At 38.1% G+C, this 111,652-nt stretch overlaps 2 protein-coding genes and 1 long non-coding RNA gene across 14 annotated transcripts; 1 reads left to right on the top strand and 2 right to left on the bottom strand.

The window, feature by feature from the left end:
• Positions 1-8,323: 8,323 nt before the first annotated feature.
• Positions 8,324-63,683, bottom strand: VHA-A1 (vacuolar proton ATPase A1). Of its 7 annotated transcripts, XR_016061406.1 has the most exons (19): positions 63,336-63,683; positions 45,726-45,770; positions 32,898-33,023; positions 32,644-32,751; positions 27,465-27,578; positions 27,197-27,370; positions 26,389-26,526; positions 23,635-23,742; positions 23,332-23,439; positions 22,807-22,955; positions 17,035-17,188; positions 15,560-15,720; positions 14,823-15,029; positions 14,545-14,728; positions 14,357-14,440; positions 13,007-13,111; positions 9,660-9,859; positions 9,517-9,576; positions 8,324-8,882 (listed from the first exon to the last, which is right to left on the bottom strand). XR_016061406.1 is itself a non-coding variant. In XM_020666510.2 (18 exons), the coding sequence occupies exons 3-18, from the start codon at positions 33,003-33,005 to the stop codon at positions 8,678-8,680; spliced, it is 2,262 nt and encodes a 753-aa protein (XP_020522169.1). In that variant the 5' UTR covers positions 33,006-33,034; positions 45,726-45,770; positions 63,336-63,683; the 3' UTR covers positions 8,324-8,677. The 7 variants fall into 7 exon arrangements, 5 of the variants coding, with proteins under 5 accessions (XP_020522169.1, XP_006843249.1, XP_088730772.1 ...); XR_016061407.1 differs by lacking the exon at positions 13,007-13,111 and having other exon boundaries at positions 9,660-9,971; XM_020666510.2 differs by lacking the exon at positions 13,007-13,111 and having other exon boundaries at positions 32,898-33,034.
• On the bottom strand, positions 46,523-47,098 carry LOC110007161 (uncharacterized). The gene is made up of 4 exons (XR_002280732.2): positions 47,036-47,098; positions 46,882-46,921; positions 46,735-46,780; positions 46,523-46,626 (listed from the first exon to the last, which is right to left on the bottom strand). It is a non-coding gene; the product is annotated as an uncharacterized LOC110007161 (long non-coding RNA).
• Positions 63,684-81,258: 17,575 nt separating the features above from the next.
• LOC18433090 (Transducin/WD40 repeat-like superfamily protein) lies at positions 81,259-97,277 on the top strand. 6 transcript variants are annotated; one of them, XM_088874642.1, is made up of 7 exons: positions 81,259-81,526; positions 82,084-82,123; positions 82,336-82,587; positions 82,673-82,730; positions 95,778-95,921; positions 96,049-96,717; positions 96,924-97,277. In XM_088874642.1, exons 3-7 carry the CDS (start codon positions 82,580-82,582, stop codon positions 97,167-97,169), a joined length of 1,125 nt encoding a protein of 374 aa, XP_088730768.1. In that variant the 5' UTR covers positions 81,259-81,526; positions 82,084-82,123; positions 82,336-82,579; the 3' UTR covers positions 97,170-97,277. The 6 variants fall into 6 exon arrangements, with proteins under 6 accessions (XP_088730768.1, XP_088730769.1, XP_088730767.1 ...); XM_088874643.1 differs by having other exon boundaries at positions 82,079-82,123; XM_088874641.1 differs by lacking the exon at positions 82,084-82,123.
• Positions 97,278-111,652: the final 14,375 nt, after the last annotated feature.

The raw sequence follows: 111,652 nt of genomic DNA, 5'->3' as shown, positions 1-111,652 counted from the left end.
AATTTTGATATTTCTCAATTTCTTAATTCTTAATTTTGGCATTCCTTAGTTTCTCATTCTTAATTTATCATTGTTAATTGTCATTTCTCATTTTTCAATTTCTTAATTGTCTTGTTCTTAATATTAATTTTAAAAAACCTCCAAATGCAGGAATTGATTCTAGTTTGGATGATTTCCTAATTTTGTGTAGTGGTTTTTAAAAACTTTAATCATTTTAGTTTAAATCATAACCCGACACCATAGTTAGCAAGTTAGGGAATAACAATATGTTGGTGAACCATAACATCTGTAATAAATCGATTTTTCTCTTAAAAGTCTGAGGAAAAAAATCACATCAAAAATAGGAATCGCCTCAATTAGCTAGGTTAGAGAATGTAAATGTTTTGAAATTAACTCAAAAAAATAGAGCGAAAAAATCAGATATATAAATATAACACAATTTAAGATTATGAGTAATGGTTATTATATGGATACATTAAAATCATTGAACCATGATTTATATGTCCTAACCTAGTATCATTTGAGTCATACTAGACAAAGTTTTGTCTAAATTAAATGCAGCAACAACGCTTAGTCTGGTGTTACAACAATAAAATATATCATAGATTTATTGGGAGCGTACAACAATACAATAACTATAGTAACAATACTAAACACAAGAAATAAATTAGTAAATAACAAAAATGGAACCCAAGATATGGGAATGTCATTGGAAGAAATAAACGAAAAGAAGACATTTGGTATAAGATTGTAGTTAACTAAAAACAAATATCCAAAAATGTAAAATAGTGATCCATCCAAATTATTATGTTGTATAAGAATTTCAAAAAGTGAAATTAATGAAACTTGTGTATGTAGAAAGAAATCATCAAAATGTTTAAGAAAATCCAAATATTCAAAGCCCACTTTGAATACCCAGCTGCCTAATTCTTTGGTTGTCGCTTAATCTCTCTCTTGCTCTTTATAACGATGCTCCGTGTTTAGAGAAAAAGAAGATTTTTCATTGGATTACTCAACTTCTAACTATTATTTTGAGATATATGGTTGTTTTGATGGATTTTGTTTTGGAGAATAAATCGCATTTTTTTTAAGAAAACACATGGGTGAGAATTTTTAGTGGAAATTTTTATTAAATCAAGATTCTTAATTTTCTTCCACTTTTGATGTGCTTATTTCTAAACCAAAATTCAAAGATATTAAATCAATGAAGAGATAAAGTCATAAGGAAGAACTTTTTTTTAAAATTTTGTATGGTAAAAGATAAAATATGGATTTATATCGGTTCAACTAAAAAAAATGTAATTTTTTAAGATCTTTTGGAATAATAAGAGATTTTGGAAAAAATCGTGCTTTCACAGGAAACTTGTTAACTATGCCCTGAGCTAGTGTCTATTTTCTAAAATTTTTTCCCTATCTCTAAAATTTTCTAAAAATATTTTAAAAAACGAATGAGTAGAAAGAAAGCCTTGAAATGGTGATCATTCAACCCCCTCAAAAAAATCCTTGCTTCTGAGAAGAAAGAATTCCAAGAGCTTTAAAAACCAAACCTTTAGAACCAAAATCCCTTGAAATTTTATAAAAAAAAATCCTACTCAACTTACAAAAGCAAATGGAGAAAACAATTTAGAAGAAAGTCAAAATTATTTTCATCATTGTCATTCAACTTTAAAACTGAGAATTGATGGCAAAATGAAACCCATGCAGCAATCCCAATATATATTGTAGCAAACCATCCCATAGAACACTTAGTGGCTAAGCCCTAGATACAGAAATAGGCAGGAAACTGAGATAGGATCACTGTTGAAACAACGGGGCGATCTAATCGGTAACCACCTGGTTAGATTGGGCGGCTTTGGTGATCGGTCGATATTAAAAAAAATCAAAAAAATGTATAAAAATACCTAAAAATAAAGAATTTGGTTTGTAATATATTTTTATATTATTTACATTATGGTAAATATTAAAAATTATTTTGGTCATTAAAATACCCCTAGGCACAAATCAATTACTTAAAATCCTTTTTTTTCACTAATTTTCAACTTCATTTCAATGTGTTTTGTTTTAATCATTCTTTATATGATTTTTATATTTTAGAGATTTTTTCTTTTGTATTTTTTTATTTTTTTCAACACATTTTTCATCATACAAGACTTGCCCAGTTAGAACGGTTGAATCGGTTGGTTTACCTGTTAGGCTAGTTAAACCGCTTCCAGACCCATGTCCGGTTAACCGTTCTGGTTCGATTTTGTGAACACTGGATAGGATAACAATCAATGTGCCGTCAGACCTGCTAGGATGACCATCCCCAACCAATGGTTTGCAGCTTTCAAGTTTTCATTAGTCTTAAGTATCTACTTCTTCGCCGCCCACTTGCTCGTTAAAGAACAATATACAACAAAAAGGGGCAACTATAGAAATCTAGTTTGAGATTGATTTTATTCCCAAATCCATGAATCTTGATGCATAGGACATGAGCCCAAAAACATAGGAAACAATGCCTAGTTCAACCCATTTGACCTATAGAGACTATACTACTTTAGTACACAAGTCCACACTAGTCCACAGTCATCCTAAGCAATTACCCAAGCTAGAATATTCAACAAATCCTAAAATCCTTAGCTTAGGAAACTAAATTATCCAAAATAAACAAGGTTTATAGTGAAATCAGAGATCTTTAATTAAAATAGCAAGAAAATATTATCAAAATCAAGATCTCGAGAAAATCTGCATCAACTGGATTTGATTAACTGTCAGCATCACAGGGTGCATCGCTGGGATAGCGTCATTTAGTGTGGTATGATGCGTCAAGGTCTCTAATTAAAATAGCAAAAAAATATTATCAAAATCAAGGTCTCGAGAAAATCTGCATCAATTGAATTTGATTAACTGTAAGCATCACTGGGATAGAGACATTTAGTGTGGCATGATGCGTCGCTGCCACATGTCAGCCAAGGATTGGCTGCAACCTTCTTCCTATTTTAGAGTGAATTTTGCCCATAAATAAACATTTTCTTCAATATTTTTGGAAGTTAGAAGTTTTGAATTAGAGATCTAAGTTAGATACCCTAAAATCATTTAACTCGTAATTTACCTTGGGAGCCTTAAAATAATTCATGACCATTAAAATATAGAGTCCCAATCATTTCGCTTTCATTATTTAAATCTAGGGGTGGCAAAGGGTCCGGTATAGGTCGGGTCCAGGTGGCCCTGGCCCCAGACCCAGACCCGAATGTATTTGGGTCCAAGTTTTGGACCCGGACCCTACCCATCGGGTCCAAAAGTTGGACCCATACCCATACCTGTCAAGTCCTGGGTCTATCCCGTCGAGTCTCGGGTCTAGTCAAGTTCATTGTCATCCTCATTATGAGCTTTTTCTTTTTTTTTGGCACTTTCTTTACCATTATATACCCAAATTATTGGCTACAAGATCACAACCCACTGTTAGTTTTCAAGTCGTCTTGCTTGTTGTTAATAGCTAAAGATAATTATGAATTCTTATTGTATACAATTCTTAATACACCTAAACAAATAGGGCTTGAAGTATTTTATCTCCAACAGTTTATGGGTACAGGTTGGGTATGGGTCGTGTCCAACTGAACCCAAACCCGAACCCGGACCCGAATAGTGCTTGGGTCCAGGTTTTGGACTCATACCCGACCCACCAGGTCCAAATGTTGGACCTATACTCGGACTCGTTCAGGTATCCCGGGCTAGTTCTGGTTCCGGTTCCGGTTCCATTGCCACCCTTACGTAAACCTTAGATTCATATGAAACTTTGCTCTATATCAAATCCTTCTTTCAAGAATAAAGAGGATTGATTTATTCATCTTGATATGATCAAGACTCCTACTCTGGGTGCTAGGGCCAAACAGTTTGTACGAAGAAAAAAAAATTATTTAGTTTATCACATATTTTGTGTATTTATGTATTTTACTTTGTTTTATTTTTTTGTTTTCCTTGGATTTCGATGCAATTTACCTGCAGCATTACCAATGTTGCATAGAAGATTAGATCTCCTTGTGATATTGAAATATTTTTTTGAGGGGGTAATTCAGTGCGGATGACGAGCCCCTACCTATTTTTTGAAATTGTATGTCGTTTTTTTTTAATGCGTTAGGTGAAAATAGAAGCCTAAACCTTAGCTGGGGCACAAGATGTCACGACCCCAACCCCATTCTCAATATTGAATCATCTTTGGATTAGAATTTAATAGAACTCCATCTTTTGTTTAATTCATTAAGTTATCAGAGTCATATCTATCATTAGATTTGTCCCTGATCAGCTGTAAACACAGAAATTGAAACTTCACCATTTAAATTTGAATTTGAAATGCTCAAATCTGGCTTCGAATTTAAATTTCACATAGGCTTCCATTTAAAAAAAAATTTGAAGGACTTGTCTTCTCTAATATGGAACCATGACTCCTTTTTTTTCATTAGGGCCCCAAATGTTGAGTGAGATTTTTGAAAGTGATGTGGTTGTACTCCCTTTTGTTGCCTTGGCTAACGATTTTCAAGCTTTCTACTCTCTAACCTCTCTTCACCCATGCCTCTACTTGAACTTTTATTTTTATTCTTGCTAAAAACCACCATCTAGCTTTCCTCATTCCAAGGGGGATAGCAGCAAAGTCTTGAGATGCTTCACCACTTTTGCATTGCTAATCTGGAGAACGTTTTCATTATCACTAGCAATTGTAACCTAAAAGCATTCAACTCCTACATTAAGAATCGTCTACTTGGGGATAATCTCATTCTATGATCGTTTGAATTTAAATCTAACAAAAACTAAATCATCCCCTGAAATAGAAAAAAATTTCCACAACAATTATCTATATTTTGAAGCACCCCAATATTCCAGGCATTCGTAGGGATATCCCACGCTCTTAGTCAAACCACATTTGGAGTATGAAAGGGCAATGATATGATTTGGTCTCCATTCTTCAGTTGTTAATGTACTTCCTTTCACTCTTTTTTTGGTGAGTTAGTGGGGAGAGGGCCCCTCACCTTTGGTAGGAAATTGAGCTTAGGACGTAGTGTTGCAAATTGTCAAGCGCTAACCAATTAAGCTCGCGCTCATACTTCTTTTCACATGTCAACGATGTTTGACAATAACATCCACAATCCCAATTTGGATGCCAACTTGCCAGTGTAAAATTAGTTCAAAATATTTACTAAAGGGAATTTTTCAAATGAGGTTTCCAATTATAGCTAGTTCCCAAGGATAGAATGGACATGGGTTCTCTTAGAAGACCTAACTATTTTCCTTATTCTTAAGGATTCATGCTTACCAAACAAAACATTTGCCTTGGGTCACCCCCATACAAACTTCCCTTTATTCTACTTGTAGTGGTATGCCTCTTCAAGGGTTAGCGATCATAATTTATCATTATAACTGAATTTGAGTGAGATAGAATTCAAAACTCTACTGTTATAGGTGATCCCAAATGCTTTAACATGTTGTAGCCCTCGAGTTATTTCCTCCCTCCCTGTGTGAGTACATTTGTCATAGTTTAACAGACGAAGCATTTGGGAATAGGTTTTGTGTAACAAGAGACTAATCAGCTTAAGATCGTTTTCATGGTTAATAGTTATCAAGCTAGTATTGGCAATTCACTCCCAACCTTTATTTACAACATGGTTTTAAAAACTAGAATTTTCCTCGGACTCGGTGCCCAGTCCCCACTATAAATCAGATCAACAATTATGATCTAGCACAACAATTTAACTAGGTCAGATAGCAAAGAAGTTAAAATATACGAATAATATACACTGCGGAAATTATGCGTTTCTTAGGATCTCTTGAACCAGATCACATCCCACCAATCATGGAATGAACTGGGTGATCCACCCAACAATTTTTAAACCTATGAATTATAATGTATAAGAAAAGATCCCATGGGATACTTCATTTGCTTTTGTTATATTTGTAATCACGTGATGCACTAGTAGTAAAACTAGGAACTAATGCAGTTGGTAATTGAGGAGATTGCAGATGAACAAGTGCCACCTCAAACTTCTATATGAGCTTGTGATTATGAATGTTTTTTTTGTTTTGTCAAATCATCCTAATTTTTAGAAATTGGGTGTAGACTATAAAGAGCTAATTTAGAATTAAACAAGATTGAATTATCTCACCATCTAAGAAGTAAAAATATTCACTATGATATAAGTAATTAACAATCCTTTTTTGAGCTTTTTCTTCCTATCATGAAACATGCCAGCATTCTGGACTCATGGTATGGGGGGATCTTAGGGAACCATCCATTTCATCCATGGAACGTATAGCATACTCCCATGGGACCATCAAATTGTACACTTATTCAATTGAGTAAAAGACACACTCAATGGTATTTTCTCAATCTAAAATTTTTTGGTCAACTTTAGAATTATGAGATGAGTATTTTCTCAAAATCTATGCCACTCAGGGAGCACAGGTTTGAAGGAATCTTTGATATAAATTTGGTCTAAGGTCATTGACGCTTTGTATGATTAAGATATTTGAAGTGAAAATAAGCTTTGAGAAAGATGAAGATAGCAACAAGTTCAGAACAAAATAGTATAACAATAGAGGCTTGGAAATGCATGGAGAGATTGACATATTATGGTTGACCAAGTTGTTCAACAAAATTTTCAAAACAAATAAAATGCCAGACAAATAGAGAAAAATATTGTGATACCCATTTACATAAACAATAAGACAAGGGATCAAACTTATGAGCTACATTATGAAGTGGTGGGAGATAGTGATTGAGTAACGACTATGACATAAAATGAGTGCATCAGAAAATCAGTTCAATTTTATGTCAGGGAGGTCAACCATTGAGGTTATTTTCTTATTTAAGTAATTGATTGAGAAGTTCAGGTAGAATAGAAATGACCTCAACATGATGTTTATTGATTTAGAGAAAGCATACAATAAGGCATCTAGAGAGTTAATTTGGTTGGTGTTGAAAAATAAAAGTGTCTCTAGAGGATTATTGACATGGTAAGGAACATATACAATGTAGGATTAAATAGTATTAGGATAACGAGCGGAGAGACATATGAGTTTTCAATGAAAATAGACCTACACCAAGGGTTAGCATTGAGCCAATCTCTCTTTGCTTTGGTTATGGACAAGCTTACTAGGCATCAATAGGATGAGGTACTTGGTGTATGTTATTTGCAAATGACGTAGCTTTGATTGATAAAACTAGAGAGAACGTCAACCCAATCGTAGAACTTTAGAATGATGCTCTATAATTTAATGGTTTTAAAATAGTCAGACTAACATAAAATACATGAAATGCAAGTTTAGTAATGATAGGAGTATAAACAAGGAATTGTTAATATTTGTGGACAAGAAGTACGGAAAAAAGATTATTTTTGATATCATGGTCGATAATCCATGAGAATGGAGAGAAATATGAAGATGTCATACATACAATTAGAGTTGGGTAGAGGAAATGGAGAAAGACTTATGGTCTTATGTGATTGTCATATATTTGTGAAACTGAAGAGCAAGTTTTATAAGACAGTTGTAAGACCAGCCATGTTTTATGGGACTAAATGTTGGGTGGTCAAAAAATACCATATCTATAGAACGTCTATAGCTGAGATGAGGATGTTGAGATATATGAGTGGCACGACAACAAAAGATGGTAATTTGGAATAAACATATGCGAAGGAACTTAAGTGCAGCTCCAATAGGCAATGAGATGAAAAAAAATAAACTTAAGAAGTATGACCATGTGCACCATCAATCTAGAATAACACCAGTTAAGATGTGGATGATTTAGTTTAACTGGAAGGCTTTAAGAAAACAAAAAGAAGTCCCAAAACAACGTGAATAGATGTTGTGAGAAAAAATATGATAACTTATACTAAAGATATGACTCTTGATAGTGTGGAATAGCATACCAAGATTCGTACAACCGACCTTAAATAGTTGGGATAAAACTCAAATGACGATTTAAAAAAAAATGAAATCGGAATTTGAGTTTAAAATGCTTAGATTTGACTGTCCAAATATTAGACACCATTCAATCTCTTTGGAAAATAAGCATTTTACATGTGCCTGAGATAAACTTGCACGGTTTTCACATTTTTGTGCGAAAAAAGTCCTTCCGAAAAAATTGAAGAACGTAAACTGGTAATCATGCCCAAGTTGGCATACCTACCGAAAAAAGTTGGCATTGCGTCCGCATGCACCTTTTTTTTAAATGGTTCAGATAGAACTAGCCTCATAGAAGGGCCAAAATTGAATTTTCTGTTTTATTCTAAAGTCATGGGTGTAAAACTTGATACAATAAGGTGGGCCTTTCTTTCTTTTCCTCATGTGACTATTTTGAACGCATTCTGCACTTTCCAACTTTTGTATTAACCCAAAATTTCAAGTCAAAGTTCTGTCCACAATATGGCTACATCATTGCAAAATCCACACACAAGGTGTGTAAAAATATGCTTCTCTGGAAGTTGTGAACATTGAATTCCCCTGCTGCTACTACTCTTACAAGGTGATTACATGGCCTAGAAATACACAGGAGCTCATTTTGTATATGCATACATATATATCTCATCAACCGCTCAAAAGAATTGTGCGGGGCTTTCAAATATTTGAACTTGCCGATATAGTTGATGAACAAAATGGCATGTTAGCTGTGGGATGACATCTCAATCATCTTCTGTGGGACGACATCTCAATCTTCTTCATTGGCCAATGCGGCAAAAGAAAATGGCTTGAATTTATGGCCATCCCCTTGGTAAAATTTGTTTTGAAACTCAACCCAATGGAGCCTCAGGGCATGGAGAAACGCGCTGAGGGACTCCATCATGAGTAATATAAAGGCAGTGGCAAAGGCAAATACCCCAAGTCCGATTATGCGAATTACAATGCTGTCAAACCTGAGAATTAATAAAAAGAGTTCTTGTCAGGATCTCCACCGTCCAATTTTCTCTGATAGCATAAGTTAATTGAAGGGATTAGTATACGAGTAATGATCCTATGAGACCCTCCCACACCCATGTGTGTAAGACCTCAAAAGATCACCATCAAATTGGCACAGATCTCTAAAAACGTTTTCACATGGGTGTGGGACTTGACTTTTCTAGAGATCTATGTCAAATTTAATGATGATCCATTGGGGTCCTACACACATGGGTGTAGGAGGGTCTCATAGGATCATTACTCTTAGTATACCGTGGCATCTGTCAAAATTTGGCAAAACATGCATAGAGAGAGAGAGAGAGAGAGAGAGAGAGAGATGTATATCTGAATCATGACGATACCTAAAAACCATATTCACTGTTTTCTTTTTTTTATTTGGTATCTCTAACAGTACCTTTTATTCTACTCAAAAAATGTACTAAGTACAAATCCTAAGGGATGTAGGCCAGAGCTACAAACTCTTAACAAGCTGCATCTTGCATCTAACATGAGAAAGCTGATATTGTTAACTGTAGGTTTAGCATGACCAATGACGAACAAGGAGGAGCTAAAAGAGATAGAAAAAATGTGAAGTTTAAATTTTGAACCTACCCCCAAGAAAGAACCAAGACTTTCTCATAGAAAACCGTTGACAACTCCGAGTGAGCCAAGCTGTAGAAAAAAAGTCTCATATCAGTCCCTAGGGTTTACAGAAGACATGCACTAAAATTAGATAAAAGTAACCAGTTATTTACCTCAAAGCCCAGAGCCGAAGATATGATGCAGTGTTTGAGACAGAGCCTAGCACAAACTCAATGGAATGTATCATCTGATGCACAAATACCTCACTGAAATTGAAGTCCTCGTGTTGCCGCACAGAGCGAGCCGAATCTGGTTCTGAGTCAAAATCCAACTCAGAAGTACCTAGAATGCCATATGTGCGACCTTGAAACCTCTAACCAAAAGCAAGGAATATGGTAAGCACCATATATTTAAGCAAAGCTCAGCATCTCCAATGCCATGATCTAGTGAGCTAGAACCTATGTTGCATAGATACAGGTACGCGTCTGTGTAGGACACCGGTACTGATTATTGGATTCTTTGTGCCCCAAAAAGGACGATTTGGCTACATGGCTATACATGCACATGCACATGCATATACATACGTACATACATACATACATTCCTATAACTATGATGATAGATACTTTCAAAGACTAGCAAAAAAATTCATACTTGTTCCATTTATGATATCATAGAAGATAAGAAGTATCAGTATAAATTATTCAACTCATGATATCATAGAAGATAAGAAGTGTCAGTACCAAACATGACACACCACAATTCTAAAGTAACAATAATATATATATGTATATATGGAAAATTCTTCCCAACACCTATAGGCGAAAATGAATAGTGATTTCGTCTACCATCATCACCATCCAAACTTCATTGTACGGTAACGATTGTCCGGTAGTGTTTTATTTTTCATTTGTTTTCTACAAATTGGAATGACCTGAAATTTGGAGAGTACGTACATCTTACTAAGACGCATCTAATAAAAAATAAAAAAAATTATCCGCGAAAATAAAATTGACTAAAATACCCCCGAAACCTTTCGAGGGTATTTTGGTCAATATGTAAAATATTTTGTTTATATTTTTCGAAGATTCCCCTATTTTTTATGAATACACATTCTAAATTTCAGATCATTTTAATTTGTAGAAAAAAAATGAAAAATGAAATACTACCAGACAATCGTGACCGCACGATGAACTTTGGACGGTGATGGGGATACGCGAAATCACTATTCATTTTCACTTATAGGCGTTGCGTAGTGTTTTCCTATATATATATATATATATATATATATATATATATATATATATATATATATATATATATATATATATATATATATATATTTCAATATCATAGATGCTTTTGATTCAACACCAAAATTTGAACCCCTATGGTTTTCGCCTACCACGCCATTGGGTCTTCAATGTAATAGTCTGCATAACCTCCCATTCCCGAAATCACCCAATCCAACTATGAATCCAGAAGAATCCATACGGGTAAGCATGTCCATACGTCTCCGACACAGGCACGGGACCCTTGTCGAATAATCCATGTAACATAGACTATAACTGACGTTCAAATCATTAAAGAATTAATGAAAGTAGCAGCTGAGGGTATAAATCTATAACCAAAGGAACCATGAAACAAAATAATCAACAACATGCTGATGTTTACAGTCTGTTGACCTGGTTTAGTCATTTCAAAGGTCCCAGTGCTTCTCATCTTGAGGCACTTCAATTTTGGCCATAATCAGGACTTGCATATTTAAAGGCTGTCCTTTGAATATTCTCTGGCTAATTGGTTTGTCCTTAGCATATAGGTAATTATCCTGCTCTCCAAGGCAGAATTCTGAAATGCCAGTCAAACCAATGGTACTTGTGCCTTTTTACTTCCTTCATTTGTGCATGTGTTGTATCATGTCACTCACACATATATGTTCTTTTTTTTTTCTTTTTTTGGCTAATCATATAACACCAATCTTGATGCATTTAACTTTATAGCCATCACATCTTCAACATTAATGCTCATTGAAGCATGCTTGGTGCTTGGTTCTGATGGTAAACCACATGGACCATGCTTATGTTATCGTTAACAAGGAGTCAAGCCTAGTATAAGACAGATCTAACCATTATTAAATACTGTAAGATGCATTTTATATTATGCAGATTTCAGAATCTTGATTCCTAGGATCCAATATGTGGATCAAAACAAGGGATAAAATTTGAAAGAAAAGAACACACTGGTCTTTCAAAAATATTATATGTGACATTTTGTAGAGAAAAGAAAAATGACAAAGACATTAAGGTCAGATATTTTTGGGAATTTTTACGGTCAGGTATTGATATACGATATGCACATTGTGGTTCTCTGCTAAGCAGACAAAACTCTGTTCAAAACTCTCCAACTACTAAGTCTACTTCATTTTCAGCCAAAGATATCTTAGACTATACATATCAAATGGCATATGGTTCACCCCAAGGTGATATGATAAATGTAAACTTGCACGAACAGATTTAATGCATGTAAAATACAAAAATGGAAAACGTAAGTAAAAGCTTCAGCATGTGAAGCTTGACTTTTAAAGTTTTCTGGAGGTCTATGCTCCCCAAGGACTAAATGTAATGTCAATCCTACACAATAACCCTTATATGTGTGAACTGGCTGAGAATCACATAAAATATGTTATTTAGGGCTAACAAAACCTTTCACCTCTAGATATATAGAACAAAGCCCTCATTTTAGAGGGTCTGGACATTCATTAATCCTTTAAACCAAACCCTTAACTTCACCTTAACCACACCAAACCCTCTCCCATAGACCTTGTCTGAGCCGTAATCCCATCCTCCTACCATCTACTCCTACCCATTTATAGGAGATTCAACACATCCAAAACCCTAATGTTCTGAACTTTGTAAGTAAGCTAAACCCTTCAGATGTCCTAAATCTTAACCAAATTAGAACTACAAAACCTACCCCAAACCCTTCTTCCAAGCCCACCTCATGTGTTAACACTCGTCTGAGAGCCAAGCTCCCTTAGTCCTAGATCAATATTGTGATTCAGTGATTTGAATAATCCCTTCTCAGATTCATACTATTTTCCCAGAAATAAAGCCAAGATGTAAGAAACATCATGAAGACAGTCTTGGTAGAATGAAAAGTTCCTTCTTTAAGAGATGGTAGACTAATAAAGAAATGATTGCCCTTAGAAAACAAAAAATAGATCCGCACCTTATGCTATATTTATAGCTAGGGTACACGTACTTCAAATGAGCACCATATCTTTGGTGGATTCTTAATAAATCACAAAAAATTATAGCTGTATCCATAGCCACATCCATGCATAATTGCTATTTAAGGGATATGTTAACCTTCCCCAAAAATAGTGAAGCACATAAAGCTTCATAAAAGCTTTTCCAAGTGCCCATTATTTTAGTTTTCGGATGTACTCGCTATTAGACAGGAACACAGAAAAAAAAATAAGATAATGGCTAATAGTGATACAAGTGTAAATGTCCCACACCTTTTCTATGTTGCATGAAGTCTCTTATGTCAAGATTTGTTTTTGTGATGCACCAAGCAAATGACCAAACATAGTTGTGCCCAAAAATCTTATACAATAGGAGTCCTAGCAATTTTGCATCCAAAATATTAGTAAACGATATTATATTTCTCACATAATAAAAAAGGATAGAAGATCTGATCTATCCATCTATTTATGCATCTACTATCACATGTCTGTGTCTGTCATCCATATGTGTATTGTGTCTCCATATCAAATTTGTCTGCTTTGGTGGGATATTCAGTTTCACAATAACACTCTTAAATGCTCCTAAAATAGTGGATGGAAAATATGCCCTCCCTCTAGTGTAAGTAATTTCTGGGCGGAGTTATTTGGCATCATATGCAAAGGGCAAAAAAGAAGAGATGCTTTGTTTTTGGCATGCAACCAACAATTCGATAAGGCTACACCCAAAGAAATATAATCAGACCTACGAAGTTTTCAATATCATGTATGCTCGATAACGCAAGCTGCCACTACCGTAAAAGTTATTTGCATTAGAAGGCAGAGGCACTTTGAATTCCAAACTCTAGGATTATTTTAAAACTGCTTTCAAATCATTATCTTTCAGTCTATCTATATATGGATGTGCATCCATGTGCAGCACAAGTAAGAAAATCCTCGGCATCTTCAACATGAATCTAAGGAATAGATATGCAACAACTTTTCATGGACAAGAAGTTGTAACATGCAATAGTTGATGGATCAATGTTTTCATAGTTTATTAGTGGCACTCTATGGAAAGCAATAGAAGAAACAGTAAAATGACTCCAACATTCTAAGAGGAAGAAAAAAAAAAGAGAATCCTCATTAGCATGAAACCAAAATTTATAAACTTAACATGAGATGTTCAAGATAAAATCTCAAGCAGTCATATTTATATACCCACACAAGTTTCAAAACTTGCTGATTCCAATTTGAAGTCAACTCGGGCCCGACATCCAGCAGGGTGCCAGGCCGGAGTGAAGGACCTTGGAAGCAGGTCCAGTCTCACCGGTTCCCATGTTCTCTTAGTAATTTCTTTTAAGACTCAACCGAGTCTGACAGTCTGACTCGCATTCAGTCGAGCCCAACTTGCTGACTGGTCCTGCGCAGTTCTGGGGCCAGCAAATATAAATCACTGAATACAAGAAACTTTTCTTGTAAGAAAAATGATCATGGTAGCTGAGTAAACTTCTAAATAGGATTTCAATCATTAACTCACTGGCGACTAGTTTTACACAACTCCATGCATGCAAGTTTCGAGAAAGAACGAAGAAAAGCAAAGCAAAAATACATAAACATTAATAAGTGATGATAAACATAACCAACCTCAGTATGAAGTTTTCTTAAAATTAATGGTTTTGGGAAGAGCATCCATGGAACTGCAACAATTGCCATGAGCAGCAACAATATCTGCAAGGGGGTATCTAGTATAAATTTTTACAGGATATAAAATATAAGAAACATAACTAGAAGATCCTCCTGCTGTTGAAAAAATAATCTAGTACGCATTCAACCTGTAGTGGTCTCTGGCCCCAGAACAACTGGTTTTCACCAAGATCATCCATGGGACTCAAGAACATGTAGATCATCACATGATATAGGTCAGCTTGAGAACCCGTACACCACTTAATTATAATAAGGAGCGCTAGGTAACCAAAGAGGCTGTTCAGAAATATCATCTGAGGGACGAATTGATACCTACATAAGTGGATGTAATAAGTATTTCACACATGTTTTAGGTGGTGATTTGGAAGAATAATATGCAGAGATTGACCAGCAAAGTTACACTCACCGTATATCTATAGAGCTACCAAAAAACTTTCCATTGAAATAACTAAGAATTATTCCAAGATTCATCTGTACCACCCCAAGCAGAATTGACATCTTCATTTTCAGGGAATTAAGAAACGGCAGCTCAGAACGACTTCCACGCCAGCTAGGATCCACACCAAACGGGTATGGACCCCTATATTTGATTAGACCCATTCTAGAGGCATCACTGACAAAAATATATTATGTTAAATGAGAAGTACCAAATAGGTATATAGACCCCGTGAAACAGAACATAATAAAAACATATGGAAATAGGTACCTTTTTTTTTTTTGATAAAAAAAAATGCATGTCACTCATCCTTAAACATATGGAATTACTTAATCATGAAAACAGAAAGAAATGCATGTCACTCATCCTTTAATTCCAATTTCAGTGAGATAGTGCATGGTCTTTGAACAATCACATATTGCACATTATTTTGTTTATGGTGATATAAACACTTAGGTGGATCCAACAATACCAACAAAACAATAAGAGATTGCACTCAACAATGAGGTCATGTTCGTTCTCAACAATGAGGTCAGGATCATTCAATCTTCAAAAGAAAAAGAAAATAAATCTCAAAATATTTCCTCAGATTTATTATGCTCATAGCAACGTGCATCTGCATTTGTCATGGTGATCATGAAAATTGATAACAAACTCAGTCCTCTCCAAATTTTCAGCGTAAAGAAATCAGCAAAAAGTTCATATACCTGCATGTCAAGTCCCGGCATCTATATGCGGAATGCCCGAATATATGGAAAGGTACAGAGAAAAACTCATTGTAAATCAGTCCACAGTAGATTGAAAACAGTGCCATCAATAGGATTACATATCGCCCTCCAAATGCCATTTCCATAAAGTTGCCAAGTTTCTGGAAGAAAGAAAGTCAATTATCTTGTGCAGTCAAATTTTTGTACATCCATGCTAAAAACGAGGAATCCATATCAAACTGTTTTTCCCTTAATCTCCTGTACGGAAGCTACTACAATTAGAAGAACGGCTTGCAGTGAACTGTTTGACAACTAGGGGAATCATAATTCTAATATTCATAGCCATAAAATTTACTGCACTTATAAGAACCCATATCCTTGAAAGTCCAAAAGCATGCACATAAATAGAAAATAAAAAGAATTAGCATTTTATTTATATAGACTTGAAAATATGGTCAAGAATTCCATGTGGAGCATCCATAAGCACAGTTAATTGCATTAGCTTAAAAGGGCAAGCCCAGTCCACAAGGGCAAGCATGCCCAGAAATCAACTTTTGTTTATCATCCCAAGCAGTCCGTGAAAGCAAGAGCACATTTTAGCCTGCTATAAAAGTGAAAATGACATTCAAATTTTACAGGTAAACAATCAGTGATCGATATTCATATTTGTGGCTCAATGAGTGGTCACTGTATGTTTCTGTTGAGAGATTCTTGTTTAACATGGGTGGAGAAGAAGAAATCCCATTGATCACTACTTTGATGTCGAATTTCAATACTAGAACTTTGCCCTCACTTTAGCCACATGAGATTCCAAGCATACAATTTTTAGACATATCAGACCATTCAACATTTTTCATGAACTCACATTTAATCTCTCTTATTCATGATGCACTATCATGAAACTATTCCATAAATAGGGAAAACATTATGCGAAAAAGGGAATTTTGCATATCATCCAACTTCCATGAATGATAACAATCCAAAATTGATATTATTAAATAAAATTAGCTTAGACAACTTCCAAACTTGTTATCTAGTTTGTTCTAGGAACTCTTTAAGACAAGTTTCACTTGACACCGAGGCAGCCTAGTCGAACAGCAAAATGAGTTTTCGATTCATTTAAATGGGTAGAAGGAACTTTTGCTTCTATTTAATTCAGATCTTTCCAAATTTTGATTTGCTTTAGAGATAAAAAAAAAAGATTCAACCAAGAAGAAAATTGGATAATCATTTCATCACAATAACTTTGCAAATATAGTGCATATGCCATGCTCAATATTTCCAAAAAAGTCTTTCTTAAAGAAATACAACTGTCCGACAAACAGAGAACATCACTTTCCTTTCGGCAATTTGCAAACATGTAAAATCCTGTATTCATGCAATAGAAGTTTGGGTCTCACAAGATTAGAAAATTTTTCTCCATTACAATAAGTGACTTTGCATCAAATATATGAAAGTTCATCCCATTTTCATACCTGAGAGCCAAGCCTTTTCTCTCGGATTATCAGGATCAATGATCCCAACAGCAGGCAGATTCCATGACCCCAATCACCAAACATTACAGCAAAAAGAAAAGGAAATGTGATGACTGTGTACACTCCAGGATTTGCTTCTTGGTACCGAGCAACACTGCCAAAAACAATTAACAGCAGTTACATATGGAACATTTATAAAATAAAAAATAAATAAATTTTAAAAAAAAATTCTTCATTTAACTCGAGTAGAAAGTCATATATTCAGAAGCTGACACAAAGTATTTAATGTTAAAAAGCTTTAAAGAATTCTAAGAATGATAGCAATGGAAGTGCATTCAATAAAATTGTTACATTGCATACCTTCTCACATATCTATTATCATTTGTTGTTTACTTTAGATATAAGCCCCTCAATAAGTATAACTAAACTAGTGGTCAATCAAGACTTTAAGTAGAAGAAATGATTAAGCAAGTTTTGCTAAATTACAGGTCACTGATCTTGTTTTCCTTCAAACTCCCTTTGAGTATTATCAGGAATTTCCATTTATCAAAAACACCTTACCCATGCACCAAATGTCCTAACTCTGTAGCGAACTAACAGAAATACACCACATCATGCATCCACAAATAGAATTCCAATCCAATGTATCCATTTGACTCCAAATACTACAAGATCAAAGCATTAGTTCATGACAAAAACAACCATTCAGTAAAGTTTAAGGATGACAAGTGTACTATTGAAGACAAAAATGAACAGACTTCTTTCAAACTTGGGGGCCGTCCAGAACCAAATTGGTGAAACTTTCTTCCAAACCATCAGGCACTTACAAGCACATCCAACGACAGCCATTCTTGTACAAATCACCATATATCAGATTTAACCTTGGTTGAAACTCCTTTTGTCTACTAGATCTCATCTTTAGCATCTTGCCTTTGATGACTCTGATTGGGCTGGTTGCCAGGAAACTCAACAATCTATTACAGATTATTGGGTTCTCCTTGAAGATTCTCGTGTTTCTTAGAGCTGTAAGAAGCAAGGGGTTTTTCCAAATCCAGTTTGAAGCCAAGTCTTGCGATGTCGTCTGCTTCCAACAAGATTCCATGACCATGCATGATTCAACTCCCTCAGAGGTTGCTAGAACGGGTCAAAGACTTATGGCAGGGATAAAAAGGTGGATATAGAATTTCATCAGTCAGGCGGGGCAAGGAATGGAAGGAAGAGCATTTGTTCACCATGGTACTGCTGGCTAGGAGTTTCTCCCCTCTTGGTAGGTTGCAGGAAAGGCCAATAACGAATAGTCATCCAGGGTGTGGTCATCGCGGGGTAGCGAGCATGAGAGGAAGTCAGTCAGGTACGACGACAAGTCTTCTCTCCTGTTTAATTAAGTTGTCTCCCATACTCCTGTGCATGAGGATAACAAGAGTAAGGATAGCCACCAAGCCTATCTTTAATTATTGGACCAAGCACATCGCAGCCAATTTCATTCCATGCAAAAGATTCTTGCTCATGGTTTTTTGTGTTCCCCATATGGTTAGATAGCCAACTTCCTTACTAAAGGCGGTATTGAGATACACATAATCAAATATATTTGGCTTTAGCCAGTTTGTTTAAGAATATTACATCACGTTATTTGTACAGGGGTATTTGTGTACGTTTTACACCCCAATCGATCATGTATGTATGAGATGATCCCTTGCTTTGATTAATGGAAATTATTATCCTCTACATACTTTCTCTGTCCAACTTGAAAAAAAAAAAAAAAAAGAAGTCGAGAAGAGAATTTTGATAATCCATATTGTTAAACAGTAAACTGTAAAACCATACAAATGATATAAAAGTCAACACCTAACACAACAGAAATATACAGAAATTTAAAAAATATATAGTCTAACAAAGTCAACACTCATGACTCAACACAAGTTACACAACAGTCAACAGACTCAACACTCAACACTCAGCACCAAGAGGCAAGAGTCTTCAATCATCATCATCATGATCACCAAAAGGAATATCAATAGCGCAAGCCTCATCATATGCATCAGAGTCAAGGCCATCATCATCAGAGTCATCTCCCTCTTCAATATAACGTTCATCCTCCTCTATTTCTTTTGAATCTGCCTCTTCCTCTTCCTCTTCTTCTACCTTCCTCTTACTAGTATGTGTAGTCTGTGCAGATGAGGCCCAAAGAGTCTTGGTTGTTGTATCCTTCTTTTTTAGCTTCTCTGAACTCAAATATTTTATAATTTCCTCCTTGGTAGCCTCAGGAACATTTTACACGGGGTAACATCCCCCGTAATACTGGCAAAGTGCTTTTTAAACCGGTAACTGCCCCCATCAGTATCATCTCCACAATAATTACATTTAATACGATTTTTATCACTTGGATTCGGGATATAACCATACTTCCAACCCGGATCACCACTCCAGCGACTAGAAGCTGGAGAAGATACTTCTATAGAACAAGGCTTATTTTCATCCTTTTTTGGTTTTTCAAAATTCAAAAGATGCCTAATCGCATCTCGAACTACTTCAAGAACCTTTGTACAAGAAGCAACATTACCTCTAACACCAGCAAGGTGTTTTTTTAATCGGCTAATACCCCCATTGGCATCTTTTTCACAAAAATTACACATTATACAATTTTTATCATTTGGTTTTGGATTATATCCATACTTCCAACCCAGATCACTTTTTCTAGGAGTAGCAGAAATAGATCTATAACAAGGATTTTGTTCTTGTTTTTGTTTTACATAACTTAAAAATTGCTTAATCTCCTCTCTGACTGCTTCAGGAACATTTTTACAAGGAGCAACATCCCTTTTAATATCGGCAAGATGTTTCTTACATTGGTTTATGCCTCATTTTGTATCTTTTTCACAAAAATTGCATCTAACGCAATTTTTGTCATTTGGATTCGGGTTGTATCCATATTTTCAACCTGGATCTCCACTCCGACTAACTCCTGAAGAAGACATATCAAAATAAAGCAAGCAATCTAAAAAATGCACTTACTTTGGTTGCTTGAACTCCAAACTTTGAGAAACACTTCGATGATTCGATGATCGATCCAATGAAATGTAGCTTCTTGGAAGTTGTTTTTAGTCTAAAGGGGCTTCTTATGGGTTTAGGGTTCAAATGAACCTAAAAGCCATCATTCTTAACCTTTAAATCTTTCAAAATTACAAAATAAAAAAAATATATCATTTTTTCTGCCTCTGGGCGGCGCGTAGGCCCTGGGCGGCCGCCCAGGGCTGAGCGCTAGGTGGGTTCCGTACCGCCCAGGCAGCCGCCCAGGGACGGACCGCCCAGTTTTACCGTCTAGGCCTGGGCAATGCGCCCAAGCCTTTTGGAGCGCCTAGGCGTTGGGCGGTCCGCTTTTTGAAACTATGCCCCCAATTAACAGCTTCAAAATGTAACTCTCCAATCTATTGAAAAAACGGGTAGGGTCCTGTCTTCCCCACTAAATTACCCAAAAAAAAAGCCAAAGGAAGCAGAGATTTAAGGCCTGGCTTCCTTCCAAATCCATCAGACCAGGAACTGCAAATTTTCATGCACATAGACAATTGAGTATAAAGCAAATGTGGGGGTTAACACATCCACAACACCATAACGTTATTAACCCTACTACTAGCATGAACATTCTACACGACCTTCAAGGGGCAAAGAACTCTCGAATCTATAGAGATTGTTGAAGATCTCGTATCATTTATAGTTTATCATATCATATATAGTAAATATAGTGTATCATGTCCACAGTACGTCTATTATATATCACAGAAGGTAAGGAGGTGTGTTACACTTTGTACCTATCTTGCTATGTAAGTTATGTACCATATCTTACTATGCAAGTTACCCTCATGTTCTATACATATATATGTTGTGAATACTGAACAGAATACAAAAGTTTTTCTTTTGGCCCTCTTGAATGTTTTGCAAAATCTGCCTTTCCTCAATTTTCTTTTTAGAAAATAAGAAAAGGAAGCCCTCAACCTTCCACGGAATAGTCAGCAAACACACACTTGTATTCCTGAAACAAACCAAACTGGAATCCAAAAATGAAGCCAACAACATTACTTCCAACTAAAATTGCCATCAACACTTGTGATAAAGATGGCCTCTAAGTTAGTCATCCATGAGAATATAAAGCACATCAAAGTCCCTTCATTCTAAAACAACTTCAGCCTGTAGCTAATATGCTATAACTTTCAAAAAGCTACGTGGTACATTAAGTTAATAAAAAAAAAGCATGGCATCATCTTCTCATTATGAAATACTGCTACTCAACATTCCATGCTTATTTGTTGGGGCGATAGTCGTCCAATACTCTTTAACTAAGAAACATTAGGAAATGTAGCACTCTGCATGTCCTCAACAGCACATCAGTAACAACGTTAACACTTGGAAGTATTGCAAGCTGAGAAGGGGGATCCACTCCACAGTTAACAAATGTGACCATAAGCTGCATTATGCAGCCCAATCTATGTAGAAAGGCCCTTAAGCGCAGTGCTTTAGCCCGCAAAGGCAGCAAACATGAGGCACCCTCCAGGGCAATCCCTGCCACATAGGTGGCTGCATCAAGTCACGCCCATGTGGCAGCATAATTTGGACCTACAAGTGGACAGAAAATAGCCCAGGAGGGGTAAAATGGTCCTTTCCCTAAAGCGAGGGAGTAAAAAGGCTTGTGAGGGAGTATAATCCCCTCAAAATATCTTAGAACCAAACTTTTTGGTTCTAAGAGGATTAAACCAAAATATCAAAATCATTATTCCCTTTATTTCAGTTTATCTTCCACATACATTTTACCAGCAACTTCTCAAGTTGATTTTGCGCTCATAATGGGAGATACAGGAGCAGAATACTAGCCAAGGGCCTGCTGCTTCAATGCCGCTGCATTTAACAGCTTTTTCTCTTTTGAAAAGATTGACTGTATAGCATTGATGGTATACAATGCATGTACAAGTTACATCAACGGTCCCCTTGACTGAGACTAGTTATCATTTTGTTGTCCATGTCGTGTTTTGGTTTAGAGGTTTTTGGTTTTTGCTTGTGCTTTCCAGATGCTTACTATTTGGCAAAAAATTATTACTTCCAAATTTCTTTTAGTAGTATAATACTATGCTTACTTTCTTGCTTGAGTGCTTGGCATATTTATGTATTTCCTTTTTCTTTTTTTAAATTTAATGAATGGATTAGATCTTTTATTCTCCATGCTAATTATGTTAGAGAATAGAAATAGAAAAGGCATTTGTTATTCTATCAGCACACAGAGTTTATATATTAGACACAAATAATAAGTTAAACTATCCACTATCACATAACATGTTATTCCTGAAATACTTTGAAATTTTTATAATCACATTTTATATATTTTTTGAAATTTTTTAACTCTGACTCAGACTTGGCAAGATGCCGAGTGAAGAACCAAAAATGGGAACAGACCAGGCCTGGTTGATTCCCAACATTTTATCAATTTCTAGTTAAGGACTTGGCTGAGTCTCTGACAGACTCAGACCAGTCGGACAGACCTGACTCAGGCTGGGGACCCTAGCAGTCCTGATCCAAGTCCTTTTTCTTTAACATTGTTTCTAAGTGATGCATCTCATTACATTAATGTGCCCCAAAGGTAAACTAGGCACAACCCATTTGTGCACAACAAGAAACTCCTATTGTAGATACAATCTTTAGGACATGGTACGAATATCTATACTAAACATAATGTGCTCAAGGAAAGATTGGAAACAAAAAGGCTTATGACATGGTTAATGTACTGACCCATAGGCATCAACAATTTCTTGAAACGCATGTGTGAAACGATTAGTTCTGAAATATGTGGGAGGTGATTCCTCTGCATCCATCACTTGGAATATTGTCCCCACTTGTGAATTGCTATCCATAGTCGCACGTTGCAGTACTTCTTGAATCTGTTATACAATGACATTACTTTAGATTTCATTTCACCATCCATATGAAAAGACGAGGCCTATATTTCTTGACATATTTCATATCTGTGCAGAACATGGAACAAAGCAGTGTTTAAAACACCAGTGACTGAGGCTCGGACTCGTCCCACTCACTAGGACTGCAGGGTCCGAATGAAAATGACAAAAGCTCAGACAAGTCTGACTGAGTCATCAGTCCTCGGTGTTTATGGCCATGAGATTCGGCCGAGTTGGAGCTCCCGCTCGGCCGAGTAGGTGGCTGACTTGAGCCAGACACTAGCCAGTCCAAGCCCTTACTTTTTAAACATTGGAATGTAAAAAGCATCAGCAGTAAATGTTACTTAATAAAGAATATGACCTGAGCTTTTGCAAATAGAGGGCACCAGCCCTCTCCAACAAGACACTTCTTAGTAACATCAAAATTTAGCATGTTTAATGTATCATACACTGCTTTCTCTTTTTTCACCTGGAAACAATGAAATGATAGCTAGTCATGTTGATTTCCACATGGATATGCAAATTCTATTCATGTAAAATTGTATGAAAAGCACCCATTTACAATTGAGAGCCTGTTTAAGGTCAAGACTAGTCAAGCTTGTCTCAATTGTAAATGTTAACTCTTATCAAAAAAAAAAAAAACTGCAATTTAATTGGTACTTACCAATAACGTCCATTCTTTTAAGTGATAACCAATGGATGTGAGAGCCTTGTTCCTGTGACGGATCCCAGCATCAAGCGTAGCTTCAAATTCTGAAAGTCGTGACAAAACCTACAATAAGAAATCAATTTGGGTAAACAACTAAATAAATGTTTCTTTAGAAAAGCATAAATGTCTAAGTAGCTTGAAGCAACAAAAGACAACATCCCACATTGAAAAGTGAAAGGAAATTAATGCAGATTGCAGCCACAGAAAATGCTTGACCAAATCTTACGAACTTATAACATAAGGAACAACATGTTGCACATAAATGCCTCACCAACAAAATCATGAATAAAAAGGACCAAAATACATCTTGCAGGTGACATTCCAATATATATTTACCATGATATAGCAATGATAAGAGATGCTGTCCAGTCCCCCTTCTAACTCAGTAGAGAATAAATCCATTTAGGGGTCATGGCACAGTAGTCATCACTTAAATGAAGAAGCAAACGATTGTGATGTGGGCACATAAGCAAATGATAAGAAGAAACAGTGTGGCACGTGAGCTCATTATGCTTGATTTGGCATCAAGAATGAAATTGGAGCCATCATGAAAGAGCCCTGGTCATCACAATAAGTGGTACAGAAGATGAGACAACGCCCAAGTTTTTTAGAAGGGCACAAGGTTCTTTTGTTTTAAATTGACTTACAATGTTCTTAAAATAGGACAGTTTAGTTTAACATTAAGGGTCAGTGGAAAGCTCCTTTAGGAACAGACTTCATCGCTTGTTTGGAACCATAAAAATAAAACTCTTCCAACCATAAGAATGAATAACTTCTTGGCAGGTAAAAGGAACCAACATCAAAGGAACAAGTGTGCTAACATTGCCTTAAGGAAGACTAACAAAGAAAGAAACATCAAAAAAGACAAAGTCAAAGTGAATACTGGGCTCTCGAAGACATTGTGCACAACATATTTACACCATTAAATTACTGCCCTTTTATGTAGGCTGTAACTACCAAAGTTTGCACAATAATTTATGCAATGGGTAATGGAAAATGCTCAAAAATTCGAATGCACCAGCCTAGGCAGTTTGGGGAACAAGCTGCCTAGGTGGCCAGGGGCCCTCCTAGGTGGGCGCCTAGGAGCAAGGATCGGCCAAACCTGGAAATATTTGATATAGGTCCAAACTGGGAAATGTTCACAAAATGTTTCAAGTTTCCAACCACAAACATTTAATTATATCACAAAAGAAAAAAAAAAAGAAGTAATAGAATATCAAATCATAACACATTATATAAAAAATACCAAACCCTAATTCAAATATTGTAATGCACTAACCTTTTCAAAGTGAAACGGATATCGGCCTAGTGATCTTTTGCCACCAGAAGTCCTCATATGCAACCACTCCAAGCTCCAAAAGTAGCAAGAAGTATTTCTTTTCATTTCATAAGAATCAAAAATGTTGAAATTTTTTCAATCTTGAGAAAAATCTCAAAATCTAAGGTTTTTTTAGAGTTTCTCTCTCTAAAATACACAAAGGGTTTTGAGGGCTAAAAGGCTCCCCAAAATGCTTTCACACCCTTTTAGGAAAAAGAAAAACCCCAAACTACCCCTAGCGAGGGCCTTTTTCCTCCTCGGGCACCCTGCGTTGAGGCACCGCCTTGGCAGGCACCTAGACGCACAGCGCCTAGAACCCCACCTCAGGCACCTAGACGCACAGCGCCTAGAACCCCACCTCAGGCCCGCCTAGGCGTTTTGGCTTTAGCAGCGGCCTAGGCAGCTGGGCAGCCAAATTTTCGAACTATGTTATGAGCAGCTATTAAAAGCAGCATCTCCATTGCACCCTTTTGAGAGAGGCACAAGCCAAGATCTAGACAATAAACAGCTATCACCAGACGTGGTACACCAGAATCCAAAGTGGATGAAACAAGTCCCATGTCCTATGTTTGTGCTATCAATCCATTCAACAACTATTTAGAGTCTCCAAAAGGAATTTGATTTTACTACTTTGGGTCCTTATCGTGGCAGAAAGTAAACTACGTCCTTTCTTTACCAGTAAAGATGGATTTGATTATTATAAAAAATAGTAAAACATGCACATCCATGTCAAGGCCATGGCTCCTAAGTGATGTCAAGGTGTCATATAAATGGTCAGAAAAGTCAGCATCAATCACAATAGTATCAGGTGCCATTCCGCTATGGGCTAGAGCATTGGTGTACCAATTAGCTTACCTCAACACATAGCAAGATCAGAGGTGAGATACACCAGTGTCTGCAATATTATAATCATCAGCCCCCTAAGAGTCAAGGTCACACAAGCCCATCTAACAATCTAAAGAATACCTTAACAATGATAGGATCATGCACTCCCAAGGAGCGCAACTAAATCTGAGGTCAGAAATATGAAACTAAAGGAAAGACATTTTGACCCAAAGAATTAGCTTCAATGAGATAGGCACATATATCCTTTTGGAAAGCCAGCAGCCGTCAATATACTTGATGCAGGCTGTGCCATACCTTACACACAAAAATAACCGGCTGTTTATGTTAGTGTGCATGCATCAAAATTTTCATCAGAGAACCACTCTATATGTTCACTGCAAGGACTAAAATTATTCTTTAAGAACGATTCACAATCGGCTTCAAATACCATTTAATGTAAATGACATGATTAAGAAATGAAGAACAGCTAGACAAACTCCTCTAGCATAAAAAATAAATAATCTTTCACTGGACCAGAAGAGTTACCACTTCATAATCATCCATACCTCTCGAGTTATTTGCCTCTGTTTATTAATTTCCTCAGGAACAGGGTAGCAATTTGCACCAAACGCTTCACATATTTTCAGGACTTTTGATTTAGCCTGCTCCCCCGAAAAGAATACCACAAAAACAGTTCTCTTAACCTGCCATAAAATGAAAGTGTTAGCAGGAAACTGCATCCATAATTCAACTTTCAGAATCAATGAAGTTTTACAATCAATGAACAGGCACCATCTTCGGAAGAAAGTGCCCAATTTGACAGTTAGTAATTCCATCAAGTGATATGGTAGCCCGACAACAAAGGATGAATTTTGGATAAAATCAGAAAAAACAAAAAAGTAGCAGGCGCATAGGTAGGGGAGCTATTAACGGGCGGTTCGGGCTGGGCCAGCCTTAGCCAAAGGCTGGCCTGAAATAGTTTTGGGTTGGCTCAAGGCTGAGAACAGCCCGAATTCATGATAACTAGGCCCCAGCCTGAAAATTTTGGGCTGGCTTGTGCCTTTTTTAAATATGGAAAAAAATTATATATTTATATACAAAATTTATAGTTAAAATAATTTCAGGCCGGGGTCAGTCTGAGCCAGTGCTGGCCTAAACAAGCCCAGTCTAGGTTCGGGCTACAACTGGTCCACCGGCCTTAACATTTGGGTAGAACCTATCCCAAAACTGGGCACAGCCCGAAAATCCATGGGCCGGCCCGGGCCTGTTACTAGCCCTACTCATAGATTCCATTGCAAGTCAAGGAGTGACAAAAGATCAAGAAGGAAAAAGGGACAACATAAATAGCTTTTAAGCAGTATTGCAGCATAAAACCTTTTCATTTGATGATGGGTCTATGACATATTCGTCAAGAGGTGCCTGATTAAATAGCATATTCCCCCTTGTAGCACGAAAGAGAATCCTCTCAAATCTAGTAATTTTGGTGCTACAAATTATTCCGCTGATAAATCTCAAACCAGATTGTTTTGAAGGCGCTTGCTTCAGCTCCTGTGAAATTGAATTTGTTAAGAGCAACTAAAGCAGGTAAGATATAGTAGTAAAATACATCCATTCAAGATCCAATGACACAGCAAAGTCTTACCTGTTCAAGCAAAGACATGTCCTCGACATAGTCTTCCGTAGAATACACATTTTCATCTAGTTCCTGCTCCTGGGCAATGACATGGCTCTGAGCTGAAACAAGGAAGCCACCTGCCTGGAATCAAAAATATGGGGGCGCACAGAGAACAGTAACTCAACAAAGATACATAAAATAAGAACAATACCAATAGTAAGAATCATAAGAATTAGATCAATTACTTACTATGCATCAATTAAAAGATTGACACATTTAGAATCTGTAAACTTTCGAAAAAAGAAGAGCACATCAAAATGCTACCTCAAGCAAATCAAATAACATAAAGGAAACACAACTTATCTATCATAGATAAACAAATGTGAGCTAAGCAATAATACATCCTTTGTCGGCAACTTCATGTTCATAATAAGGGAAAAATTATGGTCTTTCAAAAAGGTCAGTTGATAACATATCACAGTATATAAAAAGAAGAGCATAATTTTTCCCTTATTAAAAAAAAAAAGGCCTCCCCCTCACAGATGTTTTCAAGCATATTTGTGTCAAGTCGCATTAGAAAGCCTGTGGATGGCTATACCAAAGGGGGTTACTGTGGATGGTTGTATCACAGGGGAGGTATAGCAGCAGGATGTAAAAGGATCTAGAGCCACCTAGAAAGGAGTTATGCTCGGGGGACTGGCACCCTAGTTGGCCTATCTAAGAGATGTGGAGAAACCGGGAAAGGAGTTCTGCCTGGGGGACTGGCACCCTTATTGGCCTCTCTAAGACTAAATAGATATTTTGGGACAAGCATCCACCTCCGTTAGGATATCCTTTTAAGATCTGCAACTTACTTGCCTTTCTGATGCATATCACCTTTTGGAACAGTGTTTCCACCGAATTACATCCAAAATAAAACAGAAAATCACTATCCTGATTATCGTATTGGAATGGGCCTAGACGAGTCCACCGAAGAATCATTAGTGATAGAATACCTACTTCAGCCCTTACACTCCAAGAAATCTCTTCAACTCTGCATTGCTTAATGAGAACTTACATATTTATAGTATTTAAGAAAGGAAACGGGTGCCCAATACCACTTAGTGGTTAACAATTTTATCGGTTATACTCATATGTGGATTTTTTTATTTTTTTGAATAAAAGAAAATACGGACACAAAAAAATAACAGAGAACAAAATGAGAGGCACAGGTTTTTTTCCTTTTTGAAAAAATAAAGGGAGTTACCTGTGGATGGTTGACCACAGGGGAGGTAGAACAAAAGGAAGAGAGGGAAGGTAGACTCACCTGGAAAGGAGTTATGCTGAGGGACTCACTGTTTCACCTCTTCCACTGTTGAGTCTACAATCCCATTCCCTTAAAATCCAAACAGCAGTGAGCCCGTAACCCAAAGGAGTTTACACACAGCTAAGCATGGTGGGATTTGGTAAAATTTTGGCACAAATGGCTTGTGAGTATACTTACTAGAATGTTTTCAATCTGGATGTGCCTGAAAAAACCGGTTTTGGTAAGCCTTTCCTGGAGATCAAATTTGTGAAGCATGCGAAGCATGAAAATAAGATTTTCGTATGTGCTTGATACAGATTAATAAGTCCTTGGTATATTCATGATCTCCCTATTGTCCACACAAAAAAAAGGGCATTACGAAAAGAATGGATGCCCACAAATGCTTACCCCTATTTCTTTGATCGAATCATAGGGTTGTGTTTTCTACAGAAATCTTTGCCAAAATTTGTATGGTTTATCTGAGATGTATCTACCCCTTACATATAATTACACATATCCAGTATTCATAGAGCTAATAGAAGAAGAAGCACTTGGACACAAAGATTCTATACACTGGAAGCCTAAAATCAAAGAACCTACCTCTACTTGTTTTCCAAAGTTTGATACAGATACAGGATTTTCTGGGGAAGAAGAAGTTGCATGGCGGATACAGACAGCTTCTTGGGCAGATGAAGTTTCTGAGGATGAAAAGGAAGAAAGGCAAAGAAAGGGTAAACAAGTTGAGGTTTGTAGATCATCTTGTCCCTATCACATAATAAGAGCTCTGCAGGTTCTCTATCGATTTCTAATGATGAGTCACTGATTTTCTCTGATGATGAGCCCAAAGTTCAAAAAAATAAAACAAAGTTTTAAAAGTGACTATAAAAGGGATTTTTGCAGCTTATTTGGTAAACTGATCGACCCTGAGTCATCAAAAAGTCATGTTTACCAACTCAGAAAAATGGTACATGCTTAAAATCTTTTATTAGTACCAGCCGAAATAGCTATTGATGATGGTAAAAATTGGAGAAAATTTGAAGTATTTTTAGATATTGGTGCCAACATAAACTTTTGCACCAAAGAATTATGGAAGGCTTAGATAAAATATATCCCCAAACTATGAATGAAAGAAGAAAATTAACTAAATTTGCCATAAATGTTCCTGGAAAAATTGGAGAAAAAGTACTTAAGGTGAACTTTGTTAATATTGATGACGGTGGTTATCAAGCTGGAATTGGTTCAGTAACTCTTGATGAAATCGGCCCTTAGACCATTTCAAAAGATCTGTTAATTCTTACCATAGAAGAAGAAAAGGAAATTGTTCCCATAAATCCCCCATCTTTCAAAATGAGAACCAACAAAATATAGGGAAATCCTTCTATAATAGTAAAAAAGGAAAATGTTCAGAAGCTAGAAAGAGAGCATGAAAAATATGAGATTATAAAACAGATCAGAGGCATAGATTTAGACAAGAGTTCAACATTATTGGATATAAAAGATGTTACAGAAGCTTTGAAAAATTGTTGTGTTGAACATCCATTAGAAAATTGGGATAAAGATTCACCCATTGCCCACATAACCAATCGCCATGATGTTCCAGTTCAAAGAAAACCAAATCAGTTTAATAATGAAGATGAAGAAGAAACAAAATCTCAAGTGAAAGAAATGGAAGCTAAAAGAATGGCAAGACCATCATAGTCCAATTATTCTTGTGTAGGCTTTATTGTTAGACATCATTCAGAAGAAAAAAGAGGAAAAGCTCATATGGTTATTTATTATATTCCTCTAAATCAGGTAATTGTAGACATAAAATGGCCTCTGAGAAATAAAGAGGAATTAACTCTGAGAGTGGCAGCGAAAAAGATTTTTTCGAAATTTGAATGCAAATCCAGTTATCACCAAGTCAAGATAGAATAAAAGGTTTATTCACAAAACAACTTCTCCACTCCAAAAGGACTATATGAATCAATGGTGATGCCATTCAATCTGAATAACGTTCCATCACAATTTCAAAAAGGATGCACACAAGTTTCAAACCATCTTAAAAATACATTGCTAACTATATATAGATGATTTCCTTGTGTTTTCTGATAATATCCAGGAACATCTGGAGCACTTAAAAGTCTTCATTGATATTGTGCAAAAGTATGGAATTGGCCTCTCCTCTTCGAAAGACAAATTTTAGATTGCGAAAGATACAATTGATTCTCTAGGAGTAGGGGTGGCAACCGGCCAGGCCAGCCCTGGCCCTCGTCCCCATACAGTAGTCCACACCTGGCCCTAACCTGGACAAAGAGACCCTGGCATAGATCCGGCCCTAGCCCTATCAGGCCTGGCCTGGGTCCAAAAATTTATAAAAAAAAAAGGAAAAATAAGAGCCGGACAGGGCTAAACCGGCCCATTGCCACCCCTATCTAGGAGTCCAAAATATCAAAAAGCCATATAAAAATGCACCCACATGTTCTAAAGAAGATCGATCAAGTTCTAGATAGATTACAAGATAAGCTACAGTGCCAGAAATTTCTTGGTTGCTTAAATTATGTTCAGCATTTTATTCCAGTGTTATCAGACAACAAGAAAATTAGAATTGTGATGAAAGAAGAACCCTTTCGACGGACAGAGGAAGCCTCCAAAGAAGTTCGAACCTTTAAAGCCTCCAAAAATTAGAAATGTGACTCCTTTCCTCGTGATTCTACATCCTCTCATCTACTACTGTTCTACCTCTCCCTTGTGGTACAGCAATCCACAAGTAACCCCCCTTTGATTTTTTTTTTAAAAAAATACCTTTGCCTCTGTACTTCATTTTGTTCTCTGTTATTTCTTTTTGCACCCTTATTTTATTTTATTCAAAAAATAAAAATTACATTTAATTCGAAAATGCCTATCCAATATACATATGATTTTGATTTAGAATAGTAGAATAAGGGTAAAATGTAAAATAGTTGAAAGGTGAGGTATATTCTAATAGATTTCCCACAGATTTATGAGATGATGCTTCACAGAAATTAGAGGTACCTTAGGGCTGATTGAATTTTTGGTGGACATGTGCAGGTTTACAAAATGCATATCATTTATCAAATCATAAAGAAATCCCAATCCTACAGGCCGATAGTTTTATTCACTGCTTCCTGCCTAATATGGCAGCTAATCACACCTTTTGGTGGAAGAAAACATTAATTCTATACCCAAGAGAGTTTGAGGGAAATCGCCCACTTTAGGAACATAAACAAATGGAGAATGGATAACAAGAAGTTCATCCACTCCTCTGGGAGTCTGCAGTTACAATCAGTTAATATCCAATTCCAAGTTTCTGACAGATCATGTACTCGGTACCCAGTAGTGAGATCATTTTCAGATAATATAAAATTTGCACATAAACCAAAAGTTACAAATTCACTTACCACTACAAATCTTAAATGTTCACCATGCACCAACATGTGAACAGAAGATTATGTAAGAGTGTGTCCTACAGCCAACAGTCCAAGTAGCATCACATTTTATATGCAAGAGCTCAAGAATTTGAGGTCTTACCAAACCCGCTTGCACACAAAAGAACAGAAACTGCTTTTTATTTGATAATTAAAGAATCAAAACCTTTTTTTTGCCTGCATGTATCACTTGAATGTTGGAATCCATAACATATCAAATAATGTGTTTCATCTAATGTACTAAAAAGGCCAGGATATCCCCAAACCATAAGAATGGGAAAGGAAAAGGGGCATCTGGAAGGGAAATCCTACCCAAAAGAGAATAAAAAGTCAAGGCATAAAAATAATCCTACCAAAGAAGGAATAAGAATGTATAATGTTAACTGATAAAAACAAGGTATCAGAAAAGTCAAGATTTTAAAACATTAAATACTCACAACAGCCACTATTAACATAATGGAATTTTACATTAGAAATCAAAAGAAAAGATCACCTTTTGTAGAACAAACTTGAACTCCAAAAGTTCATTGTAAGTCCGACTTAGTTTTTCACTATTGGCATTCATCTCAAGTAGTTCTATTTCATGCTCAGCAAGTTGGATCTGCACATAAATCAAAATGACAATTACTAGGGGAAAGGAGCCATCCTGTAGATGAATTTTCTGATACAATAAAGAAAAATTAAGCTTTCATTGATTCTCAATAAAGAAAAACGTGCTGAAAATTCTTCTCATATGATTATTTGCACCTCTAGCTCCTCCAGGTCCATCTCTCGCTGCATTCCAGAAGGAGTGGAAGATGATGATAGACCGGCTTTGCTAATTTGATCAGAGAAGAATCGCAGCTTACGTGACATCTCTCCGCAACGTTTTACCTATATAATAGCTTCAGCAAGCTTCAGATTATTGGAGTCTCCAGAGACACATGACAAAAATTTGAAGCAAGAGTTGCAGTTACAAAATCCACATTATAAAACAAGAGGTCAATAGCAGTATAGAACATTAGTTACAAAATAATTAACAGACATGTTAGGACACTTAGGTACATTGGAAGTATGATGATTGTATCATCATTAGAATTTCCATTATAATTTCTAATTAGCTTAATCAGGAAATATCTTACAGAACTTTACATCCTCAAAAATATGTACCTACTACCCTGCTTTATTTTCTTGTGATTAAATGAGAAAACCAACAACACATTCTTGAGAACCCCCCCGGTCGTTTATATAGAAAGCTTTCACTGGACCTTGTTATTGTTCCTAGTGATTACAAAGGCATCAACCTTTCTATGGATCCAATTTTTAGGACAGTATGAAGCATTTTGTATTTTGTCTTTGAATCCAGCAATGCAATGCCCAATAAAGCCCTATCCAAAATCTACTAAAGTCTCCTTGACAAAATCACCCTAGATATTGGAAAAGATTCAAACCTATAACTTTCTTAAATCTATCTCTCAATGACTGTAGCCTTCAAATTACTTATGGTTCACAGCGTATGCTCCCACTTTTCTGCATTACTCTAGAAGTTAATATATGTTTTCACACTTACAAACAACGCCAGCACACAACAAAAAAAAGGAAGATAAACACCGCAACTTCCAACAACCAATGTTAGACACTCCATCTGCTCTCGTGTCAGGCGTCGACATGCAGATACGTGTCTAGGGTCGTCACGCCTAGACACATGCTGGCGTACGTGTCTAGGTGATGATATAGGGACTTAGTACATATTGAAACTTACATATAAAGTGTCATCATTTTTTCACAATTATAAACTCTTGGCCAACATGGTAGACCTTACCCTTGTCCTCCAAGAGGACCCTGTGTCCAATCCCATGATATACACTTTTTGGAATTTGAAATGGGCATTCTTTTAAAATTTGCCTACGTTGTTGAAATTTAAAAGGAGCAGGCTTGGCTTTTTGAAATTTGAAATGGGCTTTTCAAATTTGCTATTTTAAATATAATCATGAGCCCATGGGTACCGATCGCCTCCACCACCCCACCCTCTCCAACTCTTTTGCTCTCATCTCTCTCCCCGCCATACCAGCGTCTAACCTCGCAAGCCTTGTACAAATCCTCCCTAGTTGGCGTCGTCCACCCCCAGCTTAATGACCACAAAGGGTTCGAAAGATGGGACAAGGAAATCTGGAGGGAACCTGAGCTCAAGTGCAGGCCCATCTCCGACGGGTTCTACCTGTTTTCCTTCCCCTCCGTTGTTGCAGCCTAGTCCATCCTCCAACGCTCCTCTTTGGGCTCTTTCAAGGGAGCCTCCCTTTATGTCTCCAAATGGACAGAAGATTTTGGCGCCTTCCGCCGGTAGAAAGTTTGGATCATGGCTTGTGGAATTCCCCTACATTCGTGGTGCCAGGACACTTTCAAAGCTATCAGCAATGCATGCGGCTCCTTCGTAGGATTCCATTGAAAATCGATGGAGAACACCCCTCTAGGGTCCCTTCATGTCATTGTCGATGTCCTTGACCCTCAGTTTATTCCACCTTCCCTCTGGCTAGAAGTAGCCGAAAACTTTTTTCGGATTTACATCTCTTAGTCGACGGCATCCCCAACCTCACCTCGCTTCGTCTCCCCGGTGGGGCCTTCGCAGGGGGTAATTTATCACCGCAAGTCACCCGCTGAATCATCCAATTTTTCGGACCCTTGGATCTTCATCCCCAGAAAAATACCACCTCCCAGGGAGCGTAGACCTCCGCCCACTCGTCGCCCAGGACAACCTCAATGTACAACACCTGCACAGCTAGACCCCCCCCACCGACTTGTACTCCGCCTCTGCTAACCCCACTACCCACAACCCTGCCTCCTCCCCCACCACCACCTCTACCCTCGTCACCACCACCACCTCCACCTCCTCCTCCACCTCCACCTCTTCCATCCCCATCCCCCTCTGCGACTTTGGATACAGCCCGTACCAATACCGACGCCTCGATAGCTGTGCTTCCAACCTCCGTTGACCCTAACAAAATGCATGCCACTCGGCAGTCTCCCATGCTTCCGGGTCAAGCCTTTGTTGGCCCAACTCACCTTTGCCACCTACCTCCATCTGACAGGTCCTTGACACCGCCCCGCCGCCCACACTTGATGACACATCTACACCAATGACCGTTCTGGACCCTTAAGGAGTTCGTGCGCACGTTCCATCAATTCCCCTTCTGCCGCCATCTTCACCTAACCCCTGTACGTCTTCGACCCCCCCTTTTGCCACCTTAACCCTCCTAGTCTCCCATCCCGAGGCCTCTCGCACCCAAACCATCCCCCACCCTTCATCAACCCATCAACCATTAATCTTCTTCAGCTCCCTTACGAAGTCGCTCCACCCAACCCTTCCCGGTTTGTTCTCTTCACCATCCTCGACTCCCGTCATCACGTCAGCCCCTGCACAACGCCACCCTACTGAGGCCTCACCATCATTACCACCTATTTCCACTAAGATGGCCTCCATAGCCCCCTTCCTATCTCCCTTTCATCAGGGAACTACCCCTTCACCTCTTCTCTCGCCTCTTTATATCGATTTGGAGTCCGAAAGGGGCAACGATCCAGAGCAGCACGACCCTACCACATTGACTCCCTTGGCCGAACAAGAACCCTCTCGAGCAGAGACAACCCCGGAAACAATGGACCCTAAGCTCTTCGCTTGCAACTTGCTTCCACCCGTTCTTGTGGGTCTACCTTCTGACCCCCTAAGTGCAGACCCTGTTATCATAAATGTTCCTCTCACCCATGTTTCTCCCATTTCAGTATTCATCCCAAACCTTGTCCCTCCATCCCTACAACCTGTTATCCCTCCTTTTCTCGATCCCTTCTCCACCCTTTTGCCACCCAACTTTCACAGCCCTCTTTATTCACCTTTATCCAGGGTTCCTTATGGCCCCTCCACTCTCTACCCTCCCTCCCCTTTCCCTGCTACCTCCACTCGCCCTATCTCACCGAGCCCCCAACCAATATCTCATTCCACCTCTCACTCTCTTAACCCCACTCCTAGGCCTAATCCCACATCGGTCCCTCTGCTTTCACTACCCTCTTGTACAACTACTGTCGGGAAGGTCTCTATTCCCTCCTCTGTTCCACCCACTACCCCAAAGATCGCATACACACCACCTACCCTCTCTCTGGTCGATCCTGGCACCACCTCGATAGCGGATCCTTTCGGTCTCTCGAAGCGAATCTTCAGACCTACAGAAGCCGACGGGCTACACTTTTTGGTGTTACAAACCTTACCCACCCCTGCTCCATCAACACCAGCCTCCACAGGATACTCTTTATCGGTGGACATCATGGGGGATCCTCTCTCTCCCCCCTCGGTGGAATCTGATTATGTCAATGGAATCTATAAAGGCCAAGCACAAATATGGGATGTCTTCAAAGTTATGGACTTTCCACAAACCGGATCAAAAGGACGGTTTTTAGAATTTTTCAAGGCAGACATGCAATTACGAGTTCAGATAAGCAAGAATGGCACCCGCAAATTAAACAATTTGGCATGTAGTATCAATAACGATAAACCCTCTTCCTCCAATCTCTCTGTTTCCCCTATCGTGCCTAAAGATCACCCAAAGGCCTTTTGGTCAGGCGGTCCCTTAAGAGCTCTCCTCTTGCTTTCACTCCCCAATGCTGATTCTCTCATGGAATATCCAAGGGCTCGGATTACCTCACAAAAAGAAGGCAGTCAAGAACCATTGCTTTAGACACAGGCCCACCATTTTGGCCTGAACCTACCCTGCAACAAGTTCGACAAGTTTGAGGGCGCAGACCATGTCAATGGGTTGCACTTCCAGCCGAAGGAGCCTCGAGAGGAATCCGGGTTATTTGGGACCCCACAGCACACTCCCTGCATTCTCACCTTGTTTCCAAATTCGTTGTTTTTATCCTACTCTCTAAGATCCCTAATGGTCTGCCCAAGAAATCTTATGCGGTTTATGGACCCAATTTGGACGCTGACAAATTGATCATGTGGGAAGAACTCAACCGGATTGCTAATCTGTCCCACCCAATCTGGTGTATAGGGGGGTCCCATGAGAGAAACACCTCTAGTAGAATCACTCCCGCAATGACAGCCTTCTCTGACTTCATTGCCTTGAACAACCTGATCGATCTCCCCTATCAGAGAACTCAGTTCACCGGTCTAACCACTCTTCCAACCCAACCCTCTCTAAGCTTGACCGCTTCCTCATATCTAAAGAATAGGACTCCACTTTTCCTGGGACACATTCTCTAGCTCTCCCAAAACACACTTCTGACCACTGTCCCATTCCTCTAGACTCCAACCCAACCGAGACTAGTCTAAACCCTTTAGGTTCGAGTTGACATGGTTAGAAAAACCTTCACTCCTTAGCCTTTTTCCGGCATGGTGGAGGTCTCTTTCCGATATGGTAGATGGTTGGGTAGGCTTCAAACTTCAACGCAAGTTGCAATTATTGAAAGCTCACCTAAAATCTTGGAGCAAGGGTCTACCGGGGTTCTTAGGCCCACAAAAAACTTCTACACTACAAGCCATAAAGACCTTAGACTCGCTAGAAGAACCAAGACGCCTCTCGGGGCCGGAATTCACTCACAAAGGCGAACTTAAGCTCCAATATCAAGCCATCCTCAAGAAAGAGGAAATCTTCTGGTACCAGAGGTCCAGAATCAAGTGGTTAAAGGCCGAGGATCTCAACATTGACTTTTTCCACAAGACGGCCAATTGCAAGCGCAGAGACAACACCATCACACACCTATTGGTAGGCGATAATCTCCTGGACCAACCTCCTCAAATAAAGCAAGCCATCCTTGGCTATTTTCAAAACCTCTTCTCTGCCCCCCCCCCTGTTTTTCGACCCCAATGGGGAACATAGAGTTCCTCGTTGTACCTCCAGATAAAGCAATCTAGTTAGAAAGACCCTTCTCAGAACAGGAAATTTTAGCTGCCATATCTGGCCTAGATTCCAACAGGGCCCCCGGACCCGACAGATACCCCACAACACCATCACACCCCTATTGGTAGGCGATAACCTCATGGACCAACCTCCTCAAATAGAGCAAGTCATCCTTGGCTATTTTCAAAACCTTTTCTCTACCCCCCCTGTTTCTCGACCCCAATGGGGGACATAGAGTTCCTCGTTGTACGTCCAGATAAAGCAATCTAGTTAGAAAGACCCTTCTCATAACCTGAAATTTTAGCTGCCATATCTGACCTAGACTTTGACAGGGATACCCCATTGCACCCTTCAAATTGTTTTGGGGATCTTTTAGAGAAGACTTTCTCAAACTGTTTGAGGTATTCTTCTATAGGAAATAGGGCCCTAAATGCCACTGTCATCACACTTAGTCCAAAGATTAAAGGGGCTACCCAACTGAAAGACTTCCACCCTATAAGCTTGGTGAACTCTACCTACAAGATCCTAGCCAAAGTCCTCACCTCTCGCCTCAAAGAGGTTCTCCCTCTAGTCATCTCTACCTCACAAAGTGCCTTTATTAAAGACCTACAAATCCTTGATGGGGTGCTCGTTGCCCATGATTTTATCCATTCCAGAAATCTGGCCAACGCCCCTGGCATTGTGGTCAAGTTGGACTGGAAGAAGGCTTACGATCACGTAGACTAGGACATCCTTGAAGAAACTCAAGCCAGGATGGGTTTCGAGACTAAATGGAGAGCATGGATGAAAGCGTGCTACTCGTGTCCATACTTCTCCATCCTCATTAATGGCACCCCCAAAGGATAGTTCCCTTCTACTAGAGGCCTCAGACAAGAAGACCCCCCATCTCCCTTCCTCTTCACCATTGCAGTTGAGGTCTTCAGTAGGTCAATTTCCAAAATGTATGCAGCCGAATGACTGCATGGATTCTCGGTCGGATCTCGGGCCCCTATGGTATCTCACCTCCAGTATGCAGATAATACATTGGTATTCTGCAATGCCACAACCGAAGAGATCCCAACCTCTTCCTGTTTCTCAGGTGTTTCGAATTCACAACTAGCTTCAAAGAGAATTTCGACAAAACCAAGATGATGGGTGTTAAGATTGATTCAACTACACTCTCAAACTTTGCCGAAGATGGGGTTGCGAGGCCGGAACATTGCCATCTAAATACCTTGGACTGTCACTTTGCTTAGGCAAACCAAAATTGAGATTGTGGTCTCATCTCTTAGAAAAAGTGAACCGTAGACTCACAGGATGGAAAGGTCGCTTCTCTCTTCGGGAGGAAGGTTAACACTGATCAAAGCAACTCGGGCTAACATCCCGGTCTACCAAATGTCCATCTTCCACATGTCTGTGGCAGTCAGTTCCAGAATCGAACAATAAATGAGAAGGTTTTTCTGGTGTGGAGATGGAACCAATAACAAATTCCACTTACTTGCTTGGGATAAAAACTTTGCCAGTCCAAGCAAAGGGGAGGGCTGGGGATCAAGAATCTTATAACTCAGAATTTGGCTCTCCTGGGCAAATGGTGTTGGTGCATGACGAACCTCAGGGATCAGTTGTGGATAGACAAACTCAAGCATAAGTACCACCTCTCCAATACATCGTGGTTGCCGAACTGTTGGACAAATCAAAGATCCTTCGGCATTTGGAGGTCGATATGTTTTGCCTTTCATGCTTTCAAATCTAGAATCAGATTCCATCCGAGATCGAGGAACTGCATCCTATTCTGGCAAGACCTGTGGTTAGGCCACACTCCTCTTAGGGACAGATTCCCCGACCTCTACTCTCTAGCCAGAGATCAAGGGGCCACTATAGCGGATGAAATGCTATTGGCAGGGTCCACTCGCTCGTGGAACCCAGTCTTTAGGAGGGCTCTCAACAACTATGAGATAGCGAGCTTCACAATTTTAGCGGCAGAACTTCACTTCACCTTCTTAGCACCCACAGGTCCAGATCGCATCATTTTGGCACCTGCACACTCTGGCCTCTTCACAGTTTCCTCCTTCTATAAAAGCCTTTCTCTACCTCCAATGTTCCCCTTAGCTCCTGATGCTACTGCTGCTCAAGCCTGGGACTCCTTCGCCCCCCTAAAATCAAGATCTTCACGTGGCTGGTTCTTTCTCAAAGAGTCCTCACTGTGGATCAGTTGCAGAGAAGGGGCATCCCGATCCCTAACCGATGTGTCATGTATCTAACAGCTGAGGAAACAAACAACCACCTACTGCTACATTGACCCTTTGCCTTTAACATATGGGGGGCAGTTCTTAAACTCTTCAATGTTCAGTGGGTTTTACCGACAGAGGTAACTTCCATCCTCTCAGCCATTAAACCTTATCATTGGCCTAAGGCGGGGATACTACTTTGGAAATCCTCGGTGGCAGCCACCTTATGGGCCCTATGGATCGAGCAAAACAATAGAACAATCCGGGGGGAATACTCCCCTTGAACCAAAGTTTTTGACAAGCTCAAGTTCTCAATTATCTTCTGAGCTACCAATCGCCGCTATTACAAAGGAATTCCAGCCTCGATGTTCAGCCAGGATTGGCGCAATGTCCTCCAAGTCCATCAAGTGCGTCTGCCCAGGACCACAAAGTGGAAACCCCCACCACTGGGACAACTCAAACTGAATTTTGATGGATGCTCCATTGGGAACCCCAGTCCATCAGGAGAAGGAGCCATCCTTAGGGACCACCTCAACTCTACACCGGCCACTGTCTCCAAATTTATTGGCCACGCCAGCTCCATGGAAGCTAAAGCTCTAGCACTGTTGGAAGGCTTAAAGTTCATAGACCCCCTCCACTTACATTCTCTAGTGGTGGAGGGAGACTCCAAGAACACCATTTATTGCGCTCAAAGACTTTCTTTCTCTCCCCCCCTTGGTTCCTGGCACACTTGTTTGATGAGATTGATCACCTCTGCAGGAATATGTCCGTCGTGTGGATGCATACATGGAGGGACAGAAACTAGGACGTTGATACGCTCACCAAAGATGCAACAGAGATGGCAGACAACTGGTAATTTTTTGGGTTTTTTACTTTTTTGGACAGTCCTATTCTAGTTCTTTGGATCGACCTATTTTATTTGGTTGCTATGTTCCATTGTAACCACCTAAAGAAGGGCTTGATTCTACTCTTTCGTTCTAATTTCCCTTGAGCATCCTCCTCTGTGGATTGCCAAGGCCTTTTGTACTCTTTCTTTTCATCTATTAAAGGTTAACAGTATCAAAAATATATATATGTAATCATGACCAAGAAGAATGGAACATGTGACGTGTGGCGGATGGAAAGTAAAGGCTACCACCACGCCAAGCAAGCACATATGTACAATGGGAGTGAATAAATAATTATATACTAGTTGTTAATTGGAGCCTTGTTTGATTGGAAAAACACCTTAGCAGATAACATTTTTTTGCAAATAAATGTTCAACGATTTTATGCTATCATTATTTTAAATTTAAATTTATTTTGTATATTTTGAAATGTTAACTAGTGTGAATTGAGCTTGGTTCATTCCAGGAAGATATCAATAGTTGTACTAACTCAATTATCAAAAATATTGACAAATATTAGTAAAATATTATTAGTATTACTAATAAGTTCTAAAAGCATCATTCTGAAAATAAAAAATAGTAGTATTTTTTATCTTTTTTGCATAAAATAAAGTTATGTTTTCAGTTTGGAGTTATTGGATATAATGAGACGAAGGAGAGTTAACATAGCTTGCCTACAGGAAACTAAGTGAACAGGGGGAAACATTAAGAAAATTGATGGATATATAAACTTTGGTATATAAGGAAGGATTATAATAGAAATGACATGGGCCTAATAATAGACAATGATTTAGAGGATAAGGTAGTTAATGTCAAGAGAATAGGTGATAGACTCCTATTAATTTAACTTGTATTAGGGGAGAAGATAATTAATGCGCCACAGGTAGGACTAGAGGATAGAAGTAAGAAACAATTTTGGAAGGACATGGATGGGCTAGTCAAAAGAAATACCAAATGGAGAGAGTTTTTTAGCAGGGGACCTAAATGGCTATGTAAGAAAAGAAACTAGAGGATATGAAAGGGTACATGGCGGATATCGTTTTGGGGAACAAAGAACATGGGTGAGGCTATTTTGGATATTTTTTATGGCTTACGACCTAACAATAGAAAACACCTAGTTTAAAAAGAGAGATGAACACCTGATAATTTATAAAAGTGGACCCTTTAAAAGTCAGATAGACTTCTTTCTAGTTAAGAAGGTAGATTGTCCATCATGTAAAGACTATAAGGTTATTCCAAGAGAGAGTCTGACCACTCAACATAAGCTCTTGGTGGTTATCCAAGAAAAGGAGTAAAAATTGGAAGAAAAACAGTACAATTAATAGTTGTCTAAGACCTAGGTGGTGGAATTTAAATATAGAGAACATAGATTTATTTAGGAATAAATTGGTAAAAGAAAGAAAATGAAATTTTGAGCATGAAGCCAATGCGGAATGAGATGGCTGCTTATATTAAGAAAGTCCCAAAAGAAGTTTCAAGAAAATCTAGAGGGAAAAGAATTTTTGATAAGGAAACTTGATGGTGGAGTGAGGAGGTTTAAAAGCCTATTAGCAAAAAAAGATCATGTTATAAAGCTTGGCAATGTAATAAGAATGACCCAAACTTAGAAGAATATAAAAATCCAAAGAAAAATGCCAGGAAAATGGTAGGCAAGGCTAAACTTAAGGCATATGATAATTTATATAATAAACTAGGGATAAAAGAAGGTGAAAAAGATGTCTTCAAACTAGCAAAAACGAGAGGGGAAGTGTTGGGATCTAGAACATATTAAATATATTACGAGCAGTGTTTAAAAAAGCGCTAGGCGGGTCCTAGGTGGCCTGGGGGGTCCAGGTCGCCCAGCGCCTAGGCGGGCGCCCAGGCAGGCGCCCAAGCAAGCGCCCAGAACCTGGGCGGCCCAGTCGAATCCAAAAAGGATGCCCAGTCAAAGATGCTTCTAAGGACTCAAAATCTTCTAAAAACCTCCCAATAGATTTATAAAACATCAAAACTTAAATCTAATATCAATGGGTGATGTTTTGATCGATTTTTGTCAACTTTAAAGAAAGAAAAAAATTTCGCCCCTGGGCAGGGCGCTCGCCTAGGCGAGTTCTGTAACGCCTAGGCGGGGCACAGGCCCTGGGTGGCCGCCCTAAGCTAGGCGTTGGGCCCCCGCTTAGGCAGGTTTCGTATCGCCTAGGCGGCCGCCCAGATTGGCCGCCTAGGCCTGAGCGATGCGCCCAGGCCTTCTGGACCGCCAAAGCGCTAGGCGGTCCGCTTTTTGAATCACTTATTACGAGTGAGGATCAAAAAGTCCTGGTGAAGGATGACGAGGTCAATGAAAGGTGAAGAATTTATTTCCAAAAATAGTTAAATGATGAGCACTATGGGATCCTAATGTTAAGAGGAACCTTTAACATAAATGAGGGGGATGGTCATAGATACATTTGCAGGACTAGGACGTCTAAAATAAAAGAAGCTTTGAGAAAGATGAAGATAGGAGAGGCTTTAGGACTATATGGTATCTTGATAGAGGTTTGGAAGTGCATAGGAGAATTTGGCATGTACTGCCTGACCAAGTTGTTCAACGAGGTAATGAGAACAAAGAAAATGCCAAACAAATAGAGAAAAGTATTATGGTACCTATTTATAAGAACAAATGAGACATACAAAATTGTACGAACTATTGAGTAGTCAAACGTATGAACTACACTATGAGGTTGTGGATGAGAGTGATCGAGCAACGACTAAGGCATAAAACAAGTGTTTTAGAAAATCAGTTCGATTTTATGCCAAGGAGGTCAACAATTGAGGTTATTTTCTTACTCAAGCAACTAATTGAGAAGTTTAAAGAGAAGGGAAAAAAACTCCACATGGTCCTTATTGATTTAGAGAAAGCATATGCTAGGGTACCTAGAGATCTAATTTGGTGAGTGTTGGAAAAGAAAAGAATCATCACAGGTTATATTGACATGGTGAGAGAAATCTACAAGGAAGCAATAACTTGTAAAGAGACAAGTGAATTTTCAGCGACAGTAGTCCTACATTAGGGGTTAGCAGTTAGACCATATCTTTTTGTTTTAGCTATGGACGAGTTAACTCGGCACCTACAAGATGAGGCAACGTGGTGCATTTTGTTCATAGTTTTGATAGATGAGACTAGGGGTGGCGTCTTTGCAAAGTTAGAACATTTGTAGGGATGCTCTAAAATCACTTGTCTCTCCACGAGTGAATTTTCAGTGACAGTAAGCCTACATTAAGTGTCAGCATTTAGCCCATATCTCTTTGTTTTGGCTATGGAAGAGTTAACTTGGCACTTACACGATGAGGCATCGTGGTTCATGTTGTTCATAATTTTAATAGATAAAGACTAGGGGTGGCTTCAACACAAAGTTAGAACTTTTGGAGGGATGCTCTAAAATCAAAAGGTTTTAAAATTGTCGAACTAAGATAGAATATAATGAATGCAAGTCTAGTAATAATAGGAGCAGAAACAAGGAAGTAATTAAAATTGATGGCCAAGAAAATAAAAGAGATTATTTTCGATATCTTGGATCAATAGTCCAGGAGAATGAAGATTGGGAAAGATGTTGCCCATAGAATTAGACTAGGTGGGAGAAGTGAAGATGTGCATATGGAGTTTTATGTGATCGTCGCATACCACTAAAACTGAAGGTGAAGTTCTATAGGACAGTTGTAAGACCAATCATGCTTTATGGGAAAGAATGTTAGGTGGTCAAGAAACAAGATATCTATGGGATGAGTGTAGCCGAGATGAGGATGTTGAGATTTATAAGTGGCAAGACACGAAAAGATAGAATCCGAAATGAATACATTCAAGAGAATTTCGGTGTGGCTTCAATAGGTAATAAAATGAGAGCAAGTAGACTTAGATGGACTGGTCATGTGCAGCGTAGACCTAATACAACACCGGTTAGGATATGCAATTTGGTTGTAAAGGGCTCTAAAAGAATAAGGGGATGGCCCAAAAGGACATGGATGGAAGTAGTGAGAAAAGAAATAGTGACATATGGTCTTATTGACGGTATCGCCCTTGATAGAGCAGAATGGTGGAACAAGATTCATGTATCTGATCCCAAATAGTTGGGATAAGACTTAGATGATGATGATATGTATGTGTGTGTGTGTGTGTGTATATATATCATACAGACGTGGTCAAGGTCGAACGGAGTTTTTTGGGAGATGTACTAAACACAAGACATGTATCCGTGTCCATGTAAAATTGCCAACAACATCAGGGAATATATGGCACTTGTTCATAAGATCCACAAGAACCCCCAAAAACATTTTTTGATAATCGTAACAAAGAGCATAAAGGAAACAATATGGGCTACAGCTTTCATCCGAGGATGACCTCTTCATGCATCTTTACACACATGACTTGTGTTTAGAAAACAAAGCCTCTAATCATGCCGACGACAATGTCACATGTTAATTATGTTTTGACTTGTGAATACATAACCATATTGAATTTGCATGATTTCAAAAAGAAAAAGATGGAGCAGCAAATTGATGTCAAGAACATTAAAAAGAAATCAAATATTTCAAAACCAACTCCAGCAGCAATCAAGACAATGAGTACTCGCTAAAACTTTAAAACAAGTAAACACAAACCTGATTAACAAATGTTCGCTGGAAAGGGCTCTTATCAGCATTTAACTGCACGGAGATAGCCAAACAATTATCTTATCAACCAAAGCCTCACAGTTTATTATAATCTAAATCAGTAGAGATATAATTAGAAACCTAAAAGGAAAATTACGTAGCACCAGATATTCAAGTCAAAACTTGAAGTTGGTTATGATGACAAGGTCGAATAAAATCTGAATCTCAACGGTGTTGGGTAAGTTACTAATAGAAACATGCAAGTAGGAGTGACCCGAATACAACCATAAGAAATTCAGTAACAGAGAAAATTATTCAGAGTATAACTAGTCAGCGACTATTTTACAACCAAACTAACATATCGATATCATAAGTTATTTTGGTTTAGCAGACTTTGTGCTTTTCATAGATTCTAACTGCTTTTGTGGAATTATGGCTTATCTAATTAGCTAATTTCTCTCATTCCAATGCTTGGTTACAAAAGAATGATCTCCAGTTTATTTTATGCAGGGAATCAGCTCTTGTTATCGCTTCATCTAAGATTAAGAAAAATTTATCACCGCCCTCATTTCAGAAATTAACTATTGCATTTGCTTCTTGGGTCCATCAGTAAATCCCCTTCATAATATCCTTGGATAATACATTGTAATACCAATCAGCCCATGTGCAAGGACACATCTCATCTCTTCTTCAAATATCCAATCCCATAAAGGTTAGAAGACAGTTATCACCTTTAACAGTAACCCTGATCAGATATCAACTATTGGTATCTTACATGTCATCATTTCTTCATATCTCTCACTTACCAGATATGCAGTCTTTTATGTTCCAAATGCATCGATGCATCTGGTGCAAGTTGGAGAACTTGTTCAACATAACCTGTTGATGCTTCACTAAGAATGATTGTAGCCTGCATGATTTTGTAACCGGAAAGTGATCAGGATTCAGAAGGACTCAAAAGGTTGGCCAGTATTATGCCTGTGCCTGAATTATGCTTTTTTATTTACAGCATGTTTACCTGCTCCTTCTGTTTCGGATATGCTTGAATCACACTTTCTCATTTACTGCATGTTTTACCGCTCCCATTATTTCGGAAAGCAGTCAAGCAGATCTCCAGTGGAATTAGTGACATTGTAATCTAGGACAACTGAATACACAATCTTACCTTTCTCAAGTTAAATTGGAGAAGAGACGGTATCATGTTCCTAGGACCAATTAGAAGCCTCAAATCAGTCCCAATGTTTTAAACCTCAGACTTGATTACTCCAAAACAAAACAAAAAAAGAAAAGAAATGAAAAGAAAAGAAAATCGGACTCACTCTGAGAACTGGCCATCGCCTGGGGTGACTTAGCAAGTCCCATGTTGACCCACCGAGTCTTTTCTGAGTCCAATGAAAATAACGGAAAATATCCCCAAAGTTTAAGGAAAATAAAAAAAGGAAAGACATAAAATATTCATGAAAATTACATACATGTATATAAATACGACACGCAATTCCCACATTGACACCTGTAAACAATATTTCTGTTTTACAGATTTTTTTTTTTTGAGTAAAGTTAACAATGTATTGGAAAAGCATCAGGGAACAAGAGTGGGACCCAAGAGCACCCACTGACAAGGTCTCCCAGACAAAAAATAGGTCAGTACACAATGACCTTATACAAAAATATTGGCGCCTGATACAAGCAAAGAACTGAAGAAATCAAAATACAATGCACCCAGGGTGGTCCAGAGCACAGGTCGTGGGCTAGGCTACAGTGAATGAATAGGTGTGGATTCGATTCCTCCTCACAAAGACACAGTGCGCACCTGTTGGGGATTGGGATTCCTTTCCTTTGAAGTTGGTCCACTGTGAGAACTCTTTAGGAGCAAGCAATCCAGTTGAATGCTTGCACTTTACTCGGGGCGATGGTAGACCAGACCTTTGAATGTACCGAGACGGGGTTTGGTGGGAAGTGGGTGGCTGAATTATTTTTTTGTAGTAAGAGGCCACCGAAAGCCTTAAGGGGAGAGGGTCCAAACCAGAGAATCCCTCCTTGATAGAGCTATGAAGTTGGAATGCAGATAATCCGAGAGGGTTAAGAATTGGCCAATTTCCTCCTCTGTTAGATGTCGTCTGAAAGAAGGATTCTAGACTCTGCGGCCCCTAGAAACGACCATTTCCTCCGCGATGGTGGAGGCTTTATTGGAGGCAAGAGAGTAGAGGGAGGAGCAGAGGTCCCTAAGAGGAGTATGGCCTAGCCAAATTCTGACCAGAACTTACTATTGTACCTTCTCTAGGATGGAGGCGGATGAATTGCTTGAACAAAGAAAGGGAGGACGCGAATGACTTCCACGTGAAGCCCTATTCGACGATCTCCTCTCGAGCACCCAAGCATCTTCCAGGATTCTATATTTGTTGCAAAGGACCTGTGCCCAAAGAGAGTTGTTCTGGGCGGCCAATCTCCACCACCATTTCCCTAAGAGAGCTAAGTTATGTTTTCTAAGGATCTAGATCCCCAGCCCTCCTTGAAGTTTAGGAAGGCAGACCTTGTCCCAAGAGATGAGGTGGAATTTAGTTTTCTCGGCTTGCCCTGACCAAAGAAAATTCCTCATCAGTTGGTCAAGATGATTGGCTAGCAAGACAGGCATGTGGAATAAGGACATTAGATAGACCGGAGCGTTTGCTAGGGTAGCTTTTACAAGTGTGGTCCGGCCTGCGAGGGATAGGTACCTCCCTTTCCATCTGCCAGACACCTCTACTTTGTCAATCACATGAGACCACTATCTCTTTTTTGGTTTTCCCAAGCCCAAGGGTAAGCCAAGGTAGATGGTGGGGAGGTCCTCCACTTTACATTCCCAGTTCGGAATTAAAGCTCTGGTTTCAACGTTTGATAGGGCTACCCCCATCATCTTCGATTTGTCTATATTGACTTTGAAGCCCGTAGCTAGCTCAAAACATTTAAGGAAAAGTCTCAAGTTTTCTATTTTGTCTAGTTTAGCATCAAGGAACACTAACGTGTCATCTGCGTACTGTAGGTGAGACACAACTGGGCCTTGAGAACTACATTTGAAACCAGTGAGAAGGCCTTCCGTACAGTCGACTGATGGAGCGACTGAAAACTTCGGCTGCAATAGCAAAGAGGAATGGGGAGAGGGGGGGCCTAGCGAAGGCCCCTCGAGGAAGTGAAAAAACCCTTGGGAGCCCCGTTGATAAGAACTGAGAAGTGAGGATTTGAGTAGCAGCCCCTCATCCACTTCCTCCAAAGGTCCCCAACCCATTCTTGACATGGTTTCATCCAGTATTGACAAGTCAGCAAGGTCGTACGCCTTTTCCCAATCTATCTTGAAGATAAGGCCGGGTTTTTTGGATAGGTGTCTGGAATGCAAACACTCATGAGCCACTAGGGCCCCATCTAGAATTTTCCTATCCTTTATGAACGCAGACTGTGAGGGCGAGATGACGAGGGGGAGGACTTGTTTCAACCTAGATGCCAAAACCTTAGCCAAGATCTTGTAGGAGGAATTGACCAGACTAATTGGACGGAAGTCCGCGAGTTCCTCTGCCCCTTCAATTTTGGGGACAAAAGCGATGAAGGTGGAGTTGATGGCTCTATGGAGGATTCCACGTTGGAAGAATTCATCAAAGTAACTCTTAAAGTCTGCTTTGAAAGTTTCCTAAAACGTCTTGAAAGGGGCTATGGGAAAACCGTCAAGGCCAGGGGCTTTATCTTTGGCCAAGTCAACGATAGCCTCCAAAATCTCAGTATTAGAGAAGGGACGCTCCAGCCATTGTGACCAATGATCCGGAAGGGTTAAGAAATCCAAATTGGCCATTCTAAGTCTGAAACCCGAAGGGGCCGCGTAGAGGTCCTGAAATAAACCAAGGATGGTTGATTCAATTTCCGCAGGTTGGTCTAGGTTGCGATTGCCAACCTAGATAGCATTGTCTCTTCTATGGCAATTGGCTATCCGGTGAAAAAAACAAGTGTTTTCGTCCTCTGCTTTAAGCCAGTTGACTCTAGATCTCTGAAACCAATACAATTCTTCCTTTTTAAGGGTGGAAAAATATTTCGTCTTAGTTTGGATCCAGAGGTTGGATTCGGTAGCTGACAGAGGCCGGGATTCCTCTGTTCGATCCAGGTCATGAATAGTATTCAGCAGGGAGGACTTGATTTGAGAGTAGTTCCCAGGGATAGAATTACTCCAGTTTTTTACAGAGGCTTTCAGAACTTGAATATAACATATAGCCTGCTCTATCCAAAACCAGGAGGGAAAAAGAGTTCCACCATGTTGGAATGAGAGAGGATAGCGAGGCTTCTTCAAGCCAGGCTAATTCGAATCGAAATGGTTTCTGTCCTCTCTGAACAACTTGAGTATCCAGGATGATGGGGCAGTGGTCCGAGGTTGGTTTCGATAGGGCCAGTGCATGCGATCTAGGAAATACGTCTTCTCAATTCAAGGATAGTAGGAATCTATCTAGTTTAGAAAGAGATGGTTGGGAAGAGTGGTCGGACCATGTGAAACGATTGCCTTGAAGGGGAATATCAAGGAGTTCGTTACGATAGATGAAATTCGAGAAGTCCATCATTCCCGAAGAAATGTTGGAGTTGGAATTTCTCTCGTAAGACAATCTTGTGATATTGAAATCCCCTCTCAGACACCAAGCAGAATGGGGAAGGGAAGCTACAAGGTCCAGTTTTGCCCAAAAAAGTGGTCTGAGGGTTGCAGAGTTTACGTTGTAGTCTGCTGAGAATTTCCAGTGAAAACCATCGAAAATTCGAGAAAGGATAATTGTGACTGAGTCCTCCCTGATGAGGGAAGAAAGAAGAAGGTGTTTCGATGGGTTCAAGACTACCCATATTCCACCTAATGGCCCTACCACAGGAAGAGAGGCCCACTGGCAAGGCCTCATGCCCCAGACATAGCGGACTAATTAGAGGGTAGGATCAGGCTGCTTAGTCTCTGTGAGGGCTAAAATGGAGGGTAGGTGTTTTGTTGTCATATCCTTGTCTGCATCCCGTTTGAGTGGCTGTCCCAAGCCTCTTACGTTCCATGTCAGGATTTTCATAGAGCTAATGTGGACGCAGAGGAGGAGGCCAGTCTAAGAGACCTCCTTGGAGAAGAAACCCAAGGGGGAGAAGGGTAGGGGAGAGTCGAGGGGGGCTCTTCTAAAGCAGGTATGTCATAGTTTATCAAGGAGAACAAGTTTAGGACCTCCCTGTGTCCTCTGAAGCTCACCTTCAGTCAGCTCTGAGCATCCGAGAGGATGAATTGGTGTGTCGGGCCTTCGGGCCCGTCGTCTTGAAATCCCATGATTCTGTAAATCTCCTTCATCTTGTTAAGCTCTATGTTGTTCCCATCCCTGTCGACCCCCTTAAAGCAAGCTTCGTCCGAGGGGAGCGAGATGGGAGGGTTTGGTGTTCTAGGAACCTCCCTTGCGGGCGAGGAGGGCAAAGAGAAAGGCTTAGCCAGGTAAAGGTCTGTCGGCAAAGTGGGTAGGGGTTCAAGACAAGAGGAAAGGGTATTTGGGGATATGCAGACAGAAGGATGGGAAGTGGGTGGAGGGATGGAAGCCTCAACTGGAGAGGATGAAGGTGGTGAGATCAGGGCTGGGGTTTGGGAACCCTGAAAATGGGTAGGAAAGGTAGAGGGGTATAAGGTTGAACTTAAGGAGAGAGCAGACCCAAGGTGGTAAAAAGAAAGGTGTGGTGGGTTAGGTAGTGGTGAGGCTGAGGAGGTTCGAAGGATGGGCAAGTCCGGGGGGGTGAGGGGTCAACGTTTGTGGGAACAGGAAGTGGAAGGTTCGAACTCGGGAGATGTGAACCAGGTGGGGGGTGAAAGGAAAGTAAGGGGCCAGAAGGGCACAGATTTGGGCTAGGTCAGGAGGAAAGGGGTCTGCAAAATGGACTGCGACAATGCTGAGGGGGAACTGAGACCACTCCATGGGGTTGTCGGAGGCAGCAAAAAGTGCAGGTGAAGGCGGAGAACAATCTTCCGAGGTGTCTGTCTCAAAGGGTAGGTAGGTCAAGGATGAAACGAGTGCAGATGAAGAGGATAAAGGAGGGGGCAGGAGAGCCAAAGGTTCGAGTTGTTCTAAGGGGGACACCAGCGAATGGAAGGGGTTCGAAGTCCAGGAAGTGGGTTCTCGACGAGGCCCATCTTCAAGTGAGAGGATGTTAGGCGAAGGGGGGTTCTGCAATAGGGCTGAAGGGGAAGAAACGAAAGGGAGAGGCAGAGATGAGAAGGTTGAAAGACAGCCAGGGCCGAAAAGAGAAGGGTCAGGTGAAGGGTGAAGAGGTGTAACAATTCTAAACTTTCAAAAAAGAAAAAAAAAAAAGTCTTTATAGTGTGATGGTCCATATAGGCATTATGGTCCTTAGGGACCATCACTACTTGTATATCTTTTTACCCTTCACTTTTCTTATCTTCTGCCACGTCCTTTAGTGGACGTGGGTTGTAAACATTAGAGGTTTAATGTTACACCTCATGTATGAGGTGGAGGTGTTTTAAAGAAATTAAATAGAACGAAAGGTAAGACATCGCCTAACAACTCCTTTCTCGCTCTCCCTCTTACAAACACAGTGAGCTCCTCTCTCTAGCCAAATTTTTATCGAAAGCTCCCTCTCAAATATTTTAGGTAAGTAACTTCATTATCTTGAAAAATAATCTGTTCTTTATAAAAATGAAATAAAATAATTACTTCTGCTTATTATCATGAATTTTTGGCGCGATAAATTTTATGCGCAAGCGACCTCATTATTTTGAAAAATAATCTTTTTAATAGAATTGTGATATTTTATCTATGATAGAAATTTAAATGCTGCAAATTCTAAGAAATAAATTTATTTTCTTGTCTATTGTTAGAGAATTTTAGATACTGTAAAATTATTATAAATAAATGTGATATTTCTGCTTTTAGTCAAATTGTGAAATTTCTTTCTACCGTTTTTGAATATTTAGACATTGTAAAATTCATGTGCAAATGACTGCCTTATTATTTGAAAACTGATATTTTTGCATTTGATTATAGCATTGTTTGTGAAATATTTATTTGCGAATTGACATCCCATAAATTGTGATAATTCCGTATTCTTGGATTTCTATAAGAGTTTTTCTATACATACTAGATTGGCAATTATGCTAGAATGTCTTTACGAACTGCTACCTTTCTGAATTTGAGCCCAAAATATTTGCCTGGGTATTTTTGAAATGCTATTGAAAGTGACTGTTATTAATGGTTTCAGTAAAATTCATATTAATAATTTCAGTGATATGTTGACTTCATGATATTGCTGCTTTCGAATGTTTAAAGAGATTTAGAAATACTTTAAGTATGTAAGTGGACTCATCCGATTCGCCGATGAGGTATAAGTGAACCTATCTGGTACGCCTGTAGGGATTAAATGGACTCATCCTGTACGCCGGTGAGGTATAAGTGGACCTGCAGGGATTAAGTGGACCTATCTTGGACGCCGATAAGGATTAAGTAGACCCATCAGGACACTTATGGGGTATATAAGTGACCTACTTGGGACGCCAATAGAATAATTTGTGAAATCCTTTGAATTATGCACTGCCGTTAAAATGTTATATGCATTTCAATTATTCGGATTATACTGAATTATGTATTTTTTAAAGTGACACTGTTAATACATTTCTATTAATAGATCTCCTTTTTGAAAATATTGATATCTTTCAACCATGATTATTTTTAAGATTATGATGATCACTTGCTGAGTAGCCAAACTCATCAAACTATGGTAAACTTTTTTTTTAGAATAACTGCCGTTTCATTTTGAGTGCTCGTCAGGATCAACTTTGGAAGATAATGTAGTTGTGCTTAAACTTTCTTTTGTTACTTTGTAAGAATTCGCCATTGTAAATTTGTCCTATCAAGAGATGTATATATGTTTTGATTGTCACATCTCAAGAATATCAATATTATAAATTCTTGGGGGGTGTGGTATCAGAGCAATAGGTTTAAGATTCTTAGGAAATTTAAAAAAAATGTACTTAAAATCACATTTATTACGTGTACAGACCGGGACAAAGTCAAGATCCAGAATAACTGAAGCTGATATAGAAAGAATCGGAGGTGTCGCTTATAGACATGCCTTACCACCCGAATTGGCAAACGTCCATAATGTCTTCCATGTATCATCACTACGAAAATATTAGCCCGACCCATCCCATATCTTGAAATATGAACTTTTACCGATCAGAAATGACCTATCCTTAATTGAGCAGCCAATTTTGATACTGGATAAAAGGGTACAAGTGTTGTGCAACAAGGAGATTCCTTTGGTCCGTATATTATGGCAATACCATTCAAGAGAGGAGTCGACTTGGGAACGAGAAGACGATATCAAAGAAAAATATCCTTATCTTTTTCAGTAATCAGGTACACAAATTTAGAGGACTAAATTTCTTTAAGGGGGGAAGAATATAACAATCCTAAACTTTCAAACAAAAAAAAAAACTCTTTATAGTATGATTGTCCATATAGGCATTATGGTCCTTAGGGACCATCACTACTTGTATATCTTTTTACCCTTCACTTTTATTATCTTCTACCACGTCCTTTAGCACACGTGGGTTGTAAACATTAGAGGTTTACTATTAATGCTACACCTCATGTATGAGGTGGAGGTGTTTTAAAGAAATTAAATAGGACGAAAGGTAAGACGTCGCCTAACAACACCTTTCTCGCTCTCCCTCTTACAAACACAGTGAGCTCCTCTCTCTAGCCAAATTTTTATCGGAAGCTCCCTCTCAAATATTTGAGGTAAGTGACTTCATTATCTTGAAAAATAATCCTTTCTTTGTAAAAATGAAAATAAAATAATTACTTCTGCTTATTACCATGAATTTTAGGCGCGACAAATTTTATGCGCAAGCGACCTCATTATTTTGAAAAATAATCTTTTTAATAGAATTGTGATATTTTATCTATGATAGAAATTTTAAATGCTGTAAATTCTTAGAAATAAATTTATTTTCTTGTCTATTGTTAGAGAATTTTACATACTGTAAAATTATTAGAAATAAATGTGATATTTCTGCTTTTAGTAAAATTGTGAGATTTCTTTCTATCGTTTTTTAATATTTAGACATTATAAAATTCATGTGCAAATGACTGCCTTATTATTTGAAAACTGATATTTTTGCATTTGATTATAGTATTGTCTGTGAAATATTTATTTACGAATTGACATCCCATAAATTGTGATAATTCTATATTCTTGGATTTCTATAAGACTTTTTTTATACATACTAGATTGGCAATTATGCTAGAATGTCTTTACGAACTGCTACCTTTCTGAATTTGAGCCCAAAATATTTGACAAGGTATTTTTGAAATTCTATTGAAAATGACTGTTATTAAAGGTTTCAGTGAAATTCATATTAATAATTTCAGTGATATGTTGAGCACATGATATTGCTGCTTCCGAATGTTTAAAGAGATTTAGAAATACTTTTAAGTATGCAAGTGGACTCATCCGGTTCGCCGGTGAGGTATAAGTGAACCTATTCGGTACGCCGATAGGGATTAAGTGGATTCATCCTGTATGTCGGTGAGGTATAAGTGGACCTGCAGGGATTAAGTGGACCTATCTGAGACGTCGATAAGAATTAAGTGGACCCATCAGGACGCTGATGGGGTATATAGGTGACCTACTTGGGATGCAAGTAGGGTAATTTGTGAAATCCTTTGAATGATGCACTGCCGTTAAAATGTTCTAATCATTTCAATTATTCGGATTATACTTACTTATGCATTTTTTAAAGTGAAACTGTTAATGCATTTATGTTAATAGATCTCCTTTTTGAAAATATTGATATCTTTTAACCATGATTATTTTTAGGATTATGATGATCACTTACTGAGTAGTCAAACTCATAAAACTATGGTAAACTTTTTTTCTAGGATAACTGCGGTTTTATTTTGAGTGCTCGTCAAGATCAACTTTGGAAGATATTATAGTTGTGCTTAAACTTTCTTTTGTTACTTTGTAAGAATTCGCCATTGTAAATTTGTCCTATCAAGAGATGTATATATGTTTTGACTGTCACATCTCAATAATATAAGTATTATAAATTCTTGGGGCGTGACAAGAGGGGTGGGGGGGGGGGGCAATCGAGACTTCGGGAGAGTCTGTTGGGATCTCGAGGTCTCGAAGCTCGAGGAGAGCGTAGGTGTCGCCAAAAGGGTTAAGGTGGGAGGGCAGCGCCACTTCAACTGAAGGCGGGAAAGTTTCAAGGGTAGGTGAGGGCGACAGATGGGATGACGAAGGCAGCAGAGGGTGAAAGGTCTCAGCAGGGCAGGGATGTAGGAAGGAAGGGGGGCGGCCGGCATGGCGAGGTATTGAGCGGGGATGAGGGTCACTTGGGATAAGAGCCCTCTGGGACGGATCCAAAGGATGAGGCGGTGGGCTTGGCACAACCAAAAGGCCCGACGACTGAGGCAAGGGGGGGTTTGTGGTCAACTACAACACCTTTGCCATGACAATGTGGAGGGGAGCCAGGTGGCTCTAATAGGGCCGAGAGAGTACTGACACCAACGCCGCCTCGAGGACTCGAGCAGAACGGGGAAGAGGTGACACCCGAGCTCGAGATCGGCTGGAGGGCATCAGGTCGTAGGACCGTTCTGCTAAGAGGGCACGTTTGACTGACGCGTGGTCTCCAAGCAGCTACTGGAGGCGGTTTCGAAATGTTGGGGCGGTAGCCCTCCAGGTTAGGCTTGGACCCGGAGGAGGATGGCCGGTGGCGCCGCCTAGTGTGGCGACATTTCCTAGAGATTGAGATCCAGGATGAGGAGGAGGATCCCTTTGGTGGGAGAAAGTTGGCAGAGTTGAAGAAAATAGGAGAAGGCGGAGAGGCCACAGACCACGAGAGAGAAATCGGAAAATAGAGATCTTCGACTTCTAGCCAAATGGTGGAGGGGATGAACTTTGTGTCAAGGACCTCCAGGAGAAGACAGATGGAGTCGAGCGGCAGAACTTCGACGGATTTCTAGTGGATTTGTACAAGGGAACCACAGGCCTCCACCACTCTCTTAAACGTGGAGGGAAACCACGTGTGTAGAGGGATGTGGTCCACTGTGAGTCAAACTCTATGTTTCCGGAAAGACCCATCCTTCCGAGACCATTCGCAGAGCTTTAAGGCTGCCCTTTTGAAAGAGAGGGAGGGGGCTCCGAAAGAGCTCGATGGGCGCTTTCGTGCGAAGGAAATGTGAACCTCTTGAGAAGCGGCGGCAGTCAAGATTGGGCTCCTCCTAAAGCCGTTGAGCCCATTTCTCTACCCCCTGACATCGTCCCGTCTAGGTAGGAAGATACCCACCAGGGAGGAAAGAAGTTTAGATTAAAGGGTGGCTGACTCCTATGCAGGGGTGGAGATGGTGAAGGGGAGAAACAGAGAAGAGGTCCCTGGAGTTGAAGGAGTTACTCCAGAGATGGGAAGTGGGGCGCAGGGAGCTGGGGGACTAGCTAAGGCTACTACTTGTGCGAATGAAGCCTTCTACTCTAGCTGAACCTTCTGGAGGCGGAGGTTGAGAAGGTGAAAGCAGTGGTTGGGAAGGTGAGGGTTTGGGATAAAGGTTACAGATCTTGTTCCAGTCAAGGGGCGGGGGGAGACGCAGATTCCTCCTCCTCTCCATCTTCGCAGTTACTTACAAATTATTTTATGAGCATGTAACAAAAAATACAAGATCAAAGAAAATAGAACTAGATATAGTGATATTTGTCCCAAAAAAACAAAAACAAAAAAATTAAAGAAAGAAAGAAAAAACTGTTTATATAAATCTAAACTGAAAATGAAAAACAAAACCCATTTTGCTTACCCAAAGATGCGTTTGGTACTAATTGAGGCCTCAAATCTTTGGGAAAAGATTCTAATAACATCCCAAATAGAAACCCCTAAACTAGATTTTTCATTGGACTTCAGGTATAGCGGATCCAAAACTCTTGAAATTTGGGGCAAAACCCTCATTCAAAAAATCTGAATCCCGCATATTCGAAATTGAGTTTTTTTTTTTTTTAATCCAAGATATGGATTCAATAGAACACACATAAACAGGTCTGGGGACAGATTTTCAAGGTTTTTGAGGTTTGGGCTGCGAAGGGATTGCAAGAAAGGAATGTCACATTTCTGCCCCCTTTTATTTATGAAAAAGTGTCAAACTGCGAGGCTTATGGGACTCGCCCGAATCCAACAAAACTACCGTTGTCACTGTTAGGACTCGAATGGTATAGTAAATAGACAGCCCCAGCAAGTTAAGACTTGGGACCACTTCAGAACCTGCAGACTGCAAGTTTTGATTGACTCGGATGTCTGAGGGACTAAATGAGTTCCAAATCACTGATCAACCCCAGACTGACGACCTTATCAGTGAATCAGCTAAAAACATCCTCAATCACTACTTTCTCAAAAAAAAAACATCATCAATCACTATGATGAAGTAGGCTGGTTCACCACCTAATAAACCTTGGAGCAGTTAAAGAAGCCCGCTTTGTGATCTATTCACCAAAGGAAAAGCATATTGATGGAATGCGTTCCTCCACCAGCCCACTCCATGTCCCCATGGCCCCAAAACCAATCAGATCCAACAAGCATACAAGCAAACACAATCAACCTATTTATAAATCCTCAACTTAAACAAATGATATAGGTTTCCCTTCTTATATCGGACCCATGGCATTCATGAAGTCTCTCTGCCCACTCACACTATAGCTCTTAATTAGTATCTAAGATTGTTAAACTAAAAAGCATGCAGACTTAGATTTCCCTGAGTTGTCTACAAGGAAAATGAGTTTGCAAAATAGTCTAGAAATGGTTCAGGAGTTCGACGCAAGTAACATTATTAAAAAACTAGCAATTCGGAAAATGGCGAATCTAATTAGAGCATGAGAGCACAAGGAAAAACATGAGAAAGACATTAGGAAAAGGTGTTTCCTCATAAGAAACTAAGAAGAAACCAATTGATAAAATAAAGAGAACACAAGGAATGGAAATTTTAAAAAAAATCACATAAAAATTATAAAGGAAACACATAGATGACACAGTTTTCCAAAAATTTGGGTAAATGGAATGTACCAAATTACGGAACAGGCTTTCATGGAAGGATATCAACCTATAATCAAGTTGACCCTAGAACAATGGTCTAGTACCTCATTCTATGAGTGTCCCATAATCCCACAACATATACAACACCAGCATATACATTATTATAAACTTATCTGTCAGCATCTTTAGTCTTCTAAACTTATGGATCTTCATAGATGATCCTACACTGAGAATGTTCACAAACAAAGAAGCTCAATGAAACCCTTTGACGCAAAAAGAAATTAGAAAAATTCAAAATTTTAGTATTTTTTTTTTTTTGTTTACTTTTCTTAGAAATAAGAAGAGCGTTGGGATAAGTTGGGAGGGAGGATTTTGGTGCGTGAGTTGTTAAGAGGGAAGAGGGAGGATTTTGGTACATGAGTTGTAAAGTGGGAGGATTTTGGGGAATAGATTAGGAAGGAGATAGAGATTCTTGTGAGAAGAAATAGGGAGATAGGTGTGAGAGAGAGAGAGATAAGTTGGAAAGGTTGGATGACATGAAGAGGGAGCAGATATGGAGAGAGAAAAAAACATAGGGGAGAGAGATTTTTTTGAACTTTTTTCTTCTAAAAGTCGATTTAAAGGGAGATGTCCCTTCATTGTAAAAGCAGAGATAGGAATTGAGTAAAGTTAAGCTTGTGAAAAGATCTTTTTGGGGTAGACTGCCTTGTAGACCTAGAGATAGGATATTTTCTCTCACACTTTTATTTTATTTTTATTTTCTGCTTTATTATTATTTCTCCCTACATCAGTTGGTATCAAGCAAGATCCAGCTTTCACAATGCCATCGAAAGCTAATCATGTTATGCATAATCGCTTGGGACAAGCTTTGAAAAGTTTGACCAAAGTCATGGAGGATGTTTGAACCGAAGTACATAAAATGAATCAGTTGTAACAACGGTTGGAGAACAATGTTCATCGCGAAAAATGTGCTCGCAATCACATCGATCTTACACCAGTATTCCCACAACAAACCCAAGGTACTGATCCTGATCGTAATGAAGAAATTTACAGGCAAGATCTGCGTCTTATAGAGCGTCCATGAGATTTTCGTATTAAAGTCGATCTCCTGGAATTTCATGGTAAACTCTAAATAAAAGCACTTATTGATTGGTTGTGCAGTTGAAAATTATTTTGAATGGATTGAATTGCCGAAGGAACGTAAAGTTAAAATTGTTGCAACCAAGCTCCACAGGTATGCTGCGGCCTAGTAGGAACAAGTTCAACAATCCTGATTTTACACTGGAAAGGGAAAAATTATTGACTGGCAAAAGATGAAAAAGAAATTGAAAGAAAATTTTCTTCATGTGGATCATGAACAAATTTTCTTTCATGTCCAAAATCTTTGACATAATGAGAAGAAAGTGGAAGATTATACTAGGGAGTTTTATCGATTAGTTGCTCGAAACAACCTCCAAGAGACGGAAGGACAAAAGGTTGCTCGATATGTAAATGGCCTTCAACCTACCATTAGGGACAATGTTTCTCTACATCGCCCATGGACTTTAAGTGAAGCTTTTCAAATTTCTATAAGAGTAGAGACTAAATACCAATGGAGCATGACAAGCGATTTTACACTCAGAAGGAGGTTTCGTGCCAACCCAAATTTAATGAAGAAAAAAATGATACTGCAAAGGTTACGTGTTATCAATACAACAAGCCAAGACACCGTGCATATGAATGCCCAAAAAAGAGGATGGAGGTACACTTGGCTAAGGAAGAGGATGAAGTTCACGAAAAAGATTCAAGTTTCATAATTGATCCTACATGATGATGAAGGGGATCCACTTTGAATCAAGCTAGAGGTCGAGCTTCTCCCAACCCCGAGAGAATTATGCAGAAGAAATTAAAAAAATAAAGGTTTCAAAAAACACTAGGCGGCCGGCTGCCGGCGCCTAAGTAGGTGCCCTGTTGTAGAAAGTTAGCCCAATCTTTGATCTTCAATGTTGGCTACCTCAATCGAGCTACTAATCAACTCAAAAGTCTTTTAATACCTCCAATAGAACCCTAAAAATAATTTTAATGAGAAAAGGAAATTTTTTCAATCCACAAAAAATATTTTCAATTCTCAGAAATTACAATCGATTCTCAAAAATACGTTTAGCATGGAGATTGAGGGTGTTTTTTTATCTTTGGGGGTTAAAAATAACCCCCATAATATATTTATACTATCTTGGGGGGAAAATGAGCCCCTTTGCCTAGGCGCCCACCCAGGTACATCCGCCCGTATTGGGCCGCTTGGGTCTGGGCGTGCGATGACTGTTTTTTGAAACAATGAAAAAAATTCAAAATTTTGGTATTATTATCTTTTTGTTTATCTTCCTTAAGAATAGGAAAAGCGTTGGGATAAGTTAGGAGGGAGGATTTTGAGTTGTTAAGAGGGAAGAGGGAGGATTTTGGTGCATGAGTTGTTAAGTGGGAGGATTTTGGGGAATAGATAAGAAGGGGATAGAGATTCCCGTGAGAGGAAATAGGGAGGTTGATTTGAGAGGAAATAGGGAGATAGGCATGAGAGAGAGAGAGAGAGATAAGTTAGAGAGGTTGAATGAGTTGAAGAGAGAGAAGTTATGGAGAGAGAAAAAAACATAGGAGAGAGATGTTTTTTGGATTTTTTTCTTCTAAAAATCTATTTAAAAGGAGATGTCCCTTCATTGTAAAAGCAGATATTAGAATTGAGCAAAGTTGTTCTTATGAAAAGATCTTTTCAGGGTAGACTCCCTTGCAGACCTAGAGAGAAGGTATAATCTCTCAAACTTGTATTTTATTTTTATTTTCTGGTTTATTATTATTTCTCCCTGCATCACCTTTTTTCTCAATGACATCCACAAAGCTTTTCGTCGTGTTTTCACATGATGAAAAGTTGTGAAGGGTACAACATATGAAAGTAAGACAAAATTTCCTCATTAGCCATACATACAAGTTCCTTGTGTGAATGCCACATGGTATGGATATATTATGGTCATAACACCCCAAGCAAACATGTCTCTTCAAGAAGCCCCACAAATATATACAAGGGCTAGCATTTGGATACTCAAATAGCACAAAAAAGGATACAACACATTTCATGTGGTGATCAAAGAACATACCTACACAATTTAACATCCTCAGGCCATCACAGAGGAACTACTCAAAGTTGCACGCTAAGTAACTATAAGAAGCTCATATATCGATGAGATTGAATTCAAGGATCCCATTGGGAACTTCATAGGGACTTTGTTAGTCTAATGCCCCCTTTCGATACTCATAATCGCCAGATATGCTTAATGCAAAAGGATAAGTAGCTTTATATGTAGCGTTATCAATCAAGGTCTTGGAAAGCAAGAATACTTTTCCTTTTTTCCTAGGAAGTGAGAATCCCTATTGGATTAAGAATGAGATCCTTAGACCTCTAATATGGGACAATCGGGAGAAAGAATCGGATTACATGGCCCAAATTGTTTGGCAAATTTCTTATCATCACCTCATGAACCAAAGCAATAGGTTAGTTTTATAATGAATTGAATGAAACATGTATTAGTTGAATTATAAATCATGTTTGTCAATGCTTTTCTATTTCCCTTGAAAGATGTGCCTATTGAAGATAAAAAACTCATGTCAAGTGAGCCTCAAACCCTCTTGCTAGACGAAACAGTTATACGATGAATGGCATAATAAGCTAGCCAAGGTAGACTTAAATTTACACAACACTCTCAAGAAGGCTAACAAACCCATGTCCGAGGCAATTTCACAAATTTGCGACATAATAAATAAGCAAGCCCCAGTCGACATATAGATCACAACTATGACACCCAACTTCACAAGACTTCACTTGCCCAAAATACCGCATCATGCTCCACAACATGAGCTTCATTTTAAATCTGTCTTTTACAGAAACTGCTCAAAATCCAACCAATCCAAGCAATCCCCATATGTCCCACACGAAGCATGTCAACAAAAAGGTCAATTTTCCTCCCAAGGATCACACTTACGCATGGAATATGAATCAAGACCCCAACAGCAATACATAAATTTGGAGTTGAGCCTTTCCGAATGCCTCATATGGGGCAAATACTCTTAACAACAATAATTCACAAAAGATATGCGTGGGAAATTAACCCGCTATTAAAAGTCGTCCAACTGCTTAAAACTGAGTCATCAATTCAAATATTTTCATCAGATCTAGCAAGCAAATCCATTCTCCAATTACTCAACTATAATACATCAGCATAACACTACACAATGCTGACATCGTTTTGCACTTAGCTCTACATGAAAAAAGGAAACAACTAACTACAATCTCTATAAAATAGCAAATTACGAATCCAAATTCATGGGCTCATTACAACTTCTGATGCCACAATTCAATTACTGTGAAATTGAATAACCAAAATCTGTACCATTCAAAACTCCAATTACTGTAAATAAAACCCAAAATTCAAACCTCTAAATACGCGAATCATGGAAGTTCAAACAAATTCGTTCATAGAAACTGATGAAATACCAAAAGGCCAAAAAATATCAACGAAGGAGAGCAGATCTGGTGTTTTGAATCTCACATCTTTGAATTCGAGGAGGCCGAGATCTCCAAGGTAAGAGATGGCACCATGGGCTGACTCCACGGGGATTATGAGCTGAACTAGAGTCATCTGCTCAGATCTCATATGATCCATAGCCGGTAAATCCTTGAGCAAATTCATTTTCGTTCTCTCTCTTCTTCTTCAGGATCAACTGTGAAGAGAAGGCAGATCTACGAATGGTGGCCTCTTCCTGTAATAACTGGTATTTGAAGAGGACCCTCTCTGCATCATCAAAATGCCATGAAATGAGGAGGAATTTCTTCTGTGCAGTAAAAAATTTTCTTTTCGTTTTCGCTCTTGTTTCGATTTGTGATTTTTCTCGAAAACAACAACGTCGTTAAGGTTTACTAATCTTACTCTCGCCTGCACGTGCTAAGTGGGGCGGGAAGTGCACTTGCTCTCTTGCTTGCATTTCACTACTCCTGGGGTGGTGTGAGGTGTACGCTGTGGACCAGCGTTTCAAAATAGTGGCGGTAGTTCGGTCATCCACATATATATGTATTAGATCATAGAATCAACAATCTCAACGGGTCTAGATGGGTGGGAATCGATAATCCACAAATAAATGTCAAAAAATTAAATAAAATAAAATAAAAACTTGGATTTTTTGAGTGGAGATATAGAGGGGATTTTAAAAAATCTTAAAAAACACAAAATGAACATAAAAAATATATAATATGGGAAAGTATAGAATGAGACCATCTACTTTTAGTATAAAGTGAGATATTAATCTTGACCATTGGATGTGAAATTAGGTGGCTGCAATTATTTCATTGACTAAGCTCAAACTTCAAAAGACATTTTTTCGAACTTTGTGAAAGATCCAAGCTATCAAATTTCACATCGGATGGTTGTAAATAATTGTGATCACCTTGTATCAAAGATAAATTGTCTCATTAAATATCATCCCATATAATATAAAAAAAACCCTCAAAATGAACAACCTACCCCCAACAAAAACCTTCTAGCAATTACTTCAAATTCAACTTTTCTAGTAAATACCCCCAAGTAAAAAAAACGTCATATTTTTTTGACGAAAATGCACATAGTATTGAACCGTCCCCAATTTGTGCTCGACTGCATGCCAAAAGTGTCGAACCGCCCCTATTTTGTGCCAGACCACATGCTTTTCAGAAGCCTAAAGTGCCGGACCGCCCCCATTTTGTGCCGGACCGCATGCTTTTCAAAAACATTGTACCCCCCATTTTGTGTCGGACCACACGCCCAAAGTGTTAGACCGCTCCTATTTTGTACCAGAACGTATGCTTTCTAGAAGTAAAGTAACGGACTGCCTCCATTTTGTACTAGACCACATGTTTTTCAGAGGGTATTTTGGTCTTTATTTTACCTTTTCTATGACTTGAGGAGTATTTACGAGGAAAGTTAAATTTGGAATAAAGAGTGAGAAAAAAGTTTGGTTAAAGGTAAGTTGTATAGAAAGTCTATTTTTGAAAATTATTTGTAATTTTTCCTATAATATAAAAGGATATTTTAAGGGGAACTGGGGCTTGGAACTAATTTGGTCCTGATGGATTCCTATTAAGATTCGCAATCGGAAATCGTTGGGTTTTAAAACACTGCTGCTGAGTATTCACACCACAACGTATCCACCCAAAAATAGACGGTGGAGCAGTGGAGATCAACTTTCCATGTGTGAATGTTTGAAGTCGGAACTTGGTTAATATCAACCACCCCATGTTGGATATTGATGGAGGAAGCCTCGGTGGTTTAGTGTACAACATATGTCATGCACCGAGTGTGTATTGCATACCTTAATCCTATCAGCTTCAACAATGAGAAAACCAAGGTCTGAAAAAACGAATCAGCCACCCCAAAACCCATATCGAGTCGGCGTGAATTTTGGTTCAAAAAAATTCTAAAAATATCTGAATGTAGTCTTTTTTGTCTATAAAATAAATTGGGAGTGGTGTATTATGAACTTTCATTATTCAATAAAAATCCGTGATACTAATATGTTTTTTTGTCTAAATTTTTATTAACCATTCATCCATATCATTAAAAAAATAGCTATTTACAATTAAATAACAAAACAAAAACAAGAACTTATAATAGCCAGTCATCCTTATCATTTCCTTAAAATGTTCTTGTAATTGCTAAAGTAATTTCTAAAATGAAATTCATAATAGAATTCATAATCGAATAACAAAAGATTAGTAATAAAGAGCTAGTTTATATTTAAATCCATTTGAATAGTATATTTCCATAATATAGAACTAATTTATAAAACTCTATCATGCACTTAAAACAAAGGAAAAAAATAAAAATTATTTCAAGGAATAAAAGTACACTAGGGACAAGGGATTTTTTTCTTTTTAATTAGTACAACGGGCGAATATTATCTAATAATCTAAATGTCCTATTTGCATTATTCTAAGATTTTCTATTTTCATCTAAGCCACCCGTAAAAGCGTTATGCTATTACAAAAATAGGAGAAAACCTTAACTACAATTAAAAAGGTAAAAATATAGGAAGATAAAGATAAACAGATTGTAGAATTCATCGTGAAACAAAAAAAAAAAAACATGATGGATTATTTAAAATAAATAAAAATAACAAGCAAAAAGAGATACACATGCATTCAAATCTAAATGTTACAAAAAAAAATTAAAAAAAATAAAAATAATACAATATTAAAAGAAAAATATAACATTAAAAGAAAGAGAATAAAATTAAAAAACTGACAATTTTCCCTAGAAATTTGTAAAGTAACGAGATAAAATTAAAGATAACTAAAAATAGAAAAAAATAATCTCATATTAATCAAAAGACATAATTTTATTTAGCAAAATAAGTTTCTTTTTTAGAAAAATCGATTTCTCAAAAACCCCTAAAATCTAGCAATATTTCATGCAAAAAACGACCATCAATCTTCATATATTCAAACAAATCAGCACACATGCATTGCAAATGCCTCGATCAATTTTCAAACATATCAAATTTCATCAAAAAAACATTTGGTATTGAAGATTTAACTGAAAAAATAGAAAGAATTTCAAATTTATTGACTTTTCATCTATTGCAAGCAAGAAATATTCGTATAAAAAAATTAGTCAATGATAGATAAATTTACCTATTTTATTTGAGAGATGAACATTGGCGATAAAAAACCACAATTCAACTTGATCCAAAACAAGTTATAAATCGATTGGAATCTTCCATTTTGGATCGATCTCATGTTTTTTCAACATCAGTGTTTCGAACAAAAATTGACCCACAATCTTTTGTAGATTGAACAAAGTGACACATCGATTCTATAAAGGCTTGGATTATCTTTCAAGTGCCATAAAATTCATCCAAAAAATTCAATATTGAAGATTTAATCTAAATATTGACAGAAATTCCAGAACCCCTGGAAAAAAAAAACGCGCTTTGAATCGATTGGAACTTTTTTTGTATGCATGTTTAATTCCCAAAATATTGTTTTATAGCCATAATACAATGATTTAGATTAATAATTCACTGCAAATACCAAAGTATGGCAGAAAAAGGAATAAAAAAGCATAAATAAAAATAAATAAATAAATAAATAAAAATAAAAAAGAGATTTGGGAATCTCATGACCCACTATGTTTTTGCTTGACTTAGCGATTCCACTGTAGATAATCACCGAGTCTCTTCAAAAAATCGGCAATTTAAGGGGAAGAAGGGAGGGGGGGGAATGGATATTACGATATATTGTCAAATTCGGATCATCTACCTCCAAATCCCATCCAGATCGGGTGATTCCGATCAGAAACGCCGAATTTTAAAACCTTGAGAGGAACAAACAAATCCATTCGCATTTCTTAATCGCATTCGAAAGGCTTTTTTCAACTACCAACATTTCTTTTAATGCCTTACATAAAAATTTAAGCTTTTTTTTCTTTTTTTTTTTCTAATTCTTTGCTAGTAATTATGTGCAAAGGACAAAAACCGACATTTATGTACTTGTGAAATTCACAAACTTGAAAATTAATGAGTATTTGATATGATTTTTGTTTGAGCACGTCAACTTTTATTCTTCCTCGGAAGCATAGTTTACCTAGTCCCTCAGTCAAAAGACCTACTTGTGAAGAATTTTTCAGTATAAAAATTAGTAGATGATTATTCATAAAAATATTTGAAATTTCTGTTTTCTAACACTTAGATATCACCATCTAAAAATTGGATTCTCTATTCAATCTCAAGACATTATTTTTTCAAGTGCATTGAGGGTACAATTAAGAAGTTTTTTAATTTATATAACATTCTTAAATGGGAGTTCATTAAAGGGCCACGTGGGAAAAAAAAATATGAAGGGGCCCTAAGGAGGGAGATGAGTGCAGCGAGGACGGGAGAAAAGGAGAGGGAGACAAAAATAGAGTAGTTAGAGAGAGGAATGGAGAGTAAAGGGGAGAGGGAGAGAAGTGGGCATCATTGAAGGGATAAAAGTTGAGAAAAAAAGAGGAGGGAGAGAGAGAGGAAGAGGAAAAGAGAGTAGGGAGAGAGAGGAGGGGAGAGACAGAGGAGTGTGAGAGGTGGCTATGGCCATCATCATGAGGGGACAAGGAGAGAGAGGGACCATTATAAGGGGGATAGGATGACAGAGAGGAGGGAGAGGGAGAAAAAAAGGAAGTATAGAGACAAAGGAGTGGAGTAAGAGGGAAAGGGAGAGGGAGAGAAAAAGAGAGTAAGGAGAGAGAGGAGGGGAGAGACAGGGGAGTGTGAGTGGGGGCCATGGCCACCATGAGGTGAGAGGGGGAGAGAGGAGCCATCATAAGGGGGATAGGTTGAGAGAGAGGAGTGAGGGGAGAGACGAGGAGGAAAGAGAGGGGGCCTTAAAAGAGGAAAATATGATAGGGAGAGAGAGGGACATGGGGTCATGAAGGGGGGGGTGGTGGGGGAGGGCTAGCATAAGGGGGATAAGGAGAGAGAGAGAGAGAGAGAGAGAGAGAGAGAAGAGGGAGATGAAAAGGAAGTAGGGATAGAGCAGAGGAGAGAAACGGGGGAGAGAGAAGGTGAGGTGAGGAGATGTTTTTCTGATGAGTTTGTGGAATTCTCCAGCGGGTGGGATTAAGGAAGAGATTTGTAAAGCCGAGGTGGGTTCTCTCTCTATATATTAACTCCCACTGAAGAATGTAATATAGATGTATCGATCTGAAAATTTAATTGTTCATCCCATATGTTTCTCTCTGCAATCAAGTTTTTACTTTTTTAATCGAATTTTTTTGCTTGAGATTTATTTACTTGATTCAAGATATATGAGATTTATTTACTTGATTCAAAATATCTGTTCAGGCAACCTATTAAAAGATATCTAATTGGCTATTGAAACTACAATAAAGAAGATGCGAGTAAGAATTATTCTTTCATATGCTCCTTAATTTCTCTATCTCACAAATTTTCCTTTATTTTTTTTAGCTATTTTGAATGCTTTTTGGTTTATATTTACTGGATCTTTCACTTATTTCTTATCAATATATCACATTTAATCTATCTAACTTTCTTGCTATTTTGCGGAAATTTGAAGGTGGAAATGAGATAAATGGGCATGCCAACAAGATACTCAGATATCAGGCAATAAGATGAGACAGAGAGTAATTTCCCAATGAAAGCATATTTCTTTTGAAATGAGCCCTTGCTTTTGAAGCTCTTTTTTTTCATTTGTTTTTTTTGTTTTCAATTTTACAAATTAGGGTTTTCTCCAGAAATCATGGTTAATCTATGAAATTAAGGTTTATGTTAATATTTGGAATTTTTAATTTGGTTTTCCAATTAAACTTAGGAAAAAGTTTATATAAGGTTGCAATCTTAAAAGAGTAATGACCCTATAGGACCCTCCCCCACCCATGTGTGTAGGGCCCCAAAGGGTCGCTTAAAGTTGGCACGGATCTCTAAAAAAGTTATCACATAGGTGTGGGACTTGACGTTTCTATAGATTCGTGCCAAATTTAATGGTGATCCTTTGATGTCCTACATACATAGGTGGGGGAGGGTCCTATAGGATCATTTCTCATCTTAAAATGTAGAATTACATATGCACGTTAAAAATCCATTGGAGAATGTTGTTTCGATGTTGAAAAACCCTCTAATTGATCATCTCGACATGTATATATATATATATATAGGAAAAAGCTGAGATTAGCCCACTAGCTCATATAAACATATGAGCCTAATGGCCCAGATTGAATCTGGGCCGATCTGACGATTTCAAATGTCCGATAGTGTCTTGAGTCCTGCAACACATTATCTACACCGTCCGATTTCAAGATTTTCATATGTTTATAGATCTACTTGATTTTAACCAATTTTGGATTTTTAAATTTTATAATTAAATATGACAATAGATTTTCAGATAATCCGAAAAAAAATTTACTTCAAATTTACATGTTATAATAAAATTTGGAGGTGCACCTCAATTGAATTGTTTAAAGTTGCAACCTTATAGAAACCACACCCTTGAAATTATGATTTTCTCTGAAATAAATTTTAGACAAAGCTTGAAATTAGGATTTTACATATATCGATTCATAAATTTAATTGTTCATTCTAAATATTTCCCTATGCAGTCAAATTTTTTCTTTTTTTAATTGGATTATTTTTTCCTGAGATTTATCTGCTCAATTCAAAATATCTTTTTAGACAACCTTAAAAGATATTTTATTGCCTGTTGAAACTACAATAAAAAAGAAGCAGGTAAGGTTTCTTCTTTCACCAAATCTTTTACTTATTCTCTCTTCTTTCTCTGCTATTTTGCAAAAAATTGAAGGCAGAAATGAGTCATAAGGCGATTTCCTGGCGAGATACTAAAAAATATCTGGAAGTAAGTTGAGACATATCGATTTCCCAATGAAAAGCTCAAATTTCTTTTGAAATGAGAGCTTACTATTGAAGCTCATTTTTTTTGTTCATTTTTTTATTTTATTTTTGGTCTTCAGTTCTACAAATTGAGATTTTCTCCAAAAATTATGGTTTCTCTATGAAATTAGGGTTTATGTTAATATTAAGATTTTTTTAATTTGGTTTTTCAATTGAAATTGTGGTTTTCTTTGAAAACTAATATTAGATAAAACTTGAAATTAGGGTTTTACATAATAATTATAGCATAAACCATATTTAGATAAATTTAAAATACTAAAGATATTTGATGTTTCTTAAATAAACAATTCTCTCTTTTTATTTCCTATTCTCTTCAGCTAATCACTCTAGATAGAGTTTTCTAAAATTGGCTCAAAATGAGACACATAGCGATTTCCCAGCGAGGAACTTCGATATCCAGTCGGAAGATGAGATGGAGAGCAATTTCTTGATGAAAATCTTAACTTTCTTTTAAAATGAGCGTTTGTCATTGAAGCTCATGTATTTTATTTTATTTTATATTTTGTCTTCATTTCTTCACTCTATGATTGATGTTTACAAAAACATGTTGCAAACAAAATCTAAATTGATTTAAAATTAGGATTTTCTTTAGAAATTATGGTTTTTTAGGAAATTGTGATTTACTTTGATATATTTGAAAACATTGTGTTATTTGTTTTCAATTTTTTAGTAGGGTTTTTTCCTTTTTTAGATTCTTTATTTTTTTAACTATGTGGTTCATTTTAATATTTTATTATGGGGTTTTAGATTCTCTTTGGTTAAAATAATTGGGTTTTCATTAAGAAAATGGTTTGGTAAGGTTACAACCCTATCAAAATAAATAAAATATAACCTCATAACTCATAAAAAATTGCAATTCAAGTGTTGAAATTTTTAAAAATCAATCACCTCAACTTGAGCATTATGTTTGTGGAAAAAAATTAGGATTTCTTATTCTAAAAATAGTGTATATTGTCCATTTCACCCTAAAAATAAGTGTTCATAGATCTGCAGGATCTATAACATTTTTTTATTTTGAAATTTTTTATTGTTGGTGTTTAAAATTAATTTTAGAGCCTTCTTGAAGATTTGTGATGTCGAAAAAGCTTTCCAGATCAAGATTTGAAGTGTGGCTTTATTTTGTTTTCATAAAGCCTAGGCCCTGTAGAAACTTCATCCTTTAGATTAAAAAGCAAATGCTCTTTTTTTGTATTTTGTTCATTTGAATATGTTTATGCTTTCTTACTTTGTAAGTTGCATTAGTTTTCACTATGTGGTTAATTTGATCTTAACATAACTTTATTTTATATTCGTTTTTTCCTTTTGAAATATGGTTTTCTATTAAATTAGGTTTTTACAAAGCCAGAGTACTCTTTTACCAAAAAACAATTGAACATTTAAATGTTTATGGGGCTTTCCTTTAAAAGTTTACTATATTTTATATGAAATATAATATGGGGAGGGAGAGAGCAGGACAAGGATAGGGGGATGGTGGTGATCTCTAAAAATAAATGAAAAAATTAATCTATATATTCTTTTCTTTCTTTGATATTGTATTTATGATTATGCAAAGAGATTGTGGGCAGACAAAAGAAAAGGTTTCTCTCTGTCTCTTCCTCTCCCATCTATTTTATTGATTTTGTAAATTCTCAAAAAACAGAATAAATTTTTTTCGCATAGTTGTTGTCAGCTGTTGAGGTTTATTTTTATTTCTAGTATTTGTAGATTCTAATTTACCGATATCTCTCAAAGTGAATTATTAAACCTTGAACCACAAAAGAAGTCAGTTTCCATTTATTCCAATTAGTCATCTTCCATGCTTTTTGTATTTTCTTTCTTTTTTAAGATTTACTAATTTGTAGTTAAAAAAGAAAAGAAAAGGAGGAAAGCAAAAAAAAGTTTCAACCAATACAAGAACATAACATATTTAAATTAATTTTTATTCTCTAGATTAAATATGAATGTAATTATCGTTGTCTCCTTCTTTCTCTCCGCGCACCATCTTTCCCTCTCCATTCTCTCTCTCTCTCAATGTATATCCACAATCGAAAAGCTCAAAGAATTTCCCTATCTCTCTCTCTCTCTATCTCTCTCTCGATGTATGTCCACAATCAAGAAGCTCAAAGAATTTCTCTCTCCTCTCTCTCTCTCTCTCTCTCGACGCATGTCCACAATCAAGAAGCTCAAAGAATTTCCCTCTCCTCTCTCTCTCTCTCTTGATGTATGTTCACAATCAAGAAGCTCAAAGAAGAAAAAGAATGGAGCATAAAATGGGAATAATCGATTGTGTTATTGGGGAATTATTATTTCAGTAACCCTTCCAATAAAAAAAGAAATTTTTGCTACTAATTTTATTCTAATTATTTAATAATTTATTTGAAGCATGAAAGCTAGTAGAAGAACGTGACCGCACAGGGGACGTGGATATGTAAAATGGAGGAAGCAATCATATTACCAAGCTCTCATATCATTGTCCCTTTTAGATGTAAAAACTCTTTAGGGATTTGAATGGAAGTGGATAGAGGATTGATGTAAACCAAGTACCTAAAATTTTCAATATTATTTATAGTTATTTCAATTCGAACATGCATCGTACATTATCTAACTAATTAAGTTTAGTCCATGGATTAAAGAGGGTACATCCCCAAAATTTAATATTATAAAATTAGTTCTAGTGCGTCCTAAAATTAGTTCGGGAGAATGACATGCGTCTTCCTTCCCATAATATCCATCCCTGTTAGACCATTGGGATTACCAAAATCCCTTGTACCCGCTCAAGTTTAAAATTTTAGGAAGGACGGTTAGCCCTCTAATTTTGTTTTCCTTTGTTCTTTTTACAAATTTAACCTTTTCGTTTTTTAGTCCCTTCTCTTTCTTTTCCATTACCAAAACCAATCTTACCTTCGTAGTCTCCACAAACTTAGACATGAAAAGAAAACAAATTTTTCTTTAACATCTTGACCTATGTTACAATTGCATCAATATCTTTTGAACTTGCAATTTATTAATCAACATCTTTATTACTGTTGTTAATAGAGTATTATTTTTTGTTCATTTATTAAAGAAATTTATAAAAATACCTATAAGATATGAACTATTTAACAATTATTATTATTACTATTATTATCATCAACAACACCATCATCATCATCATTATTCTTGTCGTTGTTAGTGTTGTTATTATTATTATTATTAAAGTTTGTATATAAAGTTACAAAAAAATATATATTGATGATTAATAAATTGGTTTGGCATTTTATAAATGAAAAAGATGAAATTTTTTAAAAGAACAAGGGAAAACATAATTGGGGCCTAATGGTCCTAAAGTTTTAAACTTGAGGGAGTACAAGGCATTTTGGTGAACCCGCGGGTCTAACTGATACAAATAAAGATAATAATTTTATATTTTTTAGTTTTATATGGGTTATGGTAGGATACTCAATATTTTTGGATAATTGGTCCCCCTTATTTATAATACAAAATTTTTTAACCAATGAGTTTTTTTGTCATTAAGAGGGGTACAATGTACATTTCATAACAAATATATATATATATGATTATATAATGTTTCTTTACATCCTTTTAAATCTCTACACCATGAAGATGGAGAGGAGAGCGAAATTTGTGACATGAGATCCTGGTTTTTTTTCTGTGTGCAGTGGTTTTGAAACCCTCACATTTCATCCTTTCAATCCAAATAATTGGAATGGGCGAAAGATTGAAGCAGGGCGAAATCACTATCCCATCTCGCCTAGGGGCGTTAAGAAGATTTTGCCTATATATATATATATATATATATATATATATATATATATATATGAGAAATGATCCCACAGGACCCTCCCCCATCCATGTGTGTAGGACCCCAAAAGATCACCATTAAATTTGACATGGATCTATAGAAAAGTCAAGTCCCACACCAATGTGATAACTTTTCTAGATATTCGTGCCAACTTTAATGGTGATCCTTTGGGGTCCTATACGCATGAGTAGAAGGGGGTCATGTAAGATCATTACTCATATATATATATATATATATATATATATATATATATATATATATATATATATATATATATATGGGCAATGATTTCATGCAACAATTGTATACTAAAATGATGCAATAGCCTTCAAAAACCATGTTATGGCCATTTGTTTAATCCAAAATTTGAAATATACACTCTTGTCATTCTAATGGACAATCACAAAAAACAAACATTTGAAAACACAACCTAAAAAGTATTTTTTTAGCCCAATTAACATAAGCCATTCATTTTGGTGATATGCTTAGACCTAGGCCTTAGGAAGATTTTTTCATTTCTATTTTTTTTGGATGGATTTATTATCATTAGATGAACAATATTAAAAAAAAAAAAATGATTTTGAGTTTATAAAGGCTAAGATCTTGAAATTCACCAAATGAATGGTTTAGATTTATTTTTGGAGAGAACTCATTTTGACCATATCTAGGTCATATTGGACGTATTTTTTTTTTGATTGATTATTGAGATGAAGAGAGTGTTTGACAAAATTTTGGGTCATAAAAGTACCATAAAAATGATTTTCTAGAAGTGTTGTTGCATTATACTATGATATAAGTGTTGCATAAAATCACTGCCCATATATATATATATATATATATATATATATATATATATATGGAAAAAGATGAGAAACACAACCTCGCGTACTTTATGTATGCCAACGGCCTTGATTTCCCATCCTTAATCCCATCGCTCTCTTTCCTTCTTTCTCCCATTTTCAAAAAAGGTACCTCTAACACATTGCAGCATGACTGTGTACTCTCTTCCCCATTCTCAAATTGAAAACCCCGTACCATTTTGCTTAGTTGTTTTGTAGTCTTTGCTTTTACTTAGCTATGGCTTTTTACAAATCAAAACACACAAACCAGCAAAAGAAAGACCCTTGGACCTTGGAATCCAATGGCATGAAAAGGGTAGAGAGAGAGACAACAATAAGGTAGAGAGAGACGACAAGTAGAGAGGGCCAACATCAGGGTAGAGAGATAGAGAGAGGTGACAACAGGGTAGAGAGAGACAACAACAGGTAGAGAGAGGGGCAACAAGATGAGAGAGAGGGACGACAACAGTGAGGCAGTGGCAGAGATGATACATAGATAGAGAGAAAAGGAAAGAGGGCTTGCTAGTGTACCGGGAAAGCCAAAGAAAGAAAGGGTAAGATAGCCCTTTTTTAAAAAATGGGAGAGAGGGAGAGAGAGAAGGAAAGAGAGCCGTGGGATTAAGGATGGGAAATTGAGGCCATTTGTGTACATGAAGTTCATACGTAAGGTTGTATTTCTCATCCTTTTCCTATATATATATATATATATATATATATATATATATATGGAGTCTTCCCAACGTCTATAGGCGAAAATGAACAATGATTTCGTCTACACTCATCACCGTCCAAAGTTCATCGCACAATCACGATTGTCTGGTAGTATTTTATTTTTTATTTTTTTTACAAATCAGAATGATCTGAAATTTGGAGCATATGTACATCTTAGTGAAGTGAACCTAATAAAAAATATTAAAAAAATAATTCATGAAAACAAAATTGACCAAAATACCCCTGAAACATTTCGAGGGTATTTTGATCAATTTATTTCATGTGAAATATTTTTTTGACAGTTTTCCTAGATTCGCCTATTTTTTATGAACACAAGCTCCAAATTTTAGATCATTTTAATTTGTAAAAAAAAAACTGAAAAATAAAATACTACTAGACAATCGTGACCATGCGATCACTGTTCATTTTTTCCTATAGGCGTTTTGTAGTATCTTTATATATATATATCATATTAGGGTGCTCACACCATGGAGTAATTTATTATTATACTCAACAAATTTTGGACATTTCTATACATTTGTTTTGTTCATAAATTATTTTTTTAATGAGGTTATTTTTTTTATCATTCAGAGGCGTGTGACACCATCGACATGGAGTACACTAGTAGCATTTAATGCTCAATGTGGCTGATGTCACACCCCATGAAGATGACATCACACCGCTCTTAATGACAAAAAATACCCTAACTAAAAAAAAGCTCTATGTACAAAACAAACGTATATAAGTGTCCAAATTTTATTTAGTACAATAATAAATTACTCTATAAGTGAGTACCCTATCATAACCTTATATATATATTTATATATATATATATATATATATATATATATATATATATATATATATATGGAAAAAGCTGGGATTAGCCAACTAGTTCATATGAACATATGAGACCAACGGTCTAGATTGAATCTGGGCCGATCTGACGATCACGAATGTCTGATAGTACTTGAAATTTATTTAATTTTCTACAAATCCAAATCACTTAAAATTTTAGGCGTATGTTTTTTTCATCAAGGTGTACTTAATAAAAATAAAAAAAAATTTATTTGTAAAAAATAAAATGACCAAAATACCCCCCAAATATTTTCAAGGGTATTTTAATAAATTTATTTCATATAAAATATTTTTTTGATATTTTTCAAAGATTCACTTATTTTTTATGAACACAAGCCTAAAATTTCAAGTGATTTGGATTTATAGAAAAAAAAAAATTCAAATACTACCAGACATCCGTGATCATCAGATCGACCCAGATTCAATCTGGGTTGTTGGGCTCATATGTTCATATGAGCTAGTGGGCTAACCCCATCTTTTTCCCATATATATATATATATATATATATATATATATATATATATATAAGGGAAAAGATTATGTTAGCCCATAGGTTGATGGAATAGTATAATCTTAACAGGTAGTATAGGCTAGTGGGCTTACAGCTCCATATGAGCAATCTATGCCGATCTGACAGACACGATATCATTTTGTATTTGATTTTTAAATTTTTTTTACAAATTTAAATCACGTAAAATTTAAGACGTCTATTTTTTTCATAAAATATTTTTTTGATATTTTTATTGGATTATCTTTTTTTTAAATAATACACGTCTAAAATTTCAACTAATTTAGATTTGTAGTAAAATATTAAAATTTAAATATGAAATGCAATTGTGATCATCTAATCGGCCCATATTGAATCAGGGCATATATATATATATATATATATATATATATATATATATATATCATGTTAGCCTATGAGTTGATGGAATAATGTAATTCTCACCGCTAGATTGAATCTGGACTGATATGACGGTCACTACCTTATTTCGTAATATAATTTTAATATTTTATTTACAAATCTAAATCTTATGAAATGTCAAGCGTCTATTCTTCTCATCAATGTGCACTAAATAAAAATATTAAAACTTACAAATAATATATTGATCATAATATCCATTAAACTTTTAGAGGTATTTTCGTTAATTTAATTTTTACAAATTATGTTTTTAATATTTTTATTAGACTCTCATACTTTTTAAGGAAGGGTGTGGTTTCCATAAGGTTGCAACCTTAAACAATTCAATTAAGGCGCACCTTCAAATTTTATCATAACATGTAATTTTGGTTTAAAAAATTCTTAGGATTATTTGAAAATAAATTTGCATATCTAATTATAAAAATTTTAAACTCTAAAAATAGTTAAAATCAAGTAGATCTATAAACATATGACAATCTTGAAGATGCATTATTTCTGTGACTCAAAATCTTTTTATTTTTCATATTTATACATTTCGACGTTGAGATGATCAATTAGAGGGCTTTTCAATATTAAAATGACCTTTTCTGATGGATTTTTTAAGGTTGCAACCTTAAAATGTAGAAGCTCACAATTTTCCTTTAATAAAGAAAGATGTTCACAGTTTTAAGTGATTTGGATTTGTATAAAAAATTAAAATTAAAATTTGAAATAGAATCGTGACACACACACACACACACATGGCAGCAGCCTGTTAGCGGACAGCTACAGTAAACGCTCAATGGCCTAGATTGAATCTGGGACTATCCAATGGTTAAGATTTTATTTCGTATTTGAATTTTACTTTTTTTTTTTTTTTTCACAAAGCCAATGCATTTGAAATTTTGAGCATTTATTCTTAAAAAATATGCAAATCTAATAAAAATATTTAAAAATAATTTATAGAAATATTTTTCTACAAATCTAAATCACATAAAATTGTAGGCATACATTCTTCTCATTAAAATGCACCTAATAAATATATTTAAAAATAATCCACAATAAATGAATTGACCAAAATACCCCTGAAAATTTTTGGGCTATTTTAGTTAATATTATTTTTGTGAATTATTTTTTTGATGTTTTTATTTGATTTTTCTATTTTTAGAGAGTATACACTCAAAATTTCAAGTGATTTGGATTTGTGTAAAAAAAATTAAAATTCAAATATGAAATGCACCAGTGACAATTTGATTTTTTTAGATTTAATCTGGACCGTTGGACTAACATTGCAGCATTAACTAGTGAGCTAACGTTATCCTGTACATCCAAGTAATACCTTGATTTTTGGATGACATCTTGGTACTCCTTAAATTGAACCCAGGGTTGGTTCAGTGACCTCTAGAACCCATCTGGCTCACGTTCCACTTTATCTTCCTTGTTAGCTGTCCATATGGTAGCTCTTTATCTTCCTTGTTAGCTGTCCATATGGTAGTTCACTATCACAGAGGCTCTAAAAGCTCTAAATCTTTATTTGTGAGGTCCTATATGGCACATCGATCCTTCAACCTCGGGCCGGATGGGAGACTATTTACTAGTTTCCTGAGGACTCCGGCCCGGATGGGAGACTATTATTTTTTGGTACAATAAGACACCCAAACCCTATGACCATCAGATACTTATAAATTGCCTTTAAACTTAACATGACTTTGAATTAAATTGACTTATAAATTTGACTTTAAACAAGAGGATCCTCCTACTTGGGTCCCGATTTGAGTCGGCTCCATTGTCAAGGGGATCCAGATCCAACCCGTTTGGTCCATCACGTGGGTCCAGATCTAATATCTCGCCCAACCCATTTCTACATTCCTGTTCATGCCTTAATGGTTAGACATCTCACCTTCTCCCCGTCTCATATGTGTCTGTGTTGATGCTAGTGCATTGCAAGTTTTTTTTTTTTAATGGATGCAAGTACATTGCAAGTTCAATACTTCACTACTATATAATAATATTTTTTGAGTGTCTATACAATAATATACATCACTACTACTATATAATAATGCTATAATGGGAAATGTATCAAAATATACTTAACTTTTTAGCAAGAACAATTTATCCTTTTTCCAACTATTCCAGCTCATGGCCATACAAATATTGAAGGGCATTTTAGAATTAAAGAAACATAAAATAAAATATTAAGCGTGTGGTTTATATAAGGCTAATGCCCTAAACAATCAAAATAAGGCGCATCTTCAAATAATGCCGAAATATGTTGTTTCACTAACAAAAGTCTTTATGAGGCATGAAAGTTTATTTTCATCTCTAATTATAAAATTTAAAGATTGAAAAATAGTGTGAATTAAGCAAATCTATGAACACTAGAAAATATTGAACATTGACGGTTAGATAATACATTACTAGATACACTATTTTTAAAATTTGAAATCTACTTTTTCTTAGGCACATATGATCGAATTGAGGGTTTTTCAATATCGAAACAACATCTTCTAGTGAATTTTTGAGGTGCACCTTAATTTGATTGTTTAAGGCCTCACCGTTATATAACATTTTCCAAATATTAAAAGAAAAAGTTTATATAAGGTTGTAACCTTATACTATAGAAGAAAGGCAAACTTAAAAAATTCATAAAAAGATGTTATTCTGATGTTGAAAGATCCTCTAACCGTCCATTTCGACCTCGAAATATTCGGACGTGGAAAAAAATAAAAATTTAAAGTCACAAAAATGATACATCTTGTAATACATTATCTAGACCATCTATTTTCAAGATTTTCATGTATTTGTAGATCTTCTTGATCTATACTATTTTTTGAGTTTTAAATTTTATAATTAGATGTGAAGTACTTTTTCAAGTCATTATTGAAATTTCCGACTCTAAAATTGTATCCTTCGATGAGCTTTGGAGGTACGCCTTACTTGGATTGTTTAAGGTTGACACCTTATACAAATCACACCTAATATTAAATAGAAAAAGTTTATATAAGTTGATACCTTAAAATGTAGAATTAATGTACACCTCTAAAGTCCTTCGAAAAAAGGTTGTTTTGATGTTGGAAAAATATCTAATTGATCATCTGGACACATTGACATGTATAGATATGAAGAAAAATAGATATAAGTCTTAAAAAAAGTACATCTTGCAACCCATTATGTGGACCAAGATTTTCATGCATTTATAAAATCTGTTTGATTTAAACAATTTTTAGAGTTAAAATTTTATAATTAGAGATAAAAAAAATAGATTCTCACACAATCCTAAGAATTTTCAACACCAAATTTACATCTCATGACAAAGTTTGGAGGTGCACCCTAGTTTGATAGAAAGTTGTTTCATGCAGGCTGGACCGCATTTCTACAATATGCGGTCCGAGGCATAAAGCATCCATCTTAAAGATGGATACAGATAGGTGGTCCATCTAAAAACAAGTGTAACTAAGGGTCCAAATGTTTTCTTAATATAATTATTATTTTAATTTTAATTTTTTTATATTTTTATATTCATGATCTCAATGTTAAAAATTATATATTCTCTAAAAATTAAGACCAAATTATATTTAAAAAATAGAATTATGGCCAAGCCCGCATTTCTACAATATGCGGGCTGGTCGCATAGAAGCCGTGTCCTTAAATAATTGATAGTTGGTACCTTATCCTTTGACAAATTTCATGATAGGGTAGCGCCAGATGCCAAGTGCATATCAGCCATTGTCGGTAACTCGAGAGACGGTGGTTGCCTCTTGCATATAAACACTTTATACTCGAATAATAGAAGAGTTTTCAAACTCAATGGACAAAACTTGCCCGAACGCCGCAGGAGTAAATCGGTACCGTCCAGTCAAAGGAAGCGGCCCCACGTGTTACACGTGTCACGACTGCAGTGCTGCAAGCCACAATAGTTGTAAATAAAGGCATTGGCATCGGAATTGGAATTGGCATCTGTATTGGCTTCTGCTCATATTGGAAGCTTTTCTTTCAAAAACACACGGAGACTCTCTCTCTCGTTAGTCGGTTGGTTGTTACATATTCGAAACTCCTGCGATGCAATTATAGTTTTGTGTATGATAGGGATTTGAATTGATTTTGATGGCAATGGAGTGTGGATCAGAGGCTCATACAATTGGGGTAGAGGGCATATGGAGGAGGCAGCTTGGTTTACTTGACCCTCGAAAATTTGCGCGCCGAATTGGTGGTTCTGAGGTTATTATCATCTCCCTTTGCTGGTCAAGACTTCCCCTTTTTTAATTTCTTTTGGATTCACTATGCAAATTGTAATGCAGTTGTTTCACTTGTTTATTTTTCTGGGTCTCTCTTTTGAGGATTGAGATGGTCTGTTCGGTTTCATCATGTCGCTCCCGACTTGATTTGTCCGCCACTTCTTGTATAATTTCTTGTATTTGCACTGTGCATGCTTTACTTTCTTTTGGGTGAGCCAGTATGAGGATCTATCTAGTCATGGGGTCTAAGTTAAGGATGACTGATGACTATGTTTAGACTTTGATTTGGCTGTTGTCATCTGATAATGTAGCTTGGTAGCCGTTTTTGTTTTTAGGGAAGTTCAGTTGTTGTTTTTGCTCTGGTCAAACAGTCTTGATTGAATCAGTCATGGCAATATGTAACAACTAACGAGAGTAACTTTCTTAAACATTTTTATCAAAAACAAAATTTCTTAAACAGCACTTAATGAACTCTTCTTTCTTGGCACATGGGGATTTCCTTATTTATGCTTCATCGCCATCGCAACTATCCTAGGGCAGGCTACAAATTAGAGGCTACAGGGAAGGTTCTCTCCATTTGGTAATTATTTCATAGCTTGCATAATTTTTTAAGGCTGTAGATTGGAGCCTGGGACGCGATGGTTTAGATGGTGACTGTTTTCAGGTTAAAAGAAATTGGAGAACTGGATGTCATGGAGCGAGCTGTGAAACCATAGTTCAACTATTGTACCTAAACCTTATTAGTACTTGCTATGTGTTTATCATTCACTAAGTTTGCCTTTGTCATTTCAGGGCATCATAAAACGGATGAGTTTGTATGCAAAGCTGGATGGACACGATGGTTGTGTAAATACAGTACAGTTTAATCCTACTGGTGACCTTCTTGTAACCGGATCTGATGACAGGCAGGTTATATTCTGGGAGTGGGCAGCTAAAGCCAAAAGGTTTTCGTATCCTTCTGGCCACTCAGACAATGTCTTTCAGGCCAGGATCATGCCTTTCACAGATGATCGTAGCGTAATAACTTGTGCTGCAGATGGTCAGGTTTGTGTATTCACTAGATTCTAATATAGTATTTGTAAGTTAAGGCTTCTTTATGGTTGTTGAAGAGATTTTGTTTTCCTATTAGGTTATATAAGGGGACACATAAAGCATGTAAGGTAGCGTGCGTTCATAAGCTACTCAAGGCAAGTTGAATATTTCATAGATGGATAAGTCATTAAACAAAAAACTATTACATATTCTCAGTCTCCATATTCTTTTTCTGGAGGTGTTTGACTCGTTTGTGCGACCTTGTTGGTCATTTTTGTTGTACTTCTCACCACTATGTGCTTTTGTATCTATCTACTTTGCTTTAGCTGGGCATGAGTACTTAGTTTATCAGATTGTTTTGTCTCAAAGGGTCTAATGCTTTCCACATATTATCATTCAGTGCTTTCTGTTGCAGGACTTTTTGTGTTTCATATTAATTACAATTTCTTGATAAAATTCAAAGTATTTTCTTGATGGAATTTTAGTTAAGTGTATGTCATGGGAAACTAATGGAGAAATAACTTGTAGTTTCCTGTCCTTTAATAAAGAAGTTTCTGCTATCTACTAACTGTGCTATTCAGTGTTTACAAATCAGACCGGAGCGGCCGATTTTCCAGGTTCAAATTTGAACCGGTGGGTGACTGGTCCAAGTCCCTCATGAGTAAGGGATTCGGACCAATTCACCCTAAATGATGTTTTATTGTGTTTTAAAGGTATAAAAACTTTGTTTTTATATTGATTTGAGAATCCTAAACCTTGTTTAAACTTTTTAAACAACCAAAACTCAATAAAATTAAGCTTTGTATTTATGTAATTATTTTTTTTGTAATTGCCGAGTCAGCCGAGCTGACCCACCAAGTTGGCTAGTCAGACTCGGCATCAGTGGGTGACTAGTTCACCCCACTGATCCTCTTTTTTAGACACTGGTGCTAATCATTAAGGTCAAAGTTATGTTCAACAAATTATGAAAGAAAGGACATTTTGGAGGCACAGAAGGCTTATGTTACATGATGGGAGAATTTTGGTTAGATTTCTCTGGAGAGTTAACGTGATATCACATTTATCATGGATTCAATACTCCATGTGAGATGTTTTTCAGTCCAGTGTTATGAATTCTTCTGTTTGTTTCATGCCTGAAGTGGCTGTATACGCATTTTATGACCACCTTATATGATTCTGTTATAAAAATGTATTTACTACTGCCATAGAGGGATCATCTTAGGTTGTTGTTTTTAAGCTATATATGATCATGATTATCCCTACTGTATTCCATTATTGAATGTTAAGTTTTGAGACTGAATCATAGGGTTTTCTCCAGATCCAACTGCTTAAAATTCATTAGTTGCTATGAGTCCAATTTAGCCAGATACATATACATGTTTGCTGCTATTTATCAGTGTTTCTAATCATGACCCCATCTCCTTTGTTCTGTATTCTTAGCTTTCTTTGCTATGTGGCATGTGCTCCCACTTCTTCTAATATTCCTCTTATCATACACCTCACCTTTGCAACTGTGACATGTTCTTCTTTTTCTTTGCCCCAGCTACTTTTCACTGCCACTAACTCCTTCGTTTTCCTAACCTGTCGACTTCTTTTGATCTGTGGTTTCCTTGTTACCATTCTTCTTCATTTCATCCATCTCTTTCTCCAATGTCCGTTGTATTCATAACTTTTTCCTTTTTATCCCAGACAAGAAAACTCGAACAAATTTTTAAAATTCATTACTAATAAAATGGTAAATTTTTTTTTATTACCAATTGTTCCTACCAAATTCGCGATGCTGATTGTTCCTACCAAATTCATGATCCTTCAATCAGCAAGCAACGCTGCTTCTAGTCTTAGCTTCTGACACACTCCAATTTTCATTCCTATCTGCAACTGCCTGTAGGTTATTGTGTGAGTTTAATATTAGAGAGAACAGTACAAACAGAACTTGGTTGCAGAACATTTAGTTGGTTTTCTTATGAATATATTTTAGCAACTTTCTTGTGCTTTTTTTTTCTGGGTAATTTAGCATAGGAATCAAACTTGGGACATTATGTTGTGGTCATCATTATTATGACGTAACCAATCAAGTCCAAGCTTGATTGCTGACCAATCGAACTCATGCATATACACCTGTCTGTATTTTGATTGCAGAACATTTAGTTGCTTTTCTTATGAATATATTTTAGCAACTTTCTTGCCCTTTTTTTCTGGGTAATTTAGCATAGGAATTAAAGACATTATGTTGTGGTCATCATTTCTATGAACTAACCAATCAAGTCCAAGCTTCATTGCTGACCAATCGAACTCATGCATATACATCTGTTTGTATTTACTTCAGGTAGTCAGATTTTACACCTTATTGAGGGTCCTAATCTTAGTGCTGGTGCGCCTCTATAGTATGAGGCATAGATCTACCCTTTTGTCCAACTGATGTATTGCATGTATACTATTTTCGATTAAATGAATCTCTGATTAATTTTTTTCAAGGACCCGAACCATGGAGTAGTATGCACAGGTGCCATGGAGAGATGTTTTTCTATCTTGCATTGCAAATCCTCCTTCCTTATCAATACATATATGATATGATGCATATGTGGTTATGGTTGTACTTGCTTGTACGCGGAATTCGTAACTGAAAGAGTGACTCCTTTCTTGAACCATAGATCTGCAACTGCCTGTAGCTTATCCTTTGAGTTTAATATTAGAGAGAACAGTATAAGCAGAACTTGATTGCAGAGCATTTTGTTGGTTTTCTTATGAATATATTTTAGCAACTTGCTTGTGCTTTTTTTCTCGGTATTCAGCATAGGAATCAAACTTGGGACATTATGTTGTGGCTATCATTACTATGGACTATGAACTAACCAATCAAGTCCAAGGTTGATTGCTGACCAATCAAACTCATGCATATACACCTGTCTGTATTTACTTCATGTAGTCAGATTTTACACCTTATTGAGGTCCTAATCTAAGTGCTGGTGCGCCTCTATAGTATGAGGTATAGATCTATCCTTTTGTCCAAATGATGTATTGCATGGCGCCACAAAGAGATATGTTTTTCGATCTCGTATTTCAAATCCTCCTTCCTTATCAATACATATATGAGAGATGCATATGCAGTTACCGTTATAATTGCTTATGTGCGGAATTCGTAACTGAAAGAGTGAAGTACAAACAAATAGGTAGATGAGATGCTCCTGTCCTTAAAGCAGAACAAAGTGCATGCCCCCTTCCTTCATATTACGAATGAATAGTCATTTAATGGAAGAGATTCAAAAAAGAATGAATGCAAGAGGAATGAGATGGAAGAAATCAATTGAGATTAATTCGAATTGAACAGTTGAATGAGACTATATGCATGCGTTGGGAGGCTTACATTCTCATCTAAAAACAAACCAGATAGACAGGAATGCCGCTTGATAGTTTGATGTTGCATTCGTCCTCTCTAGTTTTAAAGAAAATAGGGAGGGCGCTCTCACTCCAATATATTTTTTTTCCCCATATTTCTGCCTCTTCCATCTCTTCCATTCTCACACCGTCATCTGCCCTCTATCAGCATCTATATCTGTAGCCTGTTCTTATGAATTTCCAACTTACTTTCATCATACTAGATAACCCTCGTCGCTTATAAGGTCATGTTCTACCTATTAATTAGACCCGACATCTTAACCATTTGGATGCTTCTTGTCTGTGCTCCTCCACAACTCAAACAAATTTTCTTTCATCACACTATAAATCATATATCAATTTATGTTTATAGTTTCCACACTTGAATCTCTGTCTTGGATTACCGATGATCATTTATTGCTGAAATTAATCCTACTACACAAATTAAAGCTGATTTTGTTTCTCATTCCTACACACTCATGTTCAAACCTCTCATGAGGTCAATCTGTAGTATGTAACTTTGATGTAACCCATAATTTAAGAAAATGGCCCTCCCAGTCACTAGGCGCCGAAGGGACCCCAGGTCACCTTGCCAGGCCAAGATGGGTATCTTTGGGCCCTTGCCTAGGTGGGCCCCAGCGCCTAGGAACTAGGCCTTTTTAGATGGGTATCTTTGGGCCCTTGCCTAGGTGGGCCCAGCGCCCAGGAACTAGGCCTTTTTTGATGGGAAAAAAATTGCTGTGAGGGAAGGTATTCATGACCCATAAAAAAGGGGGAAAAGGGTGTTTTGATGGTATTCTAAACCCCAAAAGTTAAAAACTCAATTCTAAACCCTAAAAACACCCAAATAATTGTTTTTGCAAGATTTCTAATTCAGAAAAAATTGTAAAGTTTGAAGAATCATCTGAAAGCTTACCCTATCTTATTCGAATCATTTTTAGGGTGCTATGTGTATGATGATTGTATGAACTATCAACTATGAAGTATGGACTATCCTGCTGTGTAGTCATCATTTGTAGGTTCTCATGATAAGTTTTGACAAAGCTGTATGTTGGCTGCCTACTTAAAACAACCCAGCCCCTTTAACAGGCATGGGATGGGCTAGGGGAAAGTTTAAGGTCCTCACCCTTCTTAGACCATATGGACACCTATACGCTATGGACTTGTTTATGTTGTTCACTATTTCAGTCATTCAAAGAATCAAAATTTTCATTGGGCAGCCCGCCTGGGCCAGTTTGCTTTGGTGAGGCCTCCTGGCAGCCTAGGCGGCCTAATTTTCATACACTGCTGTTTACTTCCTACATTTTCTTTTTTCACCAAGAACATTCACTGAGATGACATAATGTCTATCAACAAACTTAGTACTTGCATTATGATATTTCTTTTACTATTGTCTAAGGATAGCCTTTGGAGTTTGAAGGGTATTATGGTTGACGTCTGCAACTTAGGCAACAATGTTAGGAATTGCACCACCTAATGACCAAAATGTGTATTACCTTGGAAAATTAGCCCTGCATGTCCACTTGAATTCTTATGCTGTTGGGTCTCTCAATTTACATTTTCTCCCTTGGTGTTCGTGGTTTGTATGCATGGAGGACTTGGTTTCTACTTTACCTATGCACCGTTGCTGCTCTGGGGGAGGTTGAGATATGTTTTGGCTGTGTTTGTCTTGGACTACAAGTTTGGATCTTTCTGGCCTACATTATTTTCAGCATATAGCTCTCAATTGTAGTTTATGAAGTCTTTTTGCATCAGATTCTCTACAAGTAATATCATAATAATATATGGATTTCTTTTTTGTCAAACATCGGTATAATCAAGTTTTTGTTATATACTCCTGTGGTTTTCATTGTTTTCTAATCCTTGACAAGATTTACTTGGCCCTTATTAAATACCTCAATCCTGGCTTCTGTAATAATAATCAGACAGATGTATGTGCATGCTTATGTGTTGACATGCTTGCACGCGTCTGCATGAGGGTGAGACAGTGAGAGGGTGAGGAAACCTGTATTTTGAAATTTATTATTTGGTAACCTATCTGAATTCCCTGGTGATTTTAGTTTCTGCTGTTTGGTTCTGCTTGCCTAGGAAACCTGGTAATAAGGAAATTAGTCTGTTCTATGTCAACCGTTCATTAAACAGTTCATTGACTAGATTAATATTTGTGTAATGAAGGAGATGTTTTTGGTCATAGTCCATCCATAGTAGGACTAACAAAATGGATGGTTCAGGTCAAAAGTTTTTGATTTATTATCAATATCACATTATTATCAATAAATTCTTTCCTTAGAAGAGGTTAATCAGTAGGTTTCTCTATTATTAATAAGTTGGTCTAACACCATAAATATTAGCTGTAGTGTCTGATTTGCTTGGTGATCAGTACAGGATGTTTATAACCTAGGGTCTGGACAGGCAATATATGATCTTGAAAGTTTTAGAAATAAAGATTGTCACTGGGATGCTCAATTCCCCCTAATAAAGATTATGAGTGAGGTTGAAACAATGCTTTAAGAAAAGGGTTGGTATTGCAGCCACAGCATGTGGATGCTTAAAAGGTGCAAATGCACCTTTTAATGGTTCAGATTGAACCATGCTTATCCAAGGGCCAATAATGAATCTCGTTTTTATTTTTAATTTTTAATTTAAAGATGATATTAATCTGAAATTTTGGTTTTAGGTTTATTTTTATAAGTAAGATTGAATACAATTAATTAAAATTTTTTTTTAATAAAAAATAGTGACCAAAATAAACTTAGAGGTATTTTGGTAAAATTTTATTGAAAATATTTTTTAATCATTTTTGTTTAGTTTTATTTATAAAAATACACCTACACACCAAAATTCAGATAATTATCTTATTTAAATACAAAATAAAAAATAAAATACGAGACTAATTTTCGGTGGTTGGATATGGCCATATGAGATCTCAACTCATTGGAAGGTGCTTGTGCACCCTTCCACCCATTCACATGATTTGGACAGGATACTTTTCCTAAAAAAAGTACTGGCAGCAGCTTTAGAAAGTTGACAAATCTTTAAAAAGATTATCAGTGCATTTCTTTATTTCAACCATCCTTACCACTCAGTAGACATGTTAATCCTATATTTTCAAATGGTTGTATCCTTAATGCATACAGAATTTTCTTTCAAGAAAGTCACTAATTGAAGTTTCATAAACTCCTTTCAACCTTGCTCTTATAGTCTGCATATGTTTGCATTTAACAAACAAACATGACTATCCCTTTCTCTATGCCAAATGGTGTCATGCTTACATACAACAACTAGGGTTCATAATCATCTTGAAATTCACCGCCTTTCCAGATATGCACCCCACCCTTTCATTTCAGTCATGAAGCCTCCCTTCCAATCGACACTCAGAAACTCACTCAACCATATAACTCACCAAATAGAGGGGCTGTCCGATCAGCCACTGCTTTTTTATGCACAAAACCCATCCCAACATCATCAACTCTCCTTTTCAAAAACTGAAACTACACAGAAGTAGGTTCTTGCAAGGCCTATGAATCCTTGTAGGCACTAGAATAAATATATAACATGCTGTCGTTGGTCATAGCATGAGTGTCAAGCGTTTGATCTAATTAAGAAAGGACAAGGTTTATATAGAGCCAAGGCTCTAAACAATCAAATTAGAGCGCACCTCAAACATTTTACTAGAAGACGTTGTTTTGATACTCAAATATCCTCAAATTGGTCATCTCGACATCAAGATGCATGGACATGAGAAAAAAATGGATTTCAAGTTTTGGAAATAGTGCATCTTGTAATGCAGTTTTGTACCATCAATTTTCAAAATTTTCAAAATTTTCAAATTTTCATAGATCTGCTCGATCTACAATATTTTTGAAGCTTTAAATTTTGTAATTAGAGATGAAAATATATTTTAAGACTATCACAAAGATTTCCAGTATTGAAACCACATTTCTCAACACTATTTGAAGGCGGGCTCTATTTTGATTGTTTAGAGCCTCGGCTCTATACAAACTGCACTCATTAAGAAATCCACAATTCTATTTTTCAGAAGCCAACCATTTCTAGGAGGACAAGGCAAAAAAGCTCCCTCACATAAAAATAAGGCTTTAATATAAAACATAAAAATAAGGCCTTAATATAAAAAAATGTGGCCAATGCAATAATGTCGCTTAGAGCTTAGGAAAAACAGATCCAAGCCATGTACTAAGAGCTAAAGGAGAAGAATTCTTGTTAGAGGGAAGGATAAAACAACTACTTGATCAAGAAGAAACAAATGGAACTTGCTGTTTTCCTGCATAGCAAATAAATTATGTAGGGGCAAGATTTTTCCTTTCTCATAGCGCGTAAGGTTTCCCCTCTCTATTTGAAGATAAAATCAAGTGATCAAATTCATGGCCTAAAGCTTCAACAAGCCCATACAACAATAAATCCTAAATTAGCAAAGGAAGAGATTCAAGAAATCAAACATTATTCCCCTTATAATATTACATTCTCTCTATAGTGCATTATTGGTTTATTTGACTGGGGAGTTGAACCAGGTGTGGTTTGCATTTTAAAGACAATAATTACCCAAAAAATAATCGAATAAATGAGTACAATATGCAAGTCATTCCCAAGAAATTCTGAAATAAGAACACATGGGTTGTTAATGACCTCAACAATGAAAAATATATCATATGAATTCTCGAGCTCTTACAAACCAAAGCAATAGAAGTTGGATGTTTTTTTTTTTTTTGAAATTGTTTACTCTTGTAGTAAGATAAGTGATACAGTAGTCCGTTGAGGCAACTCTCAGATTGGGTCTCCCTGCAAAAAATGTTAGGCTCCCCACAAATTGAGATCCTATACAAAAAACGGGTGGGGCTTATAGGAATTGTCCATTGCAGAGAAAAACAAAAAGGTGCCCATTACAAGGATTTACTAAAAAGAGGAGCTGAAGATCTAGACTATCCAAAACATGTGACGAACAACAGTGAGTCAAAAAATTCCAATGGCTCATGTGCTTGATAGTGCGCTTTCCTTAGCCATTTGGTTCGCCAAGGCGTTTGACATCCTCCAGGTATGCATCCATAAAACGGTTGTATCCTTGGAAACATGCATTTTCTCATCATAAATCGAAGCAAGATACCAGGGAGGGGGAGCAAGTCCAGCAGCCCAAGTGATTATGTTTTGGGTGTCTCCCTCACCAATCACTGGTTGACCCCACTCGTGGTTGAACAATTTGAGTCCCGAGAGGAGTTCCATGGACTCGGCAAACTGGGAATCGATGTGGTCAATGTTCTTGGAAAAAGAGGCCAAGATATTGCCGTGGTGGTCTCTGAAAACCCCACCCACTCCTGCTGGTCCGGGGTTACCAAGGGAGCACCTGTTGAAATTTAGTTTAATACTGCTTTCTGGTGGTGGGGACCAGTTATTAGCATGTGCAGCTCGAGGAAACTGGAAGTGGAGGACTTCTTCTCAATTTTGCAGGAACGTGGAAGCTGAAATGCCTTTGAATGCCTTGTGGTTAGAAGCCCACAAGATGACCTGGGAGATAATTTTACGGAAGAGGGCTGGAGCTTCGCACTTGATTCCTTGGAAGATTCTTCAGTTTCTCTCATTCCAAATTGTAGCCGCTATGGAAGCCCACCATAAGAGCCTACCTGCATTTGGATGTTTTTCAGGCAGTAACGAAAAGAAACAAGGTTTTAGCAGATGATATAATAGCGGCAGCCTTTTGTCCACTAGCAAAAAAGAAATGAAGGTGTAAAAAGAATAGCATATAGAAGAAGCTTGAGCATCAATCTTTTACTGCTCAGGATGAGTGGTGAGAAGCTCTTCTTGGTTCTAAGCAGCCATGGGGTTTCTTAGTTTTCACTGGACTTGTAGAGAGAAAGCATCCTATATGAATTGTTTGGAGAGGGAAATTGTGGTTAAGATAAAGAGAATGAAAAATGCAAAAACCCTAAGTTCAGAGGAAATTGGCTGTTTTATATAAATGGTAAATGAGTTTTTTCTTTTTCACTAAAGATATGCTCTGACAATATTTTTAAAATAAATGATTATAAGTAAGGTTGAAATAAATCTCAGGTTTAGAAAGAGGAGGTGCGAGGGAAGAGGTAGTAGCATGAGCATATATTTTGAGAGGTTAAGTGAGAGATAGGAGAGAGGGGAGGTTAGGAATATGGCGGGCTCTAGAAAGGAGGTTGATGGGCTGTTGGTTTGCGGTGGGGAGTAAAGACGGGTTTTCAATTACAATGCTGGTGATGACAGCCAAGGCAAAAGGGTCCCTTGAGTCTTCTATGGGAAAGTGATGTAGCAAGGACAGTGGTAACGGGGTAAATGACTCCAAGATAACAAGGAGGGTGCAGAAGTAACAGGGGTTTGGGTAAAAAGCCTGGGGTCCCTGGTGATGTAGAGGGATGTAGGATTGAGGGGTTAGGCTGGAGAGGATGGGTATGGATAGAAGTGGAGCTAAGTGGTGGGAGAGCTGTGGGATGGTATCATGAATACTGTTTGTGGGGAAATTCATGCAACCACTAGGAAGAGGGTTATTGGGTGTCTCATCATTAAGAGTGACGGGTCTGGAGTGTAGAGCGATTGGGTTCATGGGAATGTTGGCAAAGAGAATGTGGAGTATGCCACCATTTTGGTCCTGTAGGACTATTGACTTAGTGGGCTTTTCTCAGGATAGGTGGAGTGCATCCCTGATTTGGTCTTGTGGGACGATTGCCCTGGTAGGCTCTTCTAGGGATTGGTGCCAAGCATGCATGCCCATCTCGGGAGGATGAAGGAAAGGCGTGGTCAGGGCTCGAGGGGAGGTGATAATGTCTGGGGGAATGGGGGTTGTCAGGTGTGATGTGAAGCCAGTTAGGTTAGGGGGAAGGGGGGGGGGAGGTATTATGGGGGGTTTTGGGAAATGATGGGGCTAGATTAGGATGAGAGAGATTAGGTGAATGAGGATTGGCCGTTGCAGATGATGGTGGTCTGGGACTTCGTGAAATGAGAGGGCTAGCTGGCTGATGATCTGAAGGTCGAACCGGTGACTCACTGGTAACCATTGACATGGGTATTAGGGGTTTACTATAGAGTCGATCTTGTCCATGCGAAGATGAGCCTACCAGATGTAGAGATTGGGTGCTTGGGATGTGGGCAGGCTATGGTGGCTGGTTGACGGCCTTACATGTAGCGGGAAGGAAAGTGGGATCAGTGCACGGTTTGAACATTGCCCAAACTCATTGGGATTGCCCCCACCCACCAATCCATCATATCCCTAGCTAGAGCATTCGGCTGCAGTAACGACAACCTACCCGCTAAATACCTTGGCCTACCCCTTAGCACCGGCAAACCCAACAAGCAATAAGGGGCCCCCATTGTTGAAAGGTTCAATTGCAATCTTGCGACTTAGAAGGGGAGATTTCTCTATTTAGCTAGTCGAATCACCCTCATCAAGGCCACCCTCTCCAATCTCCTGGTGTATGAGATGTCCCCCCCTTCGTAGCACACCGACATTACAGCTCATAGTTTATAAAAACTCATGAGGGACTTCCTATGGTTAGGAGGGGAAGATAGGCACCACTTCCACTTGGATTTCCTGGAATACTATGACCCTACCAGATATAGTAGGGGATCTTGGAATTCAAAGCCTCAGGCTGGCCAATCTAGCCTTGCTGGGGAAGTAGTGTTGATGGTTCTTAACTCGATCCGACCTATGGAAATCTATCTTAAGGTAAAAATACCACATTGACCCTCTACTTAGCTCCCTCGTTCCCAAACCTTCACTTGACCTCCTTGGGCTTGGTGGCCCATCTTGACCAGCCTTGTCACGTCAAGCCTAATATTAGCTTTAGTGCTAAGGAGGGAGGATGGTCAAATTTTGGTGTGATACCTGGATTAGTAGTACTAGCTTACAAGTTAAATACCCCTTTCTCTTCTTGGTAGTAAATCCAGAGACCACCATAGACCAATCTTTTGAGTTGATGAGAGAAATCAGAGTTTGGAGCCCTAACTTCAGAAGACCACTCGGGCCACAAACTTACTGCCTTTACCTCTTTTCCAGCTATTCTCCAAAATACTTTACTCCCCTCTTCGGGTCTAGATCGCAACCCAATCCCACCGGAGATCCAAACCTTTTGCTAGATCGATACCTCATGAAGGTCCTCACAGTGGATTTGTTGCAATGCAGAGGGTTACCCATTCCAAATAGGTGCCCCATGTGCGAGTCAGCCGCAAAACCCAATGCCCACCTGTTTCTATTTTGTGAGGTAGCTACACTACTCTAGACTTTAGTTGCGTCAAACTTTTGGGTTGCATTGGGTGGTTCCCCATTCAATCCTTCAAGCTCTTCCAAGCTTTCAACTCGCCTCCTTTGCCAGCAGCTGGCAATTTTATGTGGTGCGCTTCCATGGCTTCAACCATTTGGACTCTTTGGACCGAGAGAGATGCAAGAATATTGAAGGGTAGGGAGACCAACCCCAATACTCTAATTGACTGCATCAATGCCATGGTGATCCCTTGGGCCCAAAACCTTAAAAACCTCAAAGGCAGTTCGATCGCTGACTTCTTAATGACTGGTAAAACATCTTGGCTCCTATGCCTGCTTCTGTCCCGCGATCCTCCCTTTAGATACTGCTGGAGGTCAATTAGATCATTATTATCACCATCATTCGCTCTATGAAGGGCCATATTCTCAGTCAGACCATAAGTCACTGTATCTATTCTAACTACTTCCATCCGTACCCTTTTGGGTCTTATTTTTTCCTATTTTTCCCTTTTAAAACCTTCCAGTTGAACCAACTCACTCCTCCTAACCGGTGCTATTCTAGGTTGACGCTGCGCATGGCTAGACCACCTAAGTCTATTTTTCCTTATCTTATCACCTATTGGAGCCTACCCTAAGTTCCCCTTGGATATTTCATTTTGTATTCTATCCTTTCGTGTCTTACCACCACTCATCCATCTCGACATCCTCATCTCAGATAAAACTGAATTTTGACGTTGCTTTTAGGCCTCACAGGCTTTGGAGACCTATTCAGAGACCACAAATGTAACACCCCTCTTGTACCTCGGTCGCATCGGCACTGCTGATTCGACCTCCGCAGGCATGCTGGCATCATTGGAAGGTATCAAGAAATACAATCGCTATTGGGGCAAATACTTGGTTGTAGGGGACTCGAAAAACTGTCGCAGGGGACTCTATCTGCCCTTGGCACCTCGAGCTCATCTTTTAGCACATTTCTTTCCTTTTCAGGCATATTCAAGTCTGTTATCGACATGCATGGCACAAGGCCAACTCTATAGTGGATGCACTCACAAAAAAGGAGCTTTTATAGGCCGCAACAGCGGAACCCACATAGCAAGTTTTTGAGCTCGGTTCCACAAATTTGGTTGGTTGGTTCTGTTGTAATTTTGGTTTCTTTTCTATTGTGTGGGCCCTGTATGCTATAAGTTTTGGTATAGTAATACAAATTTAGCGTCAACATTTCAAAAAAAGGAGATAGGGGAGGACGGTTTGAAGGTAGAGAGAGAGAGAGAGAGAGAGAGAGAGAGAGAGAGCGAGGGTTACTTTCCCAATAGGGTGCTCTGAGGTTCCTCTTGAGGAGACTGCTTTTCCTTAACCCAAGGAAAGAATTTCTCGGGAACCCAATTTCACTGTAAGACTTGCTTAAAAACAAAGAAATCGAGTTCTCTGCAGATTTTGGTTAACAGGAACTGCTTTCCTGGTTACCAAACATGCCCTGAATGTTTGCCTCTATTTACATGTAATTTTGTTTTCAAGTGGGGATTCAATGTTATCCAACAGCACATATATATTACAGCATCCATTCTCAGCATTAAATATCTTGAATTCTTCACAGGTCCGGCACGGCTTGATATTGGAGAATGGGCTGGTGGACACGAAAAGACTTGCGAAGCACCAGGGCCGTGTTCACAAGCTTGCCATAGAACCAGGAAGTCCCCACATATTTTATAGTTGTGGGGAAGACGGAGTTGTACAGCATGTTAGTCTCAGATTTGCTGGCTCTCAAATTTGCTAATTGCTTTTTTTCAGGTCTCAGTTTCGTTTATTTAGGATTGTTTAGTCTTCTCTAACTAAATTTCCAAAACCAAAATATTGTTTTTTTGCAGTTTGACCTGCGAAGTCACAGCGCTGCCAGGCTTTTCTCTTGTTCTTCTTTGTCAGAAAACAAGCAATATCATAGTAATGTGCGTCTGAATGCAATCGTTATCGACCCGCGAAATCCAAACTATTTTGCAGTGGGAGGATTTGATGAATATGCACGTGTTTATGACATAAGGAGTTCCCCACTTGATTCACCAGTGAACACATTCTCACCCAATCACCTGATTGGTAATGATAGTGTTCACATCACAGGGTTGGCTTATTCTGCCACAAGTGAATTGCTTGTTTCATATAACGATGAGCTTATCTATCTGTTTCAGAAGAACATGGGAATGGGTCCAAACCCAAAGTCACTATCAGCGGAGAAATTACATGAGTTGGATCAACCTCAGGTGTATGTAGGCCATCGCAATGCACGAACTGTTAAAGGTGTAAATTTCTTTGGCCCTAATGATGAGTATGTTGTGAGTGGATCAGATTGTGGTCGAATATTCATTTGGAAGAAGAAAGGTGGTCAACTACTATGGCTAATGGTTGGTGATAAACATGTTGTCAACTGTCTTGAACCCCATCCTTGTGTGACCATTCTAGCTACTAGTGGATTAGAGAAGAATGTGAAGCTTTGGGCTCCTATTGCTGAGGCCCCCATTCCACTCCCTGATAATGCAGAACAGGTAAATCGTAGAGTTCGTGTAAAAAGATCCCATTCAGTTCATAAGCGTAAAAAGATCCCATTCTATTCTTATGCATAGAAGGATCCCACTCCATCCGTATGCCTAAAAAGATTCCCTTCTATTCTTACCCTAGAAAGGTCGTATTCTCTTCTTCCTTTTATGAATGTTAGTGGATTGCGGGGTTTATTGTTCACTGGTTTTGGCAGATAATGGAAGCCAACAGGCAGGGAAGAGAGGATCGTTCAAGGATTACTGTTACTCCTGATGTTATAATGCATGTATTGAGGTTGCAGAGGAGGCAGGCAATGGTCTATATTGAGAGGAATGCAAGAACGGATTTTGATAGTGATGGAGAAGCCGAAGAAGATGCTTATATATTAAGACTTTTTGGTAGTGATGCATCATCAGATGAAGGGGCCTCAGCAAATCCCAAGGAGTGCACTATTAGTTGAGAGAGATTCCTAATGTACATATTCCATGTCTGTTTCTCCTCGTAATTATGTTTTGACCTGTTAATACGCTTAGTTTTTCTTAAACCATAAGAGGTCAGTTTTCTGTGAGCTATTTGTCTACTCGATCCTCAATGACCCACAATGTTCACCAGTAAATAGGATCAACTTCACCACCAATCCCTCGGACTTTCGTGAAGCCATATAAACTGAAATTCATATAAATCTTCTCCTAGGATGATGGTTTCTGAAGGTTATATTATCTGATCCAACTACCATTGGCTGTACTAACTAAAACCCTTCGGAAATGAGCAAGGATAATAAAATGCTTATGTAGGCTGTGGTGGTGATCATAGTCTTGTCTTTATTGGTTGTAGTCGGAGTTGTGATGGATGGAATGAGGTAGAGCATGTAGGTGTTCACAGAATTTCTCAAGCCCAAGTATTTTTAAAAGCCTGAGGTTTGTATAAGGTGTCAACCTCGTACTATTGAAGTAAGCTGTGCACCTCAAAACTATGCTGAAAATGCAGTTTCGGTGCCGCAAGCCTTGTGACGATATGACAATCAATTGTTGCTCCCAATTATAAAATTTAAAGTTCTAGAAATGGTGACAATCAAACAGATTTATAAACACTTGAAAATCGACGGTCTAGATAATATGTTAGAAGATGAACTATTTTTAGGATTAGAAATCCTTTTTTTTTCATATCTTTAAATCTCGAGGTTGAGATAATTGATTTAAGGATTTCCAGAATAGGAACAACCCTCGTTAGTGGGTTTTTTAAATGTACATTACTCCTACATTATAAGGTTGACATCTCATATAATTATTATTTTTAACAAATGAGGTTTAGAAAGTGAATCTTTAATTTTTGGGAAAATTATAAATAACCCACAAGATTAGACTTTCTATGCAAGTTACCTTCATTAACATTTTTTCTCACTTTTTCCCCCAAAATAAACTTTCTAGCAAAAACCATTAAGGTAAAAAATGGTACATATTTTGTTTTTACGAAAATACCTTTTTTCTTACATAAAAAATTAATTTTGGCCAGACATTCGTGTGCGCGTACATGGCCTAACGGTCTGTTTTTTGACATTGTCTGACCCTGTTAAACTAAAAAAAACATTGGACCGTTCTTTGACTTTGTAGGACCGCACCTTGGGCTTGCTGTCAGACTGCATGGGCATGTTGTCGGACTGTATGGGCCTATTGTCGGATTGTTCTTCCGCAGTCTCGGACTGCATGGGCCTATTGCTGAACCGTTCTTTGTCAGTGCTGAACAACCACTTGTACTGTTTGACTGCCATTGTTACTTACTAGATAGGCATTACACTGTCGGACCGCCCTAATAATAGGTCGGAGCGTCTTTTCGTGGGAAAATGCAGTTTCGGTGCCGCAAAGCCGTGTGACGATATGAAAATCAATTGTTGCTCCCAATTATAAAATTTAAAGTTCTAGCAATGGTGACAATCAAACAGATTTATAAACACTTGAAAATCGACGGTCTAGATAATATGTTAGAAGATGAACTATTTTTAGGATTAGAAATCCCTTTTTTTTTCATAGCTATAAATCTCGAGGTTGAGATAATTGATTTAAGGATTTTCCAAAATAGGAACAACCCTCTTTAGTGGGTTTTTTAAATGCACATTACTCCTACATTATAAGGTTGACATCTCATATAATTATTATTTTTAACAAATGAGGTTTAGAAAGTGAATCTTTAATTTTTGGAAAAATTATAAATCATCCAAAAGATTAAACTTTCTATGCAAGTTACCCTCAACTCTAGCTTTTTTTCTCACTTTTTCCCTCAAAATAAACTTTCTAGAAAACACCCCAGGTAAAAAATGGTACATATTTTTTTTTTTACGAAAATACCTTTTTTTTTACATAAAAAATTAATTTTGGCCAGACATTCACGTGCGCTTACATGGGCTGACGGGCCGTTTTTTGACATTGTCGGACCCTGTTAAACTAAAAAAAGTACTGGACCGCTCTTTGACGTTGTAGGACCGCACTTTGGGCTTGCTGTCAGATTGCATGGGCATGTTGCCGGACTGTATGGGCCTATTGTCGGATTGCTCTTTGGCAGTGCCGGATGGCATGGGCCTATTGCTGAACCATTCTTTGTCAGTGCTGAACAACCACTTGTACTGTTTGACTGCCACTGTTATTTACCGGATAGGCATTACACTGTTGGACCGCCCTAAAAATAGGTCGGATTGCCTTTTCGTGGGAAAATGCAGTTTCGGTGCCGCAAAGCCTTGTGAGGATATGAAAATCAATTGTTGCTCCCAATTATAAAATTTAAAGTTCTAGAAATGGTGACAATCAAACAGATTTATAAACACTTGAAAATTGACGGTCTAGATAATATGTTAGAAGACGAACTATTTTTAGGATTAGAAATCCTTTTTTTTTTTTTCTTATCTATAAATCTCAAGGTCGAGATAATTGATTTAAGGATTTTCCAGAATAGGAACAACTTTCTTTAGTGGGTTTTTTAAATGCACATTACTCCTACATTATAAGGTTGACATCTCATATAATTATTATTTTTAACAAATGAGGTTTAGAAAGTGAATCTTTAATTTTTGGGAAAATTATAAATAACCCCCAAGATTAGACTTTCAAGTTACCCTCAACTCGAACTTTTTTTCTCACTTTTTCCCCCAAAATAAACTTTCTAGAAAAACGCCTCAGGTAAAAAATGGGGCATATTTTTTTTACGAAAATACCTTTTTTTTTACATAAAAAATTAATTTTGGCCATTCACGTGCGCTTACATGGGTTGACGGGCCGTTCTTTGACATTGTCGGACCCTATTAAACTAAAAAAAGTACTGGACCGCTCTTTGACATTATAGGACCGCACTTTGGGCTTGCTGTCAGATTGCAGGGGCATGTGGTCGGACTGTATGGGCCTATTGTTGGATTGCTCTTTGGCAGTGTCGGACTGCATGGGCCTATTGCTAAACCGTTTTTTGTCAGTGCTGAACAACCACTTGTACTGTCAGACTGTCACTGTTATTTACCGGATAGGCATTACACTGTCGGACCACCCTAAAAATAGGTCGGATCGCCTTTTCGTGGGAAAGAGAGAGAGGCGTGGATAAAAGTAAGGGAGTATAGTTTAGATTTTTATTTTTTAGTTGGGGCAGTATTTGCTAAAAAAGTATAATTTGGAACAAAAAGTGAAAAAAAAGTTTGATTGGGGTAACTTGTATAGAAAGTCTAATTTTGAGATTATTTGTAGTTTTTTCTAAAAGTTTTTTGGAAATTGCATCCTTTAAGAAATTCTCTAAAATAAAAAACCTTGTTCTGATTATCCAACAACAACATCAAGAATAAAGATGACTTTGACTTTTGAGTCAAGGTAATCCCCCTAAATAGGCTTTCTGCCTAGGGGAGTAAATAAACGATTTGCTCATGTGGGAGCACCAAACACGTTTTTTGGATGAAAAAATAAGTGTCATAGATGGTTCCGCCGCAGTGCAAATTTATAAAAGCGGAAATAAAATTTAAAGCAAAACGAAGGCATGCAAAACTAGTTTCGAATCATTAACATGAATATCCATCTTCAAAAATAATTGTCCAATTACCCTTCCATTATTGTTTCTATTCAATAAATATAACTATAAAAAAGGCATGCAAAAATAGGGAAAGTTTTTTATACTTCCCCTACTGTATGGAAAATACATATTTCCCCTACTGTATGGAAAATACATACTTCCCTCCTATCCAGCCGTCCAATTTTGATCAAGTTAGGCACTGTTCGTTTGATCTAAATCTGATGTTTTAGAGTATTTTATTTTTATTTTTTTCTACAAATTATAGGAATAATAAATTTGGTACATGCCATCATCTCAATGGGACATACCTAAAAAAATATTAAATTTTTTTCGATAAAATAAAAAAATCAAAATACCCTTAAAACTTTAAGTGATCCAAAATCTTGCACAAAATTATCGACCACTATTATAACATAGGACAAGAAGAGGAATATGGCCCTCTGAACTCACTTCCAAACAATAGAAAGACTAGCACGATTAGGGTTTATAAAAGGACCAGTGGCATCAATGCCATATTTATTAAAAATAACAATTTTCTACCACTCTTGACCCCTTGTAGAAAAATTCAACCACCACTTAGCCAGTAATACCTTATTGAATTGCTCAAGCCTTCTAATCCATAGATCTCCAAATTTCTTAGGTAAACACACTTCTTCCTATTTGACAACAAAATGGTATTTCTTTTGCTCTAAACCTCCACTCCAAAAAAAGTTCCTAATAATATGCTTGAGTTTTCAGATAATAGCCTAAGCACCTTAAGAGCGAGAAGAAGTACACATGAAGGTTGGACAAGGTAGCCTTAATTAAAGTGATCCTACCTCCTAAAGATAAGAATCTACCCTCACATCCATCCAACTTGAAGTGAAATATTTTTACAATAGGGTCCCAAGAAGGTAATGTTAGTCTTTGATCTACTAGTGGCAGCCCAAGGTACTGTGTAATCGTCCTCGCATCACAGTTAATACCAGTCAACTTAGATGTAGAGAAATTTATTTTAGCCCTACAAATCAGCTGATAACATTTAAAAAACAACCATAGAAATTTAACTTGATAGGAAGAGGCCTTTAGAAAAACTAGGATATCATAAATATCCTGATATGACACCACAAGGCCAACATTCGAAGATGGGAGACCTACAAGGAGTCCACCACTAACAACCCCATTAAGCATGAGGACTCCCCATCATTCGTAAAAAAAAGGTGAGAGAGGGTCTCTTTGTCTAAGTCCTTTAAAAGCCTTAAACTAGCCCACTGCTTTACTATTAATAAGGACATAAAGGTCATTGGAGGATGGACAACCTGCATTTCATCTACGCCATCTACTCCCACACCCCATATGGAACATAATATATATATGATAAGCTTTTTTAAAATCTAATTTAAAAATCAAACCCCTATTTTCATTAGCATTGTATACAATGAGACCATTTATATTTGATACTAAGAGGTCAATATTATTTATAACTATCCGATGTGCAATCTGATAGTTTGGGTGTGTCACAAAGTTTTAAAATTTTTTTTTGAAAATTGTGCATGGTTAATGGAAAAAATGCAATCATCCGATAGTCAAGATTAAATGTGACCACCTTGTACCAAAAGTAAAATGTTCTCATTATATACTTTTCTATTTTCATAATGATTGATAGAGTGAATGACCTCATGTGCTACAATAATACTATTCATAATTTGACGGTCTTTAACAAAGGCGAATTGAATTGAGGACCAGTAACCTTCTTCAGTTCTAATCTGTATGAATAATTAACGACACTTTCGGTATTGCATGAAGTACGGCATGAGATCCACGGCAAACCGAAAAGGAAATGCTCAGCTTCCAATTCCACGGCTTTTGTTTTGACCAAAAGGCTTTAAATACTCAACTACTTTTCCACGACAATTGAACTGGAGCTTCATTGGAGCCCGCACTTCCCTATATCTACTGGGGGCATTTGAATTTCATAAATTTCTAGAAATATCAAATCTTTTTTTTTTGTTTTTTTGGAGGAGAGTTATTTAGCAAGAGAGAAAACTGATTTTGGTCCTTTTGAGTATCCCTCACTCAATCAAAAGTATTATGCTTTATATGATTCATTCAAACTGTCGAGCATGTTTATATTGTCCAATGGTCTATAAATACTACTGTCCTAAACCAAGAAAATTCAACAAAGGGAAATTCATTAAATTGCCCATACGAGATGCGTATTTAATATTTTACGCATCTGCAACTATTCCAACTTCTAATCATCGGTCTTTTGACTATATTTTGAATTAGTCAAGCTATATAAATAAAATATTAAATAGTTCTATTTATCATAGATATTTTGATAAATTTTCATTAAAAAATAATAACTAATAAAAAACAGTGAGAATTGGTTGATTTCAAGGCTCTTGACAAATCTATCCCCACCCATTGATCCAATCTAGATTAAATGATTTTGCTCCCAAGTAGCATTTCTTTAAACATTGATGTAAATAGTATATTAAAAACACGATCAACCAGCTGGATCATCCATTTGCTAGACTGGTCCGTTTGGCTGGATCATCAATCCAGATTGCATTGGACTGATTCAATTGTAAGGACCCAATAAAAAATAAAAATTGCATAATAATTTTTTTTTTAAATAATTTATGTTGGCTCGTGAAAATAAACTATTACTTATTTCGATATATTATAGAAAGCACCTAGATACTAAGGACGAGTTACCTGTTTCGATGCCATTCATTTCACATTCCAAAATGCAGCAAATCATAATAACAACATGCATATAAATAACCAAATATAAAAACCATAAGTAAATAGGTCAAAATGTACAATCACTAAACAAAATCAACAATTTGTATAAGTCATATTGACCACTATCGTCGTGCTCACCCCACCCTAATATTGCTAGAGCATAGGCTTATGGTCCCTTATGTGAACACCAGCTTTGGCTAAGATACGGTGGGGTGGCCTTTGAATCAACATCAATTCCATGTCCTTGCTCATCTCCCCTAATTCCCTCTATAAGTACTCACACCTTTACATCTCCTACTAGCTCTTCAACTCGTGACATTCTCCTTGGTCGGTCCTCTCTATCTCTGTTGGTCACCATTTTTTTTTTAAAGTCACTAGGATTCTATTGATTCATGAAAAAGTACAACTCAAAAGAGCAACACAAATTGGAAGTAAGGAGTGATTGAAAACCTACTATCCTCAAGAGCACTTCAGAATAGATTTTGCAGGTTTAGAGGTTTTCTGTTGTCTTGGATTTATGAAAACCTGTGGATCATGAGTCTTATGCGCGTAAGGAACAAGTATGGATTAGGTTGTGGGGTATCTTGCTGCATGTTTGGAGCCTAACAGTCTTTCAAAAATTGGCGAAATGTTGTGGGGTTTACAGAGATGTAGATTGAATTCTCTTCTTGTTGTCGATTGTAGTTGTGTGCGAGTCAAAATCTGGAAATTTGTTGATGCTAAATTGCCAAGAAAAACAAGATTGCAAGTGGATAAGAATTTATTTGTTATTTCTATTACAAGATGCCGGAATGGAACTTGGTTAATCATCAGAGACCAAAGATGCTGGAATGGAACTTGGTTAATCATCAGAAATTTCCTAAGCCTATGCCGGAATTGCCCACTAGTCCAGTTGCAAATGATTTTCATGAGAAGACGAATCGGAAGCATCATCGAAAATACCCACAATGATTTCATAAGAGTAACAGTTTTGGGTTCAATTCAAAAAATTTGAAAATCACCAGACTTTGGGTTCCCATTGGTATTTTCCGAGATTTTACGGTGGGATTTTCGTCTTTAATTCATCCTTATATGGAGGTGCATGGGGTGTATGATTTTTAGGATGGTGGGAAAATGCTAGTTGAATTTTTTGAGTTTTTAAAAGGTCCCGTTGCTTGCGGCGCCCGTATAGAGGGTCTAACTGGTGATTGTGGTCCTTCGGGTCCATCAAGGTTTCGAAGCAATGTTGTTCAAAAAGTTAGGGATGCATCGTTTGGCACGAGTTCCAAGCCTGGGTCCCATGAGGATTTGCTGTTGGAAAGTGATAGGCAAATCTTCTTGGCCGATGATTTCCAACTTTTTCTCCTTAAAAGCTGCCACCTTCTGGAAGAATTTAGAAGGGGAAATGTTTTTGGCGGTGTAGGGCTCTATCTCGTTGGTTTTTGCTAAAGCAAGCTTTTATCAAGATCTTCTTCCTCTTAAAGCTGGTGTCTCTTTCTGGTTTTGATTTGGAGGAGAGAGATGTACCCTCTGCCCTATCGCAATGCTGCCATTACCCTATAATATTATAACTCGGTTTGACCCTTTAAACATTCTATGGTTGTGTTGGTGTTAGAATAAGATGATGAGACCCTAGATCAGATTAATGGTAGAGAGTTTTATGTGTTGGATGATGGCCTTATAGCGGGACAGGAGGAGGATGTCCCTTTTGATTCGGCTTCGGCTTTGATACTATTTGAAGATGTTACTCCTCTGAATGTCATCCCCCAAGAGGAGGCCCCCCCTTTACTGCTGCTGTAAGTTATTCCTTGTGTTGTCACGTCAGTTGATGAAAACTTTGAAGAACCTTTGGTTGCAAGAGTTGAAAGAGCGGAAAAAGACTAGGAAACTTGTTGGGGCGGGGATTCCCGAAGCTCAAAAAGATACGGTGAAGTCCAACAAACCCAATTGTTGCTGACGTAACTCAAAGTCTCTAAAAGGGCACGTATGGTATTCGGGCATCTATCATAATACCTAGCTGAGCATTGAATAGCTGAAAGCATGGAGCACGATACTAGTACCTGGGTATGTTCCCTTGAAACATCAATGGTCCAGGTGCTATAACCCTTTAAGTATTGGTGCTCACCTTCAAACTGAAGACCAAACAAAGACCATTTCAAATGTTCCATTTCCACCATACGCTTGCCCAAGTGGGGAGGTTTAAGCTAGAATCATAGTTACGATGAAGAGAGTGAAACATGGGCATTCCATCATCATGGATTAATGATCCATCTTCTGCTTCACGTAGGAGAAAATGAGCTCGGTTTCCTACAAAGTAATTTTTAAAGGCCACTCTAAGGGACAAGAAGGTTCAATAACTCTAAGAGAGGAATTCCGATTTAAAATAACTCCAGTATAAACTTGAGTTCCTAGTTCTCCCGACCTCGAAAGATTGGTAACATCAAGAACTTCATTTGAAAAAGACAAGAAAGGGATATGAATTACTCAAGGGGATTTTGGAAGGGAAATAAATTTCATTAAATTCTTAAAATTTTTAGTAACATCTCCTTTTTTTACAAGAGGTTTTATGAAAAGGGTGTTGGCTCTTCCAAGTCACCCCGGGGGATTCAAGAAGATGACACTCTAAGGGAACAAGCCCACGAGAATATAACCTTGAAGAGCCCCCTTTTCTAGTATTAAGATATGATCAAAGGCGAAAAAGTGCTAAAAAAGGTGCTTATTAGTACTTAACCATGCTCAAAAGTGCTTAGTCATGCTCAAAACTTCTCAAAATCATGGAAATCCCAACATATCCTTCAATCCCAAGAGACGCCTAGGTAGACCTTATTTAAAATTCTCAAGCTTTTCCCTTACCTTAGGAACCTTAGATCTAGGTTAAAGAACCGTAGATCTACTAATTCCAGCAAGTAAAGCCACCCAAAATGAGATGGTGGTGTAAATCAAAAGAGAAGCTTGCTCTAAGCCTGAAACTCCAGGTTTCGGATTCCCAGAGGTAAGTATCACCACATCCTTCGAGACAAGTTGGATTATGGACAATTGAGATACAAATCATGTAGCTCAGGATTTAGGTATGCTTGTCGATGTTATCCTGTGCCTTGGATAGACAGTAGAAGATCTTGATAGGTGCATGAGCTGCTTCGCTGGAGTTGGTTTTTGGTTGGTCAGGGGTACCTCTTCTGATTCCCATCCTATCAGGTCTAGTCGGGGGCTTTTGTGTGGCCTGTCTCGAAGAGTCTGGACCAATGATAGGGAGGGTTTCCGAGGCGGCCTCTTTGGTGAGACTTCACCCTGAATTTTTGGCGGGGTGTTGTTCCTCCAGTTTGGCAGTTGTGTGCCCCTGGGGGGCATCTTCGACCCGTTTGAGTGATCTTCCTTTTTCCATTTCTTCTTTCTTGTTCGACCATTTTTGGGATGGCACTGGGCTGAGAGGCCTATTGTAGTGACGCTAAGGCTGGAGATTTTGGACGGTGGCACTGGGGCCGGAGTTTTTGTTTTGTAGGGTGGCGCTGAGGCTAAAATTTTGTTTTGAGGGTGGCACTGAGGCCGAAATTTTTGTTTTTGGAGGGTTGCGAGGCTGAAATTTTGTTTTGAAGGTGGCGTTGAGGCCGAGATTTTGTTTGGAGATGGAGCTGAGGTTGAAATTATTTTTGGAGGGTGGTGCTGAGGCCGAGATTTTGTTTAGAGGGTGGCACTGTGGTCGAAATTTTTGTTTTGGAGGGTGGCGCTGTGGCCATAATTTTGTTTTGGAGGGTGGCGCTGTGGCTGAGATTTTGTTTGGAGGGTGGTGCTGTGGCCGAAATTTTTGTTTTGGAGGGTGGCGTTGTGGCCGAAAATTTGTTTTGGAGGGTGGCGTTATGGCCGGAGTTTTGTTTTGAGGGTGGCATTGTGGCCGAGATTTTGTTTGGAGGGTGGCGCTGTGGCCAGATTTTTGTTTTGAGGGTGGTGCTGTGGCTGGATTTTTGTTTTGAGGGTGGCGATGTGGTCGGAATTTTGTTTTGGAGGGTGGCGCTGTGGCCGGAATTTGTTTTGGAGAGTGGTACTGTGGTAGGAATTCTATTTTGGAGGGTGGCGCTGTGGCCGTAATTTTGTTTTGGAGGGTGGTGTTGTGGCTGGAATTTTGTTTTTATACTCTAAGTGCCCTTTTTGGGTTTTCACTTGGATCAGGAGTGATGCCACGGTGATGGTTTTTGCTAGCTTCCCCTTTGAGGTATTTTTGCTAGTGGCTTTGGGACCACGTCCACCTTTTGATATCTTTTCCCTTTTTACTCATAGTGCCCCCTTTTGGGTTTTCGCCATGCCCATTTTTTTTTTCACTCACCATTCCGCGTTGTAGCGAAGGTTGTCGAGGGAGGACCAGGGCGAGAGCCCTGGGTCTGGTTATCTTGGTTTGGAGGACTTGCTCCCCGTTGGTGATGCGTAGTCGAAGGAGTTGATGGAATTTGGAGAGGCAAGACAGGCCTTCCTTCGGTGAGGTGATGTTTCTGGCTGGTGAAGCGTTGACGTAGAATCTGTCTTGTGATATGGTGATAATGGCTCTTGGAAGGCGTGGTAGCGAAGATGCCGATGGTTGGGGAATCGAAGAGTCATTTTGATGACACATGTCAATGCAGTTGTACGAGGCGTTTTCTTGTGAAAAATGTCGGGCTTTAATGGCGAGCCTGCAGTTTCTCTATAAAAGGGGGCTTTCAGACTGAAATGCAGCATATGGAACATTGTCCTTTGCTTTGTTCAGAGTTGAGATTGCTCCAAGAGGCTCGGTGAATGGGTCACATTCGTAATGGAGGACTTGAGCCCTCTAGTTGTTTTCACGCTCTTGGAAGCTGAAGAAGGGTGCTTGTCATCGTGTGCTCAACGTCAGTTGTCGTCAAACTTAGATCCGGTCTCGTTCATTAGAGGATGGGTTGTGAAGCTCTTGACTCGGTCATCCCTTTGGTGGTGAAGATCGACCAAACGGGGAGTTTGGTCGTGTTTGTTGTCTGGCGCTTGGACGAGTCATCTGTTACAACAAGAGGGGTGTTCTGTTCCAGCCTTCTTTGGATGGTGCTCCTTTTTCACCTTCACTTTGTCGTGAAAAAGAATAAGGAGTCTTCTTTGGCTTTTCTAAGGCTTTGTTGAGGGAGAACTAATGCCTTGTTAAGGGAGAATGAGGTTGCTCCTTGGAGATGGCTACCTGCATAGGCAGGTGGCGCCTCATCATTCATGCAAGGGAGGTCCTTCTATCTAGGTATTCTAAGCTGTCTATAGCGCAAAGGATCCTACATCTTGTGGAGTGATGTCTTTTGACTTCTTGGTGTTTGATTCCTTTATGACAGAGTCAATCGACCATTTGTGCCTTGAGTAAATCGAAGTAGCTTTTTATAGCAGTTCTTGTAGAAGCAGTCTTTTCTCCCTTGTAACTGAGACTTGTATTCCCTTTTTGCTTTATGGAGGATGCCCTCGTTGTAACAGAGACTTGTATTTTCCCTTTCGTTTATGAATGAGAATTTTCTATTTATTCTTTTATGCTTGGGTGTTTTTTTTTTTCGCCTTTCTCTTCATTTCTTTCAGCATCTTTTTCCTTTTTGCCTTGTTTAGATGGCTCAGATGCCTCCTTTTGAGCATGAGGACAGCGCGGGGAATGAAGTCCCCCCCCCTTTTTTTTTGTTGCTTTGTGGTTGTGTGAGTAGTGAGAGGGACAAAGTTCCTCTTTGCTTGTGGGTGTGTGATTGTGTGCCGGGCTACGACGAGGGACAATATGTCCCTTAGGGTAGCCAGGAGTTTTCATTGGAGAATAGGGAAAAGGGTGTTGTGTACCTGGGTGATGTTTGGTTCGATGTACCTGCGCTATTTTCCGAGTGTATATGTGCTGTCTTCCAGGTGTGTCGTGGGTGAAGGAGGACCACGAGTTGGGTTTGGTGGCGAGTTTTGATTACTGCATGGCTACTCCCTTTGGGATGAATGGCATCATCCTCGTTCATGCGACGCCTTTATTGTGCGTGCTTTTTAGTACTTTCGTACTCCTGAATCGTGTGACGTTTCGCATGTGTGATGCTTCGTGGGCCCCTTTCTTCAGGATGTTTCGCCTTCCTTGTCGCTTGGTGTTCGTTTGCGATTGGGACGCATGTCCGACCGCCAGTTTCTTCGCACGATTCCCCTTCTTCGTTTGCTTATTTATAAGCGGGATGGGGAAGACCCTTCTTAGTTTCAGAGAAGGACTCATTGTCTTGGAGAGGAAGAAGAAGGGTTGTAGCCTTAGCCGTCTTTTTTTCTTTCTCTTTTGTGCATCTTTCTTTCTTTGTGTTTGCCTAGTCTTCTTGGGGAGAACACCTTCTGTCGTCTGGAGGTTTTTGCGGTGATAATGGTTGGTACGAGTTCAGCCCCTCCTCCTGGTAGGGTTTTTATATGTGTCTGTCTTTCTTGTTCTTTTTGCTTCTTGTGGCCTGGTGGATGCGTTCTGTTTTACCCCTCCCCACTTTTTTTTTTTTTTCTCGATGTGAGCCAACTTTCTCATGTTGGCGAGTTAGGGTCTAATCTCTACATTGGGGTGTCTTTAGCGAGGGCAACTTCGCTGGGAGAGCTCGAACCTAGTAAGGAGATTACCTGGCCTTCTCGTATCACCTTTTCAGGCGAGAGCGCGCAACTTTGTCTGTATGGGGATGCTAACAAGAAGCCTCTTGTCCAGAGGAACGTCGTTCCCCTTTATCATGCTCTACATAGGCACTCTCATTCTGATGAGAGTATGCTTACACTGGGGAAGAGGATGTTGGCGAAGCCTGGTCTTCGGTGTGCTGTTGGAACTCTTCCTTTTGAAGAGGAGCACCAGTACCTAGCTGGATAGAGCACTTGGACGTCGGACGTGTTGGATTCCTTCATCGATACCTTGAAGGAGTGTGGTCTAGCTGCGGCATGTCAATGCACGGCTGGCTACTACGGCTGGTGTTCGAACACCATGAGGGGTTTGCTGGAGACATGGTGTTTTCGTACCAAGAGTTGGCTTTTGCAGGAGGGTGAGGCGGGCATTACCCTTCTCGATTTGTATTTTGTAGGCAGCCTCCCTTTGCTGGGGGAGGAATATGAGAAGTTTGTCCCCAGCAATGGGGTCATTTTCGGGGGCGTGCCCATCAAGGGTAGGCATGCTCTTGAGAGTCTCAGTGAGCTGTTCGAGATCTATCAGCTCTTGTACTCAGAGTCGCAGCCCTCGACTGGTGCGGTGCATTTTTGAATCATGGAGGAATATGAGAAGTTTGTCCCCAGCAACGGGGTCATTTTCGGGGGCGTGCCCATCAAGGGTAGGCATGCTCTTGAGAGTCTCAGTGAGCTGTTCGAGATCTATCAGCTCTTGTACTCAGAGTCGCAGCCCTCGACTGGTGCGGTGTATTTTGAAGCATGGCGATATTACTTTCACGGTAACCACCAAGAGGGTGAGGATGTGGGCTTGAGCACTTCATGGGCAGATGAGTCTCAAAGGGCAAAGGCGCTCAGGGCCTCAAAGAAGGAGGTGGCTCCTCCTAAGCGGAATATGCAGGACCGGGTGTACTTGGCCACCTACTTGACCATTTTTTTGTGCAAGTTTGCTCTTTCGGGGGCGAAGGGTTATGTCATCTGCCCCGGTTGTTTTTATGCGGTCTGTATGATGGCCGAGGGCACTAGCTTTGCGTTGGATCAGCCAGTCTTGTGCAACATTTTCCACGGGTTGGGGTCCATTACCCATGGAAAGGTCCCTTCAAAGGACAACAGCGACTAGGTGTCCCTGGGTGAGGGGTTCCTAGGGTGTTTCACCACGAGCTTCCCTGTGTATTATGTTTTTGGGTGGCTTTCTGCGTATTTTCCTGGCTAGTATGAGTTTAATAGGAATCTTGAGGCAGCGACGTGCCCGCATATGCTGAAGATCGCTGGGATGAGGGCGGTAGTTAGGGAGCCCGATGCTGTCTGTGAACTTCTGACCAATGCATCCTTCTTCACTTGTGGGGGGGACCTTCCCCATAGGCCATCCCTCGAATGGTATTTTTATTGACGCTTTTGGCCTTGCTCTCGATAAGGCGGTCACTGAGACTGGGAAGCCTATGTACCTCGTAAGCATCCGGGGGTGTGTTCTTTCGTTCAAGGGAGCGGGGTGCAAGAGGTTGGAGGGCTATTTTCCTCATCGCTTCGTTCTTCAGCACGGTCTGGATCCGAGGTGTTGTGCTGCCATTTCTTTCTCAAAGAAACACAGAAAGAAAG

The sequence above is a fragment of the Amborella trichopoda genome, chromosome 8 (genome assembly GCF_054954075.1).
Source record: "Amborella trichopoda isolate Santa Cruz 75 chromosome 8, AtrichopodaSantaCruz75HAP2 v2.0, whole genome shotgun sequence".
NCBI classification, from domain to species: domain Eukaryota; kingdom Viridiplantae; phylum Streptophyta; class Magnoliopsida; order Amborellales; family Amborellaceae; genus Amborella; species Amborella trichopoda.
The sequence above is the reverse complement of the archived record's forward strand: the minus strand, read 5'-3'. Positions and strand labels throughout refer to the sequence as shown.

Bases quoted from the DNA above. Each gene is read 5' to 3' on its own strand.
- VHA-A1 (XM_006843186.4), bottom strand. From the start codon at position 63,476: ATGAATTTGCTCAAGGATTTACCGGCTATGGATCATATGAGATCTGAG. The intron at 17,189-22,806 runs GTCAGTACATTA...TGTTTTTGGCAG, and splicing joins GAAATTGTTGATGCCTATGG to TGTTGCTCGGTACCAAGAAG. The intron at 14,441-14,544 runs GTTGAATGCGTA...ACCCCCTTGCAG, and splicing joins GGGGCCAGAGACCACTACAG to ATATTGTTGCTGCTCATGGC.
- LOC18433090 (XM_088874638.1), top strand. From the start codon at position 81,413: ATGGCAATGGAGTGTGGATCAGAGGCTCATACAATTGGGGTAGAGGGC. The intron at 95,922-96,048 runs GTTAGTCTCAGA...GTTTTTTTGCAG, and splicing joins AAGACGGAGTTGTACAGCAT to TTTGACCTGCGAAGTCACAG. The intron at 96,718-96,923 runs GTAAATCGTAGA...TGGTTTTGGCAG, and splicing joins TCCCTGATAATGCAGAACAG to ATAATGGAAGCCAACAGGCA.